Source organism: Jaculus jaculus, chromosome 2 (genome assembly GCF_020740685.1).
Source record: "Jaculus jaculus isolate mJacJac1 chromosome 2, mJacJac1.mat.Y.cur, whole genome shotgun sequence".
Classification (NCBI taxonomy): Eukaryota; Metazoa; Chordata; class Mammalia; order Rodentia; family Dipodidae; genus Jaculus; species Jaculus jaculus.
This window is the reverse complement of record NC_059103.1, coordinates 115758570-115869195: the sequence shown is the minus strand read 5'-3', so window position 1 is coordinate 115869195 and position 110626 is coordinate 115758570. Positions and strand designations below refer to the sequence as shown.

Genomic DNA, 110626 nt, shown 5'->3' with positions numbered 1-110626 from the left:
GAGCCATCTCTCCAGCCCTCTCTTTGTTTTAAGTACTGTTGATACATTGTCTATTAAATAGCTGTGCTACTTGTAGTGCAAGCCTTTTGTATCCTACAACCGTTTTTCAGAACCATTAGTGTATGAAATAAATTTTGTGTATCATAAAACAAAAAAAAAATTAGTGTATCATAATGACCATTAGAGCTGGGGGTGGTGGCACATACATTAATCCCAGGAGGCAGAGGCAGGAAAATCACTGTGAGTTCAAGGTCAGTGTGGGACTACAGAGTAAGTTCCAGGTCAACCTGGGCTAGAGACCATACCTAAAAAAAAAAAAAAGCAGGAAGATCACCATGAGTTTGAGGCCACCTGGATACTATGTAGTGAATTCCAGATCAGCCTGGCCTACAGTAAGACCATACCTCGAAAAACAAACAATAATTTCCATTAGAGTATATCTGTAATAAATTTTAAATTTCACATATATGAAGGGTACATTTACAAGTGGTATAGATAAATTTTATTTGTAGAACTTCCTAGGTTACTACTAAAATCTTTGGACAACCTGTACTGAAATACATTAAAATGAGTACATTAAAATCTCAATTAAATAGAGGTCAGCTGCTTAGAATGAAACCTTAGCTACCTATAACATGTTCAAAATTTTAATATTTGCTGAGCATGGTGGTACACACCTTTAGTCCCAGAACTTGGAAGCCAAGTTAGGAGAATCACTGTGAGTTTTTTAAATTTAAGAGAAAGAGGCAGATGCATGCGCCTCCTAGTGTATCTGGCTGATATGGGTCCTGAAAAATCGAACCTGGGTCCTTGGCTTTACAGTCAAGCACCTTAACTGCAAAGCCATCTCTCCAGCCCAAAGCCTTGTCTCAAAAAGCAAAACTGGGCTGTAGAGATGGATCAGTGGTACAGGCTTACAAAGCCTTCCTGTCCAAGTTTGATTCCTCTATGCCCACATAAAGCCGGAAGCACAAAATGGCACATCTGGACTTCTGTTACAGTGGCAAAAGGCCCTGGTGTGCCCATTATATCTCTCTTTCTCTCAAATAAATAAAAACATTTTAAAACAATAGCAACAACAAAGAAACACAGATAAAAGTTGGGATACTTACTATTGGTGGGAATGTCAAATAGTACAGATGCTTTTGAAAGCATTCTCTAAAAGTAAAACAGGCCAGGTGTGTAGGTGGATACCTTTAATTCCAGCACTCAAGAGACAGAGGTAGGAGGATCGTCGAGAGTCCAAGGACACCTTGAAACTACATAGTGAATTCCAGGTCAGCCTGGGCTAGAACAAGATCCTACCTTGAAAAACAAAGAAAAATAAATAAATAATAATAAAAGTGGAACAGTTCTACGCACATAACAGGAATAAACATGTATCCATACAAAAATTTAATATGCAAACTTGAGGAAATTGTTAACCTAAAATGGAAAAACAAAGCTGTTGCCAGATCCGTAGGCATTAAAAATGTCCTCCAGGGCTGGAAAGATGGCTTAGCAGTTACAGCATTTGCCTGCAAAGCCAAAGGACACTGGTTCGATTCCCCAGGCCCACGTAAGACAGATGCACAAGGTGGCACATGCGTCTAGAGTTTGTTTGCAGTGGCTGGAGGCCCTGGTGCACCCATTCTCTCTCTGTCTCTCTGCCTCTTTCTTTCTCCCTATCTCTCAAACAAATAGATAAATAATAAAGTATTTTAAAAAATGTGCTCTAGCCAGGTGCAGTGGCGCAAGCCTTTAATCCCAGCACTTGGGAGGCAGATGTAGGAGGATCGCCATGAGTTTGAGGCCACCCTGAGACTACAGAGTAAAGTCCAAGTCAGCCTGGGCTAGAGTGAGACCCTACCTCAAAAAAACTAAAAAAAAAAAAATTATACATACATACATACATATACACACACATACACACACATACACACACATACACATATATACACATACACACATACATACACACACACACATACATACATACATACATGAAAAGGGAGAGAAAATAGGACACCAGGGCTTCTAGCCACTGCAAATGAACTTGAGATGCATGTACAACTTTGTGCATCTAGCTTACATGGGTACTGGGGAATCCAACTTGGGTCCTTGGGATATGCAGGCAAGTGCCTTCACCAGTGAGATATCTCTCAAGCCCCATTCAAGGATTGTATTCATATTTGGGGAGTTGGTTGCTGTTGTGCTGGGTACCACATATTTTTAGAAGGCAACTATTCTCACCACTATCCCAGTGTAGTTTTGGATGTACATTTTCATCTGTGGTTTGAAAATCATTGTCTTCCTGATTTGGGCTTTTAATGACAGTGCCTTTTGAAGAGCACGTAAAATTTGGATTAGTTTCATATTTTTAAGTATTGTATTTTTAGGGATCATACTTTTTTGCTTATTTGTTTTGTTTTTGGAGGTAGGGTCTCGCTCTAGCCCAGGCTTACCTGGAATTCACTGTGTTCTCAGGGTGGCCTTGACCTTTTGGTGATTCTCCTACCTCTGCCTCTGGAGTGCTAGGATTAAAGGTGTGCATCACCATGTCCGGCTGGATCATACTTTTTTTTAAATTAAAGATTTTATTTTTATTTATTTATTTGAGACAGAGAGGAAGGAGAGAGAGAGTGAGAATGGGCATGCCAGGGCCTCTAGCTACCGCAAACTCCAGATGCCTGTACCCCCTTGTGCATCTGGCTAATGTGGGACCTGGAGAATCAAACCAGGGTCCTTAGGCTTCGCAGACAAGCAACTTAAAGGCTAAGCCATCTCTCCAGCCCATGGGTCATACATTCTCAATCTTTAAAAAATCTATTTGGGGCTGGAGAGATGGCTTAGCAGTTAAGCACTTGCCTGTGAAGCCCAAGGACCCCAGTTGAGGCTTGATTCCCCAGGACCCATGTAAGCCAGATGCACAAGGTGGCACATGCATCTGGAGTTCCTTTGCAGTGGCTAGAGGCCTTGTCACACCCATTCTCTATCTGCTTCTTTCTCTATCTGTTGCTCTCAAATAAATAAATGAAAATTAACCAAAAAATAATTTTGGCGGGCTGGTTAGATGGCTCAACAATTAAAGGCACTTGACTGCAAAGCCTGTTGGCCAGGGTTCAATTCCCCAGCACCCATGTAAGGTCAGATTCAAAGAGTGGTGCAAACATCTGGCGTTGATTTGCAATGGGAAAAGACCCTAGCATGCCACTACACATACATAAAGTGCTTTTTTTTTTTTTGGTTTTTCGAGGTAGGGTCTCACTCTGGCTCAGGCTGACCAGGAATTCACTATGTAGTCTCAGGGTGGCCTCGAACTCACGGTGATCCTCCTACCTCTGCCTCCCGAGTGCTGGGATTAAAGGTGTGCACCACCATGCCCGGCTGTTTTTTGGCTTTTTATTTATTTATTTATTTTTGTTTTTTTGAGGTAGGGTCTCACTCTAGCCCAGGCTGACCAGGAATTCACTATGTAGTCTCAGGTTGGCCTCGAACTCACGGTGATCCTCCTACCTCTGCCTCCCGAGTGCTGGGATTAAAGGCATGTGCCACCACACCCAGCTTATTTATTTAATTATTAGAGACAGGGAGAGGGAGAATGGGTGCACCAGGGCCTCCAGCCACTGCAAACGAACTCCAGACGCATGTGCCACCATGTGCATCTGGCTTACGTGGGTCTGGAGAATTGAACCAGAGTCCTTAGGCTTCACAGGCATACACCTTAACCACTAAGCCACCTCTCCAGCCCCTTTGTTTTGTTTTTGGAAGTAGGGTCTCACTCTAGCCCAGGCTGACCTGGAATTCACTATGTAGTCTCAGGTTGGCCTTGAACTCAGTGATCCTACATACACCTCCCAACTGCTGGGTTTAAAGGCATTTACCATCATACCCGGAATAAATAAAATATTTTAAAAAATCTTTTAGGAGCTGGAGAGATGGCTTAGTAGTTAAGAGCACTTCCTATGTAAGGAAGAGGATTTCTCAAGTTCAAACACCAGGATCCACATAAATAACTGGGTATGGCTACCTATCAGTAAACCTAGTTCCACGGAGAAACAGTAGTGACCTGAGAATCACCAAAACTCCTAAATAAAAGTGAAAATCTAAAAGAAAAAAAACGTCAAGCTCTGAGATGAGTAAGAGACTCTGGCTCAGACAAGTCCAGGCGGTAGAGCAATGGAACAGGACACTAGACCTACTGCGCTGGCCACCGCAGGTGAACACATGGGGTACTGAAAGGGCATATAAAAAATATAAACAGGGCTGGAGAGATGGCTTAGCATTTAAGGCTCTTGCCTGCAAAACCAAGGGACCCAGGTTTGATTCTCCAATACCCACATTAGGCCAGCTGCACAAGGTGGCACATGCATCTAGAGTTCATTTGCAGTGGCTAGAAGCCCTGGTGTGTCCGTTCTCTCTCCCTCTCTTTCTCACTCTTTCTCAAATAAGTAAATACATAAAATATTAAAACACACACAGAGACAGGGGCAAAAGGAGTGGCTTAGTGGTTAAGGCACTATCCTGAAAAGCCGAAGGACCCAGTTTCAATTCCCCGGGACCCATGTAAGCCAGATGCAAAAGTGGTGCATGCATCTGGAGTTTGTTTGCAGTGCTTGAAGGTCCGGTATGCCCACTCTCTCTGCTTCTTTCTCTGAAATACAGAAATAAATTAATTTTAAAAAGAAAGAAAGAAAGAAAGAAAGAAAGAAAGAAAGAAAGAAAGAAAGAAAGAAAGAAAGAAAGAACACATACAGGGTGCTAAGATAGTGGTAGCCTCTGGGATGTCTCAACAGCCCCCATAATGCTGAGAAGTGATGTTCAGCACCGAAACATCTCTATCATACCTTTCAAGGCTCAGGGTCCATTGGGAAAGAGGTTGTGGAGCCAAAGGAAGGATTATAAAGCAATCCCCCAGACACAAAATGGCCTTGATATCCACAACTCGCAGTGCTTGGTACTAATGAAACAAGACCCTCATAATAGGAGAAAAGATGATGACATCAAAATAAAAGACAAATTGAGAGGAGGAGGGGATATGATAGAAAATGAATTTGTGAAAGGGCAAATAGGAGACAGGAGGACATTATCATGGTTTATTGTCAATAATTATGGAATTTGTCAATAAAAAAAGTTTTTAAAAGAGCTATTTTTAAAATATTTTTATTTATTTATTTATTTATTAAAGAAAGAGAGAGAGAATAGGCATACCAGGACCTCCATCTGCTGCAAAGGAACTCCAGATGCATGCGCCACCTTGTGCATCTGGCTTATGTGGGTCCTGGGTCATCAAACCTAGGCTCTTTGGCTTTTCAAGCAAGCACCTTAACTGTTAAGCCATCCCTGTAGCCCGAAAGAAGAGCTATTTTTGATCATAAGTGGGTATTTAATTTTCTTTAACCTGAACCATTTTAAGTAGAAACCACATTAAACCACGTCATAACAAACCACATACATATATATACACATATATTATGTATATATGAAAATGTATAATTTACATACAAACACATATAGCCAATGAATTATAGTGGTTTTTAAAAAAAGATAGGCTGGAGGGATGACTTAGCAGTTAAGACACTTGGCTACAAAGCCAAAGGACCTAGGTTTGATTCTCCTGGACCTATATAAGCCAGATGCACAGGGTGGTGCATGTGTCTGGAGTTTGTTTGTGGTGCCTGGAGACCCTGGTGCACCCACTGTCTGTCTGTCTCTCTCTCTCTCTCTCTCTCTCTCTATCTATCTATCTATCTATCTATCTCTCTCTCAAATAAATAAATTTTTTAAAAAAATTAAGTAGATAGCTCCTTTAAAAAAAAAAAAAAGTCTTAGATCATCACCAGGCTTGGTCAGGCATGCCTTTAACCCCAACACTCTGGGAGCAGAGGTAGGAGGACCACAGTGAGTTTGAGGCCACCCTGAGACTGCATAGTGAATTCCAGGACTGCCTGAGCTAAAGTGAGACCCTACCTCAAAAAAGTGAAAAAAAATATTAGATCATCCTCTATTATTGAGGTAAATTATCCTTGGTCATGTTGTATTCTTTTTTTTACATATATTGCCTTATTTAATTTTGTTATTATACAGTTAAATATATCTTGGGTATATTTAGTGCACTGAAGTAGAAGAAAGTAAGAACATCTTAAACGGTACCACAGAAATTTACTATTAGGAAGGCAACTATACATGGTGGCCAGTGGTCTAATCCCAGAATTTGGGAGGCTGAGATAGGAGGATTTCTATGAATTAGAGGCCAGCTTAGGTACAGAACGAGTTCCAGGTCAGCCTGGGCTAGAGTGAAACCCTGCCTCAAAAATCCCAAGCAAAAGCCTGGCATGGTGGTGCATGCCTTTACTCCCAGCACTTGGAAGACAAGAGGTAGAAAGAAGGATTGCTGTAAATTCAAGGCCACCCTGAGCCTACAGAGTGAATTCCAGGTTAGTCTGGACTAGAGCAAAACCCTACCTTGGGGGGAAAAAAAAAATCCCAAACAAACAAACAAATGAACAGAAGGAAGTACTTTTAAAAGTCTTTATATCTTTCATGAGACCAAAAAAAATTGTACTTGGAGTGTATGTCAGTGGTAGAGGCCTTCCTAGCACTTGCAAGGCCCTGGGTTAAATAAAGGATTAAAAATGACTTGGATCAATAAATCATTTGGGGGCTGGACAGGTGGTTTAGTGATTAAGGCAATTGCCTGAGAAACCTAAGAACCCAGATTCAATTCCCCAGGACTGACATAAGTCATGAGTCAGATGCACCATGTGGCACATGCATCTGGAGTTCATTTGCAGTGGCTGGAACCCTGGTGTGCCCATTCCCTCTATCTGCCCCCCTCAAAAAAATAAATAAAATATTTTTTAAACCGAATTCTTTGGTATATATAAGCTTTCTATTAAAAAAATAATAATAAATCATTTGGGAGGACTTCTGGGTAAGATGAGGGCATAGTACCATGCCAAAACAGCGTAGGAGAGTAATAAGCAGAAAAGCAGCAAAAATACACTGTTCTACCAGAAAGGGAAGGTGTATAAGGAAATATCAACCTGAGCCAAAAAGCAGGGGAGACCTCGAGCTTGTAGCAACCAGACAACCAGCCAGAATCACCTCCTGCCACAGGGCTCACCACCAGCTGAGCAGCTGCTAAAGGAGAACATAAACAGGACCAGCTGAGCAGCACAACTCCAGGAACCCTGCATAGCCCCCCTTCCCCCAACCACCAGTGCCAAAAGCCACCAGACAACCACCATCCAGCTACACAGCATTCCACACAGGTGATCAGAACACCAGATCCAGTGACCCAAGCAGCCTAACCAAGTCCACAACACAACAGGGAGGGGTGGGCACTCAATACAGGTGAGATTAGAACACATCCCAAAAAGTAACAGGACCTACTTATACAAAGCCAGATAGACCTGACTTGGAAGTGCTAATCTCACCTTCCGTGTCAGAGCAGGTTATATGTTAGATTTGAAATTCTTGGTAGGTCCAGGCCCAGATGGATTCACTCGTGAATTTTACCAGATGTTCCTGGAAAAACTAACACTAATGGTTCTCAAACATTTCCATAAAATACAAAAGGAAGGAATACTATCAAACTCATTCTCTGAAGCCAGCATCACCCTGATACCAAAGCCAGACAAAGACAGACCACTCTCCCTCATGAACATAGATGCAAAAATTCTCAACAAAATACTGGCAAACAGAATACAAAATATATCAAAAAAGATCACTCACCCTGACCAAAAAGGCTTTATCCCAAAGATCCAGGAATTGTTCAACATACACCAAATTAATAAATGTAATACACCATATAAATGGACTGAAGGACAAAAATCACACGATCATCTTAAATACAGAGAAGGCATTTGCCAAAATCCAACATCCCTTCATGGTAAAAGTCCCAAAATGCAGAATAGAAGGAACATAACATAATAAAGGCTATGACAAACCTACAACCAACATAACACTAAATGGGGAAAAACTTGAAGCTTTTCCACTAAAATCAGGAACAAAAAAGGGTGTCCACTATTCCCACTTTTATTTAATATAGTATTGGAGACTTAGCCATAGCAATAAGGCAAGAGACACACATAAAAGGGATACAAATCGGAAAGTAAGAGATCAAATAATAAACAATTGCAGATGATAAAATTCTATACATAAAGGACCCTAAAGACTCTACCAGCAAACTGTTAGAGCTGATAAACACTTTTAGGAATGTAACAGGATACAAAATAAGCACAGAGAAGTCAGTAGTCTGCCTATATATTAACAATAAACATGCTGAGGGTGTAATTGGGGAATCACTCCCATTCACATTGCCTTGAAAAGAATGAAATACCTTGGAATAAACCTAACTAAGGAAGTGAAGGATCTCTACAATGAAAACTTTAAAACACTCAAGACAGAAATTGGAGAAGATACTAGGGAATGGAAAGACATCCCATGTTATTGGATTGGATGAATCAATATTGCAAAAATGTCAATCTCACCAAAAGCAATCTATACATTTAATGCAATCCCCATCAAAGTTGCAATGGCATTTTTCATGGAAATAGAAAAAAAATCATAAAATTCATGTGGAAGTACAAAAATCCTTGAATAGCCAAAACAATTTTGAGCAACAAAAATAAGGCTAGTGGTATCACCATTCTTGATTTTAACCTGTATTATAGAGCCATAATAACAAAAACAGCATGGTACTGGCACAAAAACAAGACACATAGATCAACAGAACAGAGGACTGAGATGTCAGGCAGCTAGAACCATCTAATTTTCAGCAAAAATGTCAAAAATATTCACTAGATAGCCAGGTGTGATGGTGCATGTCTTTAATCCCAGCACTTGGGAGGCATGGTAGAAGGATCACTGTGAGTTTGAGGCCACCCTGTGACTACATAGTGACTTCCAGGCCAGCCTGGGCTAGAGTGAGATCCTACCTTGAAAAACCAAAAATTCATTATAGAAAAAGCCTCTTTAACAAATGGTGCTGGAAAAACTGGGTATCTATATATGTAGAAGAAAGAAAATAGATCCTTATCTCTCTCCATGCACAAGATGCACCACACACCTGGCTAAGAATCAAGTCCAAATGGGTCAAACACCTTAATAATAGATCTGAAACTGCTAGAAGGAAAAGTAGGAGAAAGCTTTCAACATATTGGTCTTGGCAAAGTCTTTCTAATATAATCCCACTTGGCCAGGCAATAAAACCACTCATCTAACACTGGGACCTCATGAAATTAAAAAGTTTTTGTACAGCAAAGGGCATTGTGAATACAGACAACATACAGAATCAAAGAAAAATCTTTTGCCAGCTACACACCTGATAGAGGATTAATATCCAGGATATACAAAGAACTCAAAACACAAAACAATAAGAAATCAAACAACCCAATTTGAAAATTGGCTATGGAACTTAATAGTTATTAAAAGAAGAAATACAGATAGCCTATAAACACCTAAAAAAATGTTCTACATCCTTAGCCATCAGGGAAATGCAAATTAAAACTACTTTGAGATTCCATCTAACTCCTGTCAGAATGGCTATAGGCAAGAAATCAAATGACAATAAATGCTGGGGCGGATGCGGAAAAAGAGGAACCCTTCTACACCTACACTATTGGTGGGAATGCAATTTGGTACAGCTATCGTGGAAATCAGTGCGGAGGTTCCTGAGACAGCTAAAAATAGATCTACCACATGACCCAGCCATACCACTCCTCGGCATGTATCCTAATGACTCTTCTCACTACCTTAGAGATACTGGCACATCATGTTTACTGCTACTCTACTCACAATAGCTAGGAAATTAAACCAGCCTAGATATCCCTCAACAGATGAATGGATAATGAAGATGAGGTACATTTATACAATACTGTTCTATTCTGTGGTAAAGGAAAATGAAAGCTGGGTGTGGTGGCGCACGCCTTTAATCCCCAGCACTCAGGAGGCGGAGGTAGGAGGATTGCCATAAATTTGAGGCTACCCTAGACTCCGTAGTGAATTCCAGGTCAGCCTTGGACGCAGTGACATCCTACCTTGAAAAACCAAAAAAAGAAAGAAAGAAAGAAAGAAAGGGAGGGAGGGAGGGAGGGAGGGAGGGAGGGAGGGAGGGAGGGAGGGAGGGAGGGAGGGAGGGAGGGAAAGAAAGAAAGAAAGAAAGAAAGAAAGAAAGAAAGAAAGAAAGAAAGAAAGAAAGAAAGAAAGGGAAAGAAAGAAAGAAAGAAAGAAAGGGAAAGAAAGAAAAGAAAGAAAGAAAGAAAGAAAGAAAGAAAGAAAGAAAGAAAGAAAGAAAGAAAGAAAGAAGAAAGAAATTTGCAGGGAAATGGAAGGATCAGTTGCATCAAGAAATCAAACAGCACACACCTATAATCACAGCACTTGGGGGTGGGGAGTGGTGGAGGGCAGAGGATCAGGAGTTCTAAGTCATCCTTGCTTGCTTACTTAGTAAATCCAGGGCCAGACTGGGCTACGTGAGATCCTGGCTCCAAAAACAAACCAACAAGCTAGATCACAGCTGTGGGCTCATGCCTGTAATTCCAGCACTCTGAAAAGGTGAGGCTGGAGGAATGGCTTAGTGGTTAAGGCATTTGCCTGCAAAGCCAAAGGACCCAGGTTTGATTCCCTAGGACCCACGTTAGCCAGGTGCATAAGGGGGCGCACACATCTGGAGTTCATTTGCAGTGGCTGAAGGCCCTGGCGCGCCCATTCATTCACTCTCTCGCTCCCTCTTTCCCTCTTTCTCTGTCAAATAAATAAAAACTAAAAAGAAAAAAGAAAAACTCAATAAAAAAAAAAAAAGGTGAGGCAGGAAGACTGCCAAGAGCTTGAGGCCAGCCTATGCTAAATAGTGCAACATCGTCTCTAAAAAATACAGCAGCACAGCCCTCACCATTGGTATACAGATAATGCATTAAACCATAGGGAGAAAAGCTTGAGCAATTCACATAGCAGAAAATAACTTTATCAGCAAAGACTTGAGCTGACTGGCTCCCAGAGGGTTGAGTGGCTGCTGGGCAAGTGCCTAAGGGTGGGCTGATGATGTAGCCCAGTAGCACAGTGCTTGCCTGGCATATGCGAAGTCCTGAGCTCACTTCCCCATACTGCCAAAGAAAAGCTTCTACTATGCAATCTGACCAGAAGCAGGCTAAAGGGCCCACTCAGTATCTAACAAGCTTTCATTTCCTTACTAGTGTTACAGAATAAGATTAGAAAACTTTTCTAAAGGTATTTTTATTTACATTTTACATGAAACTGCAAAAATGTCAGTTGCCAAATTCCCAGACCTAGGAAGCTGAGGCAGCCCTCCCCCGCCCCGGCCGGTCCACTTGCTTTATGCCCCACGTCATTGCAGCCCTGCTGCCCAGCCAAGCAAGGTGCTCATCATGATCAGGAACAAAGAAGGAGTGCTTCATGCTTCCCTTAGAAGTGAAAAAAGAAAAATACTCTCATTTCAAAACAATTCATGTTAATGAGTTGTACAAAGTTCTTTTGGCTTTTTTTTCAGAAGTAATGTCAAATGTGCTTGAAGAGCAAATAATTTAAAAGGTTTCTTGCATGTTAAATGGTTAAAACTAGTGTTATTAAACTAAAGAAAAATGCAAAACCTTTTTTTTTTACAGAATAGTATAAATGTTTATTTTCTGTATGATTTACTCTCCTGCCCTGTTTTTACAATATAGAAAAGTGTATTTTGTGAATAGCTCTAGTAAATATAAATTTAATCTTTCTACTTTGGGATGTAAATAGAGCTAAAAAATTATATACTCAACCTTCCCCAAATAGTCTTTGAAAATTGGTGAATTAATGTAGCTATTAACCTTGTTCAGCAATTTGATGCAAATGCCTAAATACAAAAAGGTTGTTTAGTGAGTACTGCACAGGAAGGCTTCATGTTTCAGATAGCTTCTGTAAAATCAAAACTAGTAGCATTTGATTGCACCTTCAAATTTCACAAGCAGAACATCAAGCAATGCCATCATACATAATCTACAGTTATAATCAAAATTTCACAAACATTTTCTGCACACTGTATATAAATACACATCACAATGGTGCAATTAGAATTAACACAGAATATATACAAAATGAACAAAGTTTAGGTTTAGACCAAAAACTTATTGCAATCTTGAAAAATAACTTGATTAGATATTATTTCATCCTCTTACACTAATTTACATTTATACAAAGTTTAATTAGATGTATTGGACTGAGTTGCTAAGAACGCTGGTACTATCTACATTTAAGGTTACTGCACTATAACTTTACCAATCCAATTTTCCAAAGGAGGATGCTTTAATGAGTAACGGAATCCTCTTTTGGATTACTTAATTTCTATTGCCTTTACCTCGCATGTTCATACGAACATATATACACAATACATACAACTACACAGTCCTTGTAGGAAAGGTTGTAATCCTAAACTAATAATTACTGAGGATTAACAAAATGCCTGTATTCCAACATGGTTTTTCCTTGTCATAAAATTAAGTCCTAATACAATAGGTTCTTAAATTCATACAGCTTTTTAATTACTGAAAATGACTTAGGTTATTTTAGCAATTATAGGAAAATACACATACCTTCTTACCAAATCACTGGCTAAAAATGCTATATTAAACTGCCTGTATAAAAAGAAATCTCATTACAATTTTGAAAGCTTTGTTTAGGAGGCCCAATTCCGTCAGTCAGTTAAGAGTAGTGTATTGGTTTGAAACTTCTTAGTCCAAAACTCTACAAAGAGAAGTGTGTAGATTAAAAATCCTTCCCTAAATTCAACTCTTACAGTTTCCATATTCCATGTTTCTTCATCCAAGCCAATTTTTGTACTTGATAAGTTCTATATACCACATCAAAATGCTTACTTCAAGTCATACAATGTCACATCAGTATTACTTAGTAATCACTCGGACAATTATTGCAAAAACATACCACCCTCTGAAAGAAAAAAGACATTCTAGAGCATTTGTTAGACATTCCTCATTATAGACACACACTGCCCATCCTCTGAAGATTACTTACTGTTCCTTAATAATTTGTTTTCTAAAAAAGAAAAAAAAAAAAACTTTTTCATTTTAAAAGTGTGCATGGGGATTACTTCCCCTTTTGATTATTTCCCAGAGACATGATATTTCAGAATTCACCCTAAAAAGCTTATTTTTCTTAAAAAGATAGTGCTTCTCCAAACAAAATGTCATCTGAATATGTTTCATTAGAATCTGTTTATGTGACATCCTCTCTGTATATGTTCTAGGTCTTGAACCAAAGAATGGGCAATCTCCATGCTGCTCTGGCTTTTCCTACTGAACAAAGTCATACAACGCCATACATTATAAATTATGTGACAGCAATATTTATAAATATTCTTTGTCAATAGAATCAGAAGGACAGACATCTAACTCTGAAGAAACCCAAGCAAATTAAAATCTATTATACAATAAAGGAAAATGTTAAAAAGAATAATTCAGTTTAGAAGGGGCATAAGTAGAATTAACTAAGATTTTAAAATGTACTAATTTCCCATTTAAAATTTCTTCTCTTTCAAATATTATAATTTCAGGTCTCTTAAAATAAGGACTGAATTAAAATACAGTAATTGTTAAGCTGTCTTCCAGAAAAATCAAGTGTCCTTGCACCTTAAGTTTTCTGTACAGCTCCATCAGCCAGTCTTCTGTGCAGGAGTTAGCAGTTCATGGCACAAGGATCACTTTTTGCTTTTCCCGCAGAGTTGATGACGCTCATCAAACATCGTCCGAACTCCTCAAGTATCATCCGCTCGGCGGCCGCCTTTGACTTCCCCTTCTTGTCTGCCTGCTCTGCCTGAGCTAGAAGGCAGTTACACGTGGCTTCAGCCACTTCCTTAGTTACAAATGTAAATGGCAACCTGGAATGATTTTGAAAGAGAAGAGAGATGATCATGGGGCTGACAAATGGGGGTGGGGCGGGGGAGGGGCAGGAATCCTTCCACCAGGGACTCTGCTGACACCTTCATGTTCACTGGCACCAGGAGCACCACACTCTGCAGTTACATCCTGAAGAGCTTGCAAAACTTTGCTAGTGAGCCAGGTGTGGTAGCACACATCTTTAATCCCAGCACTCAGGAGGCTGAGGTAGGAAGATCGCTATGAGTTCAAGGCCAGCCTGAGACTAATTCCAGGGCAGCTTGGGCTAGAACGAGACCCTACCTCAAAAAAACAAAAAAGAAAAAAAATCTATGCCACTGTGTATAACAGTTAACATAGATAAGGTTAGCTGGTTAACTACAAGATATAATTGTACAAGTACACTGGACAGTTCTTTCAACAAAAGCTTCCCACTGCATGAATGCTGCATGTGTGCAGCCTTGGCTTGATTTACTGATGGATCATAACATAGACACTGCATGAAAGCATTTTCAACACTGAAAACAAAGAACTTTACCAAACTCCCTCATTGTTTGCTAGAAACACACAAGCAGGCAAGCTCACCAACATTTCACATTGCTCCATCCACCACAACATATACAACAAAGGGAGACCCAAGTGTGGTTCTATGTATAGTTTCATTCATAAAATCCTGAACTAACTGGGTGTGGTATAATCCCAGCACTTGGAAGGCGGAGGTAGGAGGATCACCATGAGTTCAAGGCCACCCTGAGACTACCTAGTGATTGCAGGTCAGCCTGAGCTAGAGTGAGACCCTACCTCGAAAAACAAGTAACAACAACAACAAAAATCCTGAACTGGGCTGGAGAGATGGCTTAGCAGTTTAGCACTTGCCTGTGAAGCCTAAGGACCCTGGCTCAAGGTTCAATTCTCTAGGACTCACATTAGCCAGATGCACAAGGAGGCACACGTGTCTGGAGTTTGTTGGCAGTGACTGGAGGCCTTGGCATGCCCATTCTCTCTCTAACTGCCTCTTTCTCTCTGTGTCTGACGCTTTCAAATAGATAAATAAAAAGAAAAAATCCTGAACTACTGGACTAAGTACAGAACACTCCATCCCAAGGCTGGCTATATTGTAGTCAGGTCAGGTCTCAACGTCTGAGAGAAATTAAATCAGGGAACCTAACCTAATCACTAAGGCCACAACCTGAATGTAAACAGAAGTGAACAGAGCACACTGACACAGGGTGAAGTATGGAGTTAAGGCCACCATTCCAAGAGTAATCCAGGACTCAGGCTGCCACACAACTGCACAGAAATCCTAAAGGTATTAAGAAGCAAAACAACAATAACCAGACCTTAAAATCTAACATTATAATAATGTATAATTAGCAATAGTGACATATTCCAGGTCAAGATAGGCCTCAAAAAAAACTAGCCCACATCTGTCAGTCTCAGAACTCTTTTCCCTCCTCCCAACTGGCCAAAACTGAAGTCTTCCTGCAAAGAGCCCTGCTCTCTTCTCACTCCACAAGGCATCTAGACAACCTCTCTCCTTTCTTTGGTTTTTCGATGCATTCTCGCTCTGGCCCAGGCTGGCCTGGAATTTACTATGTAGCCTTAGGCTGACCTTGAATTCATAGCAATCCCTCCTACCTTGGCCTCCAGAGTGCTGGGATTAAAGCCCTGTGCCACCACACCTGGCATGTCTATTGAGCTGGCACCTCCACAAGCCCCCTTCCACTAGCTAGCCCACCGTGTCCCAAGGCACAGCCATAAAAGCCCTGGCATCACTGCCCCTCTCTCTTTTCTTCTTCTGCCCCCCTTCATGACACAGGTGCATGTCTTTATATCCTGCCTGTCCACCTCAGCCTCCTGCTCTGCTCACACATTCACCCTCTCTCTCTCTTTCCACACCCCATTCCTCCCTTCTATTGTTCCCCCTTGGCTCACACACCTGCTGGTGCCTTTAATGTGTGTACCAGGTGCCACGCTTGCTGCAATAGGGGGCTTCCTCCCTCCCTCTCCCTCTCCCTCTCCCTCTCACCTCCTCTCCCCTCCCCACCTCTCTCCCTCCCTCCCACTGCTCCTGCTGCCTCACTTGCACCTCTTTCTTTTAATATTTTATTTTTATTTATTTATTTATTTGATAGAGAGAGGGAGGGAGGGAAAAGGAAAGAGAGAGAGAGAGAGAAAGAGAGAATGGGTGCACCAGGCTAACATGGGTCCTGGGCAATTAAATTTGGCTTTGCAGGCACACACCTTAACCACTAAGCCAGCTCCTCCAGCCCCCTTTAAAAAAAAAAAAATTATTTATTTATTTATTTGACAGAGACGGGGGGAAGACAGAGAGAGAGAGTCACTTGCACCTCTTTCTTATTCCTTACCACTGTACCCTTGCTGTGGGGTGCACCCCCATTCCTCCTTCTTCCTCTCCCTAAGCCAAAGCAGCCAACTCTCCAGCTTCTTGCCTCCCCTTTGCCTCTTTTCAAAAGACTCCCACTCAGCCTTTCTGTGCTCTCGGAGCCTCTGTGTTTAAACCTCCACTAGTTTTCGCATTTACAACACACAGTTTAGAACCTGCACCTATAAGCATTAGATGGTACTTCAACTTTAGCATTTTATTTTATTTTGTTGTTTGCTTGTTTGTGGGCCTCTAGCCACTGCAAACGAACTTCAGATACATGTGTCACCATGTGTAGTCACCATGTGCATCTGGCTTATGTGGGACCTGGAGAATCAAACCTGGGTCCTTAGGCTTCACAGGCAATGCCTTAACTGCTAAGCCATCTTTCCAGTCCTGTTTTTTTGTCATCCCCCGCCCCTTTGGTTTGTCAAGGTAGGGTCTCACTCTAGCCCAGGCTGACCTGGAATTCACCATGTAATTAATCTCGGGGTGGCCTTGAATTCATAGAGATCCTCCTACCACTGCCTCCTGAGTGCTGGGATTTAAGGCGTGCACTACTATGCCCGGCAACCTTAGCATTTTTTTTCTTTTTCTTTTTTCTTTTTTTTTGTTTTTTGTTTTTTCGAGGTAGGGTCTCACTCTGGTCCAGGCTGACCTGGAATTAACTCTGTCATCTCAGGGTGGCCTTGAACTCATGGCAATCCTCCTACCTCTGCCTCCCGAGTGCTGGGATTAAAGGCGTGCGCCACCACGCCCGGCAACTTTAGCATTTTAAGTAGTATATCATTTCAAAGTTTATTTACTTAATAATTTCTCAAATTAATATATAAACAGAAACAGAAATGCTTCATTTCCCATAGATTCCTGGTAAAGAAATAGGAAACTGAGGCTGAGAGACAAGATGCTTCCTGAACTCACATACTACCAGGTAACACTGACAGTGTTTAAACTCAAGTCTACACTTTAATATTATACATATACATATATATATTTTTTTTGGTTTGTTATTTTATTTATTTGCAAGCAGAAAGGAGGAGAAAGGGAGGGAGGGAATATATGGACACACAAGGGCCTCTAGATGCATGCACTACTTTGTGCATCTGGCGTTACATGGGTACTGGGCAATCGAACCTGGGTCATTAGGCTTTGCAGGCAAGTGCCTTAACCACTGAGCCATGTCTCTAGCTGCAGGTCTACCCTTTTATTTTAAACATTTTAGAATATGTTATTTGAATTAATTGTATTATGTTATGTGGCACACAATATGCATTCCATACATATCACCTTCCTTTATGCATTCATTCACTCGTTTGACAGAAACAGGCAGGAAGAAAGAATGTGAGTATGGGAGCACCAGGACATCCTGCCACTGCATGTGAGCTCCAGACACAGACCACTTTGGGCGTTTGGATTTATGCGGATACTGGCGAATGGGATGGGACTGTCCAGCTTTGGAAGCAAAACCACTTTAACCACTGAGTCACCTCTCCAGTGTACCTTTTGAAACAGGAACACACTGTGCTGCTCAGGATGGCCTGAAACTCCCTGTGACCTTCCTGCCTCAGCTCCTGAGTATCTAGGAATGAAGGCACCTGCAACTGCACCCAGCTGTTTGACTTAAGGTTAAACTTCTCTACTCCAGAGCTCAGTAGTCTAGTGACAGACATAAGAGACTACACTATTACAACATAATTCACGGCCTGGTAACAGTAAAGGAAAACTGTCCTAAGAACATAAAAATGACAAAGTAAGAAAATACAAAAGAAACACACTGAAAGCACCATAAAAATGTTGGCTTTCATAAGGTTTTCAAAATTACATATTTATTTCACCTATTTAAGAGAAATCTAACTAAAGTAAGCATAGCACACAAAAGCAATCAGTACATTTTAGAATAGCACGAGATATGACAGAGGTTTTATTACCCTTCAATTCTTTAAAATTAAGTGCAAAAAAAGTAGATAATTTAAGCGTGCAACAACTAAAAGTATGAACTCTACTTAGTCCTGCGCAACAGAAACTTTACTAAAAGTGACTGAGAAACACACATAAGAAATGTTGACAGGGCTGGAGAGATGGCTTAGCGGTTAAGCGCTTGCCTGTGAAACCTAAGGATCCTGGTTCGAGACTTGATTCCCCAGGATCCACAAGGGGGCGCACGCGTCTGGAGTTAGTTTGCATTGGCTGGAGGCCCTAGCGTACCCGGTCTCTTTCTCTCTCTCTCTCTCTTTCTCTCTCTCTTTCTCTCCCTCTCTCTGCCTCTTTCTCTGTCTATCACTATTAAATAAATTAATAAACAACAACAAAAAAGAAATGCCGACTTACTTCCCTCCTCCACTGTTCAAAGCTGGGGCTGGTCTCGTAAGCAGGTCAGAAATCTGCGAGGATAACTTGGTCTTGGCTGCTGTCTGCTGCTGTACCCTGACTTCCGCCGCGTCGGCTAGGTGCATCAATGTCTTTCTCTCAGGGCTTTCTTCAAAGTTCTTACAGCCAATGCATTTGCATATTGAGGAGCACATTATTTTTGCCTAGATGTTTTTAAAATTCCAAATCAAAACCAGAAAATATTCTTAAGTAGATTCTTCAAATAATAACATTATCTGATCAACTGACTTAAGGTTAGATAGAAGTAAGCTGAGCAAGGTGGTGCACACCTTTAATCCCAACACTCTGGAGGCTGTGTCAGGAGGGTCTCCATGAGCTCAAGACCAGCCTACGCTACAGAGTGAGTTACAGGTCACGTAGGGTTAGGGTGAGATTGATCCTCGCACTCAGGAGGCAGAGATAAAGAGGATCATCGTCAGTTCAAGGCCAGCCTAGGACTACAGAATGTGTTCCAGATCAGCCTGGGCTACAGTGAGGCCCTATCTCAAGAAAAGAAAACAAAAATCAGTACACTGGAATTCTGCTATATGAACTTTGAGCCATAATGATCATCAAGTAGGGAATTAGTAAGCCAGCGAATACAACCGCAAGCTGTAACGGAGCTTGAGGTACAGTTCTCATGAAGTTTGTTGGTAAAGCCACAGGCCTTCCTCAAACAAGGACTTCTGAACTAACTGTTCTTCTTTTCAATGTGTAGTGGTAAGGTAGGATCTTAATTTTCAAGTAAATTTCTGAAGTATAAGATTCCTAAAGCAACTTCTGAGCATCTCACCTCATAGCATTCGCAGTAGTTTTTGAGACACCCTGATCGTTTGCAATTACAGCCTTTGCTGTGCCGGCGATCTGACTCCCCCTCCTTTCCTTTCCCAATCTTCGGCTTAAATGCTTCCGGATTTCTGTCAAGGCATGCCTTTAGAACAGACCAAATACAAAGTTAAATCACATCTTAAATTTAAACATTGCAAAAGAAATTAATATGTTATTCTAAGACAAATGTGTTTTTAAAAAATAGGTAACAGTAAAGATTTTTATCAGTTCAATAAAATTGTTTAAAAAAAATCACCTTTATTGCTTTTTGCCTTTCATTTTCATGTTCCAAATTGTTATAACAATTGGTGCAATTGCAGTTGTTGCAAAATTCACCATTTGCAAAGCAATCACAGTATCTGGAAGATGAAATCAATGTAAGATGAAAAGTTGTTAAAAAAAAACTATATATGTATGCATCTTATATACATTATGTATGTGTTACTCGGAGCTAACTAACTATAGGGTTTATTAGCACATGTAGATTGTCAACTACATGCTGAGATTCAAAATTTTACCCACCAACTCCTAGACTGTCAGCCTAAAAACTTAATCCAACTAGTAAGAGCTGTAACCCAAGAGCTATGTGATTTTTATGTACCATTGAATAAGTTATTTCAAATCCTAAAAAAGAAAAGTACTGCTACATTCTCACTACTAGACTTCTTTGGATTTTAGAAGCCCAATATATCCTTTTCGCTGAACTGTTTCATGTCAAAGCAATGAACAAACTAATCAACCAATGCTAAGCAGTACCTGGCTTAGGAGACCAAGCATAAAGGCCATAAATAAGATCAAATTCACGAATACAGAGGGGCCCTAGCCCTACTCCAATGACTCATGGATGGTAGATGATACAATCCCTTCCTTCCCTCCCTCCCTGCATACCACCTCTTTCCTCCCTTGCTGCCCTTCCCCTTCTTTACCTCCCTTCCCTCCCTCCCTTCACTGTTCTTCTTCTTGGACAGGGAGGTGTGTAGTATGTAGGGGTGTGTTGCATATTCATGTGAGTGCAGAGGGGTGCATGCATATTATGTGGAGATAGGGCCTCTCACTGAACCTAGAAAGAGCACAAGGGTTTTTAGTTTATTTTACTTTTTATTTATTTATTCATTCATTCATTTTGGTTTTACAAGGCGGGGCCTCACTCTAGCTCAGGCTGACCAGGAATTCACTATGTAGTCTCAGGGTGGCCTCAAACTCACAGTGATCCTCCTACCTCTCTGCCTCCTGAGTGCTGGGATTAAAGATGCTCACCATCATGCCCAGCTTACTTTTTTATTTTTTAAGTTAATTTATTAACTTTGCAAGCAGACAAAGAAGAGAGAGAAACCTGGGCTTCCAGCCACTGCAAATGAACTACAGACACCTGTACTCTTTGAGAATCTGGCTTTATGTGGGCATGGAGAATTAAACTCAGGTTGTTAGGCTTTGCAGGCAAGCACTTTAACTGCTGAGCCACCTCTCCAGCCCAAGGGTTGTTTGTTTATTTGTTGGTCTGTTTGTTTGTTTTTGAGTTAGGGTCTCACTCTAGCCCTGGCTGACCTGGAATTCACTATGTAGTCTCAGAGTGGCCTTGAACTCAGTGACCCTTCCACCTCTGCCTCCCAAGTGCTGGGATACCAGGCATATACCACTATGCCTAGCTCTAAGGTGTTTTATTTTTTAATCTATTTTTAATTTTTTAATTTTTTTAACTTTAGAGAGAGAGAGAGAGAGAGAGAGAGAGAATGGGTGCTCCAGGGCTTCTTGCTGCTGCAAATGAACTCCAGATGCATGTGCCACTATGCACCTGGCTTTTACGTGGGTACTGGGGAATCAAACCCAGATCATTAGGCTTTGCAGGCTAGCATCATAACTGGTGAGCTATCTCTCCAGTCCTAAAAAAAAACATTTTTATTTATTAATTTACAAGGAGAGAGAGGGAGGTTTCGAGAGAATCAGAGAGAGGAAGCTGGCGCACCAGGGCCTCTTGCCACTGCAAACAAACTCCAGATGCATGTACCATTGGTGCATCTGTTTTTACATGGGTACTGGAGAATTGAACCCATGTGGTCAAGCTTTACTAGCAAGTACCTTTAACTACTGAGCCATACCACTCCAGCACAGGTTTTGTTTTTTTTTTTTTTCCTTTTCCTTTTTCCTTTGTTTTTGGTAGGGGGTGAAACTGGCTGAGTAGTGAGCACTAAAGATCTTCCTACCTGTGTCCCTCTCAGTGCTGGGGTTACAGGCATGTGTGGCCATGCCTGGCTTTTTATGTGGGTGCGAGGGATCCATTTCAGGCCCTCATAATTGTGCAGCAAACACTTTAACCTGCTGAGTCACTGCCCACACAATATTTTTCTTTCTCTCCCACCTCACACCACCCCTGGCCATGCTCACTTGTTGCTGAGACAGAGTCTCATACCCAGTCTGGCCTTGAGCTTGCTATGCAGCTGAGTATGGCTCTGAACTCCTGATCCTCCTGCCTCCACTCGCCAATGCTGGGATTACAGGTGTGCGCCACCCAGCCTGGCTTGCGTTCTTCAGAATCAATGCAAGAATACTTTTGTGATGCTGTAAGTGCTCATCCCTTCACTTGGCTGTCTGATTTAAATTAATTAATTAGGCAGGGCTGGGGAGATGGCTCAGCAGTTCAAGATGCTTGACAGCCTAGGTTTGAGTCCCCAGAACACACAGAAAGGCAGAAACCCAAAAATGAATATAATAATAATAGCTTGGTACAACTTGGTACATACAATTCCTCAGACCTCCATGCATGCATGTGCCATGGTCCACACACTTCCCCACACACAAATATATAAATAAATCTTGTTCTGTTTTGTTTTTCCAAGATAACGTCTCACTTGTTCAGACTGACCTGGAACTCACTCTGTATGGCCTCAAACTCACAAGGATCCTCATATCTCTGCCTCCAGAGTGCTGGGATCAAAGGCATATGCCACCATGCCTGACTCTATAAATTAATTAGATAATGTTCTACAAGGCTTCCTAAACTTTGACTGACTGACTGACTGACTGATTGATTGACAGTATCTCATGTAGCCCACATTGGCCATGACTTTACCATGTATTTGAGGAATGGCCATGAACTCATGATTCTCCTTTGCCTTCAATTCTCAAGTGTTGAGAGTTAACAAACAAAAAAAGCCAGGTGTGGTGGCACACACCTTTAATCCCAGCACTCAGGATGCAATGGTAGGAAGATTGCCATTAGTTTGAGATCACTCTGAGACTACATAGTAAATTCCAGGTCAGCTAGGGTTAGAGTGAAACCTTACCTTGAAACACCCCTGCCCCTGCCAAAAAAAAAAAACAGAGAGAGAGAGGAAAAAAAAAACAACTGGGTATGGTGGTAATCACCTTTAATCCCAGCACTTACAAGGCAGATCACTGAGACTGAGGACAGCCTGAGCTGGAGTGAGACTCTACCTCAAAAAAAAAAAAAAAAAAAAAAGCCAAACATGGTGGCACATGCCTTTAGTCCTACCTTGAACATCCCCCCCACAAAAAAATTAAATTAGAAAAAGCAGCTGGGGGGGCGGGGCCTGGAGAGATGGCTTAGCAGTTAAGGCACTTGCCTGCAGAGTCAAAGGATCCCAGTTCTACTCTCCAGTAAGACAGATGCAGAAGATGGCGCATGTGTCTGGAGTTCGTTTGCACTGAATAGAGGCCCTGGCACACCTATTCTCTCTTTCTCTGTCTGTCTCAAACAAATAATAATAAATATTGTTTTTAAAAAAATCATTAAAAAAGCAGCCAGGTGTGGTGGTGCACACCTTTATTTTATTTTATTTTATTTATTTATTTATTTATTTATTTATTTATTTATTTATTTATTTATTTGACAGACAAAGAGGAAGAGAGAGAGGGAGAATGGGATTTATTTATTTATTTATTTATTTATTTATTTATTTATTTATTTGACAGACAAAGAGGAAGAGAGAGAGGGAGAATGGGCATTCCAGGACTTCCAGCCACTGCAAATGAACTCCAGATGCATGCACCCCCTTGTGCATCTGGCTAACATAGGTCCTGGGGAATCGAACCTGGGTCCTTTGGCTTTGCAGGCAAATACCTTAACTGCTAAGCCATCCCTCCAGCCTGGTGCATGCCTTTAATCCCAGCACTTGGGAGGCAGAGGTAGGAGGATCACTGAACTCCAGATGCCTGCACCCCCTTGTGCATCTGGCTAACATAGGTCCTGGGGAATCGAACCTAGGTCCTTTGGCTTTGCAGGCAAATGCCTTAGCTGCTAAGCCATCCCTCAAGCCTGGTGCATGCCTTTAATGCCAGCACTTGGGAGGCAGAGGTAGGAGGATCACCATGAGTTCAAGGCCACACTGAGACTACACAGTAAATTCCAGGTCAGGCAGAGCTAGAGTGAAACCCTAACCTAACCCTACCTCAAAAAAAAAATTTAAAAAAAAAAAGAAGAAAGAAAGAAAAGAAAAAATAAATAAATAAAACAGCAGCACAGCACACACTCAGAATGAATGAAGCAAGCTGGCTGGATGCAGTGGTGAATGCCTGAAATCCCAACACTTGAGGGTTTTGTGAGAGAGGGGTGGGGGGTGAGGCGTGTGCCAGCATGTACGACATTTGTTTTATTTTATTTTATTGGTTTTTAAACGTAGGGTCTCTAACTCCCTAGCACTGGGATTATAGGTGTATGCCACTTTTATTGGGTACAGGAAATCAAACACAGGTCTCCATGCTTAGACACAGCAAGAGCTTTACTGACAGCCTAAGCTATACTGCCTCAGCCTTAGTTAGTGTGTGTGATTTAGTGTGTGTGAGCATGCATATGTGGGCCTAGGCCAGGAGACAACTGTGGGTATTGTTCATAACGGCTCCTTTTTATTAGACAAGGTCTCTCATTGGCCTGGAGCTTGCCCAGTAGATTAGACTAGCTGGCCAGAAAGATGGAGAGATCCTCCTGTCTGCTACCTCAGGGCTGGGATTATAAGTGGGTGGCCCAGATTTTATTATATTGAATCTAAGGATCAAATTTAGACCCTAATGCTTAGATGGCAAGTACTTATCAACTAAACACTTATCTCCCAGCCTCCAGCTTACATTTTTTGGGGGGGATGGGGAGGACTGGAGGTAGGGTCTGGCTCTAGCCCAGGCTGACCTGGAAATCACTAAGTAGTCTCAGGATGGCCTTGAACTCACAGCAATCCTCCTACCTCTGCCTCCCAAGTACTGGGATCGAAGGCGTACATCAGGCCTCTTCTTTGTTTGTTTTTTTTTTTTTGTTTTTGCTTTTTGTTTTTTGACTTGGTGTATGGCTAGAGGACAACCTTGGGTGTCATTCCTTAGGTATGCCATGTACCTTCCCAGTGCTATGATTATAGGTGCCTGGCATTTTTACTTGGGTACCAGGGATCAAAATCAGGATCTTATGCTTGCAAGGCAAGTACTTTGCCAAGTCTACTATCTTCCTAGTCCCTCACTTATTTCTAAGAGCACTTCTAGTTACCACGTAAGCAGTAATAGTAAAACTACTCACAATTTCAAACACAGCGATTTTGTGCAATTACAGGGCTTTCTGGGCCGACTGGCAGACTCTGATGGGATTATGCTATCCAGAAACAAAAGATACATTTTAATCAATTAAAAATAAGTATTTTAAACTACAAAAGTCTCCAATGTATAAATTCTCCCTAAAATAAAAATTAAACAGTGCATTCACTTCTAAAAGACCTCTACTAGGTTGTTCTGTTTGTATTTTCATTTGAAAGTCATTAGTGACTGCTAAAGAAACTGCAAATACTCTTCCCTCTGAGAAAACAAAGGTTGAAAATAGCTCAAAACTCTTAGGATTTAATTAGCAGGAAATGGGCTTGTGGCAGCAGAATGGGCAGTGGGCACAGCCCAGTTCTCTTGCATTAACTGAGCACTGCCCACAAGCTCCCAGCACAAAGACAGCAATGAACAAATTAGAAAACAGTAACAACAAGGAAAAAGCCTAACACAGTTAAAGAAAGAGCTAGCATTATACAAATCTTTAAAATGAGAGGGAGAACAATATTAGGGAGCCTTTTAACTAGTGATTATTTCTGTAAATTGATATATTTCAAAATAAAGAGTACTATAGACAAATAGGAAGAAAAATCAAATGTGATATATTTGGACTACATCTATTTACTATTGTCTTTAAGCTGATCCAATAATTGAACTTACATATCTTTAAAAGACTCACCCATTGAATGGAAGCCTTGCCTGAGTCTGGATGCCCGATGTCCCAGTAAAGTTAGAGTTGCTTGCTATAGACACGAACGAAGACTGCTGTAGCTATATGTAAAGAAAGGCACATTTGTAAAACTGGACAATACCCTCAGATACAATAATGAATAGCAGCACATCTGTGGGGTTGGAAAGAGGACTCAGTGGTTAAAAGTGCTTGCTTACAAAGCCTGACAGCACAGATTCGAAAGCCCAGTACAATATGTCAGATGCACAAAGTAGTGCATGCATCTGGATTATGGTTGCAGTGGCTAGAGGTACAGGCATGCCAATTCTTTCTCCCTCTACCCATCACACAAAAAAATTATACACACACACACACACACACACACACACACACACACACACAAAACAAAGGTTAATGATAGTATTATGGAGCTTTGGGCTGAAGGGATGGCTTAGCGGTTAAGGAATTTGCCTGCAAAGCCAAAGGACCCAGGTTTGATTCCCCAGGACCCACATTAGCCAGATGCACAAGGGGGTGCACTTGTTGAGTTCAGTTCGTTTGCAGTGGCTAGAGGCCCTGGAGCGCCCATTTTCTCTCCCTTTCCCAGCACTTGGGAAGCAGAGGTAAAAGGACTGCCATTGAGTTCGAGGCCACCCTGAATTCCAGTTGGTGAGACCTTAACTTGAAACCAACTTCCCCCCACCCAAAAAAAGGGCATTTTAACCTAAGTTACATGTTTCTGGATGGCTTCACAGTGTGGTAGAGCTAGGCATCTGGACTCAATGATCACTTTGGCAATACGGTAACTTCAGTCTCTGCACACACCTGAGTGACATACTGAGCAGGAAGCACGGCATAGCCCACATTCCCTGCTCCTGGAGCTGGTGCCAGGACGGTACCCGGTGGCAGGTTGGTGAGGTTGGGCTGGATCTGTGGCAGTGGTGTGGCAGGCATGATAAGCCGCTGCTGTGGCTGGCTAGTAGTTACAATCTGCGAAGTTGAATTGATTGGTTTTGGAACAACCTAAAAGAGAGGATATTTTGTGATAATAAACTCAAAGTAAACTTTGTAGTTTCTCAGTTCAGAACAAACCTCTTGTACCTAAGACTTAATTTCAAATTAAAAAAAAGTCAAGCCGGGCATGGTGGAGCACGCCTTTAGTCCCAGCACTCAGAAGGCGGAGGTAGGAGGATCACTGTGAGTTTGAGACCACCCTGAGACTACACAGTGAATTCCAGGTCAGCCTGAGCTAGAGTGAGACCTTACCTCAAAAAACTAGATACATAAATAAAAATCAAAATTAAAAAGCCATTGGAGAGATGCCTTAGCTTTTAAGAGCTTGCGTGTGAAGCATAAGGATCCCAATTCAAGGCTCAATTCCCCAGAACCCACATAAGCCAGATGCACAAGGTGGTGAATGTATCTGGAGTTCATCTGCAGTGGTTGGAGGCCCTGGTGTACCCATTCTCTCTCTCTCTCTCTTTCTCTCTCTCTCTCTGTTTCTTGCTCTCAAATAAATAAATAATAAACAAAAAGTTAAAAATCAAAAAATAAAAATAAATAAATAAAAAAGTCAAATATCATTTGGGAAAAGCTGACAAGTTGTGTGATTGCATGATACTCACTTGTTTGACAGCCTGAGCTGGGACAAATGGAACCGACATCCGTACTGGGGTGGTATTAACAACCACTGGTTTTGCTTTGTAAAAGAAAAAAAAAAAAAGAAAAACAATTTACTTATAGAAAATAGTGCTCAAAACTCTTAAGAATACTTATGTCTCAAGTTACCCATAAAAAAGAGCTTGAGGCACTGTGTGTTCTGAGCAATACTTAATCGATAGTTACTCATCTACCAGCTTTACTCTGAAGTAACTAAAAATTATGACAGAATACCTGTAGCTCCAAGGTGTCCTGTTGACATGCATTGTCTGTACTCAGAAAGCTTACACTCAGGCTGGGCGTGATGGTGCACAGCTTTTTTTTTTTTTTTCCTGGGGGAAGGGGTGTTGTTCAAGATAGGGTTTTACTCTAGCTCAGGATGACCTGGAATTCACTACGTAGACCCAGGATAGCCTCAAACTCACAGGGATCCTCCTACCTCTGCTTCCCAAGTGCTGGGATTAAAGGAATGTGCCACCATACTTGGCTATGCTACTATTTCTAATTTCTATATTTCTATTCAAGCCAAAAAGAGTACCATGCTTGTATAACTGAGTATTTACAGAACAAATATGGAGAGGCAAAACATATGGGTTCTGAAAATGCAGAGATGGTTCAGTGGATACAGTGTTTGCTATACAAGCCTGAGGTCTCAAGTCAAGATCCCCAGCATTCACATAAATGCCAGGCTCATGTAGTAACCTGCCTGCAAATCCAATGCTTGGGAGGCAGAGACAGATCAGTGATCCCCAAGGCAAACTGGCTGCTAGACTAGCTGAATCAATGAGTTTTGTCTCAACTGAGAGACACTGCCTCAGGAAAGGAAGTGGAGAGCCATCAAGAAGACACACCTGATAGAATCTCTGGCCTGCAGGCACATATGCACTCAAAAGTAAGTGAAAGCTGGGCACAGTGGCACATGCCTTTAATCCCAGCACTCGGGAGCAGAGGTAGGAGGACTGCCGTGAGCTGGAGGACTGTCGTGAGCTCGAGGCCTCCCTGAGACTCCATAGTGAATTCCACGTCACCCTGAGCTAGAGAGAGACCCTACCTTGAAAAAAAAAAAAAAAAAAGAAAGAAAAAAGGAAATGAAATGAAATGAAATGAAAAAGGAAAAGAAAAAAAAAAGGATATAGGTTCTAAAATCAGAAGACCCAGGGGGTTCAAATCCAAGTTCTACTTTCTAACCATTCAGGCTATCTGCCTGTTCTTGGGTAGTAATGACCATAACAAGCTGTAAGATTAAATATGCCGATTTTTGGAATGGATTAGAGTAATGCCCAACAAATACCAAGTGCTCAATACAAGTTGCTGTGAAGATGGAGAGATGGCTCAGTGGTTAAGGTGCATGCCTGCAATGCCTAATGATCCAGGTTTGATTTCCCAGTATCCACATAAAGACAGATGCATCTGCTCTCAAGATTACATCTAGGGCAGCTTAGGTAAGAACTCAAATAGAAGAAACACTACTGAAAAAGATAAGCTGCTATGAGATATCAAGGGAGAAGGAATAGGTATTTTATCGGAATACAATGGAAATATGGAAAATGCATGAAATATGATAAGCCCTAATTGTTAGGCAGGTGGCGGAGAAGACACAGCACACAGTGCTATGGCTATGCAGACAGAAGCCTGGAAGGGGAGGAGATGAGACAAGTCAGAAGAGTGCAAACACTGAGAGACTGGGGTGCCAGCAGCTGGAATGAGAGCCAAGGAATGGATGCAAGAGACCTGGTGGAAGGGAAGGAAAATGATTTGCCAACAATGGTAGATACAAGGGAAGAAAGAGCATCACTGCAGAGCTTTCCAAGGACCAGGAAAATAAAGATGACTATCAGAACTAAAACCTCAAAGGTGAGCTGGTTTGAAGAGATGATGAAACAAGACACACAAATGCTGTGATGCAATTTTTGGAAAAGGCTGGCTCTCGACTGACCACAGAAGCTGGTCCAAGGCCAATCAAGTGTAATTCTGAAAACTCTGCTTCCATTTCCACAGTCCTGAAGGGGGGATTAAAGAAGACAAAGAATGGGCTGGAGAGATGGCTTAGCAGTTAAACTCTTGCCTGTGAAGCCTAAGGACCCCGGTTCGAGGCTCGTTTCCCCAGGACCCACGCATCTGGAGTTCCTTTGCAATGGCTGGAGGCCCTGGCGTGCCCATTCTCTCCCTCCCTCCCTCCCTCTCTCTCTCTCTCTCTCTCTCTCTGCCTCTTTCTCTCCCTGTCTATCACTTTCAAATAAATAAGTAAATAAATATTTTTTTAAAAAAGAAGACAAAGAATATTTTTTGGTTTTCATTTATACACAAGTAAAGCTGAAGTGGAGGAGTAAAGCTCGAAGACTGGTCTGAAAAAAAGACCGAGATAGTGAGATATAAACTCCTCTGAACAGTAAATAAATAGAAAGGCCAGCATGATAGCAATAATTTTTTGTTTTGATTATACATTAGACAGAGAATTTGCACACAAGTGCCTCAGCCACAAAAGTCCAACTCCAGACGCTTGCACCACCTAGTGGGCATGTGTGACCTTGCACTTGCCTCACCTTGGTGCATCTGGCTTATGTGGTATCTGTAGAGACAAACATGGGTCCTTAGGCTTCGCAGGCAAGTACCTTAGCTAAGCCATCTCTCCAGCCCTTTTCTTGTTGGGGGGGGAGGAGTTTTCAAGGTAGGGTCTCCCTCTAGCTCAGCCTAACCTGGAATTCATTATGTAGTCTCAGGGTGAACTCATGGTGATCCTCCTACCTCTGTCTCTCCAGTGCTGGGATTAAAGGCATGTGCCACCATGCCCAGCCCTTTGCCCTTTGTTTTCATGAGCTCTGGTGACTCTTGGGCCTCAGCTCTCTATGTAACTGGGGTAACAAACATGTGTGGCCATGCCCAACTATTTATGTAGGTCTTAGAGCTCAAACTCCAGTGGTCTCCCAGATCTTCATGCTTGCACAGGAAGTTCTCTTAATCCCCGAGCCATCTCTCAGCCCACAAAATATTACTTATTCATCTCCTCCCTTTAGTAATTTGTCCAAAAAAAGGTAATTTTCCCTTCTATAGTTTTTATAGTTTCCTTTTATAGGAAAAACAGCTGTTAAATAATAATAGGTGGTTCTAAACCTCTGTACTCTTAAGAAAATGAAAGAATAATTCTTGCATTAATTTCTGTTTGGTTTGTGTTGCTAAAGGCATCTTACTCAGGGTCTTGGGCATGTCAGGCAAGCATTCTATCACTGAACTACATCTCAACCCTTCTAGTTACTTCTAAGAAATAATAAATCCCTCACTAGCTATCAATAATTCTTTGACATTGTTGGGCATACAGCAGCCTTCCAAAAGAAAAATCAGGCTCCAGTGGAACTACAAACTATTCTGATCCTTTCACCCCGCCCATTTTTTCCTCTACAAAGTAGATAAATATGACTAACATTATACATGTGTGTCAGGTGGCAGGAAGGACTAAGCATAAACACAGAAGAAAAAGGACATCAAAGAGGGCTATCTTCTAGAAAAATACAATTGCACACAATGACAAATATTTAGGTCACTTTATCATTCAAAATACGGTGAAACTTAAATGCTAAATTCTTATTCATTTACATCTTGACTATTTGTTATTTCAACTGAAACCAGTTTTATCAAGGAGCTATAGAGCTCAGAAATCAAAAAAAAGTTTTTTGGTTCCATCTAAAATGGATCCCAGTGGCAGAAATAGTGGCATTTTAAGTTAAGAGTAAAATAGCTAACCTGACGAATATTTATGATTATATGGCATTACAGCACACTTCTAGCTACCAACTTCCAGTAGAATTTTACACATATATGATTCTATTTCATTGCCTACTATAATAGTGGCTGGTTCAAACTGAGAGCTTAAATGTCACAATCAGGATTTTGGAACGTTAATAATATTCAAAACATTCATTACTGTTTAAAAAAAGGTTACTAACCTTGCTGAAGAGGCTGAGTGTTTACACTGGTATTCTGACTAACTGGCTGAGTTGAGCTACTGGCTGTTGAGGCAGTAACAAGTCGGACATAATGAAACTTGCTTCCAGGCACTTGAATCTGCTGAACATTGGGAGCAGTTGCCAGAGGAATAATTGTCTTAAACTGTGATGCGCTCACTCCTCCAACAGTGATGGTCTGCACAGCTGACTTCACTGCCTATTGAACAATCAGAACAACATGGCTGCCATTAATCTGGATTTAACTTCCTACTCCTGCTAAGTGGTGGCAATCACTCAGTCATAAAGAGAGCTCTTAAAGTTCATTAGCAGCTGTTGGAAGGAACAACCTGTTAGAAAGAAATGAAAAAGAATATACAAGAAATTACAGTTTTGTTACTGTCAGGTAAAATTTATAAGAAAGGGATTATTATTTTTCTTTTAAGCAAAAGTCTCATTCTAGCACAGACTAACCTAGAACTCACTCTGCCCTAGTCTGGTTTTATACTCACAGCAATTATCCTACCTCAGCCTCCTGAGTGTGAGTCACCATGCCCATGTCAAAAAACGGATTATTTTTAGACAGGTGTGATGGCGCACACCTTTAAATCCAGCACTTAAGAGGCAGAGGTAGGAGGATCTCCATGAGTTTGGAGCTATTCTGAGACTACATCGTGAATTACAGGTCAGCCTAGGCTAGTATGAAACCTTACTTTGAAAAACCAAAAAAAAAATAAATAAATAAAAATTTAAAAAAATAATAAAAGAGGGCTGGAAGGTGGCTTAGTGGGTAAGGCATTTGCCTGAAAAGCCAAAGGACCCAGGTTTGATTCCCCAGGACCCACATTAGCCAGATGTACAAGTGGGTGCACACAGCTGGAGGCCCTGGTGTGCCCATTCTCTCATTCTCTCTCCCTCTTTCTCTGTCAAATAAGTAAAAATTAAATATTAAGAAAACAGAAAGGGATTAGTTTTTAAACTCTCACAATTAAGCTCCATATTTAATGGAGAAAATAGACTAGATATTTCTACCAAATAATACTTTATCTTTAACATGTTCTAAAGGGGAATGGCCATTTTATCATACCTTGTTAAGGCTAGTCAATTCTGAAAGGCTTATAATACCCAGGTACACTAGCTTATGGGTAGAATACCAAATTCAATTCAAAATCACCTCAATTCTAGTTATCTAAAGAAACAACATTTTGAGTGGATCTGACCTGAATCAATATAATCATTGTAATTATTTTAACCCTTCAATCATAAAGCAAAGAGCCTTCCCAAGAAGCTAAAGGAAGCAGAAGAGCTAGCTTTCTGAGGTGTTCTTCATTCCTGTATAACTAACATACATCAGCACACTGTCACAAAATCCAAAGGGAAGCTAGGTATGACAGTGTATTTGTAATCTCAGCACTGGGGAAGCAAAGGTAGGTGTACTGAGAGCTCAAGGCTAGTTGGACTACAAAGTGAGACTCTATTTCAAAAACTGGAGAGACGGCTTAGTGGTTAAGTCGCTTGCCTGCAAAGCTTAAGGACCCATGTTCTACTCTCCAGATCCCACATTAGCCAGACACACAAAGGTAAGGCAAGCACAAGGCTACACATGTCCACTAGGTGGTGCAAGCAGCTGGAGTTCAACTGCAGTGGCTGAGGCCCTGGTGTGTCAATTCTATCTGCCTCTCTCTCTTACTCTCCCTAAAATTAAAAAAAAAAAACAAACAAACATGGTATCAATAATAATACTATTAGCAGTAGTTAGTAATCATAGGAGCAGGAGCAAAGGTGGCTAGAGAGATGGTTCAGTGTGTATAATCATGACAATTTGAGTTGGGATCCCCAGAAGACATATAAAAGTCAGATATAGCTGCAATTGTCTATAATCTCAGTCCTACTACAGCAAGATGGGAGGAGAGACTGGAGCACCCTAGAAACTCATGGGCCGACCAGCCTGGACTACATAGTGGGGAGCAACACAAGATCGTGCCTCCTCAAACAAAGCAGAGAGCAAGGACCCAACTCTAAGCTTGTTCTGACAATCACACATGTTCCATGATATATATTAGTCTGTCTGCATGCATAACCACACAAACGTTTAATTTGCTGTATAATATCTTTTTTTCTTTTTTGGTTGTTCAAGGCAGGGTCTTGCTCTAGCCAAGGCTGACCTGGAATTCACTATGTAGTCTCAAGGTAGCCTTGAACTTACAGTGATCCTCTTACCTCTGCCTCCCAAATGCTGGGATTTAAGGGTTGTGCCTCCACACCTGGCTTAATGTTAATTTAAAAAAATTATATTTATTGCTTTTTTTATAAATAAGGATGCACTTTTTTGTTTTATTTTTTTGAAGTAGAATCTTACTCAATCCCAGTCTGACCTGGAATTCACTCTGTAGTCTTAGGTTAGCCTCAAACTCACAGCAATCCTCTACCTCGGCCTCCTGAGTGCTGGGATTAATGGCATGCACCACCACACCCAGCTAAAGTAATTTTATAAAAGGCTGTATACACCCCCATCTAATCTATAGCAAACCCACAGTGCCAAGTGATAGTTGAAATCTATATTCACCTACTATTAGGATAGTAATTTATAAAGGAAGAATTCTGAAGTGTCTGGATATTTGCATAAAAGCCCCCCAAAAAAATCAAAAAGGAGAATGTCATTTAGTTTGTTAAGACTATGGTCAAAGGAGATTAATTACTTCAGCATAAAATAATTCACAAATTTTCATTAGGCAGAGGCATCAAAAAGAGATTCAAAATAAGGTCAGAAGCTAACAGTACCCATAGCAGTCAATGAATTATGTGAAATCAGAAAGCATAAAAGGTAAAATATTTACAGTTAGGCCAGAGACAGTCTCAGTGGGAAAGTCACATGACCCACTCAGGAACAAGGGTTGAAGTATAGGGGCTGGAGAGATGGTTCAGCAATTAAGGCACTTGCCTGCCCCGGCACCCACATAAAGCAAGATGCACAGGTGGCACATGCATCTGGAGTGCATTTGCAACAGCTGGAGACCCTGGCATGCCCATTCTCTCTCTCTCTCCCTCAATATTTGTAAACAAATATATATTTTTTAAGTACAGGGCTAGTTAATTTCACTGAGTAAATGCAATACATGAAAGACAATTCCAAAATCTCTATACAGATTAACTGATTTTAAATCCAGCAGCCATATAAGTGAGGTAAATTTAGCACTGCTTCTGTTATGTCTGCATCGTGTACCTTTTATTTATTTATTTTTTGATGTAAGGTCTCACTCTAGCCCACGTTAACCTGAAACTCACTGTGTAAGTTCCAAGCTAGCCTCAAACTCACAGGGATCCTCCTACTTCTTCTGCCTGTGAATGCTGGGATTAAAGGCATGGGCCACGACACCCAGCTATAGTACCTTTTCTACCTTAAAAAAAAAAATGTTGTGTGTATTCAAGGTCTACAATGGTAGAATATAGATTAAATAGGAAAACAGTTCCAACAGTGAAGCAAATTAAGAAATTTATGATCTCAGAGTTACTCATTTCATAGTTTGTGTGGCAAGAGCAGCTAAAATGTACTCACTTAGCAGAAATGAAAAATACAGTTCACCGGGCGTGGTGGCGCATGCCTTTAATCCCAGCACTCGGGGAGGCAGAGGTAGGAGGATCACCATGAGTTCGAGGCCACACTGAGACTCCATAGTGAATTCCAGGTCAGCCTGGGCTACAGTGAGACCCTATCTCGAAAAACAAAACAAAACAAAACAAAAAAAATGGTGTTTTGAAAACTGGATATATATCTGCAGAAAGATGAAAATAGATTCTTCTCTCTCTCCATGCACAAGAATTAAGTCCAAATGGATTAAAGACCTTAACATCAGACCGGAAACTCTGAAACTGCTAGAGGAAAAAGTAGGGGAAACCCTTCAACATAATGGTCTTGGCAAAGACTTTCTGAATACAACCCCAATTGCTCAGGCAATAAAACCACAGATTAACCACTGGGACCTAATGAAATTACAAAGATTTTGCACCGCAAAGGACACAGTGAATAAAGCAAAGAGGCAACCTACAGAATGGGAAAAAATCTTCGCCAGCTATGTATCTGATAGAGGATTAATATCTAGGATATACAAAGAACTCAAAAAGTTAAATAATAAGGAATCAAACAAGCCAATCAAAAAATGGGCTATGGAGCTAAATAGAGAGTTCTCAAAGGAAGAAATACGAATGGCATATAAGCATCTAAAAAAATGTTCTACATCACTAGTCATCAGGGAAATGCAGATTAAAACTACATTGAGATTCCATCTCACTCCTGTCAGATTGGCCACCATCATGAAAACAAATGATCATAAATGTTGGCGGGGATGTGGAAAAAAAGGAACCCTTCTGCACTGCTGGTGGGAATGCAATCTGGTCCAGCCATTGTGGAAAACAGTGTGGAGGTTCCTAAAACAGCTAGAGATTGATCTACTATATGACCCAGCTATAGCACTCCTAGGCATATATCCAAAGGACTCATCTCATTTCCTTAGAAGTACGTGCTCAACCATGTTTATTGCTGCTCAATTTATAATAGCTGGGAAATGGAACCAGCCTAGCTGCCCCTCAACAGATGAGTGGATAATGAAGATGTGGCACATTTATACTATGGAGTTCTACTCAGCGGTAAAGAAAAATGAAGTTATGAAATTTGCAGAAAAATGGATGGACCTGGAAAGTATTATACTAAGTGAGGTAACCAAGGCCCAGAAAGCCAAACGCCACATGTTCTCTCTCATATGTGGATCCTAGCTACAGATGACTGGGCTTCTGCGTGAGAATGAAAATACTTAGTAGCAGAGGCCAGTAAGTTAAAAAGGAGACATAAAGGGTAGAGAAAGGAAGGGAGGAGGATACTTCATAGGTTGATATTGTATATATGTAATTACAATGATTGTAATGGGGAGGTAATATGATGGAGAATGGAATTTCAAATGGGAAAGTGTGGGGGTGGGGAGGGAGGGAATTACCATGGGATATATTTTATAATCATGGAAAATGTTAATAAAAATTAAAAAAAAGAAAACCAGGATAAATGGGCTAGACAGATTGCTTAGTGGTTAAGGCGCTTGCCAGCAAAGCCAAAGGACCCAGGTTTGATTCCCAGTACCCATGTAAGACAGATGCACATGATGGTGCATGCATCTGGAATGTTTCCAGCAGCCAGAGACCCTGGTGCACTGATCTTCTCTGCTTCTCTCTCTCTCTCAAATAAATAAATATTTTAAAATTAAAAAAAAAAAAAGGTGCTTGCTTGTAAGGTCTGACAGTGAGGCTCAATTCCCAAGTGCCCAGATAAATAAAGCCAGATGCACAAAGCAGTGGACATCTGGAGTTCATCTACAGTGGCAGGTGGCCTAGGCACGCCCATTAATATTCATTCTCTCTTTTTCTCTTAAATAAAAGAAATGACAGTGGTGTGTTCAGCACTATGTAAGACATCTCTATCATACCCTCCAAGGCTGAATGGGCAATGAAGAAGAGGTAGTATAAATAATGTAGCCAGGTGTGGTGGTGCAATCCTTTAATCATACCACCTGGGAGGCAGAGGTAAGAGGATCACCATGAGTTCAAGGCCTCCCTGAGAATATGTTGAAAATTCCAGGTCAGCCTGGGCTAAAGTGAAAAACCAAAATAATAAGAGGGGGCTGAGGTGGCTTAGTGGTTAAGACATTTGCCTGCAAAGCCTAAGGACCCACGTTCGATTCTGCGGGTCCCAGGTAGACCAGACGCACAAGGTGAGGCAAGTGCAAGGTCACACGTGCACACAAGGTGTCACATGCATCTGGAGTTCAATTGCAGTTGCTGGAGGCCCTGGCACACCCATTTTCTCTCTCTCTCTCTGTCTCATTAAAAAAGAGCTAGGTGCGGTAGTGCACACCTTTAATCCCAACACTTGGGAGGCAGAGGTAGGAGGATTACTGTGATTTCAAGGCCAGCTTGAGACTATATAGTGAATTACAAGTCAGCCAGGCTGGAATGAGACCCTACCTCAAAACAAAACAAACAAACAAAAAAGAATGTAAGAGGGCCAGAGAGATGGCTTAGCAGTGAAGGTGTTTGCCTGCAAAGCCTACAGACCCAGATTCAATTCCCCAGAACCCACATAAGCCATATGCACATGGTGACACATGCATCTGGAGTTCATATGCAGTGGCTGGACATGCCCATTCTCTTTCTCTTTCTCTCATAAATAAAAGATTAATAAAAAAGAATATAAGGAACCAAAGGAAAGGGAGAAGTATTTTGCAATACTTTCTTCTAGACACAAAGTGGCCACCATGATTGTTATGACCTTAGTGGCTGACATTACCTATACAAGGCCTGCGTAATACGAAAAGATGACATCAAAATAGAAGACAGACTAGTTGGAAAGAAGAAGGGACTCAGTGGTGAGAAAAGGCAGGAGATTATGATCATGCTTTATTGTCTGTATGTATGGAGCTTTTTTAATTAAAAGTTGAAAATGGAGTATAAGACATCAACACAATGAAGAACAAATATATATATCATCAGAGGCTAGCGAAAGAGCTAAGCACTTGCCATGGGGGTCCTGAGTTTAGAGTGCCAGTGCCAAAGTGTGGAGGTTTGTGTCTGTAATCCCATTGCTTGGGAGGTGAAGACAGAAGGATTCTCAGGGCAAGCTGGCTCTGGGTTCAGTGAGTGACCCTGTCTAAATAAATAAGGTACACAGCCACAGAGGGAGACATCTAATGTTGACCTCTGCACACCTCCCCAAAACGTCATATAATCATCTCAACACAGGAAAAGAACTTCAAAGCCAGGCATGGTGGCACACGCCTTTAATTTCAGCACTCAAGAGGCAGAGGTAGGAGGATTAATGTGAATTTGAGGCCATTCTGAGACTACATGGTAAATTCCAGGTAAACCTGGGCTAGAGTGAAACCCTACCTTGAAAAAACAAACATAAAAAAGGAAAATTCATAAAATTCAATGACCCTTTATAATAAAAGCTCTGAACAAATAAGATACAGAAGAAGCATGGATAAACATATAATGGCCAAATACAAAAAGCCAACAGTTAACATTCTACTGAATGAGGAAAAGCTAAGAGCATTCTAAATATGGAACAAGAAAAAGATGCCTACTTTCACTACCTTTATTCAGCATAGTACTAGAAGTCATAGTCAGAGCAATCAGGGAAAGAAAAAAAGGTATCTAAATTAGAAGAGAAAGTCAAATCATCGCTACCTGTAGATAACATGATCTCACATACACAGAAAACCCCAAAGGAGCCACTGAAAGACTACTAAAACTAAGGACGAAACAACAGTAAAAGGATACCCAATCAACATAGAAAAAGCAGATAGCACTGGTCCACACCATCCCACCACCAGCAAATTACCTGAAATGGAAGGGAAGAAAGCAAGCACTGTAACAATGGCTACCAAAAACAAACATGTCTTTATTCCTAGTGCTTAGGAGGCTGAGTTAGGAGGATTGCTGTGAGTTCGAGGCCAGCCTGAGACTACATAGTGAATTCCAGGTCTCCCAAGCTAGAGTGAGACCCTACGATGCTAAAAGTACCCAGAATGGATGGGTCCTTGGCTCAATTTTATTTAAAAATACAGTATTTCCAGTTAAGATGGCAGCACAGTTAAGCCAAAGCAGCATCTTTCTACGAGAGTGAAGGTGGATAAGGAACTATCAACAGCAGAGAAGCAGGAGAGACCCAGAGCCTCTAGCCCACACACGAGCAGCCAGAATTAGCTCCTCCAAGAGTGCCTGTGGCCCTGGTCTGCTGTGAAGAGCTATGCGTGGCCCAGCCCTGCCTGAGCCACAGAAGCAGAACCCCAGTGAAGAGATTTTCCACTCACACTAGTCTCCTTGCAAAGTCAAGAAACCTAAAGGAGAAGCCAGCAGGGTTGAGCTGAGTAGCTCTGGAATACCAGGCATTTTCCAGAGCCTCGTCCAACAGCATCCAGAACTGCTGGAGATCTAGGGACTCCGAGGGATCTTGGCTACTCTCAATTACACAGCAACCAACACAACCAATCAGAACAGCACATTTACCGAATACAGCCGAGTCCACAGCACAACAAAGAGAATCCAAGGGTGCACACAGTACAACAGAACATCCCATCAACATGCTGCAGAAGACACATTTTCCTCAGCAGCACACGGAACATTCTCTGAAATAGACCATATACTAGAACACATAGAAAATCTTAACAAATACAGGAAAACTGAAATAATTCTTTGCACCTTTATCTGATCACAATAGAATTAAACTACAAATCAGCAACAAAAGCAAAAAAAACCCCTACAGAGCATACACAAAATCATGGAGACTAAACAGTACTCTACTGAATGGCGAATGGCACATTGAAGAAATCAAAAAGGAAATAAAAAATTAATTGAATCAAGATGATAATGAGAACATAACATAACAAAACCTATGGGACACAATGAAGGCAGTCAGAAGAAGGAAATTTATAGCTTTAAGGGCCTATATTAAGAGATTAGAAAGGTCCCAAGTAAACAACTTAATGCTTCACCTTAAGGCCTTGGAAAAAGAATAACACAAACCAAATATCAGTAGACAGAAAGAAATAATAAAAGATTAGGACAGGGGCTGGAGAGATGGCTTAGTGGTTGAGGCGTTTGCCTGCAAAGAAAAGGATTTTGGTTTGATTCCTCAAGATCCACATAAACTAGATGTACAAGGTAGCACATGTGTCTGCAATTGTCTATAGTTGCTAGAGGCCCTGACACACCCATTCATTCTCTTTCTCTCTCTCAAAAGAAAAAAAAACAGATTAGGGCAGAAATTAATGAAATAGAAACAAAAAGAAAAAAGTATCAATGAAATAAAGGGTTGATTCTTTGAAAGAATAAACAAGATTGATAAACCCTTACCAAATCTGACCGAAAGAGAGAAGAGATACAAATTAATAAAAGTAGAGATAAAAAAGGCACCATTACAATACCAGAGAAATTCAAAAAATCATAATGACATACTATATGAATATATACTCCACCAAGTTTGAAAATCTGAAAAAAATGGATGATATCTTTGATTTATATGACCTATCAAAATTAAATCGGGATGAGATTAATCACTTAAATAACAAGTATGAAGATCCAAGCAGTTATCAAAAATCTCCCAACTAGGAGGGGAGGGAGGGAGTTACCATGGGATTGTTTTTATAATCATGGAAAATGTTAATAAAAATTAAAAATAATAAATAAATAAATAAATAAATAAAAGGACTGGAGAGACGGGTCATCAGATAAGATGCTTGCTTATAAAGCCTAAGAATCCAAGTTTGATTCCTCAGGACCCACATAAAGCCAGATGCACAATGTTTCTGGAGTTAGCAGTGGCCAGAGGCATACCTATTCTCTATCTGCCTCTCCACCTCCTAAAATAAATAAATAAAATAAAATATTTTTATAGTGGCGAAAAAAAAAATCTCCCAACTAAAAAAAGCCCAGACCCAGATGGGTTCACTGGTGAATTTTACCAGACCTTCACAGAAGAACACTATTGCTTCCCAAACTTTTCTATAAAATAGAAAATGAAGGAATCCTATCAAACTCCTTCTACAAAGCAACACCCTGACTCATATGGACCTTTGGAATTGGCTGATTAATCATGGTGATACCAGAAGTCAATAGATAAGAAGCCTACTGAGTTTCTTCTTGATCTGTATAAACAGAAAAGTTCTAGAGCAAAGGAACTTTGAATTATAGCAACAGAGAATCAAGACCTCTTAATCAGTTTCCAGACTTGGGCCAGTTTACAGATCCTGAGCCCCTTGATTGAATGGGTGGCCAGGTCCCCTCAAGAAAGGACCCTCCTACAGCCCCCAAAAGTTTCAATATTAAGCTTACACCTATCCTTCCTCAGAGGGACCTGTGGCTTTTTGCTAGGGTAACTGTACACTGGGGAAAAGGAAATAATCAGACCTTTCAGGGCTTACTGCACACTGGCTTTGAAATGCCATTGATTCTAGGAGAATATAAATAAATCATATGGAAACCTACTTTTTTGGACAATGGAACACTCAGGAGCTGTAGATTGTTGCAAGAAAATTTTCAATGCCAGGGATGGGATACCTTCCAGTGAGTTGTTGGCCAGGGAGGTCCCTGATGCCCCCAAAACATTATAGGCCATTGTCAAGACCCTTGGCTTCCCACCAGGAATACATGGTAAGACCTTATTGGTGAAGACTCCACATACTTGGGCTACAAGGCCACTGAGAAATCCTGCTGGCACTGAGCTGATAACCTCCTCCATGTAGACCAGCTAACAGAAAGCTGGAAGAAGCCATTCTGCATGCAGTTCAATGGGAAAAAGAGAAATCACCAGGAAAGATACTCAATAGTGGACACTGCAAGCCTTATATTTGACCAGCCAAGACAAATGAGTCAACGGGTGCAATAGTGGCACATCTATCATGGTGGAAACCAACTGCCCTCTCATTAGACTGGAGGCCTGCTCCATGGGAGGGAATATATCTGATACTGAAAACTTAAAACAGGGGTAGTCATGAGCTCTAGGGGTGTAACATCAGCTGATGTCTGGCTAAATGTATAGACTATGCTTATCAAACTGCCCAGTAAGCACTTCTCTTAATATTCATACCCTTCTATTAATGCTACTCTCCCTTTTGGTAGAGAATCTTCTCTTTTCAGATGGCAGTGACCTTGGGATGATTCAGAAGGCATCATGGTGCTGGAAAGAAGTGACCGGAGTGCTCAGTACTGCAATATCTCTATCACACTTTCCAAGGCTCAGGGTCTTATTGCAGAAGAGGTGGCAGAAAGAATGTAAGAGCCAAAGGAAGGGTAGGACTCCTTACAATGTGCTCCCCCCCAGACACAAAATGGCCTGGATATCCCCAGAGTTCCTGATACTTCCTACCTACACAAGACCATCATAATAGGAGGAAAAGATGATGACATCAAAATAAAAGAGAGACTGATTGAGAGAGGGAGGTTATATGATGGAGAATGGAGTTTCAAAGGTGGTTACCTGCAAAACCTAGGGACCCAGGTTCGATTCCCTAGTACCCACATAAGCCAGATGCACAAAGTGGTGAATATGTCTGGAGTTTGTTTGCAGTGGCTAGAGGTCCTGGTGCGCCCATATTCTCTCTCTGTCTGCCTCTTCCTCTCTCTCCCTCTCTCTCTCTGAAATAAATAAATGAAATTTTTATTAAATGGGCTATAGACTGGAGAGATGGCTTAGTGGTTAAAGTGCTTACCTGCAAAGCCTAAGGACCCAAGGCTCAATCTCTCTCCAGATCCCACATAAGCCATATGCACAAAGGTGAGGCAAGCACTAGGTCATACATACCCATTAGGTGGCACAAGGGTCTGAGGTCCGATTGTAGTGGCTAAGGCCCTGGCATGCCAATTCTCTCTCTCTCTCTCTCTCTCTCTCTCTAATAAAGGGAAGAGGGGCTATAAAACTAAACAGAGAGTTCTCAAAAGAAGAAATACTGAGAAATGAAATGTGGAAAAACAGGAACCCTTCTATACTGTTGGTGGGAATGTAAACTGGTACAGCCATTGTGGGAATCAGTGTGGAAGTTCCTGAGACAGCTAAAAATAGATGTACCGTATTTCCCAGCTGTACCACTCCTAGTGATACATCCTAAGGACTCTTCTCACTACCTAAGAGATACTTGCTCTGCCATGTTTATTGACGCTCTATTCACAATAGGTAGGAAATGGACCCAGCCTAGATGTCCCTCAACTGATGAATACATAATGAAGATGTGGTACAATTATACAATGGAGTTCTATTCAGTGGTTAAAAAGAAAAGAAAAAGAAATTATGAAATTTGCAGGGAAATGAATGGAAATGAAAAGGAGTATACTAACTGAGGTAACCCAGGCCCAGAAAGCCAGATACAAATGAACTTCAGATGCATACACCCACCACTTTGTACATCCAGTTCTCTGTGGTGCTGGGATATCAAACCCTGGCTGTCAGGCCTTGTAAGCAAGTGCCTTTAACCACTGAACTAACTCTCCAGCTCCTGGGAACACTTTTTTTAACTACTTTATTTGAGAGAGAGAGTGAATAAGTAGGGGCGTGCCAGGGTCTCCTGCCACAGCAAATGAATCCCAGACTTATGCACCACTTTGTGCATCTGCCTTTATGTGGGTACTGGGGAATTGAACCTGGTCCATCAGGCTTAACAAGGAATCCCCTGTAATCACTGAGACATCTCTCTAGTCCCTTGTAAGGAATTTTTAATATTCCATCTAATGTCTTTAATGTCCTTGAAATTAAAAACCTTATCATATTCATGTTTTAGCCAAGGGCCTATCATTTTGTGTGACACATGGTAAACACTCAAATATTTGCTCAATCTACTCTGTTTCAGAAAGTTTGTCTACATTACTATATAACTTTTATACAGGTAGATGCTTACTTTAATAAACTGAGACACCATATTTATACATTATGTATGATGAATGCTTAACATTTGTTCTACTTGTGGGTAAAACAAGCCAAGGAAGACAGGTATAAAGGACAGTATATTTCTGGAGTCTCAGGGTAGAAACTTACTATAATGCCTGGCTTTCCACCTGAAAAATATGACTTTTATAATGTACCCTTTCTTTACATATTTATGTAACTTTATTTATTTGCAAGCAGAGAGAGATTGAGAGAAGAGAGACAGAGAGAGAGAGAGAGAGAGAGAGAGAGAGAGAATGGGCACACCAGGATCTTCAGCCATAGCAAAGTCCTGGGGAATCGAACTAGGGTTCATTGGCTTTGCAGACAAGCACCTTAACCACTAAGCCATCTCTCCAGTCCATATCTGTACATTTTAATAAAGTGAGTTAGAATGTTTACCTAACCTGAAAATAGAATGATACCTGATGCTTTAATATGAAATCATTATGAAAAGCTTTTGAATATTTTGAATAAAATATAAGTTCCAAAAACAAAAATTTTATGCTTATCAACATCTAACAGCAGTTTCTAGAACTTAGTTCTGTTATCCAACAAAACCTCAAACCTCAATAATAGAAAAGTTACTTCATAATTTTCATAGACTCACTGTACCCAAAGACAGTAATTTTGCTCATTACCTGAAGCATAACTAACTACACAATGTACTTCACTAAAAAGACTTTTCCCCCCTAGCTGGGTGTGGTGGTGCACACCTTCAATCCCCACACTCAAAAGGCTGAGTGAAGTAGGAAGATCACTAAGAGTTAGAGGCCAGCCAGGAACTCAAGCACTGAGTTCCAGATCAGCCTGAGCTATACAGTGAGATCCAACCTCAAAAATATACACAAAAACAACTTAATTATTAACTTCATCTAGCACTTACTTGCTTAGAAATACATGAAAACCAAAGTATTAAAAGTGATTAGTAAGAAAACAAAGGCATCAAACACAATATTTGATATTTGTGACTGATTTTTCTTTACCTTATTTGGTGATTTCAAAGGTGAGATGGCTATTTTATTTGGTGTCTGTGTTGTAGAATTTAAAGTTGATCCAATAACACCACTTTCTGATATTGTTATGGTCTTCGATGGAGTTCCAGGAGTAGATTGTGAAAGAACCCTACCTGCAAATGAGAGGCAACACATCAGCTTGGCTTTTTTCAGTTAACAGTAAGACACAGAAAAGGATTTCAGGATTTCCTATCTATCAACACATGACCTTCAACACTAAATGAGACCTTCAAGAGCTGCAGTGAACCAAGGCAGAAGCAAGATAATGTTTAATAATACTTATGGAAGAACATTCTCACCAATATTGTTAAAGTTACAAGCACCCACCAGACGTGGTGGTACACGCCTTTAATCCCAGCACTTGGGAGGCAGAGGTAGGAGGATCACTGAGTTCAAGGCCACCCTGAGACTGCACAGTGAATTCCAGGTCAGCCTGGATTGGTGAGGACCTATCTCCAAAAAAAAAAAAAAAAAGTTACAAGGACCCAAAAGCAAGCTTGCTTATGACAACTAAGCAACCTGTATGACAGTGCTCCTAAAAGTCAGGGCACGAACCCAATCCTAAATGTCCATCTTTGTCCTTTGTCATATATACTAGGTCTGTCTTCCTACAATCAATAAAAGTGGCATGTCATTTCTGGGCCAGAATTGCTTATGAAAGACTTCCCAAAACTCTCTGAAACTCTCGGTTACATCTGATATGGTGGCGCCTCTGTGTCTGTGTCTCTAAGTGACTGACCATGGTGAGAAGAGTCTCCTTTTCAATTCACTGAACATGTTATTACCTTTCTGATACAATCTATAGAGATTATTTCAGTTAAAAGAAAACAATTACCCTGGCTGACCTCAGCTGGAAGGATGAAGGAACAGAGCTAATTGTCACATCAAATGTACAGAGATAGGCCGAGCATGGTGGTATATGCTTTTAATCCTAGCACTCAGGAAGCTGAGGTAAGAGGATTGCCATGACTTTGAAGCCACCCTGAGACTACACAGTGAATTTTGGGTCATCCTGGACTATAGCAAGACCCCTACTTCAAAAGACACACACACACACAAAAGCACATACACAGAAAAAGCTCATCATGGGCTGAATAGATGGCTTATCAGTTAAATCACTTACCAGTGAAGCCTATGGACCCAGGTTCAATTCCCTAGAACCCACATAAGCCATATGCACAAGGTGGAGCATGCATCTGTAGTTCATTTGCAGTGACTAGAGACCCTGGCATGTGCATGTGTGCTCTCTCGTGTGCTCGCTCTCTCATGCACTTTCTCTCTCTCTCAATAAGTAAGAATAAAATTTAAGGGCCGGGCGTGGTGGCACACGCCTTTAATCCCAGCACTTGGGAGGCAGAGGTAGGAGGATTGCCATGAGTTCAAGGCCACCCTGAGATGACAGAGTTAATTCCAGGTCAGCCTGGACCAGAGTGAGACCCTACCTCGAAAAACAAAAACAAACAAACAAACAAAGAATAAAATTTATAAAAAGAAAGAGGAAGCCGGACGTGGTGGCACACGCTTTTAATACCAGTACTTGGGAGGCAGAGGTAAGAGGATCACCATGAGTTCAAGGCCACCCTGAGACTACATAGTGAATTCGAGGTCAGCCTGAGTTACAGTGAGAACCAATTGGGAAAAAAAAGAAAGACAGAAAGGAGAGAGAGGAAAAGAGGGAGGGAGGGAGAGATAGCTTAGTGGTTAAGGTGCTTGTCTGCAATGCCAAAGACCCAGTTTTGATATCCTAGAACCCATGTAGGCCATATGTACAAGGTATCACATGCATCTGGAGTTCGTTTGCAGTAGCCAATGGCCCTGGTACCTCCATTCTCTCCCTCCCGCACCCCTGCCTGTCTCTCTGTCTTAAATAAATAAAAATAAATTTTTTAAAAAAGAACAAAATTCATCACTAACTTGATAAAAATTCCCAATTAAAATGTCTACTTCAGATGAGTGTGGTGGTGCATGCCTTTAATCTCAGCACTTGGGAGGCGGAGGTAGGTGGATCGCCATGAATTCAACGCCAGCCTGAGACTACATAGTGAATTCCAGGTCAGCCTGGACTAGAGTGTGATCCTACCTTGAAAAACAAACAACAACAACAAAAAAAGTGAGTATCTAATTTTGTGGAGATTGAGATTTTTATTTATTTATTTTATTTACTTATTTATTTGGTTTTTCAAGCCACCAGGTTAGTCTCTCGTGATTGTTCTAAGCAGATGCTGGACAATCAAATCCACTACCTCAAGAGGAAAGTTAAATAGTGTAGGTAGGTGGGCTGGAGAGATGGCTTAGCGGTTAAGTGCTTGCCTTTGAAGCCTAAGGACCCCCAGTTTGAGGCTCAATTCCCCAGGACCCACGTAAGCCAGATGCACAAGGGGGCACACGCATCTAGAGTTCCTTTGCAGTGGCTGGAGGCCCTGGTGTGCCAATGCTCTCGCTCGTGCTCTCCCTCCCTCCCTCCCTCTCTCTCCCTCCCTCCCTCTCTCTCTCTCTCTCTCTCTCTCTCTGCCTGTTGCTGTCGAATAAGTAAGTAAAATAATAACAACAAAAAAATTAGGGTAGGTAGGTAAGATGACCTCTAAAATCCCATACAACCTTGAGTTGCTATCATTGAACTTTAATTATAACAAAAAATGAAGGGAGAGGGCAGTAAGAGAAGAAATAGGAAAAGAAAACAGGGACTGCTGCTTTACACAAAGATAGCCAATACACAGGGGTTTCTTGGCCTGTCTTCTTGATAACAATGCCAAAGTGTGTGTGTGTGTGTGTGTGTGTGTGTGTGTGTGTGTATAAAAGTTCCTTTTTAATATTTTATTTTTATATGCAAGAAAGATGCATAGAGTGATAGATAGATAATAAATAGACAAGAAGGCAGGCAGACAGACAAAGAAAACAGGTGCTCCAGGGCTGCCAGCCACTATAAATTCCAGATGTATGTACCAACTTGTGCATCTGGCTAACGTGGGTCCTGGAGAATTGAACCTAGGTTGTTTGGCTTTGCAGGCAAGTGCCTTAACCACTAGGTCATCTCCCCAGCCCAAGTTCCTTTTTAAAATGTGAATAAAGCATATAAGGCACTCATCTAGTGACAAGTCAGTATTTACATTTTACCAAAGTAAAATGAACTAAGACAAGGTGGCATGGTGAATATCCCTATTTCTAGCACTTGGGAAGTGGAGATAAGAAGATCAGGAATCCAAGGCCAGTCTCAACTACAAAGGAACTTGAGCTCCTGCACTTCATGAGCACCAGTGTCAAAAAAAAAAAAAAAAAAAAAGCCGGGCGTGGTGGCGCACGCCTTTAATCCCAGCACTCGGGAGGCAGAGGTAGGAGGATCGCCAAGAGTTCAAGGCCATCCTGAGACTACATAGTGAATTCCAGGTCAGCCTGAGCCAGAGTGAGACCCTACCTCAAAAAAAAAAAAAAAAAACAACGAACATCATCCATGATCACAGAGAAAACCTACAGGAGAGCTATGAATAAAAGCCAAGTCTTCCGGTAGTTCTTCTCGCTCTTAACATATCACTATACTGCCTTCAAGATACACACACATTCAATGATACCAATGACATGTACTGGCTAAGCCACCTTAAGTGCCAAAATCTGTCACCTATCAAATAGATAGGGAGAAAGAAGCCAAGATGAAAGAACTATCATTAATATGGTACATAATCCTATGTAATATTTTTCTACCTTTATAAAGAAGTTCTAACCAAAAAAAAAAAAAAAGTTAAAAAGCTGGGCACAGTAGCACATGCCTTTAATCCCAGACCTAGGGAGGTAGAGGTAGGAGGATCGCCATGAGTTTGAGGCCACCCTGAGATTCCATAGTGGATTCCAGGTTGGCCTGGACCAGAGTGAGACCCTACCTCAAAAAAGCAAAGGAAAAACGGAACAGATGCTAGAGGTTCTTACTTGTGGTAAAGCACGCATAGTCCAAACTGTACTAACCAGGGCAAAGGTCACAGGAATGGGGCAGGGAAAAATAAGGAATGTTTGATTAGCACAGACTTTCAGTTGCACAAGATGAAAAACACTGCAAGGCACGCCCATTCTCTCTCTCTCTCTCTCTCTCTCTCTCTCTCTCTCTCTCTCTCTGCCGCTTTGTCTCTGTCACTCTCAAATAAATAAAAATAAATAAAAAATTTAAAAAAACACTGCAAAACAATGTGAGTGTACCTAAGGCCATTAACTGTACACTTAAATGGCAATTTTCAAAATAATTAATTCTGCCAGGCGTGGTGGTGCATGTCTTTAATGCCAACACTTAAGAGGCAGAGGTAGGAGGATCACCTTGAGTTCGAGGCCACCCTGAGACTACATAGTGATTCCAGGTCAGCCTGGGCTAGAGGGAGACCTTCCCTCGAACGACAAAACAAAAAATAATAATAATAATTAATTCTTGCCAGGCATGGTGGCACACACCTTTAATCCTAGCACTCGGGAGGCTGAGGTAGGAAGATCACTGTGAGTTTGAGGCCAGCCTGAAACTAATTCAAGGTCAGCCTGGGCTAGAGCAAGACCCTACCTTGAAAAACCAAAAAATAATAATAATAATAAAAATAATTCTTAAAAGAGATCTAAGTGACAAATACAACAAAAGTTGACTCTAAGAAAAAGCCTGGCTGGGCACAGTGGCACATGCTTTTAATCCCAACAGTTCAGAGGCTGAGGTAGGAGGAACAAGGCCAGCCTGGAGTTATAGAGTGAGCTCCAGGTCAGCTTGGCCTACAGTGAGACACTGCCTTGAAAGACAACAAAAAAGAAAAAGCCCAAATACAGAAAGGGGAAAGACAAGGACACCAAGTATTGCATAATGCAACATGACTAATGAACAGTTTAAAGGTAAAGATCTGAGCAGCATAATCACATCTGTGGAAATAAGAAATGATTAGATGAAGGGCGCCTCATTAAACCCCAGAGGAACCTCCAAGATGGGCAACCCAAGATAAAATAGACAGTCAACCATGAGGGCCAGTAAAGACAGCCACCCAGGCCTCAAACTCACAGCGATCCTCCTGCCTCTGCCTCCCAAGGGCTGCAATTAAAAGCGTATGCCATCACGTCTGGCTTCTATGTGAATTTTAAAAGATTACACAGAAATAGTCAAAAGGAGAAATTGAATTGGAATGGTGGTGCACACCTGTAACTCTTGCACCTGGGAAGCAGAAATAAAAAGACTACTGGAGCTGGGCGTGGTGGTACACATCTTTAATCCCAGCACTCAGGAGGCAGAGGTAGGAGGATCACCATGAGTTCGAGGCCACCCTGAGATTACACAGTGAATTCCAGGTCAACCTGGGCTAGAGTGAGAACCTACATCAAAAAAACAAAAGAAAGAGAAGAGAGACTAACTATTGGAGTTGAAAAGCTAGCCTGGGATACACAGTACCAGGCCAGCCAGGGCTCGACAGTAAAGAGCTGAGAGAGGGAGATGGATAGGGAAAAAGAGAAAGATGGAAGAAGGGAAGGAGGGTGAAGAGAGGGAAGAAACTGTCTTACAAATTAAACTGAAAGCGCGTAATTCTAGTAACACTTACTAAGCATCCATTTCCATGTATTTTATTTTAGCTACATGTGGCAAAGTTAGGATTAATTTTGCAACTTATTATAAATGACCCAAAGTCTAAACAATGACATCCATGATGCCCTGTGCTCATCCAGGTAACCTTGTTTTATTTTTCTGCATTGCTGGGATAGATTCCCAAGGCCTCAAGCACAGGCAATGTTGTTCTAACTGAACTACATCCCCAGCCCTAAAGTAAATTCTTGACACAAACAAAAATGCATTTATATAATTCTTCAAATGCAGCTAACTAAGAATCTGCACGAGATCTATCAAGCCCCAAACAGTAAGCAACATCCCACTGAAACATTCCTAATCTACTCTCCAGTCTACCCAAACCTCCCAGGGGACTGGTAGCCCCTTTTCAGCAATACTTCCAAGCCTTGCTCACTTTCAGCCAATTGCCACATATAGCCTGAATCAGTCCCAAACCCAAATTCTTTCTAACCTTTCTTCTAGAACACCATGCTATTTCCAGTGACAGCCTCAAGGCCCCAGCACCCTTTGTTATCAAATTTCGCTGAGGGCCCACAGTGCAAATGTGAGAATAGCACTCAACACTCTCGCACTGTCTTCTCTCACTACTCCCTGGGCACAGCGAGGCCTATGTACAGACAGTGAGACGCCAGGAGAGTAACAAGTCACCACCAGTGACTTCAGTGGTGCCTGCTTCTACACTTGTAGATTCAATATCGACAGTGGACTGAGGAGTCTGGGGACTTCTATTTCCCTTTGGCTTTTAGTCCATCCCACATAGGTATTACTAGTTGATAACCAGTACACACGTGAAGTGCCTGTATCAAGAGGATTGGGGAAATCACTGAGCAGTTAAAGGCACTTGCTTGCAAAACCTGCTAACCCAGGTTCGATTTCCCAGTACCCATGTAGAACCAAATGCACAAAGTGACACACATGTCTGGAGAGCATATGCAGCAGCAAGAGATCCTGGCATGCCCATCTTCTGCCTCTGTCTCTCTAAATAAATAAAATTTTTCTTTTTAAAAAATGTCTTATTTATCAGAGGCAGATAGAGTGACAGAGAGGAAGGGCATGCCAGGGCCTCTAGCCATTGCAAATGAACTCCAGACACCTGGGCCACCTTGTGCATCTGGCTTTACATGGGGAATGAAACCTGGGCCCTTCAGTGTTGTAGGCAAGCGCCTTAACAGAGAAGCCATCTCCCCAGCCCTAAAAATATTTTTTGCAACAGAGTGAGTTCCAGGCCAGCCTGGGCAAAACTGAGACCCTACATTGGAAAAAATTAAAAACCAAGCAAGTGAGCAAAGAAACAAAAGATGACAACTGGGCTGGAGAGATGGCTTAGCAGTTGAGGGGCCTGCCTGCAAAGCCAAATGACCTGGTTCAGTTCACCAGAACACACAAAAGCCAGACGCAAAAGGCAACGCACGCATCTAGAGTTTGCTTGCTGTAGCCGGAGGCCCTGGTGCACACATTCTCTCTCTCTAACAAATAAACAAATATAAATGTCAAAAAAGATGACAACTCATTCTAGGGAGGGGTAGTGAGCAAGCACCTGAAAGCCTCTAGTGGTAAGACCACCATCCAGAGATGCTTTCAAATAAGCTCTGAGCACAAAGGACACAATAATCATCACATAACTGGTACAAAAAGCAGTGTTAGTACAACTGTGAATTAAAGGTCAGTCACCATGGTGATATGGTTTCCCTAGAACCAGTCTGCTTGCCCAGCTGCTTATAAGGCAAACAGTAAGAAAGCTGGATTTATCCAGGCTATTAAGGAAAGATAGAAAAGAGGTCAATGGTATTTGCAAGAAAGCAGTAATGATGGTCACAGGCTTCCTGTTGAACAGGAAGAATCTGAGGACAAGTGGTTATAACTAAAGAAAAGTCTAAGACTCCATGAATCCCATGTGAAAGTAAAACAAAGTTGGTGCAAAGGAGTGCAAAGGCAGAGAAGCTAAAAATGAAAGGAGGCCTAGAGAGCTGGCTTAGCAGTTAAGGCACTTGCCTACAAAGCCAAAGGACCCAGGTTCAACTCCCCAGGACCCATGTAAGCTAGATACACAAGGTCATACATGTGTTTGGAGTTCGTATGCAGCAGCTGCCTCTTCCTCCCTCTTTCTCCCTCCTTCTCTTTCTAAAATAAATAAATAAAAATAATTTAGAAAAGAAAAAGAACAAAAGGAATTAAACATATGATCCAGGTTTCTGAGGTCCTGTGGTCATTGGTGATAAAAATTTTAAAGTATGTAATAAAAAGGAATTGGCCCACAGTCAAGTGTGCTGGTAAGAACTATAATAGCTAAAATTCTGTTATCATTCAAATAATTACTATCAGTGTGACAATTTTATTTTTATAGTCATAAAGAATTGAATATGAAATATATTAAAATGCTGAAACCAAAAATTTTACCATGAAATACTATACTTCCAAACCCAGCTCAGCCATTGACCAACTAGGTGCCTCAATTTCCACCCTGGCAAAACTGGGTCCACTATGTATTTCACTGGATTTCCAGGAAACTATATCAATTGTTGAATGTAAAAAGCTAAGCACGAGACACACTATAGATAGCTAGTATTCTGCAGGCTAAAATTTTGCTACTTTCACGGTAAATGTCTACTAAAAACCTGAGACTAAGTTAAAAGAATGATTTTTCAGTAAAATACTTTGCCTGAAGCAAAATATAATAAGTGTAACATTTCCTCTTTTTTAAAATTTGTTTTATCTATTTATTTGAGGGGGGTCAGAAGAGGGAAATGGGTGCTCCAGGGCCTTTAGCCACTGCAAACAAATATATGTGCCACATTGGACATCTAGCTTATATGGATCCTGAGGAATCAAACCTGTGTTCTTTGGTTTTGCAGGCAAGTACCTCAACCACTAAGCCATCTCTCCAACCCAACATTTCTTAACACTTATTTTTCTTTTTTCCCCAAGGTAGGGTCTTGCTCTAGCCCAGGCTGACCTGGAATTCACTATGTAGTCTCAGGATGGCCTTGAACTCAGAGCGATCCTCCTACCTCTACCTTCTGAGTGGTGGGATTAAAGGCATGCGCCATCAAGCCCGGCTTTTTATTATTATTTATTTATTAGAGACAAAGAGAGGGAGAGAGAGACAAAGAGAGTGAGTGAGAATGAGCACACCAGGGCCTATAGCCACTGCAAACGAACTCCAGATGCATCTCTTACGTGGAACCTGGAGAATCAAACCTGGGTCCTTAGGCTTTGCAGGCAAGTGCCTTAATCGCTAGGACATCTCTCCAGCCCCCCTTTTTTTGTTTGAGGTAAAGTCTCACCTCTAGGCCAGGCTGACCTAGAATTCACTATGTAGTCTCAGGAGGGCCTCAAACTCACAGCAGTCCTTACCTCTGCCTCCTGAGTGCTGGGATTAAAGGCGTGCACCACCATGCCTGGCCAGCCCAACATTTCTTATTAACTACTTTGATTTAAAATAATAAGCTATTATTGTTGCACTAAAACTTAAAATTTTTGATTTGTGCTCACTTCAGCAGCACATATACTAAAATTGGAACAATACAGAGATGATTAGCATGACCCCTGCGCAAGGATGACACAAATTCCATATTAAAAAAAAAAAAAAAACTTTCTCTATCCAATACATATGCTTGTATACAGTTGGGCTTTTTTGTTTTGTTTTTGGTTTTTCAAGGTAGGCTCTTGCTCTAGTTCAAGCTAACCTGGAATTCACTATGTAGTCTCAGGATGGCCTCAAACTCACAGCAATCCTCCTATCTCAGCCTCCAAGTGCTGGGATTAAAGGTATGTGCCACTATGACCAGCTTATATATCATTTTAAAGTTGCATATTAGCCAATCATATGTATGATACACACACACATACACACACATACATACACACACACACACACACACACACACACACACACGTACATATATGCTTGCATACAGTTTTAAAGTATGTTACCCAATCATATGCAAGCTGTACTTCACTATGAATTTTTTGCTATAATAAATACCTATGATCTGAAACAAATAAACAAAAAACATTTTAAGAGAGAACAGCCTTTATGAACCCTATTGGCAAGATAAATATAAAGCTTAATGAACTGTAGAAAACATATATGTAACCTGCAATGACCGGTGGTGATACTTGAGCTGTCTGTCCTGTAACTGCTTTACTATTAATTGGCTTTGCAAAGATCAGCTTCGTGATTACTGGACCAGAGGTTGGTGTTCGAGGCTTCTTAGCAATCTGAAACATACAAATAAATATGAAGAACACTTGTTTCTAGAAATCAACTATTCAAGAAAAATAAGATAAAATTCATACAGTAGTATACATGAAACTAGCTCATTTAACTAATTATATATATGTATTATTGATGCCATAACATTTAAAATTAAAATTCATTCATCAAAATATTAATATGATCACATTCATAAGCTCATGTATCTCAATACCTTACACTTTATTATAATTCTTAGTCTCCTGGAAACATGCATGTTTAATGTTCAGTAATAAAATACTGTGCATAGCAACATTACTTTTCAAAATAAATCATTCAGAAATAAAAAGATGGAGTTAAAAATATAGTACAAATTATGGCACCATCATCAAATACACATGCATAATCACACTGGCCTCTGACCCAAAATGTAAACACATTAAAGACAGACTGATGACTAATTTTCCTTACCTCCTTCCTTTCCTTCTTTCTCCCTAACCCTCCTACCCCTCCCCCACCCTCGACTTTTATTTTATTTTATCAAGGTAGAGTCTCACTCTAGCCCAGGCTGAGCTAGAATTCACTAAGCAGTCTCAGAGTGGCCTCAAACTCACAGCCATCCTCCTACCTCTGCCTTCTGAGTGCTGGGATTAATGGCATGTGTCGCAACGCCTGGTTTAAACTTTATTCCTTTATTATTTATTTATTTCTGAGACAAAATATGATTGGGAGTGTCAGGGCCTCTAGCCACTGCAAATAAACTCCAAACACATGTGCCATCATGTACATCTGGCTTACTGAGTACTGGGGAATTGAACCTGGGTCCTTAGTCTTTGCAGGAAGCTCCTTAAGCACTAAACCATCTCTCCAGCGTCTCTGCCCCCTTTTTGAGACAAGGTATTATTCTATAGACCAACCTGGCCTGGAAATCACTATAAAGTCTGGGCTGGCCTCAAGCTCAGGGCACTTCACCTTAGCCTCCCAAGTGCTAGATTATAGACATGCACAGATTTTTCAACTTTAGTTTTATGTAAATACATACATACATACATATATACACACACATACATACATATTTTATACATATAACACAATATATATTTTACATATGCGTGTGTGTGTAATATATACTATGACACATATAAGGAGTAAAGGAAGAACTGAACAAGTGAAATCCTCAGGTGCAAAGAGACAAGTTTGGAAGAATAAAGACCTATAAAATCAAGGTTCTGAAAACTCAGTAGCAGAGGCCAGTAAGCTAGAAAGGAGATATAAAGGGAATAGAAAGGGAAGGGGGACCTAATAGGATGGCATGGTATATATGTAAGTAGAAGAACAGATTAATGGGGGTGAAAAGGCCTAAGTGAGAGGGGAAGAGACTAAGTAATGGAAAGGAGGAAGGAGGGCTAACCAAAATCTAAGAGGATATAAATAAATCATATGAAAACCTACTTCTTTCAACAATGGAACACACAGGAGCCATAGATTGTTACTAGAAAAATTTCAGTGTCAGGGATGGGATACCTTCCAGTGAGTTGTTGGCCAGGGAGGTCCCTGGTGTCCCCAAAACATTACAGGCCATGGCCAAGGCCCTTGGTTTCCCACCAGGAAGAAATGGTAAGACCCTATTGCTGAAGACTCCATATACTTGGGCTGCAAAGTCACTGAAAAATCCTAGCTGGGCGTGGTGGCACATGCCTTTAATCCCAGCACTCGGGAGGCAGAAGTAGGAGAACTGCCGTGAGTTCAAGACCATCCTGAGACTCCATAGTGAATTCCAGGTCAGCCTGGGCTAGAGTGAGACCCTACCTCAAAAAAAAAAAAAAAAAAAAAAAAAAAAAGATCCTAGCTACAGATGACTGGGCTTCTGCGTGAGAATGAAAATACTTAGTAGCAGAGGCCAGTAAGTTAAAAAGGAGACATAAAGGGTAGAGAAAGGAAGGGAGGAGGATACTTAATAGGTTGATATTGTATATATGTAATTACAATGATTGTAATGGGGAGGTAATATGATGGAGAATGGAATTTCAAATGAGAAAGTGTGGGGGTGGGGAGGGAGGGAATTACCATGGGATATATTTTATAATCATGGAAAATGTTAATAAAAATTATAAAAAACAACAAAAAAAAAACAACAAAAAAAAAAAATCCTGCTGGAGCTGAGCTGAAAACCTCCTCCATGTAGACCAGCTCACAGAAAGCTGGAAAAAGCCATACTGCATGCAGTTCAATGGGAGAGAAAAATCACCAATGAAGATACTCAACAGTGGACACTGCAAGTCTTATATTTGGCCGACTAGGCCAAATGAGCCAATGGGTGAAATAGAGGCATGTCTATTATGGGAAAAACCAACCACCCATCTAATTTGATTGGAGACCTGCTCCATGGGAGGGAATACATCCCTGATACTGAAAACCTACAACGGGTAGTCACGAACCCTAGGGGTGCAACGTCTGCTGCTGTTTGGCTAAATTATACTATGCTCATCAAACTGCCCAGTAAGCACTTCTCTTAATGTTCATACCCATATATTAATGCTACTTTCACTTTTGGTAGAGAACTTTCTCTTTTCAGATGACAGTGACTTGGGACAACTCATAAGGCATCATGGTGCTGGGAAGAAGTAACAGAGTAGTGCTCAGCACTGAAACATCTCTATCACACCTTAAAGCTCAGGGTCCATTGTGGAAGAGGTGGCACAAAGAATGTAAGAGCCAAAGGAAGGGTAGGACTCCTTACAACGTGCTCCTCCAGACACAAAATGGCCTGGATATCCATGGCCTCACAGTGCCTGACACTACCTACACAAGACCATCATAATAGGAGGAAAAGATGATATCAAAATAAGAGAGAAGACTGAGAGGGGGAGGGAATATGATGGAGAGTAGAGGTTCAAAGGGGAAAGGAGGGAGGGAGGAAATTACCATGGGATATTGTTTACAATCATGGAAATTGTTAATTATAAAAAAGTTTTAAAAATCAAGGTTCTGAAATTTTACTAAAATAATGTGTAATATACCTATAATTCTTTAAAGGAATATTCATCTCCAAACTGAAGTTAACTGTCAACATTAAGTAAAAAACGGCAAAGATATCAATGTGGGTTTTTTTGGGTTTTTTTTTTTTTTTTTTGAATTTCAATGTGGTATTTTTGTTTGTTTGCTCTTTGGTATTTTAGACAGGGTTTCCCTGGCTGACCTGGGACTCACTATGCAGAGCAGGCTGGCTCCAGAAATTTGCCTGCCTCTGTCTCCTCGAATGCTGGAATTAAAAGTGCAAACGAATACCTGACCTAATGAATTTATACTGAAATTATTACCATATGCAAAGACACAGCTGTTCAAAAGACAGGAGCAGAAATTTACCTATAATAAAAATCAAAAAATTTTAGTATGTGAAGGACAATTTCATCTTTTTGGCAGATATGGAAGCTAAGAGCCTAGAAGTATTATTACTAGAAATGATTCAAAATAGATAAACTTGATAAATATCAGAAATACACCAGAAGCTTTAACAGATCACAGTAAAACATCAGTTCCATGGGCTCAAATTATAAATTAAATAATATCTTACATTCAAAATAAAAAACATATACTTTCTTAAGCTGACAATATTATTTGACAAATAGAATGCATGTGAAATACTAATCATTTTATTTAAAAAGGAGAGTTGGGGGCTGGAGGGATAGCTTAGCAATTAAGGCATTTTCCTGCAAAGCCAAAGAACCCAGGTTCAATTCCCCAGGACCCACATTAGCTAGATGCACAAGGGGACGCAAGTGTCTGAAGTTCATTTGCAGTGGCTGGAGGCCTTGGTGTGCCCATTTTCTCTCTCTCTCCCTTTCTCTTTCTCTGTCAAATAAATAATAAATAAGTAAATAAATAAAATAAAAAGGAGAGTTGGGCCAGAGAGATGGCTTAATGGTTAAGGTACTTGCCTGCAAAGCCTAAGGACCCATGTTCAACTCTTCAGATCCCATGTAAGCCAGAGGCACAAGGTGATACATGCATCTGGAGTTTGATTACAGTGGCTGAAGGCCATAGTGTGCCAATTTTTTTCTCTCTCTCTCGCATAAGAAATAAAAAAGCCAGTCTGTTGAGCTTGCCTCAAAAAAAAAAAAAGGTGGGGGTGGGGGAGGGAGGCTGGAATGATAGCTTAGCAGTTAAGGCAACTGCCTATAAAGGCAAAGGACCCAGGTTCGATTCCCCAGGACTCACATAAAGCCAGATGCACAAGATGGCACATACATCTGGAGTTTGTATGCAGAGACTAGAAGTCCTGGCTCACCCATTCTCTCTCCATCAAGTAAATAAATAAATTTTTTAAATTCAATAAATAAAAAGGAGAGTCAGTAATATATAATGAAACACACTTGCAAAACTCTGACATCCCTAAGCAAAGTCATGAGTGCTCTGTAGGAAGTCTATCAAACCAGGAGATATAAAGGGAACATTTCCCAAGTACGTTTATAGGACTAAAACAATCAAGTAAGCTAGAACTTCATCTTTCATAGCATTAAGGACCATGACAGGTAGGTGTTCTGAACAATACATATCAAGCAATAAGTAACCTTACTTATAAAATGTCTGAGCTTAGGCTGGAGAGATGGCTTAGCAGTTAAGCACTTGGTTGTGAAACCTATGAACCCCAGTTCGAGACTCAATTCCCCAGGACCCACGTTAGCCAGATGCACAAGGGGATGCACATGTCTGGAGTTCATTTGCAGTGGCTGGAAGCCCTGGCATGCCCAGTCTCTCCTTTTCTCCCTCCTCCTCTCTCTCTGCCTCTTTCTCTCTCTGTCTGTCACTCTCAAGTTAAAAAAAAAGTCTGAGCTTAAAGTGTCCCTTTCTTTCCTAACTTTCACAGCCACATGACTATATGCTTACCCCAAAGGAAAAATATAAATAATGGAACTAAAAACACATTAATTATTCAAATGAACAATCTTATCTTACTCTTGTGGTTGTATTTCTTTAGCAGAGCACTGCTTAAAATAACAATTTCCAATCTATTAAGGAACCATTTCTTTTTTTTAAGACAGGGTCTTATGTAGCCCAGTCTGGCCTTAAACTTGTTATATAGCCAAAATCCTGATCCGCTTCCCTCCACCTGCACATGCTGAAATTACGGACATGCACCACCACACCTAGGGACCAAAGTTTCTTGGATTCATCCTTGCAAAGCAAGGACTCTACCAACTGAGCTCCATCCCCAATTCAGAAACCATATTTTTTTTGTACTATGAATTCTAAGTTACCCTTGAACAAAATTCTAAGTAAAACTAAGTATTAAGGATCATTTTGCAATAAATTTATCTAAGCAGTAGACTAAGGCAAAAAAATGAAAAAGGAGGACTGGAGGGATGGCTTAGCAGTTAAGGCGTTTGTCTGCAAAGCCAAAAGTCCCAGGTTTGATTCCCCAGTATCCACGTAAGCCAGATGGGCAAGGGGGTGCATGCATCGAGAGTTCCTTTGCAGTGCTTGGAGCCCTGGCGCGCCCATTCTCCCTCTCTCTCCTTCTTTCCCTTTGACAAATAAATATAAATATAAATATAAATCTTTTAAAAACTGAAAAAGGAAAAAGAAGGGCTGGAGAGATGAAGGCTCAACAGTTAAGGCACTTGCCTACAAAGCCAAAGGACCCCAGGTTCAATTCCCCAGTACCCACGTAAAGCTAAATGGTGGCACATGCATCAGGAGTTCCTTTACAGTGGCTAGAGGTTCTGGTGTGACCACCCTCTCTTTCTCTCGCTCTGCAAAACCCCCATAAATAAATAAAATATTTTTTAAAAAACGAAAAAAATTCAGGTGTGGTGACACATGCCTTTAATCTCAGCACTCGGGAGGCAGAAGTAGGTGGATCACTGTTGAGTTCGAGGCCACACTAAGAACACATAGCAAATTCCAGGTCAGCCTGGACTAGAGTGAGAACACTACCTCGAAAAACAAAACAAAAAAAAAAAAGGAAAACAAATTTAGAAAGAAGGCACACAAATACATCAAACAATTCATGCAAATAATTTCCAGTGTTGTATTAGGCAGATTCAGGGGCAACCAAGAAGTTATGCTGCCCCACACTACTAGTTATTTATTACTCTTATACATGACACACAACCATGGACAAGTGATTAGATTTCTGAAGTTGAATTACACCTCTGTGATTGCCTGGCCTCAACTATTCTTTCATCATGTTTCATTTTTTTTTTCACTGTCTTTAATTTTTATTATTATTATTATTTTGTGTTTGTTTTTCCAGGAAGGTTCTCACTCTAGTTCAGGCTAACCTAGAATTCACTGTATTCTCAGGGTTGCCTCAAATTCACAGCAATCTTCTTACCTCTGCCTCCCGAGTGCTGGGATGAAAGGCGTGTGCCACCATACCTGGCTAATTTTTATTTTTTATTATTGACAACTTCCATAATTATAGACAATATGGTGGCTATAGTGGCACACACTTTTCATCCCAGCACTCGGGAGGCAGAGGCAGGAGGATCACTGTGAGTTCAAGGCCACCCTGAGACTACATAGTTAATTCCAGGTCAGCCTGGGCTACAGCAAGACTCTACCTCGAAAAACCAAAATAAATAAATACATACATAAATAAATAAATAGTTATAGACAATAAACCATAATTCCCTCCCCCCACCTCCCCCTTCACAACTCCACCCTCCATCATATGCCCTCTCCCTCTCAATCAGATGTCACCTCTTCCTCCTATTACAACTGTCTTATGTAGGTAGTGCCAAGTACTGCGAGGCATGGATATCCAGGCTAGAAGAGTGCCTTGTAAGGAGTCCTACCCTTCCGTTGGTTCTTACATTCTTTCCACCACCTTTCCACAATGGAATTTGAGTCTTGGAAGGTCCATCACATTTCATCCTTACCTGCTGTCCACAGCCTAACAGTCTTAATATCCTGATTAAACTTAAGATAATGCTGGGGACTGTCTAGAGGGAAAAAACAAAAACAGGTTATCCTCTATATTGTGAAAAAAGCCGAATTATTTGGGGGGGGGGGTGTCTAACAAGGAAAACTAGATGTGAATGGTAGTTTGAATGTACAACCCCCATACATTCAGATGTTTTATTAAACTTGTAACTTGAGTCACCGGCCGCCTGGCTGGAGGAGGTGTGGCAGGGTGGGGGAGAAGGATTCTGGGGTCCAGCCCAAAGGTATGCGGAGAGGCCTGAGCTCTGGTGGATTTTTGTGCTTGTTCTTTGTTGATGTTTGCTGACTGGTGCTTGTTTCTCTCTCTTGCATATATGAATGGAAGCCAGCTTCTTCCACCACTGATGCAACTTCCCTTGGATCTATAACCTGAAAAAAATCCTGTTCCTCCCATTAACAGTGTTTGGTTGGGTGGTTGTCCCAACAACATGGAACTGACTGCTACAATGTGTAATTTAAGGTATTCCAAGTATTTAAAAGCTTTATAAATTACTTCTGAGTTGGAAAGATTTGAGTGGCCTGAGAATAATTGGATGCATAGAAAAATATTCAAAAGAGAGCTGGAGAGAATGTTCAGTGGCTTAAGGCATTTATTTGCAAACCCTGATGGCAAGGATTCAATTCCCCATGAAGTCAGAAGCACAAAGTGGCATGTGTCTGGAGTTCATTTACAATGGCAGGAGGCCCTTGCCCTGACACAGCCATACTTACTCTTTTCTGTCTTTCTCTCACTCAAGTAAATTTAAAAAAAAAATTAATATTCTAAACACATTCTGATATCGTTATATTTTTAAATACAATCTCTTGCCACAACAAATGAGTATCAGATACATGCACCGCTTTGCATCTGGATTTATGTGTGTGAACCCAGGTGGTCAGGCTTTGCAAGTAAGTGCCTTTTTTTTTTTCTTTTTCCTCAAAGTAGGGTCTCACTTTAGCTCAGGCTGACCTGGAATTCACTATGTAGTCTCAGGGTGGCCTCAAACTCACAGCAATCCTCCTAACTCTACCTCTTAAGTGCTGGGATTAAAGGCGTATGACACCATGCCCACCATAATTGCCTTTAACTACTTATCTACCCTCATATCCCTGATTTTTTTTCCATATATGTATATTTGTTGCTGTTTTGTTCTTCAAGGTAGGGTCTCACTCTACCCCAGACTGACCTGGAATTCACCATGTAGTATCGGGTAGCCTTGAACTGACAGTGATCCTCCTACCTATGTCTCAACCACTAGGATTAAAAGTGTGTGTAACCACGCCCAGCCATCCCTGTTTTTTTTTGTTTTTTGTTTTGTTTTGTTTTGTTTTTTTGTTTTTTGAGGTAGGGTCTCCCTCTAGCCCAGGCTGACCTAGAATTTACTCTATTCTCATGATGGCCTTGAACTCACAGTGATCCTCCTACCTCTGCCTCCCAAGTGCTGGGATTAAAGGCGTGCACCACCACACCCAGTACTGTTATATTTTTTAAATAACTTATTTTTAAATGGAGTCATGTTTTATGAAAGCAACAATAAAACAACCCCAGTCTTTTTATACACTGATATCATAAAGGAAAACACTGAAAGTCTGACTTGTTATCAGTTTCTTGTGAACATGATTATGATCTTCAAAACAGAGCACAGGATGCTTCATGGTAGTAGGACATCTCACTCAATAGTCCCTTTGCAAACACAAGAAATAAGGGGTAAGTGAGAGATGACTATGACCAACACAGAAATGAGGACATGTCTTAACAGTGACAGAAGGGACATTGACACAATGCAAAGTGTGATAAAGACTACAAATTTGGGCTGGAGAGATGGCTTAGTGGTTAAGGCACTTGCCTGCAAAGCTTAAGAACCCAGGTTCAAGTCTCCAGGTCCACCATAACCCAGATGCACAAGGTGACACCAGTGCTCAAGGTAACACATGCACACAAGATGGCACACATGTCTGGAATTTGATTGTAGTTACTGGAGGCCAATTCTCTCATTCATGTGTGTGTGTGTGTATGTATGTGTGTGTGTGTAAACACACACACACACACACATATATATACATATATACATACATATACATATACACATACACACATATACAGGGATGGAGAGATGGTTTAGTGGTTAAGGCATTTGCTTACAAAGCCAAAAGACCCAGGTTCAATTCCCCAGGACCCATGTAAGCCAGATACACAAGGTAGTGCATGCATCTGGAGTTCATTTGCAGCAACTGGAGCTACAATACTCATTCTCTCTCTCTCATAAATAAATAAAAGAAATTTCATTTAAAAATACAAAAAAAAAAAAAGATTACAAACTTTTTACATTCATAGTCTGTGAAAATTATGTTTTTAATTCTTCCTCAATACAGTAAACAAAACCTTACTTCTGGGCTGGAGAGATGGCTTAGCGGCTAAGGTGCTTGCCTGCAAAACCAAAAGACCCAGGTTCAATTCTCAGGACCCACATCACCCAGATGCATAAGGTGGTACATGTGTCTGGAGTTCGTTTACAGGAGCTGAAAGCCCTAGTGCACCCATTTTCTCTCTCTCTCAAATAAATAAATAAATTAAATAAAAATATTTTTTAAAAACCTTGCTTCTAAATTATAGCTGAGGAGAGACAGTTCTCCAAACTGCCCTCCTTCCTTATACACTGTCTTTAACTACTTTAACTTCTGCCTTCTGCTTTCATCTAATGACAACTCTTGAGCCTAGCGCGGTGGTGCATGCCTTTAATCCCAGCACTCAGGAGGCAGGGGTAGAAGGATCACCATGAGTTCAAAGCCAGCCTGGAATAGAGTGAAACCCTACATCAAAAAAACCAAAAGTAATATTAATAATAATAAAAGACAACTCTTTCCCAATTACTGAATTAAAGGCAGGTACTAACTCTTGCTTTTTTACATGTGTGGTATGTGCATATGTATGGACTGATGTGGCACTCCATGTGCTTGCCTGTGACGTCCTGTGAGCCTGCTTGAAGTGGAATGCTGATGTCCCCTCCATCATTCACCCACCTGTTTTTTTCCTTGCCACAGAATCTATTAATGATTCCAGAGCTTGCCATTCACAAGCTCCATTGACTCACCACTGGACTGAGGTTAGAGACAGGTGTTGCCATGCGCAGCTGTTCATGTGGATTCTGGAGATTTGAACTCTAGTGATCTCAGGCTCCCTTAGGCCCTCATGCTTGTGCAGGAAGCACATGTAATGGCCATCTCTCCAGCCCAAAAGGTAACTCCTTCAAACAAGGAATATGCTTTTGCTTCCTGGTCTTAAGGACTCATTGTCTTTCTAAGCATATTGGTGATTTAAGAAGGTATTTTTGGTCAAAAATCAGGGCTGGTGGATACCAGCACAAAGGGGAAGGAGATCAATGCAGAGAAAAATCAACTCCTACCAAATCAGAGACCCAGAGCCTCAGAGGCCCCCAACACCTCAGCACTGAAGCAGACCAAAAATGAACCCAACATGGCTCAGGGAAATCTTGCGGAAGAGGGGGCGGAAAGAATGTCAGAGTTACATGTTGGGTCATGATTTTCAGAGACATTTATCATACTAATAACTGGGGGCTAACTCCACAATGCACGACCCATTTTCAATAATAAGGAGGGTCTAATGGGAGGGGGTAGATCACAGATGAGCCTAAATAATGGTACCAAACTGCCTGTATTTACTGAAAAGAAAACTAATAAATTAAATTAAAAAAAAAAAATCAGGGCTGGATTAATGGCTTAGCTTAGCGGTTAAGGTGCTTGCATTGGATGCCTAAGGCCCCATGTTCAACTCCCCAGTATCCACATAAGCCAAATGCACAAAGTGGTACAAGTGACTGGATTTTGTTTGTAGTGGCTGAAGGCCCTGGTATATACCCATTCCCTCCCTCCCTCTCTCTCTCACAGATAACTAAATAAATAAATAAAAATGTTTATAAAAATAACTGCAAATCATTTAATACAGGTTATGGTAAACTTCTGCTTTAGGGTTTTATTCATACTAATAAGATGCACAGCCAGATGATACTCGGCAGCTGAGGTAAATAAGATCTTTGTGAGTTCCACACAAGCCTGGATCTACAGAATGAGTTCCAGATCAGCTCAGGCAGAGTAAGACCCTGCCTCAACTTCTCCCACCTCCCAAAAGAAACAGCACTTAGTGTTTTGAGAACTACAAGTATTTTTTTAAATGATCAAATAGCCATCCTAAGCTAAGATGAAACATCCAAGGAACCAGCTATGCAAAGTTCTGAAGCCTATAGCACAGGAGTAACTCAAGCCTAGCTATCTGCCGCCGCGTCACTGACTTTCCCACTCTGCACATAGGAATGATGGCAATGGAAAGTAAGCTGGCAATGGCAGACAAATGGCAAGCATGCGCTCCAAGGGCCACTCACAGCAGCCAAGTTTTCATAGCTTGGAGCCACCAGTTAACCAAAAAACATTATAGCTCTCCAACAAGTATGATATCTTTTTAAAGATATTTATGAGAAAGAGAGAGAAAATAGGCACACCAGAGCTCCTAACCACTGCAAAAGAAATCCAGGAGTATGTGCCACTTTGTGCATCTGGCTTTATGTGGGTACTGGAAGATCAACCTGGGCCCTAAGGCTTTGCAGGCAAATGCCTTAACCACTGAGCAATCTTTCCACTAAGTATAAAATGCATTTTTAAATGAAAAAAAATGCTATTAAATAGATTATTTTGGAATTTAACCAATATTTAGTTTTCTGTAATTCTTTGGCAAAATTTTCCATAAGCATTAGACATTGCAAATGTAAAAACAAAACAAAAATCCACACAATTACATAAAGCAACATTCAAAAGAATTCAGCAATAGCTATGCAATTAATAACCCTATAAAACACAACTACGAATCAGTTTTTGTTTAACATGCATTTTAATTAACAAGCCCCCTTTTTTACCTGAACTGTTTTTAACTGTTGGGTCTGTAACACAGAGGGCTGAGTTGTAGTATTAATCAGTTGACTTCCTGGGGTCAATGCTGAGACACCAATGACAGGTTTCACCTCTGGCCTCCCTCCAATGGTAACTACTTTAATTTGCTGCGGTGGTAATTTAGCATCTCCTGACTGGGCCTGAGTTGTAACTTTCTGAGTCTGGGGTAGTTGGCTATGGGGTAGTGCTAAAACAATTGGTGAACCAGACTTGCCCAAAGTTGTTAAAATTAACTTCTGTCCATCTGGTTTAAGGGTCTGATTGCCAAGTTTAAGATCAGATGTCTGTGATACTTTGTTTAAAATAATCTGATTGGCTGATATAGTCACAGGAGTCTGAGCACCAAGTTTTTGAAGGCCACTTGGAAAAGCTGGTTTCACTGTGGTATTAGAATCTGCTTTAGTAACTGTGGTATTCACTGCAACTTGGTTAGTGTGGTTACTGTACACTGTGATTGGCTCCGTGGAAATGGGCGTGGCTGTAGAATCACCAGTAGAATTTATGTTGACAATTTCTTCCAGTTCTGTCTCCATGGGAATTGGGGACGAAACAATAACAGCCTCAATACTATCCTCATCCACTAAAGTTATACCAGTGTCCATTATCTCCTCTGGAAGCAAGCTATTCACCTCGGCTGGCACCACCTCCATGATCGTACTGCTGCTAGAAAGATGATCAGGTGCTGTAACAGAAGTTGAAAAAATTAATGTTACTAAGTTTTGAAATAAATTTAAGACAAAATAACTTTTTATAAAATTGATGTGTAATTAAATGAAGGATATCCCCATGCTTACTTAGTAGAGTCTCACTCAAGCCCAGGCCGACCTGGAAGACCTAGAATTCACTATGTAGTCTCAGGGTGGCCTTCAACTCATTCATGGTGACCCTCCTACCTCTACCTCCCAAATGCTGGGATTAAAGGTGTGCACCACCACGCCCCCTCCCCATGCTTATTTGGATTAAAGAATTTTAACAAATCTTTAGCATTCAAGAATCTGAAATAAAAGCCATATGGGATGCAAAATAGAAACATTTTCATTTGTTCTGTCTCAATTCAAAAGTAATCCCACTGAACACCTTCCAATGCCCTCTCATAAAACTTTTCAAATATTTGATATGCCTGATCATTTTCTTTCTTCCCAATCTTTTTCTTTTTTTCCTCTCACTGACACACCTCAAAACTAATTCACTCAAGAGTTAAGAATTTAAATGATAACTGGAGAGATGGCTCAGCAATTAAGATGCTTGTCTGCAAAGCCAAAGGACTTAGGGTCAATTCCCCAAGGCCCACGTTAACCATATGCACTAGGTGGCACATGCATCCGGAGTTCATATGCAGCGGCTAGAAGCCCTGACACATCCATTCTCTCTATCTGCCCCTCCCCCCTCAAATAAATATTTTTTTAAAAAAGGAAGAAAAGCCAGGTGTGGTGGGTGGTGCATGCCTTTAATCCCAGCATTTAGGAGGCAGAGGTAGAAGGATCACTGTGAGTTCAAAGCCAGCCTGAGCAAGACCCTACCTCAAAAAACAAACAAATACACAAGAATCAAAAGGGGGACTGGAGAGAATTGTTAGCAGTTAAGGCATTCACCTATGAAGCCTAAGGACCCAGATTCAATTCCCCTGTACCCCCATAAGCCAGATGCAAAAGTGGCACATGCATCTGGAGTGTTTGCATTGGCTAGATGCCCTGTTGTGCCCATTCTCTATCTGCCTCTTTCCTACATAAATAAATAAATAGATGACAGATAAATAGATAGATGACAGATAAATAGAAAGAGAGAGAGAGAGAGAAGAGTGAGCTGGGCGTGGTCATGCATGCCTTTAATCCCAGCACTCAGGAGGCAGAGATAGAAGGATTGTTGTGAGTTCGAGGCCACCCTGAGACTACATAGTGAATTCCAGGTCAGCCTAGGTTAGAGTGAGACCTTGCCTTGAAAAACCAAAAATAGATAAATAAATAATTAAAAAGTAAATAAATCAATAAAATTCTTCTTTCAAAAAGCCATCATCATAAAGCTCCACCCCTCCCTAAGGAGATATTGGCAGTCAATGGTTTCTGGAAGAGGGGGAAACATTTTCCCCACCCAGACTCATGCAAGCAATCCTCATTTAACTCAGTGGCACACACACATACAAAGTCAAAACTGAAATAGGACTAGATGGGAAGCACACTCTAATCCCAGTTAGAGTGGAACAGAAAGGGGTATGGGGAGCAAAAATAATCAAAACACATTATATGCACACATAAACCTGTCAATAAAATAAGCTTAAAAATAGCCACATCAAGCTGGATGTGGTGAAACATGCCTTTTTAAAATATTTTTATTTATTGATTTATCTGACAGAGAAAGAGAGAAGGAAGGAGGGAGGGAGGGGGGAGGGGGGGGAGGGAGGGAGAGAGAGAGGGGCCTCCAGTCACTGCAAACGAACTCCAGACACATGCGCCTTCTTGTGCATCTAGCTAATATGGGTCTTGGGGAATCAAACCTGGGCCCTTTGGCTTTGCAGGCAAACACCTTAACTGCTAAGCCATCCCTCCAGCTCTGGACCATGCCTTTAATCCAGCACTCAGGAGCCTGAGGTAGGAGGATCACTGTGAGTTTGAGACCAGCATGAGACTACAAAGTGAATTCCAGGTCAGCCTGGGCTACAAGACCTTTCCTTGAAAAAAATACAAAATAAAAAATAGCCACATCAATTATACATTCAGCAGTACAAGTCTAACAGTGGCACACAATGACATCACATTTCCTTCACACTACTATGGCTCTTGCTCAAGCCCCATCATTTGTTTCTGAATGCTCTGCTTACTGAAGGAGGTGGATGATGATTTAGGAGCCTGTATCAAGGATAAGTGAGTTCCACTTCTTCCTCTCTCAGAGAGATCCTTCTTAAGGACAGGGATATCTCAGCCCAAACCTCATTCATCCTTTTCCTTAAAGCACCTGCAGCCAAGGAATGCCAGAGACAGGTCAGGACACCACACTAATAGGTGTGGCACTCCTTTCAGTTCCAGGAACAAGCCACACACATGGTCAAACAAACCCACTTCAAAGATTTTCAACTCACTCATACCCTGGCTGCTGGTCCTCCCCCACCTGCCCCCCCCCACACACACACAGGTGGGAGTGCAGAGATTTTCAACTCTCTTTGCAAGGTAACAGATTTCAAGCCCTCTTTGCAAGGTTACAAAGTAGCCAGTTGCAGTTTCATTGAAACAGGCACACTAGTCCTGAGCAAGAGACAAGACTTAGTAGCACCACAAGAAACAAGGAGCACAAGCACCATGTAGGAATTAGTTCCCCTGTGACTCCCAAGTTCCATGGGGAGACCCAGTTAGGTCCAGGCTGATGCCATACAAGGCAGGTCAGCATCACAACTAGAAGAGCCCTTAGCTCAGGGAGCCCAAGTCTGTTATAATGTGCTGAAACAAACCCGCCTGCCTCCCAGAGGGAGACATTATTTTTATTGCACCAGACAGTCAGCAAATCTGCCCTTTGCTAGAGTGAGGGACAGGACATCAGCCAAAGCTGTTTACAGTCCCACTCGGCAAAATAAACACTGGACCCTGTATCACACTTTACATATATTGCTGAATTCTATTGTTAATATTTTGTGAAGCATTTTTCTCCATGCTCAGGAGGGAAATTGATCATAGATTTCCATCCTGTCTACCTGCTAATAATGCTAGCCTAATAAAATGAAATAGGACATGTATTCGCCTCAAGAAAAGTTTGTATAGCTGGGCATGGTGGCGCACGCCTTTAATCCCAGCTCTAGAGGAGGCAGAGATAGGAGGATTGCAGAGTTCGAGGCCAATCTGAGACTGCATAGTGAATTCCAGGTCAGCCTGGACTAGAGTGAGATCCTACCTCAAAAAAAGAAAATTAAAAAGGTTGTATAGAATTTTCCATTTCTTCTTAAGTGCTGCTTGGAATCCACCAGTAAAACCATCTAGATAAACAGCTTGGGCTGGAGAGAGCATTTAGTGATTAAACTGCTTGCTTACAAAGCATAATGACCCCGGTTCAAATCCCCAGTATCCATGTAAACTAGATGCACAAGGTGATGCATGCATCTGGAGTTCATTTGCAGTGCACCAATATTCTCTCTCAAATAAATAAATCAACAAAATAGATCTGCAACTTTATTAGAGGGTTCTCCTTGCTTTTAGTTTGTTTAGACATGGTCTTACACACGTTACACAGGCTGGCCTCACACTGCTGGAAGGCTCAAGTGATTCTGCTTCAGTCTCTCAGGCAGCTGAGATTATACTTGTGCATCACTTGGCCTGGCTTTCACAAAGATCGTTTTCTCCCCAAGCAGGGTCTCACTCTAGCCCAGGCTAACCAGAAACTCACTCTGTGTAGCTCCAGGCTGGCCTCAAACTCTCAGTGTTCATCTTATCTCAGCCTCCCAAGTGCTGGGATTAAAGGACAGCTCAAAAAATAATGGTTTTTTACATTTTATTTATTTATTTGTTTGTTTGCTTGTTTGTTTGAGAGGGAGGAAGAGGAAGAGAGAGAGAACAGGCGTGCCAGGGCATGGACTTAACCACTAAGCCATCTCTCCAGCCCATGTCAACTATTTTCTAACATTACTTATGAATTCATCTTTGATATATAGTGAAAAACAGCATGCATTTCCCAAACATATGGAGAATGTATCTGATCTCAAGTTTTAATTTAATTCTACTGTTGTTAAAAGACATAACACTCTATACCATTTCCGTAATTTGGAATAAGAGATTTATTTTACAACTCATTATATACCTGTCTTGGTGAATGTTCCACCAAGAGCATTTGAAGAGAGCACGTATTCTGTGGCTGCTAAAGGGAGTGCTCTACAAACGTTTGGTCAACTTGGCTAATAGTTTTATTTGTAGCCCAGGATTTAAGAATTCCAGGTCTGGGTTAGAGTGAAACCCTGCTGAAAGAAAAATAGACAGCTGACATGGTGGCATACATCCAGCATTTGCCTTTAATCCCAGCAGTGGAGAAACAGAGATAGGATCGCTGTGAGCTTGAGGCTAAACTGAGACTACAAAGTGAGTTCAGGTCAGCCTGGACTAGAGTAAGACCCTACCTTGAGGGGAAAAAAGAGAGAAAGGGCAAACTAAAGAGAACTTAGTTGATCCAGTTGACCTGTGTGTGTGTGCGAGTGAGTGTGTTCTGTTTTCAAAGTACTAAGAGTTTTTATTTTTTTAGGCATCAATGAGGGGCTGGAGAGATGGTTCAGCACTTAAAAACGCTTGCTTGCAAAGCCTGATGACCTGGGATTGATGCCCCACAACCCACATAAAGCCAGATGCACAAAGTGGCACGTCAGGAGCTCATTTGCTATGGACAAGAGGCCTTAGCAAGCCCATTCTCTCCCTCCTTGCTTTCTTTCTTCCCTAGATGCTTGCAAATAAATATTTTTTTAAAAACACTAGTTAAAGTCATCAATTGTGATAGTAGTTCTGCCTACTATGTCTCTTGTATGCATTCTGCTTTGTACCTTTTAAAGCTCTGCTACTAGAAGAACATGTTTAAGTACTTGTCCTGTTAAAGAAACTAAGTTTGGCCCTGCATGGTAATACATACCTATAAATCCTAATACTTGGGAGATTAAGGCAGGAAGATTTTGTTTTTTAAGGTCAACCTGGAGTTACATAGCAAGATTCAAAAAGAGTTATAGGAGTAGAAGCCTCATGGAACTACATAGAGTTCTATTCCTTTTTGTTTTGTTTTGTGTCTGTCTGTTTGCTTTTTTTCTTATTTTTCAAGGTAGGGTTTTGCTCTAGTCCAGGCTGACCTGAATTTCACTATGTAGTCTCAGACTGGCCTTGAACTCACTGTGATCCTCCTTACCTCTGCCCCCTGAGAGCTGGGATTAAAGACATGTTCCATCACACCTGGCTCTAGAGTTCAAAATTCTAACAAGAAATGGTCTTGGGCTAGAGAGATGGCTTAGCGGTTAAGCGCTTTCCTGTGAAGCCTAAGGACCCCAGTTCGAGGCTCGGTTCCCCAAGTCCCACATTAGCCAGATGCACAAGGGGGCACATGCGTCTGGAGTTCGTTTGCAGAGGCTGGAAGCCCTGGTGCGCCCATTCTCTCTCTCTTCCTCTATCTGTCTTTCTCTCTGTGTCTGTCACTCTCAAATAAACAAATAAATAAAAATAAAAATAAAAAAGAAATGGTCTTGAGTGGTTTGGTCATCCTCCACATAACATGGGACTGTGTAAAGTTCTAAGACCAGGCCACCCCAAAAGCCACTTGGCAGACTGCAGATGACTGCCTCATGACTAGACATCCTTACATATTTCAATTAGGGTCACATGCAGGTCATGTTTGCCTATGCTAAAACAAACTCTAAAAAGGAGCTATGAGCATGGCAGGAAAAGGGTTTGGCCATTTAGGAACATGATTCATCACCCTAATTTATCCCTTAGGAACAGAAGCTATGTTTTATGGTCCTTGTTGTCAGTGCAGGGGTCTAGTCCAAGAAAAGACAATCTTCTAGGCCAAAGGAGGTAAAGAGCTGGGGTTGATTTCCCTTGTATGAGCAATTAACAGTCAATGTATACTACAGAGAAAAGAATAAAACACACGCAAAAAAAAAAAAAAAAGAACAAGCAATATATTCTCTCTTCTCTCTCTCTAATAATTAAAAATTTAAAAAAATAGAGGGGGAGGGAGGGAATTACCATGGGATTTTTTTAAATCATGGAAAATGCTAATAAAAATTTTAAAAAAGAAGAATAAAGAAATAAATAAAGGCAAAAAAACCTAATTGCTACAATCAGGATGATGTTGACTATTGTGGTACTGTTGTTTCAAGTGTGAGAAATTCAGTTCTGGTGTCTGTGTGCACAAGACGTTGAATTGGTTTCTGTAAATAAAATACAGTTAGTCATGATTTACTAAGGAGATGTTGTCCCTTGACTTGTTAGAAATACAATAATTTATGTCCTGATTTGTTGCACATATTTTTGCAATGTTAATGCATTTTAATAAATTATTTGGAAAGTTTGAGAAGAAAAAAGGAAATAGCCAGGCATGGTAGTGCACGCCTTTAATCACAGCACTTGGGAGGCAAAAGTAGAAGGATCACTGTGTGTTCAAGGCCAGCCTGAGACTACACAGTGAATTCCAGGACAGCCTGGGCTAGCAGGAGACCCTACCTCAAGAAAAAAAAAAAGGTGGGGGGACTGGAGAGATGGCTTAGCAGTTAAGGCGTTTGCCTGCAAAGCCAAAGGACCTCAGTTCAATTCCCTAGGACCCATGTAAGCCAGATGCACAAGGTTGCGCATGCATCTGGAGTTTGTTTGCAGTGGCTGGAGGCCCTGGAGTGCCCATTCTCATCCCGCCGCCCCCCTCCCCCCCCGTCGCCTGTTTCTCTCTCTCAAATAACTAAATAAATAAAATTAAAATAATAATAAAAAGGAATTGGTGGGCAAAGGTAGGAAGACTGTCATAAGTTTGAGGCCAGCTTGAGAGTACATAGTGAATTCCAGGTCAATCTGGGCTAGAAAAATACTATCTAAAGGGAGGGAGCTGCAGCGATGGCTCAGCAGTTAAGGTATCAGCCTGTAACACCTAACGATGAGAGTTTGATTCCCCAGTACCCATGTGAAGACAAATGCACAGGGTGGTGCACACATCTGAAGTTCATTTGCAGTGGCTAGAGGCCCTGGCACATCTATTCTCTCTTTCTCTACTTGCAAATAAATAAGTTAATTAAAAAAGAATTATATTTAATCCCAGCACTAGGGAGGTAGAGGTAGGAGGATCGCTGTAAGTTTGAGGCCACCCTGAGACTCCGTAGTGAATTCCAGGCCAGCCTGGGCTAGAGTGAAACCCTACCTTGAAAAACCTAGAAAAAAAATAAATAAAGAATTGTATATTATTAATGCTTAAGATTGAAATCACACCTGGAGGCTGAGTTAGGAGGATGATAAATTCAAAGCTAGCCTGAGCTATGTAGGGAGACCCTATCTCAAACAACCAAAACAAACAAACAAACAATAAAACCAAACACAAAATGATTAGGGTGGTAGATATAGCTCAGTTGGTAGAGTGCTTGCCTAGCATGCACAACTTGGGTTTAATCCCAAACATGGCACAAACTGGGTATGGTAATACACACCAGTAATCCTAACACTTGGGAGACAGAGGCAAGAGAATCAAAACATCAAGGTCATCCATGGAAAGCTTTATGTTTATTTGTGAGAGAGAAAGAGAGAATGGGCACACCAGGGCCATCAGCCACTACAAAGGAATTGCAGATACATGTGTCACCTTGTGTATCAGGCATATATGGGTCCTGAGGAATCAAACCTGGGTTCTTTGGCTTTGAAGCAAACACCTTAACTGCTAAACCATCTCTCCAACCCTCTATAGAAAGTTTGAAGCCAGCCTGCACTATGAAAAACCCTATTCTCAAAAAATAAAATCAAAAAAGAGCCAAGTATGGTAGCATACACCTTTAACCCCAGCACTCGGGAGGCCAAGGTAGGAGAATCCCTGTGAGTCCAAAGCCAGCTTAAGACTATACAGTGAATCCCAGGTCAGCCTGGGCTAGAGTGAGACCTTACCTCAACAAAACCAAAAATAGGCCAGGTGTGGTGGCTCACGCCTTTAATCCCAGCATGAGGGAGGCAGAGGTAGGAGGATCACTGTGAGTTGCAGGCCATCCTGAAACTACATAGTGGGTTCCAGATCAGCTTGGGCGAGAGGGAGACCCCCCCTCAAAAAAAATTTTTTTTTTAAAAAAGGGACTGCACAGATGGCTTAGCAGTTAAGGCACTTGAAAACCAGAGACCCAGGTTCGAGTCCCCAGGACCCACGTATGCCAGCTGCACAAGGTGGCACATGCATCTAGAGTTTATTTGCAGTGGCTAGAGGCCTTGGCACGCCCATTCTTTCTCTTTATCTACCTCTATCAAATGTATACACATACACACACACACACACACACACACACACACACATATATATTTTAAATAAGAAAGGGGGGGAAAGAGAAGAAAGAAAAATTCCAGGGTCTGAGGATATGGCTCAGTAGTTAAAGGTGCTTGCCTGCAAAGCCTGAGCTCAGGTTTGAGTCTCCAATATCCATGTAAAGCCAAATGCACAAAGTGACACATGTCTGGAGTTCATGTGCAGTGGCTAATGGGCCTGGGCATGCCCAAGTCCCTCTCCCTCTCCCTGCTTGCAAATAAATAAATAAAGATACTTTTGATTTTTTGTTATTGTTTTTTTTCAAGGTATGGCCTCATTCTAACTCGGGCTAATGTGAACTCACTGTATATTTCCTAGGCTGGCCTCAAACTCACAACGATCCTCTTACCTCTGCCTCCTGAAACCTGGAATTAAAGGTGCGTGCCACCATGCCCACCTAAAAATATATTTTTAAAAGATTCCACATGGAAGACAAATATAGAGATTCAAATCAAAAAGATCCACTTTCAAATCATGGCTCTTCTACTTGTGACCATGCAATCTCAGGCGATCATACATCTGAGCCTCAGTTTACTTACAGGTGCCTATGAAGACAGTTAGGAGACACATTATAACTCAAAGCTCCTTACCTATTTCACTATAGTAGCTGCTTCTTTTACTTCTATTTTGATGGGATACTGAATGTCAACACTGAAGATCTTTTCATCTTTGATGTCTCCAAAGAACTATTATCTATCCTATTACATAAAGAACATACCTTTCTGGGCTGAAGACATGGCTCAGCAATTTAGGCATTTGCCTGCAAAGCCAAAGGATCCTGGTTACTCTCCAGGACCCACATAAGCCAGATGCACAAGGAAGCACATGCATCTGGAGTTTGTCTGCAATGGCTACAGGCCCTGGTGTGTCCATTCTCTCTTTCTCTCTCTGCTTCTTTCTCTCTCTCAAATAAATAAATAAATTATATTCTTTAAAAAAAATAAAGAATATGCCTTTCTGGCCATGCGTGGTGGCACATGCCTTTAATCCCAGCACTCAGGAGGCAGATGTAGGAGAATCGCCATAAGGAGGGAGGGGGGGAGGGGAAGGAGGGGGAAGGAGGAAGAGGAAGAGGAGAAGAAAAAAAAAAAAAAGCCTTCCCAATGACCCCATCTCTCTAAACAACAGTATCCAAATATCCAAAGCCTGGTCTACTATGGTACTTTTACCTGATTCCTCTCACCTAGAACACAGCCTTCTAGAACACTAAGTCCTCTCTTAATCTTCCAACTTTATTCCAATGATTCTTTTTTCTTCTTTGCTTGTGCGTGTTGTCTATGCACGTGTATGTGCCCATGTGGCTCCCTATTTGCTCACCTGCAGCAGGGCTCTGGCCTGGCTCTGTTTCTCGCTCTTTCACCCGTTCTTATTTGAGCAGAAGTCTCTTACTGGTCTTAGAGATTGCCATTTTCCCACAGGGTCTCTGCTCCCCATAGGAATGGGGTTATTAGATGTGTATGGGCACACCTAGTAATTTATGTGGGTCCTGGAGATCAAACTTAAGAGGTCTCTCAGACCCCCGCAGGCCTTCATGCTTGCACAGGAAGTACATACAACTAACCGCTAAGCTATTTCTACAACCTTACTTCCAATAATTCTTACATTGGAAGTTCTTGAAGACAATGATATTGAAATTATCTTATGCCCTATCCCAGCATAGTATATAACCCACAAGAGGTCCCCAATACAGGCTACTATCCCTTATCCAAAATGCTCATAAACAGAAGTGTTTCAGATTCCCAAGTTTGAAATATCTGTACAGACTTTACTTTTGAGCAAGTCCTAAATCAGAAAATACAAAATGTTCCAAAACCTGAAGCCTTTAGAATGAGGCATTTAAAAATATTTTTTTTCGGGGGGGAGGGAGGGTATTACCATGGGATATTTTTTATAATCATGGAAAATGTTAATAAAAATTGAGAAAAAAATAATTTTGAAAATCTAAAGCAAGCATTGTAGCACACACTTGTAATTCTAATACCTGGGATGTTGAGGCTGGAGGACTTCAAATTCTAGGCCAGTGTGAGCTCCATAGTAAGACCCTGTCTCAAAAAAAAAACAACAAATCTAAGCTGGGCATGGTGGTATATGCCTTTAATCCCAGCACTCGGAGGAGGTAGAGGTAGGAGGATCACCATGAGTTTGAGGCCACCCTGAGATTACATAGTGAATTCCAGGTCAGCTCTGACCTACAGTGAGATCCTACCTCAGAAAAACAAAAACAAAAACAAACAAACAAAAAAAAACTAGAATGCTTCTCTCCAAGGAAAATAGACACTAGACTTTCCCAACAGGCAAAAATGCCCTTCATACCTCTCTAATACACATATAATTGACAGAAAATTGTCCTTACCACAACCTGAAAACTGGCCTTTACTCATTTTTTACAATTTATTTGCAAGGAGAGAGAATGGAAGCACTAGAGCCTCTTTCTGCTGCAGACAAACATCAGATGCATGTACCAGTTTGCACATCTGGCTTTAGGTGGATACTGGAAATCAAACCAGGGTGGCAGGTTCAGCAAGCAAGTGCTCTAACCACTCAGCAATCCTCCCAGACCTAAAAACTGGTCTTTAAAGGTAATCATAAACCAGGCCTGGTGGTCTGTTCATGCCTGTAATATTAACACTTTATGGAGAGGCAGGGGAGATGAAGGCTAGTCTGGGACACAGACCAGCCTAGGCTATAGCTTTAGAGGCCCTGTCTAAAAAAAAAAAAAAAAAAATTGGGGAGGAGGGCCTGGGAAGATGACTCAGCAGTTAGAAGGATCTGCTTGCAAAGTTTGCTAGCACTGGTTTAATTCCCAAGCACTTATATAAACCAGACACAAAAAGCGGTATAAGCAAGCTGGGCAGGGTGGCGCACACCTTTAATCCCAGCACTCAGGAAGCAGAGGTGGGAGGATTGCCATGAGTTCGAGGCCACCCTGAGACTCCATAGTGAATTCCAGGTCAGCCTGGGTTAGAGTGAGACCCTACCTCGAAAAACAAAACAAAACAAAAAAGTGGTACAAGCATCTGGTGTTCATTTGTGGCAGCAAGAGGCCCTGATGCACCTGTGCACACACATACACATGCGCGAATAAACAAAATTAAAAATTAGGGGTAAGGGGGTGGAGAGATGGCTTAGTGGTTAAGCGCTTGCCTGTGAAGCCTAAGGACCCCGGTTCGAGGCTCAGTTCCCCAGGTCCCACGTTAGCCAGATGCACAAGGGGGCGCACGCGTCTGGAGTTCGTTTGCAGTGCTGGAAGCCCTGGCGCGCCCATTCTCTCTCTCTCCCTCTATCTGTCTTTCTCTCTGTGTCTGTAGCTCTCAAATAAATAAATTTTAAAAAAATTAGGGATAAGGTGCAGTGGAAAATAATTCCTAAGCTAACTATAAAGACAACAGGTGTTGTAGTTAAAAAAAAAAAAAAAAACAGTTGGCATAGAGGGACAGCTTTTAATTCCAGCACTCAAGAGGTGAAAGCAAACGAGGTTGGAGTCTTGGAGGCCAGTCTGCGCTACACAGCCCTCTATCTCAAAATAAGAGGAAAACCATCCATGAAAAAGTATTTTAATCTCTGGTTTAAAATTTTTTTATTTTTATTTATTTGTAAGCAGAGAGATAGAGTAAGGTTAGAGAAAGACAGAAAGAGAAGAAAGAAAGCAAGAAAAAGTGTTAAGGGCATGCCAGGGTCTCCAACCACTACAAATAAACTCCAGATGCACATGCCACTTTGTGCAGCTGACTTACATGGGTACTGAGAAATTGAACCCAGGTCATTAGGCTTTGCAGGCTAGTGCCTTAACTGCTCAGCCATCTCTCCAAGCCTTTTATTATTATTATTTTGGTTTTTCCAGGGAGGGTCTCACTCTAGCCCAGGCCGACCAAGAATTCACTTGGCTAGTGAATGTTTGTGCCACCATGCCCATCTCCTAAGTTTTTTTATTTTTTAATTATACAAGGCTAGGTTGATGTGGACCAAATAACTATGATATATAAAAGCTATCATTTAAAAAACAATCCTACTGAAGCCAGGTGTGGTGGCGCACGCCTTTAATCCTGGCACTCAGGAGACAGAGGTAGAAGGATCATTGTGAGTTCAAGGTTACCCGGAGACTACCCAGTTAATTCCAGGTCAGCCTGGGCCAGAATGAGACCCTACCTTGGGGAAAAAAAAGTCCTACTGCATAATTCAAAACAAGTTTTTATGCATATGAATATATACATATACATACATGCATATATATTTTGCAAGGAGAGAAAGAATGAGCATACCAGGTCTTTTACCACTGTAAACAAACTCCAGACACACGTACCACTTTGTGCATTTAGCTTTACATGGGTACTAAGGAATTATACCTGGGCAGGCAGGCTTTACAAGCAAATGCCTTTTAACCACTGAGTCATGTCCCCAGCGCTGTTTTATTTTTTGTTGTTGTTGTTCATTTTTAATTTACTTATTTGAGAGTGACAGAGAGAGAGAGAAAGAGAGAAAGATTGAGAATGGCCAGGGCTTCCAGCCACTGCAAACGAACTCCAGATGCGTGCACCCCCCTGTGCATCTGGCTAACGTGGGTCCTGGGGAACTGAGCCTCGAACCAGGGTCTCGAACTTAGGCTTCACAGGCAAGCGCTTAACCGCTAAGCCATCTCTCCAGCCCCCCAGCCCTGTTTTATATATATGTTTTTGTTTGTTTGTTTTTCAAGGTAGGGTCTTGCTTTTAGCCTAGGATGAGCTGGAGTTCATTATGGAGTCTCAGGCTGGCCTCAATCTCATGGCAATCCTCCTACCTTTGCCTCCCAAGTGCTGGGATTAAAGACAAGCACCACAATGTCAGGCTACAAGTAATATATTTTTTAAATATTTTATTTATTTGAGAGAAAGAATTGGCAGGCCAAGGCCTCTACTACTGCAAAGGAACTCCAGGTGCATGTGTCACTCTGTGCATCTGGCTTTCTGCGAGTACTCAAACTCAGGTCCTTAGGCTTTAGAGACAAGCACCTTAAACACTGAGCCACCTCTCCAGCCCTCCAACTTATTTTTTCAGATATTTTACTTATCTATTTATTTCAGAGAAAGACAGAGGGAGGCAGGCAGAGAGAAAGAGACAATGTGCATGCCAAGGCCTCTAGCCACTGCAAAAGAACTCCAGACACATGCGCCTGGCTTACATGGGAACTGGGGTTTCAAACCCAGGTCCTTAGGCTTCTCAGGCAAGTACTTGAACTGCTAAGTCATTTCTCCAGCCCCCACGTTTAGATAGATAGATAGATAGTTAGTTAGTTAGTTTTGTTTTTTTGTTTTGTTTTGGTTTTGGGGTTTTTGAGGTAGGTTCTCACTCTAGCTCAGGCTGACCTGGAATTCACTATGGAGTCTCAGAGTAGCCTTGAACTCACGGCAATCCTCCTACCTCTGCCTCCTGAGTGCTGGGATTAAAGGTGGGGGCTGGAGGGATGGCTTAGCAGTTAAGGTGTTTGCCTGCAAAGCCAAAGGATCCAGGTTTGATTCTCTAGGACCCATGTAAACCAGATGCACAAGGGGGCACATGCAAATGGAATTCATTAGCAGTGGCTGGAGGCCTTGGCGTGCCCATTCTCTCTCTCTCCCCCTCTCTCTCGGCCTCTTTCTCCCTCTCAAATAATCATATATATATATATGTATATATATGTATATATATATATATATATATATACACACACACACACACACACACACACACACACACACACACAGTTGTTGTTTTGTTTTTTTTGAGGTAGGGCCTCACTCTAGTCCAGGGTGACCTGGAATTCACTATGAAGTCTCAGGGTGGCCTCGAACTCATGGCAATCCTCCAACCTCTGCCTCCCGAGTGCTGGGATTAAAGGCGCTCGCCACCATGCCCGGCTTAATAAAATATATTTTTAAAAAATTTTTAAAAGGTGTGTGCCACCATGCCCACACCTGGCCCCCAAGTTATATTTTTAATGAACAATAATAACCTTTAACTAAATGTTCTAAGTACCTCTCAGGTATTAATTTTTTAATCTCTCATTCTTGTAGTGACTGAAAGCGAAAATACAAACTATACATACATTTACAAAAAGAAATTCCCTTTAAATAGACAATGTATGATGTTGTATGACATGCTTTGATAGCACTCTGTAGGCAACTAAATGAAATTTGCTGCTAAGCATAAATGTTAATAGTAGGCATTTCTTTTTTTGTTTGTTTGTTTTTCTAGGTAGGGTCTCACCCTAGCCCAGGCTGACCTGGAATTTGCCAGGCTGATAGTAGGCATTTCTTAAATACCAACCTCTCTGTTTACTCTCATAATTAATGCCACTGACCCAATCTTCAGCCACTTAAAGTGAGAGAAAAAGGCTAGGTATTGTGGTACATACCTTTAATTACAGCACTGAGGCAGATGTTAGAGGATCACTGTGAGTTCAAGGACAGTTTGAGACTACATTGTAAAGTCCAGGTCAGCCTGGGCTAGAGAGAGACCCTACCTCAAAATACAAAAAAAAGAGTCCCAATGTAATGTATAACAATTTGATTAACATGTAACCTTTTCGCCCTGTTACTGTTGTATGGAGGGAGACAGACTGGGATCTTGCAGCACAGCCTCTAATACGTCTTATTAGGCAACCTAACCAAAGTAAGTCAGATGTAAGATTAGCCAAATCCAGTGCTAGTTATCTCACAGATCTAGGAAGTCTAGCATGTGGAATATAAGAGACTTCAATTTATACTTAATAATTTACTATGCTTACAACCAAAGCTTGCATCAAACCATCATGTCTCTCCTTAACGATGAAGGTAAACTCCAGAGCTGAATTTCACTTGGAGTTAGCCTATTGTACAACCTCCCATAACTTTATTCTGGGAAATTCATGAAATTGGACTGGGGTGAGAAGAAGAGAGAGAGAAGATCTTCCCTGAAAAGAATCAGTAGAAAATATGACTGATGGTATCTCAATGTCAAGTAGCAGAGGCAAAGGGGCCACGCTACTGACCACTCAACTGATGACAGAGCCATAAAAGAAAAAAATATGATTGCTACAAACTGGTATATATGCTCAAAAAATGTGAGGATCTACAACCCAACAAGTCATAGACTATGATGGAAGACATTCCTTAAATGTAGAAGAAGACAATGCCAACGCTCTGCCTCCCCAAAGATACAGCCACATAAACTGCTTGAACACCATCAACCAACACCCGCTCGGGTGGGTGTTTTAAGTATTCTATCAGGAGATCATGATAAGTCCTAGCGGTTCCTCTAGGCCTCAGCAGCAGCCTTAGGTATAGAAGAGCAAATCGAGCCCTCTTGCTACTCAAAAAACGATGTTGATGTCATTATGAGACTACTGATTGCTGACGGTCGGGACAAGTGAGCTCCACACGCATCTCCTCCTGCACTCACCCGCGCCTCCCCAGACACAGCGATCTCCGGGCGGAGAAGCCGCGGCTAGCCGCCCCGCCACCACCTCCAGCGGCTGCCGCCTTCTCCTCCCTCGGGCTCCGGGGAGGGGGCTCCCGAAGGTCCGGGGCAATGCGGAGCCCCGTCAGTGGCGTGCCGCCCGCGGAGCAGCACAGGGTCCCCGGGGCCGCGCAGGGAGCCCCGGGCCGCCGCAGCCGCCTCTAGTATGTCACGGGCCAGGATTGTATTTCGAAAGATCCGCCATTTTCACCTCGTCATCACCATCACAGCTCAGCAGCTTCCCGACAGCCGAGCCCCGGCCGCCGCCGCCGCCGCCAGTCACCTCCCCCTTCCTCCTCCCGCCGGCCCGCCCTCCCTCCCTCCCGAGCAAGCGAGCGAGCGGGCGCCGCACACCCACATATCCGGGCGCCTCCGCCCGCCCCGCCAACCTTCAAACGCTCCCCGGCGGGGCTCACCTAGACCCGCCACCCCGAGACCCGACCCCGGGCCCGCCCGCCCCGCAGGGACGCCCAAGGGCGCCGGGCACCCGTGGGGTCTCCAGGTCCGGCTTATTTGTTGCTGGGAAGAGCAAAAGCCAGGCGGAAGGGGGCATAAGAACAATAACTCACATTCTTTCATTTTCAGAAAGACACTTGAGAGGGATGGTGGAATGTGTTTCATGTGGGTTTGTACACACGCCATGGAGACCTTTAATGTCACTCGCCAACTCTGACATTCTACTCCTCCCGCAGAACCACTCTTGACAGAGTGAGACAGCTCCACACGCATGTCAGACCTCCCTGACACCTTTGCAAAGGCAAATCCTCATGCCAATAGTGGACAAAATCTTAGTTGCTTTTTTTTTTAAATAAGGTTCTAAACTATTTTTCTCTCCCCCTAAATCTGGTCATTTCTGCCCATGAACACTGTGACTTCCAATTTGTCGTCCGTTCAGAATGTTAAAGCGCCACCAAATTTAAAGCGTATTGAGTCAATTGTGTAAATGTTCATGACTGATCAACTTTTAGCTTATAGAAAATACACCCCTAAGCTAAAATCCCTTGCCAAATGTTTTTAGCATCGAAGCCACTAAGATTTAAAAAAAAAAAAAAAACAGCTGCTGTTGATTTATTTCTACAAGGCACTGAAAGTAAACAGCTTGCTTTAGAACAAGACCTTAGACTTACCTATTCGACCCCTACCAGCTTCTCTCATTATTCAGAAAGAAAAAAAAAGGTCTTTTTTTTCAATCATCTAAGAAACAAGGACACATAACCCAGGCTTTTGGTAAGTCCAGCATTAAAAAAAAAAAAAAATAGCCATTTTGGTAGTTTCACAAAGGTTTAATAAACACCCATTCAAAATCTGGATTACCATTTAACTAAAACGTAAGGTCTAATTTCAAGGATAGAAATGGACTTTTTTTTAAAAAAGTAAGAAAAGGTAGAGACGGAAGCCATTCCATTTCCCTACCTTGTTGGAATGACAACTCCACTCCATATAAAAGTACGTAGGCTCCGGCTTAAACAAGCGCTACCTACCACCGGCTCCAAGCCGCGTCTCCTTTTATCTGCAGCAGACTACACGCCGAGGGTGTCCCGGTGTCCCCAGTTTCTCCTTCGGTAAACTCTACTTCCCCACCAACAGCCCCTTCCACCCGCACTGAGGGTTGTTTACCGTTGCTTGGCCAAGGCAGGTCGCAGCCCGCTCCCTTCCCCCGTGCACCTCGGGAACACTATGACATTTGGCTGGTGGGCTTCGCGAGGGAAACGGACACGGCGACGGGAGTCCATATATATACAAAGGGGCGCGGGAAGAGCGCGGCTGCGGGCAGCAGCGAAGGGAGGCGCTGCTACGAAATGACACAGCAGCAAAACCGGTTCCCAGCAGCCCGGGGCCGACACGGGCGCCGTGTGCGTGTCCTCCAGACCGCCGGGCGGCCGGCCGGCACGACGACTGACAGCCGCGCCCCCGGGCGCCGGCGGGAAGGGCCGAGCCGCGCCGATCCTCCGCCCCCTTCATCCCCGCGGCCCGCCGACGGGAGCCCGCTCCCCGCACGGCCCACCGACACCCGGTCTGCCGGAGGGAGCGGTCCGGAGCCCTCCGCCCGCGCGGCCCCTCCGCCCTCCCTCTCTCTCTTCTCTCTCTCCCGCCCGCCCGCCTCTCGGCTCCCATCGCCGGAGCTGACACTCACCCAAGCCGGCGGCGCCGCCGCCTCCTTCTCGCGCCGCGCTCCCTGGGCTCCCAGCAGCCGCGGCGGCGGCGGCGCCTCCGAGACACAGACCCGGGTTTGTTCAAAATCACGCGCCCAGCGCCATTCCACCGCCGCATCCCATAATACGCCGGGCCCGCCCCGCCCGCGCCTGCGCCTCCGCCTCCGCCCGCCCCTGCGCGCCGCCGGCTTCCTCGGCCACGCCCCTTCCGCGCGCCGTCCCGCCCCTGCGAGCCACCGCCTCCTTCGCTCCGCCCCTTCCTTCGCTCTGGCCCGCCCCCTCTTCCCGCGGGCTTCCTTAGCCCCGCCCCTTCCGCGCTCCCCGCCCCGCCCCTTGTCAACCCGAGCGCGCGTCATTCCGCCGCTGTCCGGGCGGAGTGGGCTCCCCGTGACGCCGGGTGGGCCCTCAATGGAAGCCTTGGCACCCAACATCCCATCGGGCTGGGGACGGACCCGGCTGACCCGGTTCGCGGCGGCAGTTGGGAGGGACTGTGTCTGCGCGCTGGACGCGCGATCTCCAGCGTGCCTCATCTTTTGGGTGAGGAGTGATCAGTTTTCACAAATGCTAAATCTTTTTTTTTTTTCCACACGAATTTGCAAGGGAGCCCGAAAAAGCCCTTGGGAGACCACAGAGTTTGTAAAGACCTTTTTTATTCCCCCCTCACACACAGCATAAACCGTAGACTAATACAATAAGAATTCTTTGTATTCAACCATCTATCTTTTCCTTCATTTCTCCCCGCTATTTATAAGGAAAGAGGCATCGAAAACTACTCAGTGTGAGACTAGAACTACGCAGGTGAGACCATAGAATAAAAGCGTATAACTAGAACTGTGAGATGCGCCATCGTCCTCAGAGCACCGTGGAGGAGCTGAGAACCGGTTGGAAGCAACAATCATTTTTTTTTAATTTTTTATTTATTTATTTGAGAGTGACAGACACAGAGAGAAAGACAGATAGAGGGAGAGAGAGAGAGTGGGCGCACCAGGGCTTCCAGCCTCTGCAAACAAACTCCAGATGCGTGCGCCCCCTTGTGCATCTGGCTAACGTGGGACCTGGGGAACCGAGCCTCAAACCGGGGTCCTTAGGCTTCACAGGCAAGCACTTAACCGCTAAGCCATCTCTCCAGCCCAGCTGCCATTTTTTAATATTTATTTATTTGAGATAGAAAAAGAGAGAATGGGCATGCCAGAGCCTTTGGCCACTGCAAACAAACACCAGACGCATATGCCACCTTGTGCATCCGGCTTTACGTGGATACTGGAGAATTGAACCTGGGTCCCTTGGCTTTGCGACAAGGACCTTAACCGCTAAACCATCTCTCCATCCCAGCAATAATCATTTTAATAATCAGATTCTCCTGGCTTAAATTCTGAAGTGTCCACTTATTACTACGTAAACTTTGTTTCTTTTCTTGTCTACAAAATTAAAAACACAACTTCCTAAGGTTCAGATGATTGAGGGAGAGGTAGCCAGCTGCAACAGAGTGTCTACCTTAAATGCTTATCCTACTGACATACCATACCTTCCCGCCCAAGTTCAAAGGTTTAGGGAGGCAAATGGCATGAAATTAGCAGAGGTTTAAAAGCGGAAACGCTATGGCATGTATAAGGAAGTGGAAAGTTGAATGACATAAACGGGTTTTATGAGAAATCTTGAGAGCACGTGAGAAATCCTTCTGGTCAAAACTAGTGTTGCCCTGGGACATGCCTGCAAGAAAGGAAAAGACGGAGTCACGAACTGGCTAGAGTTTGAGAAGTTTCTCAGCCCTAGCTACTATAATTCTGACAATACCCAAAGCAGTACCCACACAATAAGGAAACGCTTTCCTTGTTACTGTGATTTTGTTACAAAGACATGAGGTCATTGCAGCCAGGATGGCTTGGGTTTCTATGTAATCACCTGCCTTTGAATTTGTGGCACTTTCTTCCTTAGCCTCTCAAGTCCTGGGATATCAAGCATTTGACACCAAGCCAAACTTAATCTTTTACAATAGGTGCATAATCCTTTATCAACAATCTTTGTTGTTGTTGTTTTTCGAGGTTTTTCACTCTCGCCCAGGCTGACCTGGAATTCACTCTGTATTCTCAGGGTGGCCTGGAACTCCAGGAGATCCTCCTACCTCTGTCTCCGGGATGCAGAGATTAAAGGCGTGGCCCGGCCTTTATCAACAATTTTAAAATACAAAATGTTTTGGAAACTGAATTGTTTCGTTTTTGGGGTAGGGTCCCACTTTAGCCCAGGCTGACTCCGAATTCACTATGTACTCTCTAAGTGGACTAGAACTCACCATGAGCCTCCTACCTCAGTCAGCCTCCCAAGTGTTGGCATTAGAGATGTGGTCAACCACACCTGGCTTTTATCTTTTTAATATTTTTATTTATTTTGGGGGGAGAGAGAATGGGAATGGGCATGCAGGACCTCTAGCCACTGCAAACTCCAGACACATGCTACCTTGTGCATCCAGTTTTATGTGGGTCCTGGAGAATGAAACCTGGGTCCTTTGGTTTTGCAAGCAAATGCCTTAACTGCTAAGCCATCTATGACAAAATGAAAATCTAGTCTCCCTCTCTCCCCGCCCCCTGTGTGTGTGTGTGTGTGTGTGTGTGTGTGTGTGTGTGTGTGTGTATTCACTATATAGTCTCAGGGTGGCCTCAAACTCACTCTCCTACCTCCTGAGTGCTGGGATTAAAGGCATACACCACCACGTCCAGCATTTTAGGACTTTTGAAGTTTGACTTACTGCATTTTACACTGTGAAAGGGCCATGAATGAGCCTATGGGAGCCAGGGGTGGAGTGTTATGGTTTGAATGTGAAACATCCTCATAAACTCATGTGTTTGAAAACCTGTTCCCTAGCTGATAGAGAAGCGGGTGACTGGGGGAAAAGGGGCAAGTCTTGAGGGTTTATTTTTTTAATTTTTTTTTTTTTTTGAGTTAGGGTCTCACTGTAGCCCAGGCTGACCTAGAATTCACTATGGAGTCTCAGGGTGGCCTCGAACTCAGCGATTCTCCTACCTCTGCCTCCCGAGTGCTGGGATTAAAGGCGTGTGCCACCATGCCTGGCTATTTTTTTTTTTTGCCTTTTTAAATTTTTATTTTATTTGAGAGAGAGAATAGGCACACCAGGGTCTTCTGCCACTATAAATGAACTCCAGACTCTTACGCTACCTTGTGCTTTTTTTTTTTTTTTTTTTTGGCTTATGTGGGTACTGGGTAGTTGAACCTAGGTCCTTTGACTTTGTAGGCAAGCGCCTTAACCACTAAGCCATCTCTCCAGCCCAAGCCTTGAGGGTTATATTTAGCTCTGCTTCCGGCCCAGGCTCTTTGCTTTCTGATCTGCCAAGATGGAACAAGTGGTTACTTGCTGCTCTACAATGAAGTCTGCTAGGTACCCCACCCCACTGCCAGAACAATGATGGACTGCGTTTACTCTTTCAAACCACAAGCCAAAATAAACTCTTCCTTTCTGTGATGTTTAACCTACCTTGTCAACCTGACTGCATTTAGAATGCTTCACCATGGAAGCACACATGTAAGGGTGCTTCCAGAAAGGTTTAGCAGAAGGGGGAAGACCCATCCTAATAAAGGTGACTCTATCCCAGTCTGAGGTCACAGACTGAATAAAGGGAGAAAGCAAGTCAAGTGACTTAACTGCTAGGCCATCTCTCTCTGCTCCCTGAGTGCAGATCCAGTGGGACCAGCCATCGCATGCTGCTGCCAACACTTAGCTGTCAGGACGGACGTGTGCCAAAATGATCCCTTCTTTCCTTAAAATATTCTTGTCAGACATTTTGTCACAGTGATGACGCGAATAATACAACCTGCCTCTAGCTCCAGGCATGTTTTTGTTCCTGCTGTTTGCTGCCACAATGTAAACAAACTGTCTCACACTCTGGCCAATATGGAAGAAGCCTCTCCACTATGCCTTCCCCAGTATGACGAAATGAAATCCCAGAAACAAAGATTCCAGACAATCCTTTCCTCCTTCAAGTTGTTCTGTCAGGTATTTTGTCACAGTGACAAAGTAATGCAACAAGTATTGTAGATCATCTTGTTCCATAGCTCTTGGATCCTCTCTTTTACCTCCACCAGCTCTTTCTCCTTTGGTTCTCAATTTGAAGTTTTTCTCTTTTATAATTTTTTTGATATTTATTTATTTATTTATTTTTCATGGTAGAGTCTCACTCTAGCCCAGGCTGACCTGTAATTCACTATGGAGTCTCAGGGTGGCCTTGAACTCACGGCAATCCTCCTACCTCTGCCTCCCAAGTGCTGGGATTAAAGGCGTGTGCCACCACACTTGGCTATTTTTATTTATTTGAGAGACAGAGACAGGAGAATATGGGTGCCCCAGTGCCTCTTGCCCCTGCAAATGAATGTCAAACACAGGCACCATTTCATGTATCTGGCTTTACATGGCTACTGGGGAATTGATCACGAGCTGGCAGGCTTTGCAAGCAAGTGCCTTTAACCACTGAACCAATTCCCTAGCTCCTCATTTTGAATTATTTCTATCAACAGGTCTCGAAGTTCCCTGATGCTTTCCTTGGCTGTGCTATCTACTCATAACTTCACTGAAGATATTCTTCCTTGCTCTTCAGCTGTGTTTTGTTGGGGGCTGGAGGGATGGCCTAGCAGTTAAGTCACTTGACTGCGAAGCCTAAGGACCCAGATTCTATTCCCCACTACCCATATAAGCCGGATGCACAAGGTGGCTCATGGAGTCTGGAGTTCGTTTGCAGTGGCTGGAGGCCCAGGCGCACCCATTCCCTCTCTATCTATCTATCTATCTATCTATCTATCTATCTATCTATCTACCTACCTACCTACCTATCTGCCTCTCCTTCTTGCTCTCAAATTAAAAAAAAAAACAAACAGATGTGTTTTGTTTTTAGCACTTCCTATTCACAAGTTCCCTTAGATTCTCCCCGCTTTCTGTGTTACCTCTCTATGCATTGTCTACATCTTCTATTAAAGCTTTCTAATATAAGTCACCATTTTCTGAAGTCCCTTGCCTGTTAACTCTTAACCTCTGGATTTCTTTGTCTCTTGATTGTAGTGTGTTTGAATGTACAACTTTCTCATAATTGTATCCTCCACCTCCTGTATGCACAGAGAGATGGATATAAATACTATTTAGGTCTGAAAATGCTCCTGTACCTTCTGCTAGGTTATTAGCCTGAGAGGTTGAGTCAGTCTGTGAAGAGTTAAGTGCGGTTTGGGTTTGGTCGTTACATGTTTACTTTTAGTGTCCTATCTTTTTCCAATCCCTTTATGGTAACTGTGTGTTTGTTTGCAGCTTTCTGTTTTCTGTGCTCCTGGAACTCAGAGAGGGTGTTTCTCCAAGGTCATGCCTTTCTCAAGATTGATACTTGGTACTTGCTAAACTGATTGAGAGTCAGGGATCAGGGAGGAAAGGTGACAGATTTTTAGGTTTTTTTTTTTTCAAATTCAGTCTGGGGTAGGTTCTGATTCCTGGGTCTAGATGGGACTTTTTTCTGTGGTCTTAGCCCTTCTCCAGGACATGGCTCTAATGGTCTGGTCTGTAGCAGGCAGTTTTCAGTCCTTCTCACAGGGGTCAAAGGTTTTAAATTTTTCTGTTCCTCTAGATGTAATGACCCATGAGGACAAGATTTGCTGTCTTCCAGACATCCTTTCTTTCTTTCTTTTCTTTTCTTTTTCTTTTTCTTTTTTTTTTTTTTCTTGGTTTTTCGAGGTAGGGTCTCATTCCTCTAGCTCTTTTCTGGTTAATAAATAAATAACATTTGGGCTGGAGAGATGGCTTAGCAGTTAAGCGCTTGCCTGTGAAGCCTAAGGACCCCGGTTCGAGGCTCGGTTCCCCAGGTCCCACGTTAGCCAGATGCACAAGGGGGCGCACGCGTCTGGAGTTCGTTTGCAGAGGCTGGAAGCCCTGGCGCGCCCACTCTCTCTCTCTCCCTCTATCTGTCTTTCTCTCTGTGTCTGTCACTCTCAAATAAATAAATAAAAATAAATAAAAATAAAAATAAATAACATTTTTCTTAATGAAAGGGATGAAGGCCGGGCGTGGTGGTGCATGTCTTTAATCCTAGCCCTCGGGAGGCAGAGGTAGGAGGATTGCCACAAGTTCGAGGCCACCTTAAGACTACATTGTTAATTCCAGGTCAGCCTGGACCAGAGTGAAACCCTACTTTGAAAAACCAAAAAATGGGGAGGTAATATGGTGGAGATTGGAATTTCAAAGGGGAAAGTGTCAGGGGGGAGGGAGGGAATTACCATGGGATATTTTTTTATAATCATGGAAAATGTTAATAAAAATTAAAAAAAAAATTGGAAAGAGCCAGATGTGATGATGCATGCCTTTAATCCCAGCACTTGGGAGGCAGAGGTAGGAGGATTGCCTTAAATTCAAGGCTACCCTGAGAAGGCATAGTGAATTCCAGATCAGCCTCGGCTAGAGTGAAATCCTACCTTGAAAAACCAAACCTTAATACATATGTATGTGTATATATATTTGAGAGAGAAGAGGTGGGGAGGGGGGGCAGATTGAGAATGGACACACCAGGGCCTCCAGCCACTGCAAACAAACTCCATATGCATGTGCCACCTTGTGGATCTGGCTTACGTGGATCCTGGAGAATTGAGCCTGACTCCTTAGATTTTGCACAAAAGTGCCTTTAACCACTAAGCCATCTCTGCACCCCACTTCCCCCATTCATCCCTTTTAGTCTTGTCCTCCTAAGAGCAAGTGTCTGAACTTCCCTGTGCCTTGCCCCTCTTTTCCCCAGCCTGTATGCCCTAGAAGACTTTCTTCTACCCTGACCCCAGTCTTTGTTCTGGGTGCTCAGGAGAGGTACACAGAGAAGAGTCCAGTAATGGATGTGAACCCCCTTTATGATGACGGCTCCCCTGGGGTTCTACAAGCATGCCAATACACAGTCATTACTAGCTATTGTGGTTATGATCTGAAATGTTCCCCAAAAGCTGTGTACAAAACCTATGGGGTATTGGGAGGTGATAGAAAGAGTAGGAGGGGTTATGTCATTGTCCCTGAAGAGCACATTGAGAACACAGCCCCCTTTTCTCTTTTTTTTTTTTTTTGTATTTTTTTAAATTTTTATTAACATTTTCCATGATTACAAAATATATCCCATGGTAATTCCCTCCCTCCCCACCCCTACACTTTCCCATTTGAAATTCCATTCTCCATCATATTACCTCCCCATCTCAATCATTGTACTTACATATATACAATATCAACCTATTAAGTATCCTCCTCCCTTCCTTTCTCTTCCCTTTATATCTCCTTTTTAACTTACTGGCCTCTGCTACTAAGTATTTTCATTCTCACGCAGAAGCCCAATCATCTGTAGCTAGGATCCACATATGAGGGAGAACATGTGGCGCTTGGCTTTCTGGGCCTGGGCCCTTTTCTCTTCTCCTTCTTTCCTTCCTTCTTTCCTGTCTCCCTCCATTTTTCCTTCCTTCCCTCCCTTCTCTTTCCTTCCCCTTTCTTTCATTCTCTCTCTCCCTCTATAACTGGGACTGAAACCTCTAAAGCTACAAAAGCCACGAACTAAATCAAATCTTTCCTTTCTTTATTTTTTACTTATTTTTATGTGTTTTTGGTAAATTTCTTATGAGTGAGACAGAGAGAGAAACCAGATGTGTGCACTACCTCGTGCACATGTACACACAACCTTGCACACCGGCATCAACTTGTGCGTCTGGCTTACATGGGCCCCGGAGAGTCAAACCTGGTGCCTTAGGCTTTACAGGAAAGCATTTTAACCACTACGCCATCTCTCCAACCTTTTTTCATGTTTTTGAGATGGACCCTTGCTGTGTAGGTCTTAACTCATGATCCTGCTATTTCATATTCCCAAGTGCTGGGGCTATAGACATCCTTTTATTTCACAGGAGTTGGTCACAGTAATGGAAAACTTTCCTATACATCCATTTGTTTAGAAAGTAGCTGACCTCCTTCCCAAGCCCTGCCACAGATAACCCATAATTCTGGACTGCTCCCCCCTCTAGGCAATTCTGATATATATATTTTGAGATAGGGTCTTACTCTAGCCCAGACTGACCTGGAATTCACTATGTAGTCTCAGAGTGGCCTCGAACTCAAAGCGATCCACCTACCTCTGCCTCCCAAGTGCTGGGATTAAAGGCGTGCGCCACCACGCCTGGCTCCAGCAATTCTGATTTTTGATATCACAAGAAATTATTTTGTTTCATCTTCATCTAGGTTGGCCCTTATTGCAATCATTTTTTTGTGTCTGGCTTTTTTCATACATAATATTCTTCTTTTAATTTTATTTATTCATGTGTAAGGGGAAAGAGAGAACACCAGGGCCTCTAGGTGCTGCAAAGGAGCTCCAGATATATGCACCACTTTGTGCATCTGGTTTTACATGGGTACTGGGGAATTGAACCCAGGTAATTAGGCTTTGCAGGAAAGTGCCTTAACCTTTAAGCCATCTCTCCAGCCCTCACACATAATATACTTGAGGGGATGAAGGAACTGTTCAGTGGTTAAGACATTATCCTGCAAAGCCAAAGGACCCAGGTTCAATTCTCCAGGACCCACATGAGCCAGATGCACAAGGTGACACTTGCATCTGGAGTTCATTTTCAGTGGCAAGAGGCCCTGGTATGCCCATTCTCTCTCTCTCACTCTCCCTCTTTTTTGTGTTTCTAATAAATAAATAAAATTTAAAAAATAATAATACCTTTGAGATTGCATAATGTTCTTAAGATTGATTCATTCTGTTGCATATGTCTGTAGTTCCTTCCTCTCCAATGTGAAACAGTATTCTATTAGATGAATAGACTAAGTTTCACTTATTTTCTCTTCTGACAGTGGACATTTGAGACCTTTCCACTTTTGGCTATCATAAATAACGTAGCTAACAATCTTTATACAAGGGGCTGAAGGGATGGCTTAGAGGTTAAGGTGCTTGACCGCAAAGCCAAAAGACCCAGGTTTGATTCTCCAGGATGCATATAAGCCAGATGCACAGGGTGGCACATGAATCTGGAGTTCATTTATAGTGACTAAAGGCCCTGGCACACCCATCTCTCTCTCTCTCTCTCTCTCTCTCTCTCTCTCTCTCTCTCTGCCTCTTTCTCTCTCTCAAACAAATAAGAATTAAAAAACAAGCTGGGTGTGGTGGCACACGCCTTTAATCCCAGCACTTGGGAGGCAGAGGTAGGAGGATTGCCGTGAGTTCGAGGCCACCCTGAGACTCCACAGTGAATTCCAGGTCAGCCTGGGCTATAGTGAGACCCTACCTTGAAAAACCAAAAAGAAAAAGAAAAAAAAAAGAATTAAAAAACAAACAAAAACAGAAAAAAAACCTTTATAGTGGCACATGCCTTTAATCCCAGCATTCAGGAGGCAGAGGTAGGAAGATTGCCATGAGTTTGAGGCCACCCTGAGACTACATAGTGAATTCTAGGTCAGCCTGTCCTAGAAGAAAACCATACCTCAAAAACAAAAACAAAAACAAAAACACCGCTCCCCCCAAAAAGCAACAAAGAAGGGGAACAGCCAGTGAGTTAAATTCTGGTTATATCAGAATTAAACAAAAAACACAAAACTATGTTCCCACTTTTATTTAATATAGTACTGGAAGTCTTAGCCATAGCAATAAGGCCAGAAACACACATTAAAGGGATACAAATTGGAAAGGAAGATATCAAGTTATCATTATTTGAAGATGACATGATTCGGTACATAAAGGACTCTAAAGACTACCAACAAACTGTTAGAGCTGATAAACACCTATAGCCATGTAGCAGGATACAAAATAAATACACAGAAATCAGTAGCTTTCCTATATGCTAACAACAAACACAGAGGATGAAATTAGAGAATCACTTCCATTCACAATTGAATTTAAAAAAAAAAGTACCTTGAAATAAACCTAACTAAGGAAGTGAAAGATCTCTACCATGAAAACTTTAAAACACTCAAGCGAGAAATTTCAGAAGACACTAGGAAATGGAAAAACATCCCTTGTTCTTGGATTGGGAGAATCAATATTGTGAAAATGGAAATCTTACCAAAAGCAGCCTACACATTTAATGCAATCCCCATCAAAATTCCAATGGCATTCTTCACAGAAGTAGAAAAAAAAACAATCCAAAAATTAATTTGGAAGCTGTGGTGGTTTGATTCAGGAATCCTCCATAAACTTAGGTGTTCTGAACGCTAGATGACCAGCTGGTGGAGATTTGGGGATTAACGCCTCCTGGAGGCAGTGCATTGTTGGGGGAGGGGTTAAGGGTGATATAGCCAGTTCCCCTTGCCAGTGTTTGGCACACTCTCCTGTTGCTATTGTCCACTTTATGTTGGCCAGGGGATGATGTCCACCCTCTGCTCATGTTTTCCCCTGCCATTCCATTGTGGAGCTTCCACTTGAACCTTTAAGCCCAAATAAACCTCTTTTTCCCAGAAGCTGTTCTTGGTTGGGTAATTTCTACTAGCAATGCAAACCTGACTGCAACAGTAAAGTGGTACCAGGAGTGGGGTTGTTGCTAAATACCTGACTGTGTGGCTTTGACCTTTTGGAGCTGATTTTCAAGAGGAATGTGGAAGGAGTTGAAACCTTGGCATAAGAGATGCCTTGCAGTGCTGTAAGTACAGCTTGATGGACTATTCTGGTCTAAGCTGCAAGACCTGAATGCAGTAAGAACTATGGACTGTGAGGTTTGGCTTATGAGAGTATGAGCTTTGCTTGGACTGAGCTGGCAGTTTGAGTGAGAAGCTTGCTCGTATGCCCATGTCCTGAGAAATTGTGCAGGGTTTCTTTGCATAGAAATGAACTGGAGTGAGCAGAGTGATATTGCAAAGAAAAAATGAAATCTTTGGGCCTAAATTACTGCCCATTAAAATGCAAATTGTTTGAAGATTACAACCTTTAAGATTGGGTTAGCTGACCTGCACTGAGGCAATATGAAGAATGTAGACTCTTTTGAAGGAGGCTGAATGTCCTATTCTTCAAAGTCTGCTTTATTCCCCCCTGGATTAACAAGTTGGCACCCTACCAGATATTGTGGAGAATAAGAAGTGCAGGAAAGGGGGCTGGAGAAATGGCTTAGCTGTTAAGGCATCTGCCTGCAAAGCCAAAGGATCTCAGTTTGATTCCCCAGGACCCACGTAAACCAGATGCACAAGGAAGCACATGCATCTGAAGTTCGTTTGCAGTGGCTGGAGGCCCTGGCACACCCATTCTCTCCATCTTACTCTCAAATAAATAAATAAAATATATTTTAAAAAATAAGAAAAAGTGCAGGAAAGAGACGGTCATTGAGTTTGCCACACGGCCTTGTGTTTTGAAACTGGCCATGGGCAGTGTGAAGCAGGTTTGCTGGATGCCTGCATGGAGACCCCATGGGGCCATGAGAATGAACTGTGGATTGTAGTGGAGATTTCGGGACCATGAGATGGCTGCTGAGGAAAGCTGTCAGTCCAATGAAGTTTTCCAGGACTGTGAGTAGCCTAGCTGGAGGCAGAATTGAAATGCCAGAGACTTGTTGCTCCTTAGAATTATTGGACTTGGAGATTTGTCACTAACTAGAGTTGTTGGACTTGAAGCTACAGAGTTTGATGTTTGCTCTGGCTGTTTTAAATCTTTTATAGGTTGAATGTTTCTTTGCTATGCCCAATGCCATGTTTTGTAGTGTGAATGTTTATTCTGTGCCATTATGGTTTGTTTTTGTTTTTGAGGCAGAGTCTCACTCTAGCTCAGGCTGACCTGTAATTCACTATGTCATCTCAGGGTGGCCTTGAACTCACAGCAATCCTCCTACCTTGCCTCCCCAGTGCTGGGATTAAAGGCGTGCACCACCATGCCCGGCTCCATTATGGGTTTTTTTGAGGTTATTTTTTGGTATCATGGCTGAGTTAAAAGATCTTGGACTATGGGGATGTTTGAACATCATTGGGATTGATAAAAATTATGGGGACTTTTAAAGTTAAAAGAATGCATTGCATTTTACATCATGAACGTTTATCAGTTTATGGGGGCTAGTGGCGGAATGTGGTTGTTTGATTCAAAAGTCCCCCATAAACTTAGGTGTTCTGAATGCTAGATCACCAGCTGGTGGAGATTTGGGAATTTATGCCTCCTGGAGGCAGTATATTGTTGGGGATGGGCTTATGGGTGTTATAGCCAGTTTCCTCTTGCCAGTGTTTGGCACACTCTCCTGTTACTATTGTCCACCTTATGTTGCCAGGGGGTGATATCCACCCTCTGCTCATGCCAGTGTTTTCCCCTGCCACTGTGGAGCTTCCCTTTGAGCCTTTAAGCCAAAATAAACCTCTTTTTCCCAGAAGCTGCTCTTGGTTGGGTGACTTCTATCAGCAATGCAAACCTGACTGCAATAGAAGCACAAAAATCTCGAATATCTAAAACATATTGAGCAGCAAAAGTAAGGCTGGTGGTATCACCATACCTGGTTTTATCCTATACTACAGAGCCATAGTAACAAAAACAGCATGGTACTGGCACAAAAACAGACATGTAGATCAGTGGAACAGAATAGAGGACCCAGATGTAAGCCCAGGTAGCTATAGCAATCTGATATTTGACAAAAATGCCAAAAATACTCACTGGAGAAAAGACAGCCTCCTCAGTATATTATGATGGGAAAACTGGATATGTATCTGTAGACGGATGAAAATATGTCCTTATCTCTCTTCATGAACAAGAATTAAATCCAAATGGATCAAAGATCTTAATATCAGACCTTAAACTCTGAAACTGCTGGAGGAAAAAGTAGGGGAAACCCTTCAACATATTGGTCTTGGCAAAGACTTTCTGAATATAACCCCCATTGCTCAGGCAATAAAGCAACAGGTTAACCGCTGGGACCTCATGAAATTACAAAGTTTTTGTATGGCAAAGGACACTGTGAATAGAGCAAAAAGGCAACCTATGGAATGGGAGAAAATCTTTGCCAGCTATATATCTGATAGAGGATTACTATCTAGGACATACAAAGAACTCAGGAAAATAAATAATAAGAAATCAAACAACCCAATTAAAAAATGGGCTATAGCCAGGCGTAGCGGCGCATGCCTTTAATCCCAGCACTCGGGAGGTAGGAGGATCGCCATGAGTTCAAGGCCACCCTGAGACTCCATAATGAATCCCAGGTCAGCTTGAGCTAGAGTGAGACCCTATCTCACAAAAAAGGGGGGGCTATGCTCTGGGGATGCACCCCCATGGGCCATACTGCCAGTGCAGGGGCAAGAGGACCTGCATCATGGGCACAGGACCGAGTGGATTTCATTACTGTAGTTATGAGTATTATTACAATTACATCCGTATAGCCGCCGAGTGTTTAGATGACCCTCCAGGATTCGGTTATGTGATTAAGAGATGTAGGAACAAGATTGGGGAAGACAACAAGGAATGTGATTGTGGTTCAAAAGAGGATTATAAAAAAGAGCGGTGCTGTGGACTGGGTTGTAGACTGAAACCAGGTGGCAACTGCTCCTTTGGGCTTTGCTGTCACCAGTGTCAGTTTTTTCCATCTGGATATGTGTGTAGGCAGGAAGAAAATGAGTGTGACCTTGCAGAGTATTGCAATGGGACCTCAAATCTCTGTCCTGGCGACAATTACAAGCAGGATGGGACTCATTTCAAGGACAAAGGCCTTTTTTTCAATAAGGGGTGCAGATCCAGATATATGCAATGCTGAAGTGTCTTTGGACCAGATGCCAAGGAGGCTCCTCATCGAGGCTACAAGGCACTTAATGTAATAGGTGATCAGGGGCTGGAGAGATGGCTTAGCGGTTAAGCGCTTGCCTGTGAAGCCTAAGGACCCCGGTTCGAGGCTTGATTCCCCAGGACCCACGTTAGCCAGATGCACAAGGGGGCGCACACGTCTGGAGTTCGTTTGAGGTGGCTGGAAGCCCTGGTGTGCCCATTCTCTCTCTCTCTGTCTCTCTCTCTCCCCCTCTCTCTCTGTCACTGTCAAATAAATAAATAAGAATATTAAAAAAAAAAATAGGTGATCAGTATGGTAACTGTGAGGTCCACAGAGTTTCTATTTCCAAACAGTGCACTCAGGCAAACATCATGTGTGGCAGACTACAGTGTGTAAATGTTAAGACCCTTCCTGATTTGCCAGATCACTCTATTCTCATCTCCATGGCAGATAATGTCATGTGCTGGGGTACAGCCTATCGCTTAGCTATGAACACCCAGGCAATACCTGACACTGGGGTGATAAATGATGATAAATGATGGTACCTCCTGTGGCCCAAACAAAGTGTGTGTGAACAGGACGTGTGTGAATATTCCATCCTAAAGTTTGACTATTTGTCTAAGAAGTGCAACAGCCGAGGCATTTGCAACCAGAAAAAGAACAGTCATTGCCTGTATGGTTGGGCCCCACCTCTCTGTGAGGAGGCAGGGTATGGTGGGAGCGCTGACAGTGGGCCCTGGGGCTGATAACAGAGAAGGTGCCCTCACCGTTCCAGGTTGTGTTTGTCATGCTGTTGCGCAGCGTTTTATTTGTCATCTCAGTGGTGGTTGCATTTTTCAGGCAATTGATAATGAAGAGTTTAACTGGTGAACCAAAAAGTAGAGTTGAACAGAATGTCATGAAATAAATATTTACCCAGGCAAAATCCTCAGTCAAAAAAAAGGGGGGCTATGGAACTAAATAAAGAGTTCTCAAAAGAAGAAATTTGGATGGCATATAAACATCTAAAATATTTTCAACATCCCTAGTCATCAGGGAAATGCAGATTAAAACTATGTTGAGATTCCATCTCACTCCTGTCAGATTGGCTAGCACCATGAAAACAAATGACCATAAATGCTGGTCAGGATGCAGAAAAACAGGAGCCCTTCTACACTGTTGGTGGGAATGCAATCTGGTCCAGCCACTGTGGAAATCAGTGAGGTTCCTGAGACAGCTAAAAAATAGATCTACCATATTACCCAGCTATAGCACTCCTAGGCATATACCCTAAGGACTTATCTCATTACCTTAGAGATACTTGCTCAACCATGTTTATTGCTACTCTATTCACAATAGCTGGGAAATGGAACCAGCCTAGATGTCCCTCAACTGATGAGTGGATAATGAAGATGTGGCACATTTATACAATGGAGTTCTACTCAGCGGTAAAGAAAAATGAAGTTATGAAATTTGCAGAAAAAAATGCATGGATCTGGAAAGGATTATACTAAGTGAGGTAACCCAGGCCCAGAAAGCCAAATGTTACATGTTCTCTCTCATATGTGGATCCTAGCTATAGATGATTGAACTTCTGTGTGAGTAGGAAGGAACCTCAGTTGCAGCGGCTAAGAAGCTAGAAAGGAGATATAAAGGTAATTAGAAAGGAAGGGAGAAGGGGACTTAATAGGATGGTATTGTATATTTGTAAGTAGAAGAATAGATTAATGGGGGTGAAAAGGCCTAAGTGAGGTCAAGGGAAGAGACTGAGTAAAGGAAAGATGGAGGGAGGCTAATCAAAACCTAACAGGATGTAAATAAATCATATGGAAACCTACTCTTTTGGACAATGGAATACACTGAAGCCATTGATTGTTACTAGAAAAATTTCAGTGCCAGGGATGGGATATCTTCCAAGGAGTTGTTGGCCAGGGAGGTCCCTGATATCCCCAAAACATTATAGGCCATTGCCAAGGCCCTTGGTTTCCTACCAGGAAGAGATGGTAAGACCCTATTGCTGAAGATTGCACATACTTGGGCTGCATGATCACTGAGAAATTCTGCTGGAACTGAGCTGAAAACATCCTCCATGTAGACCAGCTGACAGAAAGATGGAAATAGCCACAATGCATGCAGCTGAAGGTGGAGAGAGAGAAATTAACAGTAAAGATATTCAACAGTGGACACTATGAGCCTCATGTTTGGCCGCCAGTGGGTGCAATAGTGGCACGTCTGTTTGGGGGAAATGGACTGCCCTCTAATTGGACTGAAGGCCTGCTCCATGGGAGGGAATACATCCCTGATACTGAAAACCTACAACAGGAGTAGTCATGAGCCCTAGAAGTGTAACATCTGCGCTGTCTGGCTAAATGTATATACTATGCTCATCAAACCGCCCAGTAAGCACTTCTCTTAATATTTATACCCATATATTAATGCTACTCTCACTTTTGGTAGAGAACTTTCTCTTTTCAGATGGCAGTGACCTTGGGATAAGTCAGAAGACATCATGGTGCTGGGAAGAAGTGACAGGAGTGCTCAGCATTGCGATATCTCTATAACACCTTCAAAGGCTCAGTGTCCATTGAGGAAGAGATGGCAGAAAGAATGTAAGAGCCAAAGGAAGGGTAGGACTCCTTACAATGTGCTCCCCATAGACACAAAATGGCCTGGATATCCATGACCTCACAGTGTCCGACACTACCTACACAAGACCATCATAATAGGAGGAAAAGATGATGACATCAAAATAAAAGAGAGACTGATTGAGAGGGGGAGGGGATATGATGGAGAGGTGAGATTCAAAGGGGAATGTGGGGGGTGGGGGAGGGAATTACCATGGGATATTGTTTGTAATCATGCAAGTTGTTATTTATTTAAAAAGAAAAAGGAGCCATGTGCGGTGGCACATGCCTTTAACCTCAGCACTCGGGAGGCAGAGGTAGGAGGATCTCCGTGAGTTTGACGCTAGCCTGAGACCACATAGTGAATTCCAGGTCAGCCTGAGCTAGAGTGAAACCCTACTTTGAAAAACAAAAACAAACAAACAAAAGGCTGGAGGGGCTGGAGAGATTGCTTAGTGGTTAGGGAATTTGCCTACAAAGCCAAAGGTCCCAGGTTCAATTCCCTAGGACCCACATAAGCCACTTGCTCAAGGTGGCACATGTGTCTGGAGTTCCTTTACAGTTGCTGAAGACCCTGGCATGCCCAGTCTCTATCAGCCTCTCCCCCTGCCACTTCAAGTAAATATAAAATATTTTAAAAAGCTGGGCACACATGCCTTTTTTTTTTTAAATAACATATCTTTTTTAAAAATTAATTAATTAATTTATTTATTTGAGAGCGACAGACACAGAGAGAAAGACAGATAGAGGGAGAGAGAGAGAATGGGCGCGCCAGGGCTTCCAGCCTCTGCAAACGAACTCCAGACACGTGAGCCCCCTTGTGCATTTGGCTAACGTGGGACCTGGGGAACCGAGCCTCGAACCGGGGTTCTTAGGCTTTACAGGCAAGCGCTCAACCACTAAGCCATCTCTCCAGCCCAGACATGCCTTTAATACTAGCACTTGGGAGGCAGATGTAGAAGGATTGCCATGAGTCCAAGGCCACCCTGAGACTACATAGTGAATTCCATCCAGGTCTGCCTGGGCTAGAGTGAAACCCTACCTCTAGTAATAATAATAATGATAATAATAATAATAATAATAATAAATAAAGTGCTGAAGAGATGGCTTAGTGGCTAAGGCGTTTGCCTGCAAGCCCAAAGTACCTTGCTTTGACTCCCCAGGACCCATGTAAGCCAGATGCATAAGAGGGCTCATGTGTCTGGAGTTTGTTTGCAATGGCTGGAGGTCCTGGAGCACTCGTTCTCTTTTTCCCTCTCTCTGCCTCTTTCTCTATCTCTCTCAAATAAATAAATAAATAAAGTTTTTTTTTTAAAAAAAAGAATTAAATAAGATAAAACAGGGCTGAAGAAATGACTTAGCAGTTAAGGCACTTGCCTGCAAAGTCAAAGGATCTGGATTTGATTCCCCAGTACCCATGTAAGCCAAATGCACAAGGTGGTGCATCTGTCTGAAGTTCATTTGCAATGACTAGAGGCCCTGACACACTCATTCTCTCTCCCTCTCTCTGTCTCTCTCTTAAATAAATAAATAAAATATTTAATTTTAGCTGGGGGTGGTGGTGCATGCCTTGAATCCCAGGACTTAGGAAGCAGAGGTAGGAGCCGGGCGTGGTGGTACACGCCTTTAATATCAGCACTTGGGAGGCAGAGGTAGGATTGCCGTGAGTTCGAGGCCATCCTGAGACTCCATAGTGAATTTTCTAGGTCATCCTGGGATAGAGTAAGACCCTACCTCAAAAAAAAGGAGCAGATGGGCTGGAGAGATGGCTTAGCAGTTAAGCGCTTGCCTGTGAAGCCTAAGGACCCCGGTTCGAGGCTCGGTTCCCCAGGTCCCACGTTAGCCAGATGCACAAGGGGGCGCACGCGTCTGGAGTTCGTTTGCAGAGGCTGGAAGCCCTGGCGCGCCCATTCTCTCTCTCTCCCTCTATCTGTCTTTCTCTCTGTGTCTGTTGCTCTCAAATAAATAAATAAAAAATGAACAAAAAAAAAGGAGCAGAGGTAGGAGGATGATCACTGTGAGTTCGCCCTCCTGAGACTACATAGTAAATTCCAGGTCAGCCTGACCCACAGTGAGACCTCAAAAAACCCAAAAAGCAGTTTTTTTTAAAAAAAGAAATAAATTAAAAAATAAAATATTTAAAAAACAATGATAGGGCTAGAGAGATTGCTTAATGGTTAAGGCGCTTGCCTGTGAAGCCTAAGGACCCAGGTTCAATCCTTCAGGTCCCACGTAAGCCAGATGCATATGGTGGCACATGCATCTAGAGTTTGTTTGCAGTGGCTACAGGCCCTGGCATGCCCATTCTCTCTCTCTTTTTCTTTCTTTCTTTCTCTCCCTAATAAATAAGTAAAAATAAATCTGAAAAAAATTAATAAAAAATTTAATAAAATTTTAATAAAAATAAAAAAAAATGATAGGGCTGAGGAAATGGCTTAGCGGTTAAGGCATTTGCCTGCAAAGCCTAAGGACCCTGGTGTGATTCCCCAGAACCCACGTAAGCCATTTGCACAAGGGGGCACATGCATCTGGAGTTCGTTTGTAGTGGCTAGAGGCCCTGGTATGCCAATTCTCTCTTTCTCTCTCTATACCTGCCTCTTCCTCTCTCTCTCTCTCTGTCTCAAATAAATAAATAAACTATTTTTTAAAGTCTTTTTTTGTTGTTATTTTTTCGAGGTAGGGTCTCACTCTAGTCCAGGCTGACTTGGAACTCACTCTGCAGTCTCCGGGTGGCCTCAAACTCACAGTGATCCTCCTACCTCTGCCTCCCAAGTGCTGGGATTAAAGGCATGTGCCACCACGCCTGGCTAAAGTTTTTTTGTTTTTGTTTTTTTTTTAAAAAAAACAATGATAAAGACTACCAAACTCATGAGAACAAGTTAATTTTGGTAGCTGAAATAATGGAAGCAGCTAGATGTTTAGCACATGTTAATGATTAAGCATTAATATGAGAATGGAGGAAAAGATGATGACATCAAAATAAAAGAGAGATTGATTGAGAGGGGGAAGGTATATGATGGGGAATGGAGTTTCCAAGGGGAAAATGGGGGGGGAGGGAGAGAATTACCATGGGATATTATTTATAATTATGGAAGTTGTCAATTAGAAAATAAAAAATAAATAAAAATGAGAATGCACGGAGTAAGAATAAAGCAAAAAGCTACTCTTCTTTGTAAAACATATATTAAAAAGATGGGGTTTAGGTTAGAAAGTTGGCTTACCTATTAAGGCGCTTGCTTGCACAGCCAAAGGACCCAGGTTCAATTCCCCAGGACCCATGTAAGTCAAATGCTCAAGGTGGTGCATGTGTTTGGAGTTCTGCTGAAGTGGCTGGGTGCCCTGGCACACCCATTCCCCATTCTCTCTTTCAGATAAGTAAATAAATAAAAATTAAAACTTTTTTTTTTTTTAATCAGGCTGGAGTGATGGCTCAGAGGGTAATGTTACCTGACAGCCTGGGTTTAATTCCCTAGTGCCCACATAAACCTAGATGCACAAAGTAGAACATGCATCTGGAGTTTGTTTGCAGTAGCAATAAGATAGGTCCTAGTGTGCCTATACCCCCTGGAAATAATGAACAAAATATTAGAAAAAGAATTAAAAACAAATATTGGAAAAAAGAGGAGCTCTCATTCCTGAGAACATTAGGCCAGGATGAACAGGGCTGATATTCCTGAGAACATTAGCCTAGAATGACTGTGGTTGTTTGAATGTATGTGCCCCTACAGACTCAGATGTTTTAGTAAAGTTTTCTCCAGCTGCCCTGCTGGAGGAGATGTCACTGGGGGTGGAACCTGGGGTACAGCCCTAAGGTGTATTTGTGGGCAGATCTGATTTATGCAGAGAATTTGAGCTCTGGCTGTGTTTGCTTGTGGTGCTGGGTGTTTAGCGGTGTCTCTCTGCATTTTTTTTTTCCAGGTAGGATCTCACTCTAACCCAGGCTGACCTGAAATTCACTGTGTAGTCTCAGGGTGGCCTTGAACCCTTACCTGCCTCCCAAGAGCTGGGATTAAAGGCGTGTGCCACCACACCTGAAGCCTTGGATTTTTAAAAATTTATTTATTTGCAAGGAGAGGGAGAGAGAGAAGAGACAGGCAGAGACAATTGGTATGCTAGGACCTCCAGCTATTGCAAAAGAACTCCAGATACATACTCCACTGTGCATCTGGCTTTACATGGATGTTGGGGAAATGAACCCCAGGGTCATTAGGCTTTGCAGGTAAGTACCTTAACTGCTGAGCCATCTCTCCAGCCCTGTTTGGATTTATGAATGGGAGCCAACGTCTTCTATCATTTGATGGAACTTCCACTGGATCTGTAAGCTTGAAATAAATCCCTTCCTTCAATAAACTGTCTGCTTGGAAGTTAATCCCAGCAGCATGAACTGATTACAATGACCAACACTGATACAGAGTGTAGTCAAACTGGGGGTCATTTAGACCCCCCCCCAAAAAAAAAAAAAAAAAAAAGTGGCTGGAGAGATGACTCAGCAGTTTAAGGCACTTGCCTGCAAAGCCTATCAACCTGAGTTCAGTTCATGTAAAGCCGGATGCACAAAGTGGCACATGTATGTGGAGTCCATTTGCAGCCACTGGAGGCCGTAACATACCCATTCTCTCTTTCTCCTTCTCTTTCCTTGCAAAAAAAAAAAAAGAGTAAGTATAAAACAGACATGAGGGCTGGAGAGATGGCTTAGCACCTAAAGTGCTTGCCTGCAAAACCTAAGGACCTGGGCTCAATTCCCCATAACCGGGCTGGAGAGATGGCTTAGCGGTTAAGCGCTTGCCTGTGAAGCCTAAGGACCCCAGTTCGAGGCTCGGTTCCCCAGGTCCCACGTTAGCCAGATGCACAAGGGGGCGCACGCGTCTGGAGTTCGTTTGCAGAGGCTGGAAGCCCTGGCGCGCCCATTCTCTCTCTCTCCCTCTATCTGTCTTTCTCTCTGTGTCTGTCGCTCTCAAATAAATAAATAAATAAATAAATAAATAAATAAATAAATAAATAAATTCCCCTTAACCCACATAAGCCAGATGCTCATGGTACATGCATCTGGAGTTTGTTTACAGTGGCAGAAGGCCCTGATGTGCCTATTTTCTCCCTTCCTTCCTTCCTTCCTTCCTCTGTCCATCTATCTTTCTCTAATAAATAAATAAAGATATTAAAAAAACAGACATGAAGCTGGGTATGGTGGCACATGCCTCTAATCCCAGCACTGGGAAGGCAGAAGTAGGAGGACTGTCCTGAGTTCAGGGCCACTATAAGACTACATAGTGAAATCCAGCTTATCCTAGGTTAGAGTGAGAACCTACCTTGAAAACCAAAAAAAAAAGAAAGGAAAAGAAAAATCAGACATGACATAGTGGAAAGAAAATTAGATTCTGATCAAATAATTTTCTGCAGGAAAATGGAGTACATACTTAAAATTCTCAAGAAAAGTGTGAAAATTTATTATATGTTTGTATGGAACAAAGCTCATTTAACTCATTCAGGGCCGAAGAGATGGCTTAGTGGTTAAAAGTGCTTGCTTGCAGGCTGGAGAGCTGGCTTAGCAGTTAAGGCATTTGCCTGCAAAACCAAAGGATCCCAGTTCAATTCCCTAGTACCCACGTATGCCAGATGCACAAGGGGCACATGCGTCTAGTGTTTGTTTGCAGTGGCTGGAGGCCCTGATGTGCCCATTCTCTCTCTCTCTCAAATAAATAAATATTTTTTTAAAAAGGAAAAAAAAAAGTGCTTGCTTGCAAAGCCTGATGGCATGGATTCATTCTCCAGTACCCATGTAAGCTAGATGCACAAAGTGGCCCATGTGTCTGGAGTTCATTTGCAGAGGCAAGAGGCCCTGGCATGCCCATTCTCTCTTTCTCTCAAACAGACAAATACATAATATATTTACTTAAAAAAAAACCACTGATTTTCAAGCCAGGTGTGGTGACACATGCCTTTAATCCCAGCACTCAGAAGGCCTCTGAGTGGATTGCTTTGAGTTCAAGGCCACTCTGAGGTTACATAGTGAATTCCAGGTCAGCTTGGGCTAGAGTGAGAGCCTACTTCGAAATAACAACAACAAAAAGATACATCCTAAGGCAAGGCTATTACCAACATCCAAGAGCATACAAGAATATAGTTTCATAAGTATTTTCTGAAAATTCTATTAGAGAACTAGTTTCAGAAAACCAAAATGATCAGAGAGATGTCAATATGGGACCTGACAGTAACCATCAAATATGTATTACTGGTAGAACTAAGAATAAATGCACAGTAAAAGGAAGAAAGTAGCTGGGCTACTATGGTGCATGCCTGTAGTCCCAGAATTTGGGAGGCAAGACAGAAGAATTTCAAGTTCAAGACTAGTCTGGGATGCAGAGCAAGACCCTAAATCAAGGAGGAAGAGAAGGAAGTAGGGAAGGAACAGTTCCAAGTGCTCCTAAGATAGTTCCAATATAATTATAAAAGATGACAATTTAGGAGTTAGGGTGCACATCCGGTGTCTTAGCCACTCTGAAGATTGAGCTGAGATGATCACTTGAGCCCTTGAAGTCCACGAGAACCAGTGACAGACAGAAAGAGGAAATGACGAAGAGGGATGGCTGGTAAGTATAGTAAGCCTTCTAAGTTAGGATTGGAGCCAGACATGGTGTCACATGCCTTTAATCCCAGCACTTGAGAGGCAGAAATAGGAGGATCGCCATAAGTTCAAGGACACCTTGAGACTATATAGTGAATTCCAGGTCAGCCTGAGCTAGAGTGAGACCCTACCTTGAAAGAAAAAACAAAATAAATAAATTAGGACTGGAGGAATCAGTATGACCTCATGAGTTATTTTATCCTGAAAATAGGTGATTTTCTAGTTCTGTCCTATGAAAAGATGCACAGTGACTGAGAGCATGCCTAGCACTCAGATTGTCATTAATAACTATCAGTTGCCACCACCTTTAAGTGTCTTTTTGGGTCTAGGGTAGAAAACAGACCACTGCAGAAGAGATTGTCTCATAGCACTAGCAACATGAGAAATTAATGGAGAGTAAGGATAAGCATGCCAAAAACAAAATGTACATAATTCATTTATACTCTTTTGCTTGGGTTGGGCACAGGGCACACACAGTAGAATACATACCAGCAAAGGGAGCCCAGGATGACTTCCTTTGTGTAATTTGTAGGGAAACTGTGACAGGGAGAAACCATGCAGTTGACTTTTTTTTTGGGGGGGGGGTTTGAGGTTAGTTCTCTCTCTGGTCCAGGTCGAGCTGGAATTAAGTATGTAGTCTCAGGATGGCCTTGAACTCACAGCTATCCTCCTACCTCTGCCTCCCGAGTGATGGGATTGAAGGCATGTGCCACCATGCCCAGCTCGTGAATTTTATTTATTTATTTATTTTTGGTGGGAAAACAAAGAGGTTTATTTTGGTTTACACGCTCAAGGGAAGCTCATGATAGCAGGGGAAAATGATGGCATGAGCAGAGGGTGGACATCACCCCCTAGACAACAAGGTGGACAATAGCAACAGAAGACTGTGCCAAATACTGGCAAAGGGAAACCGGCTATAATACCCATAAGCCCGCCCCCAACAATACACTCAGCCAGGAGGCGTTAATTCCCAAATCTCTATCAGCATTCAGAACACCTAAGTTTCTGGAGGACACCTAAATGAAACCACCACAGCCATCTCTCCAACCATATATATATATATATATATATATTTATCATGTGAACTTTTGAGGCACACAGGGACTAAGTAATTTTCAAAGAGATGGCTTTAAATTCAAGTATGTAGTATCATAAACAAAGAGCAGTGTATTTTTTATGTTTTTTATTTTTTGAAGTAGAGTTTCAATCTAGCCCAGGCTGACCTGGAATTCACTGTGGAGTCTCAGGGTGGCCTCAAACTCACAGCAATCCTCCTACCTCTACCTCCCCAGTGCTGGGATTAAAGGCTTGTGCCACTGCACCAGCTGAAATTATTCATTTTATTTTTGTTGTTTTTTGGAGGTAGGGTCTTGTTCTAGCCAAGGCTGACCTGGGATTCACTATGTACTCTCAGGGTGGCCTTGAACTCACAGCAATTATCCTACCTCTGCCTCCTGAGTTCTGGGATTAAAGGTGTGTGCCACCAGGCCTGGCTGAGATTATTCATTTTAATACTAAATACATACACTAATTGATACACTAAAAAAATCTTAATCTGGGCTGGAGAAGATGTTTGCCTGTGAAGACAAAGGACTCAGGTTCGATTCCCCAGGTAAACCAGATGCACCAGGTGGTGCATACATCTCAAGTTTGTTTACAGTGGCTGAAGGCCCTGGCATGCCCATTCTCTCTCTCTGCCTCTATCTCTCAAACAGTATGTTTTCATTTCATTTCATTTCATTTCTTTTTTTTTTTTTTTTGAGGTAGGGTCTCACTCTCTCCCAGGAGGACCTGAAATTCACTATGTAGTCTCAGGCTGGCCTCGAATTCACAGCAATCCTACTTTTGCCTCCCAAGTGCTGTGATTAAAGACATGTACCGCCATACCAGGCTTAAAAAAATACATATATTTATTTGCAAGCAGGGAGAGAGGACAGGCAGGCAGAATGGGCATGCCACGGCATACAGCTGCTGCAAAAGAACCCAGACATACATGCCATCTTGGTATTCTGGCTTTAAATGGGTACTGGGAAATAGAACCCAGGTTTTTAGGCTTTGGCAGGGAAGCGCCTTAAAAGCTGAGCCATCTCTCCAGCCCCAGAAAGAAGTTTTATAAGGCTTCATGGCTACATAGTGACTACAATAACATCAAAACGCCCTTCAGGGCTGGAGGGATGCCTTAGCAGTTAAGGCGCTTGCCTGCAAAGACAAAAGATCCTGGTTCGATTCCCCAGGGCCTATGAAAACCACATGCACAAGGTATAAGGGGCGCACGTCTGGAGTTCGTTCGCAGTGGCTAGAGCCCTGGCATGCCCATTCTCTTCCCACCCATTCCTCTCTGTCAAATAAATAAATAAAAATAAAATTAGACCCTACCTCGAAAAATCAAAGAAATAAAAAATAAATAAAATAAAATATTTTTAAAAAATAAAACGTTCTTCAAATGAAACCGTCTCCAAAGTAAAAGGCAATGTTATTAATAATTGCTTCAGGACAACAGATGGAAAATAGTATTGTCCTGGCCTACGTGGGACAATCAAAACTTAAAGATATAGGATGGAAGAAAGAAAAACACACACACACACACACACACACACACACACACACACAGGTTTTTTTTTTTTTCAAGGTAGGGTCTCACTCTAGTCCAGGGTGACCTGGAATTCACTATGGAGTCTCAGGGTGGCCTCGAACTCTCAGCGATCCTCCTACCTCTGCCTCCCGAGGGCTGGGATTAAAGGC

At 42.2% G+C, this 110626-nt stretch overlaps 1 protein-coding gene, 1 non-coding gene and 1 pseudogene across 6 annotated transcripts; 2 read left to right on the top strand and 1 right to left on the bottom strand.

Annotated features, from left to right (window-relative positions):
* Positions 1–11271: 11271 nt before the first annotated feature.
* On the bottom strand, positions 11272–84995 carry Lin54 (lin-54 DREAM MuvB core complex component). Of its 5 annotated transcripts, none has more exons than XM_004653391.3 (13): positions 84934–84995; positions 66329–67044; positions 54379–54502; positions 44686–44828; positions 31246–31462; positions 27271–27344; positions 26471–26668; positions 25655–25746; positions 24962–25033; positions 19703–19805; positions 19412–19549; positions 18580–18782; positions 11272–13867 (listed from the first exon to the last, which is right to left on the bottom strand). In XM_004653391.3, exons 2-13 carry the CDS (start codon positions 67010–67012, stop codon positions 13666–13668), a joined length of 2250 nt encoding a protein of 749 aa, XP_004653448.1. In that variant the 5' UTR covers positions 67013–67044; positions 84934–84995; the 3' UTR covers positions 11272–13665. The 5 variants fall into 5 exon arrangements, with proteins under 5 accessions (XP_004653448.1, XP_004653450.1, XP_045000050.1 ...); XM_004653393.3 differs by having other exon boundaries at positions 66992–67044; positions 84934–84993; XM_045144115.1 differs by lacking the exon at positions 84934–84995 and adding an exon at positions 82743–82867.
* LOC123458994 lies at positions 53766–53876 on the top strand. Its single transcript, XR_006635926.1, has one exon. It is a non-coding gene; the product is annotated as a U6 spliceosomal RNA (small nuclear RNA).
* A 13166-nt stretch (positions 84996–98161) lies between the features above and the next one.
* LOC123458687 lies at positions 98162–99566 on the top strand (annotated as a pseudogene).
* Positions 99567–110626: the final 11060 nt, after the last annotated feature.

What these genes read in the sequence shown, in the direction of transcription:
- Lin54 (XM_004653391.3), bottom strand. Translation starts at nt 67,012, where the DNA reads ATGGAGGTGGTGCCAGCCGAGGTGAATAGCTTGCTTCCAGAGGAGATA. An exon ending in CAGCTCAGGCTGTCAAACAA is followed by an intron (nt 26,669 to 27,270) that starts GTGAGTATCATG and finishes CCTCTCTTTTAG; the next exon opens with GTTGTTCCAAAACCAATCAA. An exon ending in GCAAGGCTTCCATTCAATGG is followed by an intron (nt 25,034 to 25,654) that starts GTGAGTCTTTTA and finishes GTTTCTGGATAG; the next exon opens with CATAATCCCATCAGAGTCTG.